The sequence below is a fragment of the Halichoerus grypus genome, chromosome 7 (genome assembly GCF_964656455.1).
Source record: "Halichoerus grypus chromosome 7, mHalGry1.hap1.1, whole genome shotgun sequence".
Classification (NCBI taxonomy): domain Eukaryota; kingdom Metazoa; phylum Chordata; class Mammalia; order Carnivora; family Phocidae; genus Halichoerus; species Halichoerus grypus.
The window spans coordinates 138522067-138666245 of NC_135718.1; the positions used below are offsets into that span (position 1 = coordinate 138522067).

General features: G+C 33.9%; 2 pseudogenes; both read left to right on the plus strand.

The window, feature by feature from the left end:
* The first annotated feature begins 59895 nt into the window (after positions 1-59895).
* LOC118526135 (calcium/calmodulin-dependent protein kinase type II subunit gamma-like) lies at positions 59896-110699 on the plus strand (annotated as a pseudogene).
* Positions 110700-117438: 6739 nt separating this feature from the next.
* Positions 117439-119098, plus strand: LOC118526136 (lipid scramblase CLPTM1L-like; annotated as a pseudogene).
* Positions 119099-144179: the final 25081 nt, after the last annotated feature.

A 144179-nucleotide genomic window follows, 5' to 3' on the forward strand; every position in this document is an offset into this window, starting at 1 on the left:
CCAGGGCATTTTGTTCTTTCGTTGGGAACAGATTGCTCATTTTGCTTGATGCTCTGTTTCTTGTATTAAGTGAAACAGCAACCTCTCCCAGTCTTAAAAGAGTGGCTTTGTGCCTTAGCTCTTGGTTGCCTCTTGAACCTTTGTGATTGCCTAAGCCACCTGATTTATTCTGGATAGGTCCCTGTTGTTGAGGGTGTGCCAAGACCCACCAGGGTTCCAGAGGACGTGACCTCAGTCAGCACCTAGTTTCAGGGCTGATTGGAAACCAGATCTTTGGGCAGCAGTTTGTAAAGTATACAAATATATACAGTCCTGTGTGACCACAATCATAGGTCCTGCTCATTTCCAGGCAAGGAGATCTGGAGGTGTCTCCTTGGCATCAGCTGCAAAAATCCATTCTTCAGATGATTACATAAGCCCCTTTCCAGGAAGCTGTGATGTGGCCAGGGGAAGTCTCAAAGATGGTGTCTCCTTCCTTATGTTCTCTGAGAGCAGCTCCGAAGCCTCTAGCTGTGTGCCAATCCTGAAGCTTGTCCCTCAGGTTAAAGCTCCAGGACAGGTAGATGGACCTTTTACACAGGCACATGGGAGGTGTGCTCTAGTCTGTTGTCTGTGCAGTGCCCTGGGCAGGGTAGCCTGCTTCACTGTCTTTCTGGTTGTTATGGTCTTCTGGGCCCAGAAACCCAAGCTCTTCTGGCCACCAGGGCCAGGCAATCAAGAGGTGTCTCTTGTGTGGACTGTGTCCGCTGCCTGCTTTAGCGAGGCTGTCCAACACCGCTAGGGCAGGGCACACTCTTCGCTTTGATGAGGCAGGAAAGAGCACTGGGGCAGGAAGCTTGTGGCATCTGGATGCGCCTGCCTGCTCTACAAGGGAGAGGGAGAGTGCAAAAATGGCACTCACCAGCATCTCCATCCCCAAATAAAGTCCCAATTGCTCCTGTCCCTCTAGCAGTTTCTTTAAGTTTAGCAAATGAATCTCCTTCATATACAATCAAGTCACCTCCCAAACTGCTGCCTCTGTACTGGGCCCTGAGTCCATACGTGATCTCCTCAGAAGAAGTGTCTCAGATTCCCACAGTCCCCAAAGTCTCTTGGATATGAAACCCAGTGGTTTCCAAAGCCAGAGATTTGGGGGGCTTTTTCTCTCCAGTGCAGGTCCCAAGGGTTGGGGTGCCCAATGTGGAGCACAAACCCCTCATACCTTAAGGAGAGGCTCAGGAACCTGGAGATCCCTCGGCTACCCATGCCGGGGGTGGGGTTTTTGGTGAGATCATGTCTCTGCCTCTCCTACCATCTAGATGTGGCCCTTTTATATCCCTTGCTGTGGAGAGAGCTGTTCAGCTAGTTTTTAGTTCTTTTTCAGTGGGATTTATTCCATATGTAACTATGAATTTGGTTTGTTTCTGGGAGAAGGTGAGTTCAGGGTCTTCCTATGCTGCCATCTTAGATGTCTTCTATTAACTTTTATTTTAAAATATTCACAAATACCAGGAAATAACCCCTATTTTTCTAAGCATTACCCGCTATAAATATTGTTACAATAAACACATCTGTACATACATCACCGTGGGTAATTAAGCATGCTTCTGACAGACAGCTTCCCAGAACTGGAATTGCTGATCCAAAGTAAATGAGCATGTTAAAATATGCTCATTACTTCCAAACTGTTCTCAGATATGCTGTAAATTCATACTTCCATTAATTTTATACCAGTCCCAATTTGCCCACACCCATACTACAATTGGACACTATCAATTCAATTATCCTTATCTATGTGATAGGCAATAAAAAAACATCTCATTGCTGCTTCAACCTGAATTTTCTGATTATGATGATTCCAAATATTCTCTATCATATTCATATAGTATATATTTGCTTCTTTTCCTGTGAACTCTACTTCAGTAACAATCACTATAAAATTCAAATGGAATATGTAAGGAAACAAAACTTGTTTTATATAAAAATATCTTCTCCTTGTGTAACTATTTTAATTAGGAGAAGACAAATCACAAATTTACCAGAACGGTACAATGTCTTTTTCACAATAGTAATACAATGTGAGTAGAATCACACTCATAAATATCTCCCATGACAAAACAAATGCCTTATGTACAACAATCACTCATTTTGCATTGACAAATCTTTTTTTTACCAGCTACATATGGTCAATTTCTCTTTTTTTTATGTTGTATCTTTTTCAATTGCACCTAGGAGTCATTTTAATATAGATAATTGAATTGCAGTTAATTCTCCATCTGGTGTTCCAGATTGGTTACTTACTACTGCTGATTTGAAGCTGATATTTTTCATTTATATTACTTGATCATTTTATTCACTGTCACATGTCTAACAGTATGTGACATTTACAAAGCATATCATATGAGCATAGTTTAAAATTCCCAAAGTATAATTCCTTTTGAGGCACTTGGAAGTCTTACACAAGCCCTTGTATGATTCAGGTTTCTACTAAATTACCATAACTTATAAATTACTTGTGAAGTACAATCTTAAAAGAACTGTATAAACAGAAAGATGTTTGGACACCAGCATGTGACCTATTATTTTTAGTATATTACTTTAATATACAGAATAACTTATTGACACAGCAAACTTTGATAAATTGGGTTATATTTGATGATTTAGGAATCCTGACATTATTTTATCAGAAAACTGCAATTTGAAAATGTTGCATCATTAGAAATATACCTAGTACTGTGGATACAACTATTCTATGCATAAATCATCATTTTTAATATTTGAATAGTGAATTACAATTGTAAAGTACTTTGACTTGATTTGATCCTGTTAGGAAAGGGAGGGGTCTTGTAGTTTAATGAAAGACTTACTTTGAGCCAGAGAGAAGGTTAATTTATTACTGGGACATTTAATAAGAGAGAAATTAGATACTCTCCAAATCTCATTTTCAAAATTGTGATAACCATATTCCCATTTTAATGTTTCTATGAGTACTAAACCAGATAATTCATTAAAAATAAATCAAATTCAACATGTGTTTGTTATTTCATTACCTGCTTTATTATTCCCATTTCAGAGTTTATGAATCAAGTCTCATAGAAGTTTGAATACCTTGCCAAATTCAACATATTTTAGAATCGCCAAGAGCCTATGTTCCTCATTCAATAAGACCACTCTGTAAATTGTGTCAGATTATGGAAGTAAAGCATCATCTGATCCCATCTGCTGATTTTAGAATAAAGAAAACTGAGTCACAGAGAGCTTAATGGATGAGTTCATGGGCAGGCCACTAGGTTTGACCAGGTCACAAATGATGATGATAACCTTGTGTTACATTTTGAGATGCATTGCTATTGTAAATATAAAAATGTTTATTTGATAGTAGCTGAGTACATAGTGTGTGAGCAAAATAAATTAGATTTTGAAATCCTGAGACACATGATTGTTTTATTTTATTTTAATTTACGGGAAATACTGCATCTCACATTTACCCAATTTGAAAATGTATACATAATATGTTTCCTTCACTATCTCCATTAACTCATAATAAAGAGCCAATTCCTCCTGCTTGTTTAAATTTATATGAAGAAGCCTGTGAAAATGTCTGTCTTGTGTCATATGTTATATCAAACATCTCTGAACGAGCTTCCTCTAAACCAGAAACTCTTTTCAACCCTTAAGAATATTGTATATCTTTTTGCAGTAATATATATGTATATATATATATATATATATATATAAAATGTAAATAAGATAAGTACATTGTCGCTATTCAGTAATTATATTATACATATGATAATATGAGCACATTATTTCTATCCACTATTTATTATTATTACCACAGAAATTCCAGGTACAACTTAACTACCCAATGTGTCTGAGTGATATATTGTTTCCTGTTAAACAGCTACATGCGGAAAATCACAAGGTCTAGTAGACAATTAAGATAGCATTTTACATACTGCATCACATTTTCAAAAAATTTTACTCAAGTTTTGATTACACAAGACAGATACTGCAAGTTTTGTATGTTTATAAAATTCTAAAAACTGAATAACTTAATTGTTCACTAGAAGCTCCTTCCAGTATATCTTAGAAATTCATGCCTGTTATATACTGGCAGAAACATAAAATCCTTCTCATGGAATCAAAGTACTAATTAGAAAGAAATCCTGAGTCCTTAGAGACTTCCTGTTTCATAACTATCAAAAGCAGTTTTGAACATCTATGTGATGCTAAGAAACTAAGATTTTTAAAAAATCTTGCTTTCCTTTAAAAAATGTAGTATTCAGCAAAATTATTGTTTTATTATAATGTTCTTTCTGTGTATAAATGCAATAGGAAATCAAATACATTTTTATCTTATTTCTATGTTTTTAGTCTTAAAGTTACTTGATAAAAGTCCAGCAATAATGCCTGTTATCATAATATAACATATGAAATATCTAAACTTACATGAACTTTCCTTAATTTATTATTTTAATTTTCATTTGCTAAAATAAATTATATAAATAATTCGCACTTCCATTTTTCATCTGAAAGCCTTGTGGTAGCTGGGAAGCCTACCAGGAAAGCAGCACAAATGTTCAAACACACACACACACACACACACACACGCACAGGCACACAAATGTTCAAGTATTAGAGAAATGTTGCTAAATTAAATATCATAAAATAAAGCAAATTATCAGGGGCTTTATTCTTCCAAAGAGTTTTTTCTAATTATCTCTACCAAGGACTGGAAACATGACTTATGGTAAAAACTGCCACGTGTCATCACTATGTATTTTTTTTTAAGATTTTATTTATTTAAGAGAGAGAAAGCACAGGAGAGAGCAGCAGAGGGGAGAGGGAGAAGCAGACTGAGCAGGGAGCCCAAATGATCCCAGGACCCTGGGATCATGACCTGAGCTAAAGGCAGATGCTTAACCAACTGAGCCACCCAGGCACTCCATCACTATGTATCTTTGAAGGAAGATATATTTATTGATTTTGGAAATATGAGTTAACATGTTTCTGACATCTAAAGCACTAGTATTTTGCTTTTTAAACCAATTTTCCTTACGAATCCTGCAAGCTCCCCATTCTCTATCTTGCTTCCCCAAATGTTCTCACCAGACTTGAGACTTACGGTATGATTTCCACCAGACAAGGCCATAAAAGCACATACTTATCTACATTCACAAACAACAAAGCCATAGAAAATATTTATAAATAAGAATAGAGGAATTACATGTGAATGAATTGCTCAAAAATAAAGGGAGAGTGCATAGACCCCTGAGCAGAGCCTAGGGGCTTTCAGGCGGGGTTCTTGTGTCCCTGCTGAGGCAAATTACGCCCTGGGCCAAGGGGTGGGGAGGGAGGCAGGGGCTTAAGGGACAAGAGGGCTGAGGAAGGGCTTAACCAGGAGTGGTGGCATGGGGTGGGGCAAGGCTTGCCCTGCAAAGAGGACCCTGGGCCACCATGACAGGTCCCCCTCCCGCCACAGCCCCAAGCTTGCTTGGTGCTGAGCCGCGGAGAGCAGAAGGCAGGTGGGGTGCAGCCAAGCTGCTCCAGGTGATACATGACATCGTTTTTGGAAATGTGACATTCCAGATTTACGTTACATCGTACGTACACCAGGGCTATACTGCCCTTGGCTTTCAGCTGTTCCCACTTCTTTTACTGTGCTAGGTAATATGCATCCATTTTCCTTAAATAAATAAATAATCCAGTACTAAATTGTCTAAGATCTTTCTCTTTAATCAAAACTTGACAAAGTATATTTAAAATATATGAAATTATCAGCCAAATTATTGTTTTGCTAAAGCTCAAACTGGCATACCTTAGAACCCTTGTTGTGGATCTGTACTGTGACAATTTAGCTGTGATGGATGGACCTATATTTTCTCAAATTGTATCCTTGGGTTAGCCAGCGGGTACGGAGATGATTTGTATAACATTTGAAATGTGACACTGAAGCATCAGAAATATTATTTTTACACCAGGAAGCTTAGTGCAGGGTCACGTACTATAGAAGGTCACATCTGTTCTCCCTCGATTTTCTGGCTTATCTTGCAGGCCAGAGCAGCATTCAGACCTACAGCTCCTCCAACTCCTGCTAGAAGTTTCCATTATCTTTTTCCACTTCTGGGACAGATGCATGTTTAGCTTCATGGCAAATGCTGCCAGGTTCTCCTGTAGATCACACATCATTGAAGTTGGAGGCTTGGAGGCAGCGAGTAACCAAAATGGGTCCCAGTTCATTCTCATGAGAGCCATTTTTTTTGCCCTCCCAACAATCTTTCCATCTCCACTATTTGCCCTACTGACTCAGGCCCAGCACCAAATGCAAAAGTAATAGCTGTATGTAAACTGATTAATCATTTCCCACAATTGCATAAAATCCAACCCTTAAATACACACGCACACACACACACACACCTATCTACCAATCATCATTGACTAGTTGTTTTGCTCAGCATCTCTGATTGAACTTGCAATGATATTGTGGTCTCATAATAACAGAATAAAAGTTCCAAACTTTGTCCAGGTGCCTTCTAATAGATACCAAAGACTACGGCAGTTCCAGAAAGCTAATCACATTTTCATCATTATTGATAGAACTGCTTTTGATGTTAGGATATATGGCAAAGAAAATGCATTACTCTTGAATTGGGGTGATATCATGTGTGGTGCATGTTAGTGAAGCTCCACCCAACTCCCTCAGATCACCGCTACACTTTCTATGCATTGATCACCTATTTTCACTATACTTTGCATCTAACATACATAATCTTTTTCTGAAGACTGCAGCAGGGCTATTGACACGGTGTTGCTTGTATGCTCAAAGAGATGAAATCGCCCGAGGGTTTACAATCCACTGTATCTACTCAAACCCAATTCTAACTGGTTATAAAATGCTACCGTTTTCTCTCAAGATAGGCCAAATGTTGAGATATAATTTATGTTCCTGAGCTGTTTTCTCTTCTTCTCATGACATCAGGTTGTAGATGGGACCATACTTGAATTTTCACTCTTGTTCGGATTCTTCCGTCTCCAGCTTCCCACACTACTTTAATAGCCTCTTTATGGAAATGTTTCTTAATAAATTACTTGTACATGAATTCTCGTATTTTAGTGAATCCAGCTTAAGATATCATGCAATTAACAAATAAAGATTGGATGTTCATTCTTAAAGAACACATGAAAACAGGCCATTGTAGTAAATGTGACCTCAACCACAACTAATGGATTTTCTTAGTTTAATAAGAATTTTGGCAAGCAACACATATTTATCTACTTTTCTTTTAGGAAATGCTTCAAAAGTGTCTATCTTAAAAACAAAATGAAATATAACTCAGAAAAAACATTTTGAAAAAGTCAGTGACATTTAAAAAATAAAATTATTTCATTATAGTACATTAGTTAATGAAACCATACCACTATACTTTAATATATTGTCAATGACAGTTAATGGCTTTGAATCAAAAAACTATTTAGTAATGCCATATGCAAAATACATGTTCATTTGTCTATGATATAATTGTAGATTACATTCCTTTTCTAACCTTAAAAGAGGCAAAATATATTTTACACTTGCAAATAGACTTCATCTCTTACTCAAATATTAAATCTATAGGAAAGTCTTTATTTTCCTTTGTCAGTTATTTGTGCTATAATTTGAGAACATAGTGACATAATCTACCCAGACATTCTTGAATTTCTGTAAGCCTACATACGTTTATTATTCATTTTTTGAAGTTGTTTGTTTGCAAGTAATAATTTTATTAAATTTTTTCTCCTCATTATTAATGGATCAGTCTACTTAACTATTAATGCTTTTTCATGTAGTATATTTGTTAAAAGCTCTTTTATATGTGATTCCTTTGGCTAACATTAACTCGTTTGAAATGCAAACATGATTCAGTCTTTAAAGGGACAAGGAGATGAGATGACAGCTAATCAATGATTGGACTTTGTCCTTAAGTTGTTCAACTGTCAAGGATAAAACATGTCAATCAGTGAGAACGACGGCACCATCAGTTGTAATTACCTCAGCAAAAAAGTCACAAGTTCCCATCAGCTCCCAAATATTAAAGCTAAGTAAGAATTAGTACTATTGAATGTTCAATTTCATTGTCTTATATTTTCCTTTAATTAACAAAAAGAAAGAATGAGATAATTCTACCTCTCAGACCTATCCATTGATTTTTATGTAAGCATTTTCTTGTCCTTGACTTAGTAGTCAAGAGATTTTTAGCCTTTAATTATATCCATAGATTAAAAAACATATACCAATCTGTCCCATGGAATGATGTGAATGGGATGGTTATGAAGGCTGGAATTAGAAAACACTGTCACTACTTGTATGCCCTTGGGCAAATTACTTCAGTTTCTAAACCTCAGTTTTTGCATGTCTACCATGAAGATTAATAATTCAAGATTCAAGGGTTGTTTAGGAATATAGAGGCAATGTAGATACCAAAGCATCTAACACAGGTGTTATTCAGAGGAGGAAGAACAAATGTTTGAGTAAATGAGTACTTTTTTATTGAAGTGTAGTTAACATACAGTATTACATTAGTTTCAGATGTACAATATAAAGTTTACACAATTCTCTACATTACTCAGTGCTCATCACAATAAATCCACTCTTAATCCCCTTCCTGTGTTTCACCCATCCTCCCCCCGGCCTCCCCTCTGGCAACTACCAGTTTGTTCTCTGTATTTAAGAGGTTTTTTTGTTTGTCCGCTCGTTTGTTTTTGCTTTGTTCATTGGTCTTAAACAAAAGGTGTTACATAGTTAGTTTAACCCACCCTTTCTATAAGGACTAACCTGTATGTTTATGATTCAAAGAACCAAAAGCAAAACAAAGTAAAAACTGCTTATTTTATATTACAAATTTTGCATAAACAGACACACACACATGCATGCACATACACAGGAAGTATGGAAGTTTCAATAAATAATGGAATAGCAGATCATTTTTCCTCTGGAATGTAAACTAAATTCTTTATGAATACCATAAATATTGTGACCTTAAATCTATGCTTACTCAATAAACTTTAACTATTTTAGATTTTGTATACTGTGTTTGTTTACTTTTGATTTTTTGGCTTTCTTGATTAACATATACATTTAAATAATTTTCTTAATTATAATATTTATTTCTATAAGCATTTCAAGGTAGACACATTAATCTACATGTGAATACAAACTTTTTTTTAAAAAATGTAACTCCTTGAAGGAACTCATTGAGCAATTTGCAACCTTGAAACATATAATTCATCACGTCAAATGCCAGGCACTTAGTCCCCCATGGGCCTGTAGTCCAAGGTTATGAGGATGTGAGGTTTTGAGTATCATCAAGAGCCAGAGGATTACAGAAATAGCCAAGCACTTTCTGTCTTTGCTTCCAGACAGCCAACACATATGGTTCCTGTCACAAGGCAATTTTTAGTGACCACTGGAGCCTTTCTAATGGAAATCCAGTGACCTTGAGCATAGGCAGTTTGGCAACATCAGTATTTGTTCAGAAAGATCTTTGAGTAATTTTGAAGTGACTCAAAACAGTGTAACTTGAGGCAAATTTTCACCCATGTGTCAAAAAGACAGCAATTAAAAGTTAATGAAAGGAAACAGCTTATCAGTTACTGTGGAAGACTGGGAAACCATATATTCTTTGATAGAGATGAAATTAAGTGTTATACTCATGGAGAAAAAAAAGATGAAGAAGGGAACTGAGATTTGTGCTATATATCATCACTTAGATACAGATCTCTGTTTCTTCACTGCTGTTCCTTAGAAATCAACTTACAGGAATTTTCTTTTTCTGCAGTGACACAGCCAGGGCTGGGGTTTGGAGCACAACCAAACTAGTCTTAGAGGTAAATAGAGTTACTGTTTCTGGGACATCTTGACCTCTTCCCCACCCCTTGACTCCCGTGTTAGCTGTAACTTCCACGGATTCTAAGGTTAATGAAATAATAACAGATGGCAGTTTGCACTGTAAGACCTTACAAAACCAAATAGAATAGTATTCCACACGCCCAACTTTGCTGGCATCATGCAAAATTCCAAGACATTCTTAGAGTAAATTTGACAACACTTAAATGTTTCTTTTCTGCCTCTTTTTTACATTAAAATTGTTTTATAGATTTCTTCTAGTTTATGTCTCTCCTATCACTATAAAGCTCACATCTCTTAATAAGCAATGGGGAGGTTTCCTAGGAGATGATGACTGAGGAGGAGGATAAAGTTTTTGCTTTCTACTAAGAAACATTTGTACTAAATATTTTAACTTCATGTAGATTCTTAGGGCCATAATATATAGCTCCAGCCCATTAGCACTGGATAATTCCCTAATGGAGGTATACTCCAAAATCATGACACCAAAAGATATAGCTTAGAGAGTATATGCACCTGACCAATTCCCAGGCATGGTTAGAAAAAAGTATATTTAAATGTAGTCTGCTTAACATTTCAAACAGGGAAAGTAGTAATTATAGTGTCTATTTATGCCCTAAAATTAAAGAAGAAAACATGAACATGTCTTGGATGGGCAATAATCAGAACCAAAACTATTCAAAGAAGGAAAACAAGGAATTATCCAAATTGCAGGTGTGGGGGGGGGAAGGATCAGAGAACCAAGGACAAACTGCTAACTGGCTTCATGCTTCTTTACTTAAAGCCATTATTCTAATGGATTATCCCAGTTTACAACTGAGTATTTAAATATTAAAACTTAAGAAACTGGAGGAACAAGAAAGGATTTTGCAGACTCTTTGTTTGCCCTATACAAAACGTAATTCTGCAACACCAGAAGAAAGGGCAACATTATGGGGCCACATTCAATAATATTTTACTTTCATGGTAAGAAGGATGTGGCAGAATTTTATTGGACTAGTAGGTATGGATTCACTAAGTGATCTTACAGGCTGTTCACCTGCATGCTGACTCAGATGAGGCACTATTTCCAGAAAAATGAAACCATAAGATAACACAAGTGCCATTACTTTCTTTTTTTCCTGTGGACACAACTTAATAAAGCTACTGTCAGCTGCACACACACATCTTAGCTAAACATATTTCAAGATTGGTGATCTAGCAAAGCTTTGCACAATCTTATGTATTGCCACTATTGCAGATTCATTCTTGCAGTATATTACTTATCACTTCAATCTAAGTGCTGGATATGCTTCCCAGCACACACTGACATTATCCTCTTATATAAATTCTTATGGGATAAACTGATAATTTACAGCCTGTGACTGCACAAAGCCAAAGCTTCCTGCCTGGATGAAAGAACCAGAATACGCAGTTATGAATGGTAAAAGAACTCAATATCTCTTTACAGAAAATGTATTTTTGGAGAAAATGATATTTTTAATTAAAAATAAAATTTTGAAGTTTCCATCAATTTTGTAAATGCTTCATCTAAATAATACATAATAAGTTGAAAATGTTTATGCTTATAATACAAATTTTAAAATAACTGTGAAGGAAGATTTATAGAGGGTATCTGAATTAAGTAGAGAAACAGATATAAGTAATTTTTAAAACTTGATAATTTCAAATTACTTTGCCACAATAAATCAAACTTAGAAATTTACTCAGGCCATAAAAGTTCTGTAGAGGAATTTTTATAAGAGAATCATTGGAGATAACGATTTAAAATATATCTTATATATACATACTTAAAATATAATTTAAAAATTATTTTTGTGGTAAATACACATAACATAAAATTTACAATCTTAACCATTTCTAAGTATATGATCCATAAGTACATTCATACTCATTGGTTATGTAACCAATCTCCAGAACTTTTTTCATCTTGCAAAACTGAAACTCTATGTCCATTAAACAACAATTCTCCATTCTCCCCCACCCATAGTATCTGGAAACCATCTTTTTACTTTCTGTTCCTGTGAATTTGACTACTCTAAGTTTCTCTTATAAGTGGAATCATGCAATATTTGTCTTTTTGTAACTGGCTTATATAACTTAGCATAATGTCCTCAAGGTTTATCCATGTTGTAGCATTAGTCAGAATTTTCTTCCTTTTTAAGACTGAAAAATATTTGATTTTATATATAATTAAATGTGGATACATAAATTGTGTGTGGATGATGAATATATTGATCCATTCATTGAATTTGTACACTTAAATTGCTTCCACCTTTTGGGTGTTGTGAATACTGTTTCTATGAACAATGTGTGTACAAATATGGCATCTAGACTCTGATTTCAATTTTTGTGGGTATGTACCCAGAGTTAAAGCTGCTGGATCATAACATTTAAAACTTCTGCTCTGCGAAAGACAATGCAAAAAGAATTAGAAGACAAACCACAGGCTGGGATAAAATATTTGCAAATGACTCATCTGTTAAAGGGATGTTTCCCAATGCATATGAAAAACCCATAAAATTCAACAATAAGAAAACAACCTGAGTGAATAGTGGGCCAATGACCTTAATAGACACCTCATTAAAGAAGATGTACAGATGGCAAATAAGTATATGGAAAGATGCTCCACATATACTATCAGAGAAATGGAAGTTAAGAAACAATAAGATATGATTACATACCTACTAAAATGGCTAAAATCTGAAACACCAACAATGCCAAATGCTGACTAGAGTGTGAAAAATGGGCAAAGGATGTGATTTTTCTAAGCCACTGCTGACATTCTGCTCATCCATTCTTGGTTACATTGGTTATATAGGTTAATATATAGGTTATATAAACTATAGCAACACCTGACTTGGGGGACTACTATGGTGAATAAAACCACCTTTCCTTTTTTGTTTTTTTGTTTTTTTTTTTAATTCTATTTATTTACTTGAGAGAGAGCAAGCATGACCAGGAGGAGGGGCAGAGGGAGAGGGAGAAGCAGGCTCCCCACTATGCAGGGAGCCTGATGTGGGGCTTGATCCCAGGACCCTGAGATCATGACCTGAGCCAAAGGTAGACGCTTGGCTGACTGAGCCACCCAAGCACACCAACCACCTTTCCTTTTATTTCAGATTCCTATTAGGAGCAAATTGAGTCTTACAACAGAATCCTATTGTCAATATATGATCAACAAATGACATCCTACACTTAGCTTCTCAACAATGCTGGAACATAAAATCCCTCACATTTTTTTATAGCAATGGTGAAGTGAATGGCTTCCCGAGGACCTGGGTCATCCGGTTGGTTTCTTGTTCTTAAAAGCAAATCCAATTCTAACAGACTCAGCTCTCTTAGTTTATTGTTTCTTTCTCAAAAGTCTGTCACAATTATATTTCCTCTCTCTCTCTCTCTCTAGATGGCTAGATACATAGATAGATACATAGATATACATGTACATATGGAATATCCTATATTGTATATAATGTGTATGTGTGTAAACATTTATGACAGTTATTTTGTTTTTTTCAAAGCTTGATAGGGGCCATCCAACAGTGGGTTAGGTTTGGCTGCTGGTGTGCTTGCAAGGATATTAAATCCTGAATCATAGCAGTTTTAGAAGCAATGTAGGTAAAAGTTACACACACACACACACACACACACACACATATAACCTGTACAAAATAAAGCTCAATTTTGCTTCATCATCAGCTTGTGATGGCAGGCTCTGCAGTGTTCTGATAAGTAATTTCCTCTGCAAATAAACTAAAATGATCCTGTATTAGAGTGAGGCAGACCATACCAACAAATTATCTCAATATCTACATGGCTAAAAACAACAAAGATTCATTTTCTTCTCATACTCCATGTCCAGCTTGTGTCAGCTAGAGGCTGTGATCCTTGCAGTCCTCAACTGGGGATGAAAACTGAGAGAAGCTACCACCATCTGGACCTCAGCTGTTGCTAAAGCAGGGAAAGGAAGCTCTGTAAATCACCAACTGACCCGTACAGGCTTCTGCTTATAGCGTATTGGCTAAGACAAGTGACATGACTGCGTCTAATTTAAAGAGAGAGAAGAGATGCAATCTCCTATGTATCTGGAAGAAAAATACTGGGAAATATTGGTGGGAACAGTGATAATGTCTACTATGGACTCAGTGTATTGTGGAGTCTAACTTCTAACTCATTCTGGACTTGCAAGTTATTTAAAGAAAAGTTAATTCATTATATTAATGTTAATATTATAAAGATTATTTAAAAAAAATAAAAGATTGCATTTTCCCAGGTGCCAAAAAGGATAGAAACCTTTTCCACTCTTCCTTTTTCTTGGAACATTTCCTTGAGAAAACTTGCGATTGTAAATCCTTTTTCTGTTTCTTTGACATGTAAGTAATACTATTAAAAGCTAAATGAATCTCTCACTAGTTTTTCAATTCAGGAGCCATCTTTTTGAAACATCAACATTAAGGAAGAGAGCATCCCCACGTTGTAACTATCTGTTTATCATAAAGATGGGAGAAGCTTTATTTTTCCTTTGGATAAAAACAATTAGCTAACACAGATGGCCATACAAATTACTGGGTAAAATTCAGATGAACAATGTATGGTAAATGCTGTTGTCAGGTCCTCTCATATGAGGACAAGTTATCATTTATCTTGAGAATGTGCATGTAATAGATTGTATCTGCCTGACTATACAACAGGGTGAGATTTCATTCTGTCTTTGCAATCACGTTAGCAAATTGCTGGTGATGCACATAACAGTCTGGCTTAAGGCTTATTTAGTAATGAAAATGGTTTCTCTTTTTCTACATTTGTGGAGAGGTTTTTCTGGATTGGCAGGAAATTTCATTTTTAATTTTCCCCCAATAGAATGACAGTGTGTGTGTGTGTGTGTGTGTGTGTGTGTGTGTATGAGATTTATGTAGGAGACAGGGACTAATGACTTTCAAAATGAAGTTGCAGTGTGCATGACTTGTCAATAGATAATTAAATTACTTCCTCTTAATATCAGTAATCATGTCTACAGTGCCTACATACTAAAAACACAGTAAAATATAACATTCTAAAATACACAGTTCAAATAATATTACAAAATTCTAAAGGGGATATATATTTTGGTAAACTCTTATGTATAAGCAGAGGGAATAATAACAGTGATATTCCTTCCTTGCTTATAACTAAATTTATCATTTTGTATATATATATATAAAATGATAATCCCATAAAGCGATATATATATACAGGAAGAGAGAGAGAGAGAAATTTAAAAAGTAAAGTAACATGTTTCCAAATTATAAAGCAAATATATTTCAGAATGAGAATTAGGCTATAGATTTTTTTTTATTCCAGAGTACACTATTTTTCCTGTAAAACATGTTGCCTATTACAGAAGCATGTGTCTAGAAGTGTGATAGGCAGAATGATGCCCCCTTTCCAGATGCCTAAATTCTACTTCCTAGAGCCTATAAATACATTACGGTTTATGTCAAAAGGTACTTTGCAGTTATGATTAAATTAAGGTTTTTTGAGATGGCAAGATTACCCTGGACCATCCAAGTAGGCCCAATGAAATTGCTAGCATTCTTATCAGGGTAGAGGATGACAGGAGAATCAGAGTTCAGGAAGGTTATGGAAACTTGGAATCAGGGGTCAGAGTCAGAGGGAGAGATTCGAAGATGCTATGCTGTTGGCATTGAACATGGAGGATGGAGACATGAGTCAATGCATACAGCTGTCCTCTAGAAACTGAAAAAGACAAGGAAACAGATTTTTCTTTAGAGCCCCCAGAAGGAATGCAAACATACCAACATCTTGATTTGAGCACAGTGAAACCCATTTTAGACTTCAGACCTCCAGAACTGTATAAATCTGCATTGCTTTAAACTACTGAGATTGTGGTAATTTGTTACAGAAGCAATAGAAAGTTAATGCATAGGGTGTGCTGAATATCATTCACACACACCTTTCAAGTGCTCACTCCTCTCTCCACCAACGTCCTCCTTGCCCTGCAAAGCAATAACCAATAACATTCTCACTTTTTATTTATTTATTTATATATTTTTTAGCTTTCGTCTGGATTGGAGCAGATTGGAGAACACCAACAAGAGATTCTGAGCATGAGAAGAGAGTAGTGTGAGGTGGTTATTCAGTAAGCTCTCTCCTGGCAGTCACCACAGGGCAAGGCTGTTTTCCTCCAGAAAGCCACAGTGGTCTGATCTTCATAACTCTTTAGGCTTTGCTCGCCATGTAACCCCTCTCCTTCCCTCTTCAGGTCTAGGGGTACAAAGATCTCCTTGTCATCAACGGACCATGTGCTGCTTTATTCCCTAGGCGGTTTAACTACGCTCTGCTTGATCCTTGTAAAAAGACCTTTATTAATATACCTGAAATAACTCATTCATCAGCAAAACGGTACTACCTTCAACTTATATCTGAAGTTCACTACTTTCTTCCTGCCACTCTCTCCAACCTTTAGCATTTGTACTTGGAGTAATTGTCTAAAGTCCCATGTACTTCTTTTCTCTGACTGGAACTTGCTGTTCCAGATGTAGAAGATTCTGCCCCAGTTAATATTAATTATTTATATTTACACAAGTAAATAACATGACTTTATCTCATTCTAGTTTGAGTTTGACTCTTCCTCACAGTGCTGAAATAGGAGAAAGGGGTTTTATGATCAGTTCTCCTTCAATACAAAGTAAAATTGCCACTGCTTTAAGGCAGAAGTTGATTTTCTACTTGCTTCATGCTGAATGAAGTTCTTGGGTTGGTTTATTACCTTCTTTTTTCTAAACTCTGCCAAGTAATGAGACTCAGATAACTATGTAAATTCATTAATCTCATAAAGCAATTAGTGTAAAATCCAATGACTGTTAAATTATTTCAAAATGAATTAGTTACAACATAACATTTAATTTTCATGATAACCCTCATTTATTTACACAATATGATAATTTCGATTAAATAAATGCAAAGATGTAATGTATTAAACAGAGCAGCCAAAAGCTTGTTCGTCCCTTGTAAAAGTGCCTTCTTTGACCTATGCTTAAGTGAATTAATATATATAAGACATTTAGTACACTGTCTGCCCAAGAGTAGCGATCACGAATTGTGCATTCCTCCTTCTTTTACCCACTGTAGTCAGCACGGTTTAAGAATGAAGAGCAACTCCATTCTAATGTATTTTGCAGGGGTCTCATTTCATTTAACCCTTGAGTAGAAAAGTAAAAACAACTCCAGAAATCCCTCTAATATTTCATTTTCTATATTTTTAACTGTTTTCTTTTTATAATATTTATACCATTCTAGGATTGAAAATTATATTGTGGGGTAAGGGAAAGATAGCCATATTGGAATGAGATGTGGGAGTAATACACAATGATTATTCAAGTTCTTTAATAATGTGAGATCATCTTTCATGTTGTGAATAAATCAAATATATTAAGTACTTCTGCTCTGATATAAATTATGAGAAATATATGATAGCACCTTAGACTTCAGAGAGATTATGACTACAATATATGAACAGCATCTATTCAAAGAGAAGAAATGGGTATAAACCCTGGCTCTACCACTTAACCTATAATATACCATTTTATGTCTTGATTTCCTCCTTTTCAATATGAATTATGGTGACTAGGATAATGTGATGATGATCACATTTCTATATTTTATCTAGTGGATGTGATTCATAGCTGGCATGATTATTAAAATCCAATAAAGTAATATATGTGAATGAAGTCTGTAAATTATAGAGTAATTTATATGTTGTAAATACTGGTTTAGTGTTTTTAAAAAAACTAATTGTTTAGTTAGCCTAATAAGCCCTAATCTGAAAAATGTTTTCAGATGAGGTTTTAGCTGTGAGTGGGGCTATTTTGTTTTTCTTGGTACACATTTGGCTAGATAAGGTGAGTAGTAGAATAGATAAGTGTCAAAAATGCAATTATATGTTTTCCTGGTTCCAACGAAAAAGAAATGTATTATTTAAAAGTTATATATAGTTCTGTTTCCCAGCTTGATGAAATAATATGTATTAGCCATCATCTTCTTCTATAAGCAGCTATAAAATTGTAGAATACAGCAGCCCTCCTCAAACACTGAACAACATTCAACACAGGACTATTATTCCTTAAAGATAGGAAATATTTGAGGTAAGCTCCACATTCACCCCAAATTTCGACCTGGGTCACTTTCCAAACCACAGAGCAGGTAAATACAGTCCAATTAGAGAGAAGCAGTATTGCTCAGTAGAGGAAAGATAAGATAAGCTGATAAGATAGATGGGTAGTAGATAAGATGATGATAAAATAAGAGTTCAGAGTTGATGAGGTAACTGAAATATGCAGGACAGAGTACTTGGAAGCTGGACAAAGAGAGAACTCAAATCTGCATAGGGATCTCCTTGAGTCTTGGTTGGATACTATGCGGCATATGCACAGGCCTAAGAGTCCTGCACCAAAACAGCTACTGGCAGCCTATTAGCTGAGTGGAGATTGAGGAGGATGAATACAGCTGGGAGAAGTTAGAATTTTGACCAATCAGAGTGGAATGAATGCACAGAATGCACCACACATTTGAGTGAGACCCAAGAAAGATCATAACTTAGGTGTAAATCTACTCTTGCCCTTGAACAATGGTCCCCTAATGGGGGCTATTATGTTCCCAAAAAGACATTTGGAAATTTCTGGACACATTTTGAGGCTGTTACAACTTGAGAGTACTATTGGCATGTAGTAGCTAGAGGCCTGGGATGCTGCTGAACATTCTACAATAAACAGGACAGTCTCTAAAACAAAGAATCTTCTATACCAAAATATCATTAGTGGTGAAACTGAGAAACATTGCTGTAACAGAAGGGTTACTCTGGATGCACCCAACAAAGCAACAAAATTCAGACTTCTAGCAATGTATCATCCTTAATTTCCTCTACACAATAAAAGTATTAGACATGTGAAGAAGCAGGAAGAAGAGGCCCAATCATTTATAAAATGTCAGTGGAAACTTCCTAGGCTCTAGAACCATGAGAAATGAACGTGTGTTGCTTGTCACCCAGCCTACGACACTATGTTATAGCAGCCCAATCTGACTTCAGTATGGACTGTAATTTATTTCCACCTGGAGAATAGCCATTCCCTCCATGTGTTTGCAAATATGAGAGTCTAATAATGCTCAAAGCTAGATTAAGCTCCTTCTGAAGTCTCCTTCATGCTATTTTCTCTGTGGTTAAAAGTGGCAAAAATCATTCTCAAGATGAGGAGTTGAACCACTTTGATACTGCATTGGGCCAGGACTCATTAAACCCAATTTGTAAATAGTAATTTTCAAACCTGGCCCCACTCAGGAGCATGGTATAGGAAGGGAAATGGAAATGAGTATCACTCTGTTGAGTAGACATTCTGTTTACCCCTCCCTGCCCATTCTTTAATACCATCTCACAATGGAGTAAATTGTTCTAAATATTTCAACCTAAATTTCTAATTCCTTGCCTGTTGCGTGTAGCATAGAGGTGAAGACATTCTGAAGCTTTGTGCCCTTCATCACCATTTTATATAATCTGGTTCTTGAGGATAAGTAATATGTAATTTTATTTAATATCTTTCTATTGCAAGAACAGATTAATTAGACACATTGAGAAGCACATCATCTTAAGGTAAAATAATTAGCTCAAGAGTTTTAGGAGGTTGATAAGAGGTAACAGAAATATATCTGTCTCACAGTTTTAAGAATTTTTGAAATTTTTTATTTGACAGAGGAATTTTGTTCTTTTAACAGACAGCAATAGATGTGTATGTACATAATCCTCTTTTTCTTTGCTCAAGTAAACATATAAAAGGGAAAAAAAAGAACTGGCATTCTAAGAGAAGCTGCTTTTGAAGGCTCTGTCAGAAATAATAGAGAAGAACATGCCTTAGATAAAAGTGTTTTCCCACACAAAGTCACTTGGACTCGGTGGCCAGCACTAAATGTCTAGGCACAAAGTTTACAAGAATTATGAAACTCTATTCTTTTAGCAATATATTGTCAAGTGGAGAAGAGAAAAACTGAAACAGAAAATTCTCATTACTGCTACAAGGAGACTCTCAAAGAATAAAGAAACAAAATAAAACAATTCTTATTTGGAAGCTCTGAAAACTGAGTTATTTTAATGACCAACATACAACATGGAGACATAAAATGCTGGTCTTAAAATCTTTTATAATAGAAAAGCGATGTGGTACATAAAAAATGATCTCCCAGAACTGGTGGGTTTTCTTCTCTTTCCTTCCCTTCATTCCCTCCATCTTTTTTTTTCTTTCTTTTTTGATGTATTTTTTTAGATAACCAAAGTTTACCTAATAAACCAAAAATGCTTGAAAGGTCATCATTTAAATTGTTTGAATTCTGGAATTATCCAACTTTTTTTTTTTTTTATGTTCAGTTAGCCAATATATAGTACTTCATTAGTTTTTGATGTAGTGTTCAACAATTCATTAGTTGCATATAACACCCAGTGCTCATCACAACATGTGCCCTCTTTAATATTCATCACCTGGTCATCCCATCCCCCCACCCCCCCTCCCTTCCGCAACTCTCATTTTGTTTCTGGGAGTCCATAGTCTCTCTTGGTTTGTCTCCCTCTCTTAGTTCTTCCCATTCTGTTTTCCCTCCCTTCCCCTCTGGTCCTCCACACTATTATTATGTTTCACATATGAGTGAAACCATGTGATAACTGTCTTTCTCTACTTGACTTATTTTACTTAGCATAATCCCCTCCAGTTCCATCCATGTCGATGCAAATGGTAGGTATTCATCCAACTCTTAAAACATTCTGGAATCTACCATAATTAAATTTGCCCTTATACATGGTTGATTTCATATTAACAGAATGTTAAATACCAGGAAAACTGGTTTCTAATTGGACCATCAAAAAATAATATAGAGGGTAAAGCAGAAGTGCTAGAACACAGTGGCTTTTGCAACAACAAAAACATGAAAAATTATGCAAATATTTGATCATTTATTCAGATCATACCTTTAATATGGATATAATAGGAGTGTCAGAATTCCAACTTTTTGGTTCTCTGTATAATTCATTCTAATGTTCCTAAAACATTAGACCTTCACAAGTTTAATACTGCAGCTTATAGCAAATAATTTCACCACTTATCACTTATTAATATAGTTAATATAATGTAAGAAACTATTAGATAATTATATACTGAGTATCGTATGGGATGATAGAAGAGAAGGATTAAACCTAAACTGGAAATTTGTGAAACTCTTTCTGAAAGCAATAATGCCTAAGTTGAGCATTGAAAGATGAGTAAGAGGTAGTCAGAAAAACAAAATCTATTTGAGGCAATAGAAAGAGCTTACAAAATGAGCTTCACAATTTTTATAATGTTTAATCATCTTCACCTAATGTTGCATGACAAGTCCCCCAAATTTGATGGTTAAAATAACTTTTTTTTTTTTTTTTTTTTGGCTCACAGTCCTGATTCGGTTTGCAATGGGTTCAGCTGGGTTAGCTTACCTCTGCTCCAGGTGGTGACAGGGGATCTCCCTTGTGTGTTTGCATGTAGTCTGAAATGGCTGGTACAGCAGGCATTTCCCTGCACCTTCTCCCTGATTTTCCAGGATGCTAGCCTAGGATCTGGCACATGGCAATAAAAATATCTCTAGAAGGAAGAGCAAACAAGCTCTGGTACACAAGAACTTTATTAGCTTCTGCTGGTGTCACATTTGCTGATGTTAAAAGGCCAGCATCTATACAGAAGAGAACTCTTCCTGGATATAGATACATGGATGCATGAATCATTAGGGACAATTATTACTATGGACAGTCCACCACATGTGCCTTGACAAGAGATGGGGCAGAAACTGAGGCATGCAGGGCCTTGTGTTTTTATGATAAGGGGCTTAGATTTCATACTTTCAGGAGCTGGGAATCATTGAAATGTCTCTGATAATAATAATGCTTAGTAATAATAATATCATGTCTTTAATGTAATAGAAAGGACCGACAATAAAGACTTTCCCAGATGACTCTTTATGGGAGAGAATATAAACGATGAAGTCCTTTAATTTTTTGAGAGCAGGAATTGTATTAGTTTCTTTATTCAATATAACAAGATAGATTTGTTCTTGATGGTATCAGTTATTAAAGAGTTTTCAAATTTTATTTTTATGTCCATTTTCTATTTGAGAATTTTTATAAGCTGAATGTTTGTGTCCACCTCCAAATTCATATGTTGAAACCTCATTCTTGACATGATGGTATTTGGAGGTGGGACTCTTGGGGGGTGAGTAGGTAATGAGGGTTGAGCTCTCATGAATGGGATTAGTGCCCTCAGGAGAGGCCACGGAAAGATTCATCTCTTCCACCATGAAACAACAGAGAAAGTGGGCCCTCATCACACATTGAATCTGCTCAAACTTGATCTTGTTTTTCTTGGCCTCACAAGTGTAAGAAACAGATTTCTGTTTTTTATAGGCTACCCAGTTTATGGCATTTTGTTATAGAAATCTGAGCAGATTCAGGCAATATTAATAGGGTTCGTATATGAGCACCTTGATTAGATTTATGTTTTGGTAAGTTTTATGAGTCCTTGCTTTTTGCGTGTGCACATGCTGTACACTGCATAGATCTAATTGCTTCACTGATGTCCAGTATGTATATTCACCAGTGTCACTGATGCACACAAGAACATATGACACTACCACTGGTTATAAAATATTTTGACATGGGAATGAGTGAATTTCCATTTACTATCTTTTAATTCCCTTGCTGTTCAGCACAGCTGGAGCCCATCATCTCTTTTACTGGCCAGCTGTCTGCATAATCATCACACATACTGATTTGGGCTAGCAAGTAATCACCAAGGAGGAAGAACAATAGATATATCTCAAGGGCACTTCTGAATAATTTATCTTGTCTATACATTGAGAGATTTTTTTTTTAAGTCAGGTTTTATTCAGAAATTTTCATATCAAACATTATACTTACCTAATAATTCTTTAACCCAAATTTGCCTGAATAAAAAAATTAAAACAGTAATTTTAAAATCAAATGCCTTTCCAATGAGTAGTAAAAAGTCACTCCCTAAAGTAATAATAATAAGGACAAAAGATTCATTTCTTTTAGAGAATGGATTCACGCATGGTTTAAAATGCAAGTGTCTATTCCAAATCATATATTTCCCTCCACACATAAAAACCATAAAAAATAAAAAAATTAAGTTTTCTTTTATCATTAGATCTTAATGCTTATCAAGGTTTTGTCTTATAATTCAAATTACTTATTTCTAATTTTAGATTATTTTACTTTTTGTAGTAGTAAAATTTTGCTTTTCTATAACTTAAAATGCTCTTTGTCTTATTTTTAATTAGTTACTTCAGATTTTTAATTTTATGTTATACAAATATTTTAACATAAAAATTATGCCTTTTTTATTTATAGATTTAGACAACTTTGCACAGCAACTATTCTTAGGACTTTGATGTAAACAGAGGAAGATTTACATTATATTACAAATAAACATCAAGTTGTATACCTTAAATTATACAATATTTATTGGTCAATTATACCTCAATAAATCTGGGGTGGGTGAAAGAAAGTCATCATGAAGAAAATTATATAAAACCCTTACCAATATGTGAAAAAATATTTTTAAAAATACCAGAAAATTAAAAGGAGCAAACCATAAGAAAAGGCATATGACATTTGGTCATAATATAATGTTCAAATGCAAATAAAACTATGTTTTTTAAGAGAAATATATGTAGTAACACATTAAAGAAATTTTTTAAATAAAAAATAACTTGACAGTGTTAGCTTCTGGAGGATGGAGAGTGATGTAAATATGAAAGGCACTTCTTTTTAGCTTCTAAGGAGCTGGTACCATTTTATTTCTTGATACAGATAGGTTAATTTAATCTATCTCTTTGAAATTTCCATAGCTTGTTTGCATTATGTTGTATGTATAATTACTGTATAATAATTTTAAAAATCAGCAAATGTGATTCAAAAGCACAATCAATCCACATTAGGCCTATTTTGAAAAGAAAAAATGTAAAACCATGGTAAATAAAAAGAACAAAATGAGGAAAATAAAAATTTATTTATATGTTAATACTAAGCACCTATATTAATTTCATATGCAAAATAAATAATAAAAGATGAAAAACTATGTACCATGAAATACATATTAAACCTTGTTAAGCAATATTTAAAAATCAAAGAAAATTGAATTTTAGGTGAAAAATGTATATAAATAATAAAAGTAAAAATAGTGTGTAATTATAAAAAAAACTATGAAGAAGATACAGAAATCTGAATTTCATATACCTAAAATATGGTTTCAAATATGTGTGTTTATAAATTAGGTGAACCACCAAGTTCTGATGGCATATGTATAAATATAATTTAGCTTTTAACACATCTAACACAAAAAATGTGCAGATCTAGCTAAAGAAATTAGAAAGGACACAAAATATCTGAGTTAAGGAATAAAACATTGAAATTACTTCTATATATGCATGTGAAACCATACATCCTAACTGGTCAGAATATGCATGTAGTTCCTATTGTCCATTTCTCAGTCAAGTAATTTATTATTCTTTCATGTGAGCTTATACAAACATAATGTTTTCAATAAACATTTAACATTACAATGTAAAAAGTTGTCGTTATCCTTTCTTCAAACAGGGATATATTCCTGCTCATTCCTTCCATGTATTTTTCTTTACTTTCCACCTGATCCATTCACAGAGCACAGGTTGACTGCATCCTAGTAAGTACCAGAGGTGTACAGGCTGCTACAGACACTGAGCTGAATAAAATTACTCATGCTCTCAAGTGACGCACAATATACCTCACATTCCCATAAAAGATCATTATAATATATGATAAGATCCCTAAGAAAAACACTAACACATAAGCAGAATGCCAGAGAGCAAGAAAGAACACACTGCTAATAGAATGGTAGCAAGCCAGAGGTTTCATCTTTTTCAATTACAAAACTCATGATTGGCTAAGATCGAGATGTTAAAGATTCTGGTTTCCTATCTATCTCCACTCCTAGGAACAGGTCTAAAACAATTACATTAAGTTCATTTCCCTAACTGATACAGTGCTATCTCTCTACTTACAGTATTACAAAGTATCCAAAGTATCAACATAATTCAGCCTCTCTGCTTTTAATTATACTACTTCATTTCACATCATTTAAATTCTCAGCTCCTAGGCACTTTAGTTCCACAACCTTGTTGCCAATCGCTTGGAAGACTTGTACAAGAGATAAGTAAAGAAGCTCTCATGACCATGAAATAACTGTTCAAAGAGAACTGATGTCTCCTGTCTATCAGGTTTCGTGTTCCATGTACTGTCCTTGAAACTGTTACGGATAGAAGTCTTGAATAGAGTTTATTTCAGATTTAGTTACACATCTGTCCCTATGTGATTATAACTTGGTTAAAGTAACCATCACATTATTCCTGAAAAGGAAATAGTGGTACTAATGTCTGTACAGAAGAGGGAAGGGAACACACATGTTACAAAGAGACTGCTAGGAAGTAGAACTGGAGCCCCATGTTTATGAATGTTGTCTAACTTTATCTTTGAAAGGATACTATGTACCATACAGAAGAGCCGATGGTTTCTCCTTTGGTATGTCATTACTCTGTTGGGGGTTCTTTGACATTTCACATGTGCTACCTCAAAATGGCGGTGGAAAAGTGGAGGGAAGGGAGGATTGCCTATGACCACATACTGGCGCCTGCAGAAAGTGACTGCAATAACATATGTTGATTTTTCCCCACAGGTCTGAAGACACAGATCTGAGATTAGTTTAAAATCTTACACTGACCTTCTGTTCTACCAATTATAAATTCCCCAAAGAAAATTATTCGTCTGACAGTATTTGTATTAGTTTCCTAGAACTGCTGTAGCAAATTACTACATACTTGGTAACTTAAATCAACAGATTTTGGTGTTTTTTTTTTTTCTCTCTCACACTTTTAGAGGCCAGAATTCCAAAATCAAGGTGTGGACAGGGCTGCACTCCCTTCAAAGCCTCTAGAAAAGAATCTTTTCTCGACTCTTCCAGCATCTCTTAGCTCCAGGTGTTTCTTAACTTGTGATATCATAACTTTAATCTTTGTCTCCATCTTCATATGGTCTTCCTCTGTGTCTTCTCTTCTTATAAAGATACTTGTGATTGGATTAAGGGTTGACTCCAATCTAGAATGATCTCCTCTCAAATTCCTTAATTACATCAGCAAAGTTTCTTTTTCCAAATAAAGACACATTTACAGGTTCCAGGTATACATATTTCTTCTGAGGCCACCATTCAACCCACTATAGTAGCTGAGGGTGCATATAAAATAATACTAAAGTAAGCAAAAAGTTTTTTGCTTAGTGTATATCTTTGCTTTTAATAACTTTGTTATGTTTATGTTGTGATAATTACTGTAAGTCTTGTTCAATTACAGAGCAAAATAATAGTAGAACCATTATGTATTTCTAATATTATAACCTCTTGGTTGTTGCTTGACAATTCTTAGACTAGATTCTAGTATACATACTTCCAATAAAGTTCCCAAAAAAGGGGCACCTGGGTGGCTCAGTCAGTTGAGCACCTGACTCTTGGTTTCGTCTAAGGTCATGATTTCATGGGTGGTGGGATGGAGACCCACATCAGGCTCAATGCTCAGTAGGAGTCTGCTCAGAGATTATCTCCCTCTGCCCTTCTCCTCCCACAAATAAATAAATAAAACTAAAAAAAAAAGCTCCCCCAAAATATTCAGCTCTGGCTTTTCTAAATCATGCCAGGAAAACCCTCTTTTGAGTTTCTGGCTTTTTTTTTTTTTTTTTAATGAGTGGTTTGGTGGGTGAGTAGTAATGAACTCTGCAAGAGATATCTTTTCCTAAATATGTTTTATGAGGATACTTCACTTCATCAGAGATTAGCACCATTTATTTTACTTTATCCTTCAATTCATGGCCTTTGATGTACTTCATGGAATACTATTATTAGAGACAAAAAACATTTTGGGGGTTGTTTGTATTTACAATGTTAAAAGAGATTTGGGAGACCAAATGCAGTTTAAATAGGAAGTGTTTGTGAGATGTGTGTGAATATCTTCACTTGCTATCAGAAAAAGATGAAAAAAATACAATTGCTATGATACCTGTTTAAATATGTTTTTGAGGTAGGTTTTCTGTATAACTTATGACAGATCATTGTTTCAGTAAGTATTCTTAATTTCAAAAACAGAACAAGCAAGCTGGCTATTTTGAGAGAAATATAACTTATCATATTTTTTTTATATTCAATCATCACACAATAATCATTTTTCTATTTTTAGCGGTATTTAGGCAATCTTTCTAGTGGATTATTAAAAAAAAAGACAGGACATTCGACATAGTCTTGAGAAAGATAATGAAGTTATTGCTGTTGCTATCAGTTGAAAGCAAACCACTCTGATCTTTCTTACAGAGATAAAGTAGCCCATTTATTATCTTCATATCACATTTCATGGTACATATTAATTTGTTCCAGCAAAGTCACTGCATATAGAATAACAAAAATGTTATTGAATGTTTCTATGAAATATTTTGGTTAGGATATTCCACTTAAAATTGCTTAAATAGCATTTTGGAAGGACACATATATTTTGCTCTTAGTGTTATTATATTCTTTTTCCCACTACCCCATGCCCTATGGGTCAAAGTGTAGGAGAGTCAGAATGACTCTTCTACTCCATACAGTAATGGGCAATAATTACCCATCCTACACTTCACCATCTTGGCTATGCCAATCTGAAATGTCCATTTTTTCAATGAAATCAGGGGCCCATTTAAATGGTGACATCTCTCACCACCATCCCTGGCCCCCCACTCCTCACATCACCTTTTATCTATACCTGTCTTCATATTATGGCAACTCTGGCCTATTGATTTCATTTGATATTCACCAGGAACCAATTTTACTGAACGAATTTTAAGTCTATCAACTAAGTAAATCAAATATATTCAATCTAGGATCTTGGGAAATCTTGCCAATATTATAAATTCAACATGTTTTGGTCTCTTGTTTTGGGGTTGGGCTAAAAAAATTAGAATCCATTTCCGCATATATTATACAGGTATTTGAGATTAAAAGTTAACTAGATAATGCAATTACTTGGTGTATAAGCTGTCTCATCTTAAAATAGACTTCAATATTCTCCACAGATATCTTCAAGTTATGGGTCTGGGGGCAAAGAGAGAAGATGAAATGAGACTTGAGAAAAATAGGCACCTTTTACAAGACAAGTCTCAGATGTGATCGTTACAATACATTTGAACAAGTGGAATCTAGTTTCCTCACATGAGTGAAGTGAATGTTTCTGTTGACAATGGAGTTTCAAAGGATTTGGTAGGTGGACAAAACTCTCAGCTCAAATCTGAGGTGCCTCCTAATTCCCACTTAATTCCTTAATCTTAATATAACTCTGATTTTCTAAGTCTGCCTTGATATTTTAACTTAAAATTCTGAATTAAAAAATAATTATTATTTGTCTATCATTTTTTCTTTAAGTTCTCTAGAGACAATAGAAGCAAATACTGCATTACACTTCATAGCCCTAGAAGTCTTCATTATTATCATTTAATTAAGTTCAGTGTTTACATGATTTTCCTATCCTTGCCTTCAACCACCTCTTCATTCCAACTAACCACAAATGAATCTGTCAGGGCTCAATTACAGAAACAGAAAGGCTATGATTATTATATTATAAAGTCGTGTATTTGGAGGAATTAGAGATTATACAATGAAATTTTCTGCCATTATGGGAACAACTGTAAAAATAAAACCTCAAAAGAGAAATTGAGAGTCATCAAAAAAAGTTACTAAGCAGACCTTCTAAAACAATGGTGTAGGTGAACAATTTAGAGATTGAGACAAATCCGTAGCAAGACTTGTTCAGCTACCCGAGTGGGACTGGTATCGAGAGTTGCTGAATTAATCTGTAAAAGACTTTTTCTCTTCATATCTGGTATTGTGCCTGGGTTGCTATTAGTCAGCAGGGGTAGCATTCAGAAAGAGGAAATGGATGAGAAGCAGGCAAGTTGTGGAAGACATATATGGAACTATCTCACCATATCTATCCATGGTGACTCTCAGATAGTAATGGCTGTTACTTCATTTCCATCCTCCAAATATCATGTTTCTCTTTTGCTTAACTCCACTCAGATGCATACAGAGAAGAGTAGACTGAAAAATGTGTTCCCAGCTTAGCCAAACTGGTGCACAGTACTAAACAATTACAGTAGATGAGACTTGTAATTATACTATCACTACACTAAACTGATTGTAATACTCTATTTCTTTCAATGCAAGGAATCCTAATGAGGAAACTTTTCATGTTGGTTAACTACGTGATCCCAACAACTCATCAAGAGGAACTGTTTTCTGGAACATTCGCTAAAACTTCTCTGGGTGTTTTAATGACGACTAATTTAATGAAGGGAACTTATCACACAGGTTATGAAAGAATCACAAAGTCACATGGAGAATGTTAAAGCAGTTCAGACAGCAGCAAGAGGCAAGATGTCAGTGGCCACTCTTTGGAATTGGAGGAGATAATATTAATGAGGCTATAAATCCAGTCCATCTTCTGGAATATGCAATCCTTTCAAGGGCCATGGAGATCTGGGATCATGGAAAAAGGGTTTGTCTTATGGAGAGCAGGCTCTCTGAAAGAGAGGCAGTCACTACTGGAATAGGGTCAGAGATGTGAGGGATAAAAGATGGGAATATTTAGTTTCTCTCCTTTTCTTGTTCTTCAGGCTATCAGCAGCAAACTCCTATTGGCTAAATTTACCTAGGAGGCTTTGGAAGGATCTTGAAAAATAGTTTGTAGGAGAAGAGTGTACAGTAGGTAAGAACGACTGCTAGGCAATGACTGATATATGTCTAAGCACTTAATAATATATCAGGTATTATAAGAAGTATTATATGAATGGATATACTAAATTCATTTATGTAAAGATAGTTGGATTGCCTTAAGAAATTGCTTACTAATACACTCTAAATTTTAAGAGGTTTGTTGAGTTATAAGTTCCTTAGAAATGTGGAAAAATAATCTCTAACTTAAAGAAAATGAATATGAAGTGGTCTGAAATAATATTTTTATACTCTATTAGCCATATATAGCCACATGTTATGTTTAGAAAAATAATCCATATTTCAAATCTTAAAGAATTTTCTCACATCAATGCGTTAAGTCCACACAGTAATGTCATGAAATGGATATATAATGGTTAATAAAACTTAGATAGCAATAGGGGATTTATTTTTTAAAACATACTGAAAGCCCTAGTATTTAATACACATGACTGAATTTCCAGTTAAGACTATCTCATACAAAGTACTGCACCATGTATAAGACCATAGAGTCTCCTTCTGTGAGGGAATATGGCTTAGATAGGAAGCAATGTGTAAATAATCAAGCGCTAATCAAGGATAAGCAATTGGGTATCATTTAATAGAAGTTATTAAAGTAGCCAGAATGTTAAAAAAAAAAAAAAAACTGATGAAGTTTGGTTTTAAAATACAAACTTTAAACATCTATATGAAAAGAAGTTTGCATATGTAAAATTACATTTAATTTACCTCTATGTTTATTTTATATACTCAGTCTAGGGTATAAAAGTCCAATGTTCTCAAAATCAGCCATACCTCAGAGATATTACAGTTTCAGTTTCAGGCTGAATATCACAATAAAGCAAAGTCAGATGAAGTTTTCTGGTTTCCCAGAGCAAATAAAAATTATGTTTACATTGTAGTCTACTAAGCGTGCAATAGCATTATGTCTAAAAAAACAATGAGCATACCTTAATTAAAAATACTTATTGCTAAAAAATGCTACCCATCATCTCAGCTTTCAGTGAGTCATTATCTTTTGCAGGTAGAGGGCCTCGCCTCAATGTTGAAGGCTTCCAACTGATCACGGTGGTGGTTGCTGAAGGTTGGAATGGCTTTGGCAATTCCTTAAAATAAGACAACAACAAAGTGTGCCACATTGATTGTTCCTTTTTTTTTTCACGAATAATTACTCTGTAGCATGTGATGCTGTTTGATGGCATTTTACCCACTGTAGAACTTCTTTTTCCAAATTGAAGTCAATCCTCCCAAACCCTGTCGCTGCTTTATCAACTGACTTGATGTAATACTTTAAACCTTTTGATATCATTTCAACAACCTTCACAGCATCCTTCACCATGAGTTGTTTCTATCTCAAGAAACCACTTTCTTTCCTCATCCACAAAAATCAACTCCTCATCCATAATTTTTTTTTATTAAGTTCATTTAGCCAACATATAGTACATCATTAGTTTTTGATGTAGTGTTCAATAATTCATTAGTTGCATTTAAAGTTTTATCATGAGATTGCAAATTTGGTGAGATCTTCAGACTCCACTTCTAATTCTAGTTCTCTTGCAATTTCCACCACATCTTCAGTTACTTCCTCCAATAAAGTCTTGAACACCTCAAAGTCATCAAGGAGGGTTGGAATCAACTTCTTTTAAATTCCTATTGATATAGATCTTTTGATTTCTTCCCATGAATTGCATCTTAGTGGCATCTAGAATGGTGAATCCTTTCCAGAAGGTTTTCAATTTACTTTGCCAGATACATCACAGGAATCATGTACCTATGACAGCTTCAGCCTTATGAAATGTATTTCTTAAATAATAAGACTTGAAAGTCTAAACTGCTCCTTGATCCATGGGTTGCAAAATGGATGTTGTGTTAGCAGGCATGAAAACAACATTAATCTCATTGTATATCTTCATCACACCTTGGTAACCAGGTGCATTGTCAATGAGCAGTCATATTTTGAAAGGAATCTTTTTTTCTAAGCAGGAGGTCCCTACAGTGGGCTTAAAATATTCAGTAAGCCATGTTGTAAACAGATGTGCTGTCATCCAAGCTTTGTTGTTCTATTTATTAAACACAGGCAGAGTAAATTTAGCATAATTCTTAAGGGCACTAGAATTTTTAAAATTGTAAATGAGCATTGGTTTCAACTTAAAGTCCCCAGCTGCATTAGCCCCTAGTAAGAGAGTCAACCTGTCCTTTGAAGCTTTGAAGCCAGGCATTAACTTTGCCTCTCTAGCTATGAAAGTCCTACATGGAATCTTCTTCTGATAGAAGGGTATTTCATTGACACTGAAAATTTGATGTTTAGTGTAAGCATCTTCATTAATTATCCTAGCTAGATCTTCGTGATAACTTGCTGTAGCTTCTACATCAGCATTTAATGCTTCACCTTGCACTTTTATGTGTGGAGATTGTTTCTTTCCTTAAACCTCATGAGCCAACCTCTGCTAGCTTCAAATGTTTCTTCTTCAGTCTCCTTACTTCTTTCAGCCTTCATAGAATCGAAGAGAGTTAGAGCTTTGTTCTGGATTAGACTTTGGCTTAAGGGAATGTTGTGGCTAGCTTGATCCTCTATGAAGACCACTAAAATTTTTTCTGTATCAGCAATAAGGCTGTTTCTCTTTCTTATTATTTGTATGTTCCATAGAGTATTACTTTTAATTTTCTTCAAGAACTTTTATTTTACATTCACAATTTGGCTGTTTGGCCCAAGAGGTCTAGATTTTGGCTTATCTCAGCTATTGACATGCCTTCCTCACGAAGCTTTGTCATTTTTAGCTTTTGATTTAAAGTGACACACATGTGACTCTTACACTTAAACACTTAGAGGCCATGGTAGGATTATTAATTAGCTTAATTTCAATATTGTTGTGTCTCAGGGACTCAGACAGCCCAAGGGGAGGGAGAAAGAAAGGGGAACAGCTGGTCTATGGAGCAGTTAGAACACACACATCATTTATGGATTAAATTTACTGTCTTATGTGAGGGTGGTTAGTGGCCCCAAAACAATTACAATAGTAACACCAAAGATCCCTGATCACAGATCACCGTGACAAATATAATAATAATAAAAAAGTTTAAAATATTGCAAGAATTACCAAAATGTGACACGGAGACGGGAAGTGGAGAAAATGGAAAAATGGTGCCAACAAACTTCCTCGACACAGGGTCACCACAAGCTTTCAATCTGCAAAAAACACCATATCTGAGAAACAAAATAAAGCAAAGCACAATGACAGGCAGTATGCCTATAATACTCTATTTTTCCTAGTAATGTCTGATCAAGAGATCACTTCTGGTATTAAAGGATGATCTTATTACCTGAGGTTTCCCATTATAAGTGAAGACAAGAATCAAGGATCTAGAAATCATAGAGCAAGCAGACAGCATTTCAGCAGAATGGTGTCTTAAAAATCACAATCCTATCTGTATATGTATTTATATTTGCTTTGCAATATTGCCAAAAAATGCGCAATGTGATGTATGACAGATTTAAATAGTAGTGTAAATACAAAATTCAAAAAGCATGTACATTTTTATTACCCCCAAAACTTCTTTTTGCCCCTTTTCATCACTCGACCCCTCCCACTCCAGGACACCTTCTACTGTGCCTGTTCTACAATGTCACATGACAGGAACTGTCTACAGAGCCCTTTTGTATCTGGCTTTGGTGACTTAGCGTAACTCTAGAGATTCGTCTGTGCTGTATCATGATATCAATGTTTTGTTTCTTTTGTATTTTTATTTTTTTTTTATTTTTTTATTTTTTTTTTTTTTTTAAGATTTTTTTTATTTATTTATTTGACAGAGAGAGACACAGCGAGAGAGGGAACACAAGCAGGGGGAGTGGGAGAGGGAGAAGCAGGCTTCCCGCCGAGCAGGGAGCCCGATGTGGGACTCGATCCCAGGACCCTGGGATCATGACCTGAGCCGAAGGCAGACGCTTAAGGACTGAGCCACCCAGGCGCCCTCTTTTGTATTTTTAAAAAAGAGCATTGCATTGTATGATTTTTCCACTCCATGTTAAACACTCAAGATGTTTGGCTCTCCAACTAAAAAACATTTAGAGTGTTTTTTATTTTGACTATTTGGAACAAAGGTGCTGTGAGCATTCACGGAGAAAACATATTTCAGACACATGTTTTCATTTCTCTTGTGTAAATACTTAGCAGTGGAATTGCTAAAATGTATGGTAACAGTATGTTTAGTTTTACAAAAAAACTGACAATCTGCTTTCCAAAGAAGCTGAGCAATTATGCATTCTCACCAGAATACATGAGCTCTCCAGTTCAACATCCTCAGTAGCAAATCTCCTCTTAGTCTTTTTAATTTTAGCAATTCTAATGAGTGAGTTATGGTATTTCATAGTATTGTTTAATTTGCATTCCTATAATAACCAATGTTGAACATCTTTTCATGTGATTAAGTTTCTGTCCATATCTCTTTTGTAAAATGCTTAACTCTTTCATCCATTTTTTAAAATTAGACTCTCTTATTGTGTTGTAAAATTGTTTTATGTATTTTATACACAAAACCTTTATCAGAATTCGTTTTGCAAATATTTTCTGCCAGAATGGTATGTGTCTTTTCATTTTCTTAACAGTGTTTTTTAAAGCCATGAAAATTTTAATTTTTATAAAGTACATTTATTGTGGGTTTTTGTTTTGTTTTTGGTTAGCCTATTTTATCTCCTCTAAAAAAGTGCTGCATAATTCCACTTTTCAGTTTTGTGTCTCTATTTTATTCTATAAATTTAAAATTATTAGTTTTTTTAATTGGCTCTCTGGTCACTGTGAAGACTTTTTTTTTTTTTATAGCTTAAGAGAAAGTATGGAGTTCATTTGTTAGCATACAGATGTCTGGTTTTTCCAGTACAATTTGTTGCAAAGACTATCCTTACCCTTTGCACTTTGTTTCATTCAATGTATACTATAGAGTGGATTTACTTCTGGAATCTCTAATCTGTTGCATTGATCTTCATGTCTATTTTATGGAAATATCACACTCTAAATAAAATGTGACTTAAACTGCAAATGATGTTATTATATTATTATTTAAATTTTTTAAACAAATATTAAAAGTTGACATTTTATTGCAGAAAGGATAATTTAACCTTGAGTGCAGTTTGATTACAATCATTGTACTGTAAAATTACAATTTAATTTACACTCACTTTCAAATGGCCCAGTTAGTAATGTCAGTAACTCATTTGTACATAACTGAGTAGAAAATATTTTAACCATGTGTTTTCTAGAAGAAACTTTGTACTCAGTATATATAGTCTAGGAAATGTAAAAATCTTCCATCTTCAAAACACACAGCAATCTTTAGCAAGTATTCCTCTTAGGTTGTATCTTTTAAAAAATTTCCAAACTGCAAACTGTAAGGAATTTTTTCTTTTTTTTTTTTTTTAAAGATTTTATTTATTTATTTGAGAGAGAGGGAATGAGAGACAGAGAGCACGAGAGGGAAGAGGGCAGAGGGAGAAGCAGACCCCCTGCTGAGCAGGGAGCCCGATGTGGGACTCGATCCCGGGACTCCAGGATCATGACCTGAGCCGAAGGCAGTCGCTTAACCAACTGAGCCACCCAGGCGCCCAGGAATTTTTTCTTAATATGTTCATTAAGAATTACTATATTTTTCAAGTTTTATTTAGTGAAAACTTAAGGTGTTTGGGTCACCAAATTTTTCTTTTACATGATTTTTCTTTTTCTAATTTTTATATTCTTTATCATGTCTGGATCGAACATGAGGTATCACAATATCATTGTACATGATTTCAGAGTGGTTCTTCTTGGTGAATTTCTGAAATGACAGAGTTGACATGATATTTGAATAGTTTTATTAGGATATAATTTACAAGCAGAAAAATGCATCCATTCTAAGTGTACAATGCAATGATTTTACTAATTTATAAAGTTGTGCAATCATTAAACAATTCAGATTTGAAGCATTTTTATCATCCCAAACTTATCATTCTATTGTTTACTGTTTCCACTCTCATCCCTGTTCTAGGGCAACCACTGATCTTTATTATGTCTTTATGAATTTCTCTTTTTTACAAAGTTCATAAGAAGGTAATCCTATCATACATAGTTTTTGCATATGGCTTTTTTTTTTTCACTTGATGTAATTTTTATCCCTTCCAATTGCTGAATATTATTCCACTGCATGGAGCCATATTTTCTAATCTGGCTTTCAATATAAAGCATTATATTTATAATGTAATCTAATAAAATTATATTTACAATCTAATCTAATCAGCTAACCATATATATCATATAATCAAATTTATATGATTCTAATTTTTAATTTAAAACTCTATGAACTTAACTTTAAAAACCTACACTCTTCTTCAAGTTATCTATTAACCTTATAAAATCACCCTCAATATTTTAATACCTGTCATTTACTTCCCTATCATTCAACAGTATAAACTATTTAATGACAATTTTACATGCAAACTTAACAACTATTTTAGTTTGCCATTATTATACCTGATTTAGGCTTTAACTAAAGGTACTAAACACCCATTATGTCCAAGGAAAAATTGTGCACTATAACTCTCTTTAAAAAATTCAGACATGTTAATAATTAAAAGCATGCAAATCAAAACAAAGCAATGTGTAGAGGCATCACCTTACCTAATTTCAAACTATATTACTAAGCTATAGCAATCAAAACAAGATGATGCTGGCATAAAAAGCAGGAATATAGATCAATAGAACAGAATTGAGATCCCAGAAATAAACCCATGCACATAAGGTCAAGTAATAATTGACAAGGAAGGTAAGAATACTCAATGGGTAAATGGAAAAGAGTCTCTTCAATATATAGTGCCAGGAAAATTAGATAGTCACATGCAAAACAATGAAACTGGGCCCATATCTTACACCACTCACAATAATTAACTTGAAATGGATAAAGGACTTGAATGGAAGACTATAACCATAGAATTCCTAGAAGAAAACATAGAAAAAAAGCTCCTTGGCATGGATCTTGGCAATGACTTTGTGGATATGACACCAAAAGTATTTGCAAGCAACAAAAAAAATAAACAAGTGGGATTACATCAAATAAAAAGCTTCTGTACAACAAAAGAAATAATCAACAAAATGAAAATTTTACATTATAAATACATTATAATGTATAATGTATAAATACATTATAAATATTCAACCTATTGAATGGAAGAAAAAATATATATGCCTATATACATACATATGGTATGTTATATCATAGTATGTCATTATAAAACTCAATGCTTTCCAATATGATTGCTCTGCATTTAAATAATTTTTGAGTCAGGATCTAATAAACTTAACTATGGAGCAACACAAATTCTTATAAGGTTTCTTATGAGAAAAGATTATTCTCTAGCCATCACTGACATATTAAAAAATTGTTAATTTATGGTTCTTTTCTTCTATGATACAATGTCTATATTAATTGATAATATAACGTAACTATGAAAGTGTAAACTTCATTTATTAATTTTTCTTTGATATCAGCTTAAGTAGATGGTAAGGCAATAATTTTTAAAGTACCATGTAATATCCAAAGCCTTCTTTCCTTTCTAGCTTTATTGAGATGTAATTGACATACAACATCATTCAAGTGTAGTTTTATTTTTATTAGTAGTATATGAATGAGACAGTTGACATTTCATTAATGGATAGTATTATTATTAGAATCCTATAATTGGCATTTCATTAGAGTATCTTCCTAGAAGGGTGTCTGGGTGGCTCAGTCGGTTAAACACTTACTCTTGATCTTGGCTTAAGTTTTGATCTCCCAGTCATGAGTTTGAGCCCCTTGCTGGGCAAGGAAACTACTTAAAAAAAAAAAAAAAACACCTTCCTAGAGCCTGAGAAAATTTTAAAAAATCATTTTGAAGATACATAGTTTCATTAAAAATTGATGATATTTTCCTTTAACATTACAACAACCACAAGTGAATGTATAGGGACCAGACCCATATCTGAGAGAGATACATTTCACTTTGAAAATTAGACACTATATTTTAGTGAAGATTTTTAAGCTTGTAAATTTGGTAAGAATTAATACATTCAGCAAAATTATTTCTCCCAGTCATTAAAACAATTTAAAAATAGTTCTGTCAACCTGGAAAACATTTTGAGGAAGAATAGGAAAGAACAGCTACTGATTTTGATGGTTCTGATAGAAACTATAATGCGGCAAGTGGTTGCCTGAAAGAGTAAGGTCACATTATAGCCTCTATTTGCTATGGGTTTCTTTAGACTATGATCTATAGGTTTGCATACTGATCTGAAATAAAGGGGCGTTAATCAAAGGCCTCTGAGAAGTCAAGAAGGATCTTCATAATAACATAAAGAACTGACAGGCTCTCTACCAAAACCAAAGAGATCAATATAGTAGTAGGATTATGTAGCCATATTCATAAAGTATTTTTCTTTGACCATAAAATTTTATGCCTAATTATCTTAATTTCAGTCAATACTATCTTTTTTTAAATATAATTTCAAAAACCTTATATGAAAACATGGCGAAAGATGGTCTTCAAGATTGGCACTAGGCTATGAATTCTTCATGCATATACTTAAAATTTACTGTTAAAATATTGACAGATGCATGGAAATAGTTGAAAAATCCCAGCAGTTCTGCAAAACAAAGTTAGTAGGAAGTCATATAGGTCAGGTTCTAGAAATATTAACACAATTAGATTGAGAAAAAAGTTGGAGATTCCCAAGTGAACTGCACATTAGAATAATATATTCAAGACTAGATGTGAGTAGAAAATAAACTTGAGTGAATGAAAACCTCTTGATAGTTTTGGGGTCAAATAAGATTATGAACTGAATGATCCTCCTCAGAACTAGTTATGGTCAATCTTTTAATTTTAACCATTCTAATTGGTTCACAGTAGTATTTCTTAGTTGTTTCAGTATTTGTTTCCTTGGTGGAAAAAAAAAAATGTCAGATATCTTTTCATGTACTTATTAGCTATCCACACATCTTCTTTGATGAAATGTCTGCCCAAATATTTTGTCCATTTTTTTTTTAAAGATTTTATTTATTTATTTGACAGAGAGAGAGAACACAAGCGGGGGAGTGAGAGAGGGAGAAGCAGGCCTCCCGCGGAGCAGGGAGCCCGATGCGGGACTCGATCCCAGGACCCTGGGACCATGACCTGAGCCGAAGGCAGTTGCTTAACGACTGAGCCACCCAGGTGCCCCTATTTTGTCCATTTTTGATAAACTGTTTTTCCATTATTGAATTTAAACGTTGTTAGTAGATTCTGGATAGTAGTGCTTTATCAGATATGTGATTTTAAACTGTTTCCCAGTCAGTGACATGGCTTTGTATTCTCTGAATTCTTCAGAGAAGCGGTTCATGTACATGTAATTCTCTCCCACTGCCGAAGCAAGGTCCTTCTAAGTACTGTATGAAGTGCTCTGTGAATTATGAGGTATTCCAATTTGGCTCTAGAAACTGACAATATTCACAGGTGTGTGTGTGAATGTAAGACACAATTATCTCTAATCACGTCAGATGGTTTATTTATTTAGTCTTACATAATTCTTGAAATCATTCATTTCTTTAGTGAATCTGTACCATATGTCCATCAGTGATCTGCTGAATACTAAGGGGAGTGGCTGTAGACCTCGGAAGCTCTCTCTCTGTGCAGCTCTCTTCTGTCTGGTAATCTGTCCTGAAAATTCTACCAGTCTTGGTCTCCTTGTTCTCTCAGCTCAATCTCTTCAGCATGTGGTATCTCCAGGTTGTACCTGGGGTCCTCCTACCAATGCCACAACCTGGAGTCTGTCTCGTGCAGCAAATTGGGGCAATCTTAGAATTTATCTTATATGTTTCCTCTCTCTCAGGAATTATTGTCCTGTGTTGCCTATTGTCCAGTGTCTTGAAAATAGTTGTTTCATGTATTTGTCCTGTCTTGTTATTTCTGGCAGCAGGTAAACCTGGTCCTTTTATCCATTGTTATGAGAAGTTGAAAATTCCTTTTAAACTGTAGATAATTAGTAGCATTCTTTTTAAAGACATATGCAGTCAAGGATACCTCTAAAACTTTAAAATTTTAGATAAATAAGATTAGTTCCCCTTTGATCCTCCAGCTCTAACCTGTAGGATTACCATAGAACATTTTAAAACAAATACCAATGTCTTTACATGAAAAAGACATTACAAATACCCATCTAACTTGATTTGTCAAGGGGGCAGCTCATAATTTAATCCAAAATTATTCTGTTTTCTTTCCTTGAATGGAGTTAGCCAATACTTTTAGGTATATAAATTTGCTAAGGATTATATTTTCTGAATTTTACTTGTTCATATAATTTCCTCCACATATTTTCAACTGATTAAAAAAAGCATTTAGTGATTTTAAATAGGTGATGGAATGGATTCCTAAAAAGTATAGTTGAAGAGAGGGAAGGATAATTATGCTAGTCCTTCAAACAATCAGAATTGTATGATATGTTTCATTCAAGATCAATGATTGAATTGTTATGTGGGATAACTTCAATTTTAATGATACAAAGAAAAATCACAATTTAACATTGTGTGATTCCCAGAAAAGGACAGAAAAATGTGCATCTGTTTTATGATCATTCTAATAGTTTAAGATTTTTATAACTGTGATTTTAGAACACTGTTTCGTGTGTAATATATCAAGAACAGCAGTGTTAAAATTTTTTAACATCAATTACCTGTGAAGAGAAAGCAATAGAACACAGGCAGCTGATTTAAAACTATCTTCAGTGTATCATTTGTTTCTTGCAGTAACATTATGAGAAGATAAAACTTAATATATTCCTTAAAAGATTGCTTAAAACTTCTCTTTTTATTCTGTGTTGAATGTGATGAAGGGTTTAATATATAGTCATTTGATTTGAAAAAAAAAAAATGTTCTTGTTTTAGGACCACTATTAGTAAATTTCCTTAACACTTATAACCACCTTCATAAAGATTTATATCATATATATTTTATATCAAATAATAAATTAAAATAGATTTCCAAGTTCTTTTTTATAAACTATTACAGCAAAATCTAAAATTATGTAATTATCATGTTTACAATCAGCACCACATGAATAGAATATTTTGTCTTCTCCACTGTTGAATTCAAATTCCTAAAATTATATATGATTGAAATACACATACACATAAATAAACATATACCATTATGCAGCCAAATTGAGATATAATTTACATATAATATTTTATTAGTTTTAGGTGTGCAAAATAATGATTTAATAACATATGTATATATTGCAAAATGATTACCAGAATAAGCTTAATTAACATCCATCACCTTACATAGTTTCTTTTCTTTTCTTGTGATGAGAAACTTTAAGATTTACTCTCTTAACATTTTCAAATATACAATACATTATTGTTGACTATAGTCACCATGCTGTACATTATATTCCCAGGACTTGTTTATCTTACAACTGGAAGTTTGTACGCTTTGACTTCTTTCTCTCATTTCTTCCACCCCCAAAACCCCCTGTGGAAACAACCAATCCATTCCCTGTATCTAATGAGTTCATTTTATTTTTTGAGATTCCACAAAATATGAGATCATACAATATTTGTCTTTGTCTGACTTATTTCATTTAGCCTAATACCCTCAACATTTATCCATGCTGTTGTAAATGGCAGTATTTCCCTTTTTAATGGTTAAATAATATTCCTGTGTGTGTGTGTGTGTGTGTGTGTATCTTACATTTTCTTTATACATTCATCCATCAGTGAACACTTATGTTGTTTACATGTCTTAGCTATTGTAAATAGTGCTGCAATGGACATGTGGGTGCAGATATCTTTTGGGGATAGTGATTTCATTTCCTTTAGATAAATTCTCAGAAATGGAATTGCTGGATCAAATGGTTGTTGAGTCCTTAAAACTAACAAGTCAGAAAAAAGAATCTGAATAAGTTCCCAACCTTGATATCAAAATATGGGAGATATTCTGTCTTTTTTTTAATTCTTTTTTTGGAGGTCATCAAATTACATCTTACTCAGCAAATTAAGTCTTAGGTTCAAATGGACAACATTTACTTTGCTTACCATTAGAAAATCTTCTTTGTATCATGTTTTACCAATCCATTTACTTTTAATTAAAATTCTCTAGTGTGGCTCCTTTGGACTAAGAAGATCCAGTAAGTGTTTCAAGAAAGTGTCATAAATCCATTGCCTGATTAGAATTTAACATCAGTTGGGGAGCCTGGGTGGCTCAGTCGTTAAGCATCACCCTTTGGCTCAGGTCATGATCCTGGAGTCCCGGGATGGAGTCTCACATTGGGCTCCCGCTCGGCGGGGACTCTGCTTCTCCCTCTGACCCTCCCCCCTCTCATGCTCTCTCTCTAATTCTCTCTCTCTCTCAAATAAATAAATAAAATCTTTAAAAAAAAGAATTTAACATCAATTAAAATACATGAAACCTTAAATTCAAATAATAAAATATCAAAAATTAAGACACATACTTAAATGTAGTAATATAGAAATATTTCTTGATTAATATGTGTATCACATGCTGATTTTGAAAACAAAAAAGGACATATATGCAAGAAAAAATACTAGTGTCAACAATTATAAATGATGTTTATTTCATAATCTGTTTGCAAGATATTGATAAAAGGAAGACATGAATGTATAATACAGCAACATTTTTTCACATTAGTAAGAGCAAAAGTGAAACTACATTGACTATATAATCACTCTTCAACTTTTCTTTCTGGAATTGTCATAATTCAGCTTACTAGAATGTTTCTGCTCTTAACTAAATGCTTCTTGATTTATGTAAATGTTTTCATTAAATTGGTAATCTTTATACACAGTTTTCAAAACTAAAATTGAAGTATCCTCTGGGGAAAATACAGTTTACTCTCAGTTCATGTAAAGTAAAAATAGTCTACCCTATAATGTCAAAGGTGCAGAGCATGAGTTCTTTTCTGTTCTAAGATTCTGTTAAGAATGATACCATGCCTAAAGCAACTCTTCTAATGATAATTTATTGTTACAGAACAAAAGAAAAATAGACCAGGTCTGTGTGTAGTTTCAACAGGCATCACATTCTATTATTTTATTTCAGTGTCCAGGTTTTCTCTAGGTTATGGTGAAGAAAAATGAAAAATAATTTATTTTCAAGGTTGCCAGGAGCCAATAATGCTTTCAAATTGGTATTCATGTATAATTATATTTTACATTACAAAACCTTAAACAATAAAGAAAATTGCATTTTTGTAAAAAATCTTATTTCGGGGTAGTAACCATAATTTGATTTTTTTTTTTGCAACTGCTGTTTTTTACAATGTATTAGTAAAAACCTAAAAATATTCTAATAATTTTTGTCAACTTAGTAAATTAAATAAGTGCTAGTAAGTAGTAAGTGAAGATTAATTGAAAAGAAAAAATAAGGTGATAAGTGAAACTGTAATCTATTATCTATGATAAGAACACTTTTTTGCAACATGTCTAAATTTAAATATTTAATTATTGGGAACAAAAATTTAGAGAAATTGATATTTTAAACGTATAATTAAATGTTAGTTAATATGACCAATAAATATTAAATTACAAATATCAGGAGACATATATGCAGATAGTTATAGCCATGATTTCCATAAAAATTGTGAAAAATATCTACAGTGTTTGTTTTTTCTTTTCTGTACTTTTGAACTGAAAAAGCAAAATAAAAAACAGTTACAGAGGTACATTTTGTTTACATATATTTTCAGTAGTTAAAAATATTATTTAGCTTGATTTTTAATTTGAACTCTGAAAAGCACAACTTAAGTGATTTAGGTTACACATTAATTGATTAAAAGTTTAGTTTTTTCTAATACTGAGTTAGTTATATAATAACCTCTCTCCTGGCTATATAACTGAAATATCATAATAATCTTTCTTTAAAAGGTACTTATATTTCTTTATAAATGAATAATAGCATCATAATACTGAAAACCCAGAAACTGTTCTTTTATATTCTGTATTAATGATATTAAATGATAGCATCTGATTTGTAGAGCTAAACAGATTGCAGGAGATTTAAAAGGCTTTTAAACCAACTGCACGTACAGTCAAATATTATAAAACCTTTTTTTTTATTTGTCAAAATTTACTCAGACCAACCTTTTCTCAGTAAATGTTGGATAAAACATATGGAATAACTGAAAAAGTAATAAATTCCTGTGCTGACCCACAGGCATGGCTATAATTTGAAAAATTCCCATAATTAAAAAGGGCAGAAAGTATTGGAGATGCCAACAGCCAAAGCATAGAGACTTTGTTAATTATGGAAGACATTCAGTAGAAACCAAGGAAGAGTCTCAGAATAAACACTGTTCTGATCTGCCCAAAATAGCTTAAAACAAGCCTCAAACTGGCAAAACTCATGTTTAAATAACTGCCTGCTAATAAAAATTGCAATTTTTCATAAAAGAAACAAAAAAAACCCCAAGAATTTAACAACATAAAAGTCATGGTATTTGACATCAAATAAAAGTATCAGACATATAAGGAAGCAGAAAAATAGGATACTTTTCAAAGACGTAAATCAGACAATAGAAACACAAATGATGGTATTAGCAGAAAAGAAAATTGAAAGAGTTCTGATAAACATGCTCAAATATTTCAGGGAAAACAGGTATATAATGAGGAATTTTAAAATAGCTGAAAGAGTTTTCTAGAGATAAAAATGCAATATCTGAAATAGGTATTTCACTGAAGAGTAAATAGTGAATTGGAGATATAACAATAAAAACTATGAAATAATATCGCAGAAATAAAATGGATAGATAGATGATAGGTAGGTAGATAGATAGATAGATAGTTAGAGATGATCAAATTGATGAGGGAGCAGAAGGCTAGCTGAGGACAGGCAGAAGCTGACACCTCTTAACACCCCCCCACCCCCCCACCTCTCCTCACCCCACCCCACCTCCTCACCCCACCCCCACCCCCGCCCGTGGGATATTTGTGACATTCCTCAGGCACTCCTGGCTGCCCTAAAGGAAAAACAAATAGTTAATTTACAGAGATTACAATCCCGCAAGACTTGAGTCTCCCTCAGTTTACAAAAGTCTTAGCAATTTGCAAGAACAAAGCATTTACAAAAACAAAGCTTTCAGAAGGGAATGTAGATACAATTAAATGTCCTTATAATCTGCAGCCCACTGACGGATACTTGAAGTGGGCAAAGTGTAATGTTCCTCCAGGAAGCTCCCAACTATCTTACTGTTAATGCCTTGCTAGAAGGAAAAACAACCTTAACATGACAATGGCAAGTCCTCAGGTATCCTGTGAGTCTTCTTTAACATAGAAAAATCCTTTTGAAACCTCCCTTTTCCTTACCTCCCCCAGCTCCCAAGTATATAATCAGCCACCCCTCACAAACCCAGGGCAGCAGCTTTTCTACCCACAGGTCCTGTCCTGGTGCTTTAATAAAACCACCATTTTGCACCAAAGATGTCTCAAGAATTCTTTCTTGGTCCTTGGCTCCAGACCTCACCCCACCGAACCTCACCTATATTCTAAACCACATCAAAATCATAAGTAAAATTTGAAACAAAAGTAAATGATCCAGGGGCGCCTGGGTGGCTCAGTCGTTAAGCGTCTGCCTTCGGCTCAGGTCATGATCCCAGGGTCCTGGGATCGAGCCCCGCATCGGGCTCCCTGCTCAGCGGGAGGCCGCTTCTCCCTCTCCCACTCCCCCTGCTTGTGTTCCCTCTCTTGCTGTGTCTCTCTCTGTCAAATAAATAAATAAAATCTTTAGAAAAAAAAAAAGTAAATGATCCAGGCACTGGGCACTGGCCACTGTGCAGGCCTGACTCCACGGGCTTGCGCTCCTGGGTCCGCCTCCTCTGCAAGCCAGTCTGACAATCCTAACATGGCTGAGATGGAGAAATTTTCTAAGTTAAACCTTGAAGACAAAAATGTGAGAGAAAAATCCAGTGCCTTCGAAAGAAACTACTGCACCCCCAGTATGTTACACAGCATTGCTTTTTTCTTTTTTCTTTTTTTTTTTTTAAAGATTTTATTTATTTATTTGACAGAGAGAGACACAGCGAGAGAGGGAACACAAGCAGAAGGAGTGGGAGAGGGAGAAGCAGGCTTCCCGCTGAGCAGGGAGCCCAATGCGGGGCTCGATCCCAGGACCCTGGGATCATGACCTGAGCCGAAGGCAGACGCTTAACGACTGAGCCACCCAGGCGCCCCAAGCATTGCTTTTTTCATTTACTTCTTTCAGCTGTTAACTTTGTAAGATGCAAAGAGGTTGGATCAAGTTTAAGTGACTGTGCTGCCCCTTTTCACATCAAAGAATCCAGAGCTACAGACAAGGACAAGGAAAGCAGGGGGGCCCTCTCCCATCAGCTGTCTGGCTGACAGGGAAGAAAAAGAACTTGCATGTTGGCGAAGGAGGAAGCTGGATGGAAGGGCAGGGAAATCTAGAGTAAAAATCAAGCTGGTCCAAGGTGCCCCACAGGCTGTAAAATGCAGTGTAATCAAAGTGCCACTTTTTTGTTGTTGTTGTTCAAATGATTTTAAAGATTGGAATGCACAAATTTTTAATATGCAAATAAAAAGTTTTGAAACCTGAAGAAAGAAAAAGAGTAAATGGTCTAATCTAATCTAATCTAAACGGTATGTGTAATTAGCATTCCAGAAAGAGAGAAGAACAAGGAAAAGACACAAAAAATAATGACCGAGCTTTTCCACATGAAACAAAACTTATAAACCCAGAGTTCCAAATAAACAAACAAACCAACGAAATAAAGGTTTCTATATTAAGATCTTGAGGGAACATCAAGATGAAAATTAAAAATACCTATTATAATTTGTATTTTTTTCTATTCTAGTCAACTATTCTTGATCAGTTTTTTCATTTGTTTACACATTTTATTAATTTATTCAAAGGACCTATTTCTGAATTTTTTCTTTATTTTTTCCTTGATATTTTTTTCTTCTTATTTTGAATTAAACTTACTTTAAGTGTTTTTCAATCTTATGTTGGAAAGTTAGAACACTAATTTTAGATATATAAAAATATTTCTTTTCTAATATAATGAGTAAATCTAAGATCTTCCTTTAAGCATTGTTATAGCTGTACCTTCCCCAATTTTGATATATTGTTTTTATTAGTATTCCATTCAAAATACATTCTATTACCATATGGGATTTCTTCTTTGACAGGTATGTTATTTGGAGTTGCACTTTTTAATACAGATATATTAACATTGTTTACTTTCAATCCTACTGTATTCAAAAAATATTATGGGGTACCTGGGTGGCTCAGTCGGTTAAGCATCCAAGATCTCGGGGTTGTGAGATCGAGCCCCACCTCAGGCTCCACTCTGGGTGTGGAGCCTGCTTAAGATTATCTCTCTCCTTCTGCTCCTCCCCCCGCCCCTCACCAACCCCTCCCCCCCCCCCCCCCCCCCGCTCGTGCTCTCTCTCTCTCCCACTCCTTTTGCCCCTCCCCCCATCTCTCTCTAAAACAAAGTCTTTTAAAAAAATTTTGTGGAAACCTATTTTATGGTCCATCATATTGTCTGTTTCACTTGATAAGAATGTGAAATACAGAGTTGTTAGTTGGAGTTTTACAAAAATTTTAGTGAAGTAAAGAATAAATTTTGACAAATATAATAATGACTAAAAATGACAATAAGGAACAGAAGAATATATAGTGATAGTCTAGAAAAATAGCACTAATGGAAAAGGAGACACATTGATACTAAATATTAAATCATGATTAAAGCCATGATTATCAGGGCAAACAAAAGTACTTGGGCATATATGTGAAAACATACGTGCACACACATGCATGCGTGCACACACACACACACACACACACACCAGCTAGTATCACTCTGGTATTTAGGTGTCACATGCCCTAAATCAGCAATGCAGTACTCCTCAATGTTTCATTTATTAGTCCCCTCTTCTTTTCAAACTTAATATTTTAATACGCTTATTTTACAAATTGTCATGCCCTGAGTGGAATCCATACTTTGACTTATAATAACAATAATCAAATGAAGATATTACATTGCTTGAGAATTCAGGGGGAAAAAAAACTTAAAATTTGCACCCTTTTCTATAATCTCTGCCCAAACTCACAACTTTGGCTTCAAATAGTTATTTAGATGCATGAGCACATTCACCTTTTTTTCTATTTCTTCACAATTGGTTTTGAACATTTCTATTAAATATGCATGATCTCAATACACATACACATTTTATCTCACTTTCAACAGAATTTTCTGGAATAAGTGAAGTATTTCCATAAATGCCTCTCTCTTTTTTATTAGTTTGTTGGTTGATTGATTGGTTTTACTCCTTTCTGGACTATGGCACGCAGAATTTAAGTTTTTTGTGTTTTAGAGTTGGGTTTCAGGGGGATAATCAATGGCCTCTTTGTGATACGAAATGAAATGGTATTTCAGTACAAAGGTAAACATTTTACCGGCATTTCGTCCTATCATCTTCACCCTCCTGTCATAACGGTGCATGTTTAAGGTAAATGTTAGTTGTCCTACGGATTTGTATTTGGTGGTAGATTGCTTTAAAATTTGTTGTAATTTTAAATCATTTGGAACACTTCTAAATAGTTAAGTGTAGGACACTGCTTGCTATTCATTACATATTTCACCACCTCAAATCTCTTTCTTGAGTATCACACAATAGAGTAGTACTGGAGGTACCAGACGGACCTCAAATATTGTATGTCCAGGAGGAAATTCTGTCTCACAACTAATTTTCTGTTCTTCCTGTGAGCCTCATATCACTCTGTTTTCAGAACCAAAAATCCTACCACTGAATGTTTGTGTCCCCTCAGAATTCTTAACTTGAAACCTAATCCCCAATGTGATAATATCTGGAAGTGGGGCCTTTGGGAAATGATTAGATCATGAGGTCAGAGCCCTTATGAATGAAATTAATGTCCTTATAAAGGAGACCCCAGAAAGATCTCTCACCCCTGTTCCCATGTGAAAACACGGAAAGACAGACATCTAGGAACTAGGAGGTAGGATCTCGCTAGACAGTGAATCTGCCATAAACCTGGATTTTACACTTTTCAGCTTCTAGAACTGTGAAAAAGGTCTGTTGTTCGGAAGTCACCCAGTCTATGGTATTTTGTATGGCAGCCTAATGGGACTAAAAAAACATGATAATTATTCTTGATCACCATATCATCTTCATTTCAATAACCAAGTATCTTAATATCATTCAAATCCATCAAATTTCTTTACAGGTGTAGCTACCTACCTTCAGTTTGTCACTCTCACTCATTTAAATTATTACTGGAGCTTATTAATTGTTCTGCTCCCAATTTTACCTTTCACCAAAGTATTCTGTACCTTGCATCCAGAGTGATTTAAAAAAAAAACAAACTTCAAACTGATTATGCTTTTTCCCTTTTTAAACCTTTGCAGAGGCTTAAACCTAAGCAGAGGCTTACTACTGCTGATAAGAAAGGGTCAAACTCTTTCGCCTGACAACATAAGGCCCTTCACTACCTGTCGCTTAGACTTACCTCGACATCTACTTCACCTGAAACTCTTGATGACACTTCTTGCCCCTTTCTAACCTTTAACTCTCAGGTCTCCCAATATGTATTCCAATCACACATAATTCCTTGGAACTCCAAAGAGGAGCTATGTTTTCTTTTGCTTCTAGGACTGGACAAATAGTATTTCATTTTCTTAGAATACCATTTTTCCAGATGGCTACTCTTATATCTACTTCATACTAAAAATTATATCAACAATTCCATGTTTCCTTAGTTATGGGCTGGTTTTTGGCCTACTTGTTTCAACAGTAACCCACTATTGTTTTATTATTTACTCCTTTTATAATCGCTTAGCAACATGCTTATTTACTTCTTTATGTGTTAAGCTACTTGAAAGCACAAATAATGTATTGTTCATTTTTTTTATATCCAGCTCCTACTTTCACCAATGCAAAGGTGCAAGAAGGAAAATGGATCAGTTTTCTCACCACCTAAAGGGGCATCTTTGTCTCTTTTAGGATCCATCCCATAATAATAAGTACAATTCCAAAATGTATTTAACTATAGGATAGAGTTATTATCATATGGATGAAATAAATACTCTAAGCTCAACCAAAAATTTATATTAAAATTGCAGCAGAAAAAAAATTGCAGCAGAAAATAGTTGAACTGGTTATCAACCATAAAATCTCAGATATATCATTTTCTTATAATGACAAAGGGTATCCCTCTGAATTCTATTCTTGCTATTTCCTGTCAGTTCAAGAGAGGTCTCTTGACAGTAGGAAAAAAAGTGCAAGAAAAGTGAGAGAAATAGGTACACAGCAGCTATTTCCATTGTCATGGATTATCTATCATTTTGAGTGTCTTGTGCCAGAACAGATCTGTAGTGATAAAATATTACTGAATACCGACAGAAATGGAATAAAAGGGCTTCAACTCTTTACCAACGTGTAGCCTAGTGCATGTGCCTCGACCATTCTCAGCTGCACTTCACTAGTTTCAAGATTAGGATGGATATATGACCCACTCAGTGTGGTTGTAATGAGGATTCAATTAAGTGAAAGCAGAAAATAATATTTGTGAAACTTAGAACTAGCATATGCTCAGTAAATGTTAATTGATTTTCAATATTAAGAATGATAAAATTATTTATTTTCTTCTGGCTCTACACTTACCAGGCAATTCCCTTAAGGCCTTCTGGGAGATCATGCTCTTAATATATTTAAATCCCTAAACTTCATTCCTTCATTCCTAAGTATCTTCATCTCTAGGTCTCTATCTGAGGCTTGGCCACAGAGAGGTCTTCAGGCACCTCTGGTGAGACTTCCTTATGGGAAGAAAGAGGGAAACCTTGAAGACACTTTTCCACTCTCTGTATTGTGTGGCACCCCTATCTTCAAACTCTCCCCAACTCAGGGTGCCTAAAACTGCTGAAGCCTGTTGTTCAGGGCTCCCTCAAAAGGGAGATGGTATGTGCTCATCCACCTGACCTTTGACACCTCATTCTATGGGGTAAAATGCAAGGGAGTTGTTGACCTTTCTCCAGTTTTAGCGTCTTGCTTATACCATTGTAGTAACTGATTCAAGTCTTAGCTCTTTAATTTCTGACTTGCTGCTCTAACTGGATACTATGAAACCTGGAAGTGAGGCTCTTCCCTAGCTCAGCTGAGCTCCTGACTTCTACTAAAAGAAAATCAAAGCCAGAGGTATAGACTATAAAATTCTTGTATTTAAATAAAATTACTTTGAGCAACATATAAAACAAAACAATGTATCTTACTTCATGAATATTTTTATAAAGAGCATCATTGAAGATATAGATTTTTAAATTCTGTAATATTTATTAAAAGAATACAATGTTGTAATAAGCTTTCATTTTGGTTTAAAGTTAATATATGTATTTGGACTTTTTTGTAGGAATCATTTATATCAAAAAAGACACACCTTCCAATTAATAAGAGGGGAAAACTTTCTTATAGAAAGCCCATCTATGATCTTCATACATTTGCTTTTTTATTGATTCAAGAAATTGATATTCAGTCTAAAACCTTTTTCAGTTGCTATTCTTATTACTGCATACACAGTTGTGAGGCAAGACAGAAAATAGCCCTTATCTCATAGGTTTTACATCTGAGGGGGACATAGAAGAGTATTGGAACTCAAAAAACCATATTCTATTGATGAAAGCAGTAGCAATCCAGACCCCTTATCTCCCCAAAAAGAATGTAAAATAATTTGCAGCTATGTTTTTGTTTGCTTATTTGTTTCATTTTACCGTCAAAGTATTAATAAGGAAACTGAAGTTGCAAAATTACAGGGTTATAACTAAGACTTAGGGGATTTGGAAAAATATATTTATGATTAGTCATCAAATCTGAGATTTTTCTTCCTCTGTGATTGTTTTCCTTAAGTTTTCCACTGTAGAAGAAACTATAAAAACCTGTAAACAGAAAGATACAATATGTGAGTCTCAATATTTTTCTGCTCCAGCCAATCCAAGACCTGCTCAGGAGTCTCACTGATAAAGTTGCATGTGGCTGGGATAGAAGCTATGGGGTAAGTTACAAGATGGACTTATCCTCACTTTAAAACTTTGACATTTTGTGTATCCTCATAAATGCAAAGTAGCAAAGTGTTTTCATTAAAGATTTTAGTGGAGAACTCTGAAAATACAATTTAGAAACCTAAATCAAAAATGCTTCCTTTGTTATTCAACATGTAACCTATTAGAGCAAGCTTTTCTTTCCATAAAGAATTGACTTTTAGTTAAATAACTCAAAATTTGTAGAGCTTTTTTTAAAATGAGCAAAGTAATTCCATTCTAATTATATCTTAATTCTATGATCACATCTTGCCTAACAGTTTGAATTTAAAAATCTAATTTTAAACCCTTTGAGATATATACATGTATTCATATTTCTTATTAAATTGTATGTATACAATCAGTTGATATTTTTAGAAGTCATCTGATTGATTTCTTCAAAGAAAGTATTAAAACTAGCCAATAAAAGTAATTTTGTATATTTGTTTATTTTCCATAAGAATATATTATAAATAATTTATTATTCTGTGTTGACAGATTTGATTATCAAAATAATCACTAATTCTAAAATATTTTTCTTTTTATATAAATAATTTGTTTTTGGTTGGCATAAATTAAATTATATGAATAGACATATTTTACATTTACTCAAGTCATTAGATTTAGTAAGTATTTTGTATCAACACCTGTCTTTTTATTGTGATAATTATCTCAAAATGGAATTTTATTTATAAATTGTTGCTGGATTCATTTTAATCTAGTCACAGATACTCATACTAAGGACATGATATTTATTAGGTCATTTTTTCCTTGCAGTTATTTTTTTATATTATTTATCTATAAAACATAAATAAAGAACTTTCAGAACATATGTTGGAAGGTGAAAAAAACTATTTCTTAGTATAAGACATTTTTAACTTCAGATTTATTCATGCAAAGGGTTAAGGTTATGTGAATGTCATCTCTTTATGAAGTACTACACTCCAGTTTTATTACTAATTCCCCTCTGCATCAAATCAAACACTACATATGGTTATAACATTGATTTCTTAATTTTATGAAAATTGCCCTACCAACAGCTGGTCTCTTGAACAAATGAATATGTCAATGGCTGATTACAGATTAATGATATAGCTATTCTTCAAAGGTGCAGCAATTCACATTCAAATTTAGCCTCATAGTAGTTTAGAATGCTTATTTAAAAGGAATACTCTTTAACTTATGCTTTTAAATATTTTTATTGATATAGAATTGAATGCTTTTGAAAACATAACATACATACTTCAGAAGAAAAAAACTGAAAGAATTTAAATTTAGGATTATTGAAAAGCACATCTGCTTTGAATGTAATGATTTATTAAAACCAGCATGAAACAACTGCTAATCAAATTTCCTTGAAGGCATCAGAAAATACTATATTATCATACAAGCTTATTTAGGGTCTGTTTTTAAAACACTTATTCAACTCATGAAAATTTAAAAGTTGAGTTAAAAATCAGAAAGTGCTCTGAAATTCCATTTGCCAAGCACATTTGGAAAAATACGTATCGTTATGCATTTAAAGTAATACAGAATTCTAATAATAGCAGTGGTTTTCTTACATTTTGGGATACTACAATAACATTATTTGGAAATGAGTGTTCTCTTACCTTTTCACTTCTTTCCCATCAGTTACTGTCATAAATGATTTAGTTATTTGTCAACTGTATATTTGAAATATCTTTTATATTGGGTCCCACTGGTTAGGTAAGTAATGATGAAAGCAATAAACACACAGGATAAAATTAACAAATAAATCTATTCTCAGTATTAATACTATGAACATTAGCAGTGTGCCACATCCCAATTTTGAAGAATTTTGCTTTTCTGTATTATTATAACTGACATTTTGAAAGATGAGCTTCATTTGAAATTCACATCACCTAACAATAGGTTTAGGAAAACTTCACTGATACTAAACACACAATGTATTTAATGTATATAGCTGAATAAAAGACCTCCGGAACTGAAAACTCTCCTAAAAATGCAATGTGCTCCAATAAAAGCTATTTATTTGGTTTTTTTCTTCACAAAATCACTATTTCAATTCCTATCAGTTTTAAAATTCTGTAAGTTTTGGTTCATGGATCACAAGTTTATTCTGTCACATAATTTTCCACAATTTAATTCTAACGATAGCAAAAGCATCTGCTGAGATCACAAGAATATTTTAAGAAACTTAAACTTACCAAAAATACAGGGTATTATGTAATCTTGTCTTATAGAAAACAAACTCTTCTAAGTGTGTGTTAGGCAAGTCCCCTCAAAGTGCCCAAATTAATGTGTAATACACACACACACACACACACACATTCAAATTAGTAAAGTTACCTATGAGATCACAGGCTACCTGTGCAGCACTCAGGCTTCATAACTCAAGCTCTTAAACTCCTGTTGGTCTGAAATATCATCTAAATGAGGTGACTGAGGAACAGGGAATGTAATTTGTTGAAGACCACACAGTAACTAAGTGATCTAGCCAGGAAAACACAATTAAAAGATAAATAATGATTGAGGCAATGCTTAAAATTGAATGAGTTGCTAACCCTTTATTTGAGGACTTTGAAAAAGTATTACTTTTTTTTAAATTTTATTTATTTGAGAGAGAGAGAGAAAGAGAGAGAGAGTGCAAGCAGGCAGAGGGAGAGAGAGAAACAGACTCACTGCTGAGTAGGGAGCCTGACTCAGGGCTCGATCCCAGAACCCTGGGATCATGACCTGAATGGAAGGCAGATTCTTAACCAACTGAGCCACCCAGATGCCCCAAGAGTATTACTTTTAAAAGGCCCTGTCATAGCTCTGACTGCTATAAAAATAGTACCTAAGACTGGGTGGCTTATAAACAACAGAAATTTATTTTTCACATTTCTTGAGGCTGGGAGTCATGATCAAGGAGCCAGCATGGTCTGGTGAGGACCCTCCTCCAGGTTGCAGATTGCTGACTTTTCCTTGTATCCTCACACAGGAGACGGCAAAAAGAAGCAAGCTCTCTCCTGACTCTTATATGGGCACCAATCCCATCCATGAGGGTTCCATCCTCATGACCTCATCTAATCCTAATTAGATGAGCTTTCCGTAAACTCTAGTTCCGAATTCTATCACATGGAAGTTAGGGTTTCAACATGAATTTCGAAGCATACAACCATTCCGTCCATAACAGTTCCTATTCTATACATTAAAAACAATATGAGAACATTAGAGGAAAATATTAGTTTTAATTATACCCTTCTTGTAAAATTAGATCTAGCAAACATATAATTAATATGATTCAAATGTTAGAATTAGAGCATAAACTAATGCTTAGAGTGCAAACTAAAAAACAATTTATTCATGTTTCCCTTAAAAACATAACATATTCGTCACTTGAGCTATGGAGCTGGGATTGTATTTTCATAATTTTTTTATTCTCTTAATATATTTTAGAAAACCAGAAAAAAAATCACTTGTAAGCATAGGGAAAAATAATTTAGTTATTAAAATTATTTCCTATGCGTAGTGTTATTTATTTATTAAATATTTCTCACTTGGACTAGAAATAGCCATAAAAAAATTCTTGTGTTAAATATACAGCTGCACTTAATGCTTTCCAACTATGTTTTCCTCAGTCTTAGCTTTTCATATTTATGCAAATATAATTAATACAATTGAATAAGCTAATGATACACAATGATTCTTAACTTAGCATCCTAAAATATTTATAGTTTTCATTAAATTAGTAATTATTTCTAATTGTTTTACTCTAGTAAGAAGTATTCTAAATACTAGAAGTATTAAAAAGCGTGATACTCAAGGAAAAATACGTGTTCAGGGGGGAAATTAGGGGTGGAAAAAGCAGATGAATAGAATTAGAAAAATCTCACATCTGGGCTACCATATATAACTTGATCAGGAGCTGGTAAGAGAGGGGTTTTACTATGAAATATATTCTCAGATTTTTAATTCATTACTTTGAGAAAAACTTTACTAATAAATACCAGGGACAAACTACCCCAAAACATATTAGCTAATCATTCTCTTTTTCTCCTAGAAAAAAACATATTTATATTTCTTAATTCAAACAGTGATAATTTCCCCCAAGAATAGAATCAATATAGATATATGTTTTAAATTTTTAATTAATTTATTTTTTAAGTAGGCTCCACATTTAACATAGGGCTCAAAGTCACGACCCTGAGATCAAGAGTCACATGTTCTACTGACTGAGTCAGCCAGGTGCCCCACAATATAGATATTTATAGTCACATGATCTACATGTAAGTTATTTCTTTTTTATTTCAATGATATATTACTAATACTTCTATTGTACTTTCATATTTGCAAATTTTCTTAAATGAATCTTTTATATCACCTTTAATGTTATACCATGACTTTTAGTCATTACTGCCTATAATATGTGAAATACCTTGTTTATGTAGTATAGCATGAACTTGTTAGGTATGGGAAACTGTACTTTAAAATTTAAAATATTCATAAATGCACACACATAGAGCCTATATTAATATCAAAATAATTATAATACTTAGATTTTACACAACCTTACTTCTTCTCAGAAACCTTACACATATACATTTCGTTTAACAAGGATTAATATGCATAATTTTTTGACCAAGACATTTAATAAACAGTCTGTACACATAAAGAAGATACTATATAAAGACCAATTATGTGTTTTTTTATTGACTAATCTTAGTACTTCAATTTCAATGTAAGAGCACTTTGTCTGAGTCAACTGCCTTGTCTTCATCTGTTCTGTTTCTTCTTGCATTCAAAGCATTCAATCTCTTTCTCTAATGTCTTGGGAAGTACGTGAAGTGCTTCCTTCTTAGCCAGTGTAAGCAACCCAGAATTTCCAATAGGACAATCTTCAAACAAGTGAAATAAAACATACAGAATGTTTCATAGGGCTCTCTACAAAATCAGCAATGACAACAAAAGAATGGTGAGTATGATTTCCATGAATATAATAGAACTTAGTGTCAATAAAAATCTTTTCACATGATTGCACTGAAAGAAGGCCTTTTTTTTTTTTTTTTTTGGTTGAGAGGAAAAAAATATTGATTTTATTCATTGGCACTCATGTAGTTTACATCCATGGAGGGCTTTGACTCTTGAGAGAGAATGAATTAGATTGTGTTATATTAATAATAGAATGACAAGCCTCACTTCTGCATATCTACTATCAAAACACTGTTCTCACTGTTGAGTGATCTAATTCAACAGAACTCAATACTTGTCTTATAAATGATCACATGTAATTCTATTATTGCTTAAATTAGTAATGGATGATAGTTATAGGAATTATCCATTTCTTCCATTCGAACTGGATGTCATTGAAGCAACTCAAAGATTGGTTCTATAGGGCGCCTGGGTGGCTCAGTTGGTTAAGCGACTGCCTTCGGCTCAGGTCATGATCCTGGAGTCCTGGGATCGAGTCCCGCATCGGGCTCCCTGCTCAGCAGGGAGTCTGCTTCTCCCTCTCCCGCTCCCCCCTCTTGTGCTCTCTCTCTCTCTCAAATAAATAAATAAAATCTTTAAAAAAAAAAAATTGGTTCTATAAATAGCCTTTAAGACTGCTAAGAGAGAAGGTGTGTTTACATTCAATTTCTTTAATTTCGATATTGGGATGCGCAAAGAATACCCATTTCTCAAGTCCATGTTTAGGTAAAGGGAAGACCTGAGAGAAGTTATCTAATTTATTAGTTCATAAATCTCACACTCTACTTGAATTATTCTTCATGTTTTCAACTTTTCATCCTGTTTTTTCATGCTATTCTGTCTTTTTTTTGTTTTGTTTTGTTTTTCTGATCTGTTCTGTGCCCAAGGAGACCAAACAGAACAAATTGCATCATTTGAGCAACCATGTCTAGTGGTTTGCTGTTTGTTTTCCCAATGGAAAACACTAGCAAGAAATCTGCAGACAGAAAAAAACAGATCAGGGTATTTATTTCCTTATTTTTTTTTCCTATCTTGCCAAAGTTCTGAGAATGGCAAGAATGTACGTTACAGCTCCTGTCAGTTCTTACCTTTTCCACAGATCCAACTCTCTCTCTCCCAAATCTGAGTTTGGGGAGATTTCCCCCATTTCATCTTCACATGTAGGGGTTGAAATCACTTTTTAGTAGTCCAAACAAAGTAAAATACTGACTAAATGGGTAGTTGGATAGTTGGATATTTATATACACTGAGGAATTTTTCTTAAAAGTCAATTTGTCACTGTCAAGATAAAATATTTCTAAAGTATTATTTTAAATCCAGGAGAGAAAACAACACAACTCCATCATTCTAAATGAAGGCAGGAAAGTCAGTATATTTTGATGAAAAGGATTCACTTACTGCTACCCGTTTTGATCATTTGAACATATTCACGTTAATTGATCAGTGTCTGTACCATAATGACTAATAAGTAATGATTAGTATTAGCCCTGATTAGAACTACTAAATGCATTCTTCCTTTAGGATGCACTGACCTCATAGCGTACTAATGACATCATCAAAGGCCCTGGCAAAGTCAACACATAATGTAGACCATGTTCAAAGACTGGGATAAATAACAACTTGGGCTCATCTTAAGAGGTTTTTACCTCAAGTTGTTATCAGAACAGACGATGAGGAATGTAAAGGATACAAGGTATTAAGGTAAAATCAAACAAGTGGAATTAACTACCCCATGGTTAGTTCTTCCTAGGAATGCACTGATATTTGATTTTCAAAGCAGGCAAAACAGTAAGGAAGCTGTCCGAATGATGATCTCAGCCCTAGGAGACTGCTGCCTTTTATTACATTAAGGAAGAAAGAGGTCATCCCAGTATTTAGGGTTAAATATTACATAAAAAAACAATTACTTGAGGAGCTGCAACAATGTATTTTTGTTTTGTGTTTTCTAAATCTCTAATTTTTGTCCTCGGTATTGACTTGTTTTTCTCAGATATGTCGCTAAATGACTACAGCAGTGCTAGTAATCATATCCAGAAATTTAATGTTTCGATGATGAAGAGAGTGCAAATCTTCCTGTGCCTGTGTTTTAAAAGCAATAAACTATTTTGTTGCCTAAAGGGCTTGGTGGGGTGGAGAGGGGAGTTGGAATCAAACTTTACATCTTGTCATACTAGATATAAGGTAATTTTTAAATAACTTTACTTGGATATCATGCACATACTGTACCCCTCAAACATTGAAGTTATATAACTTTTTTAGTATATTCATTGAGTTGTGAAACTATCACCACAATTGATTTTAGAACATTTCTCTCTCTCCAAAAAGAAATCTTGCTTTTCCAGAAGTCACTCCCCAGTTCCTACCAAACCACCCTAGGAAATCACTAATCTACTCTCTCTCTGAATGATTTGCCTACTCTGGACATTTTAAATGAATGGGATCATAGAACATGTGGTCTTTTATGACTAGCTTTTTTTTACATATATGTATATGTGTTTATATATATATGTTTATAATTTTTATATAATTCCTGATGAATTGACCCATTAGAAATACATCAACACTGTTTTATAATTATTGCTTTAGATGGTTTTCTCTTAAATCAGGTAGTAGAAGTGTTACAAAAGTACTTCTATACTGATTTATTTTTACCTACGTAGTTATCTTAATAATGTGGTTTCCAGTTACTGCTCAGTATCCTTTCATTTCAGCCTGAAGGACTCCCTTTAGTATTTCCTGTGGTGAAGGTCTGCTAGAAACAATATATATCAGATTTGTTGTTGTTGTTGTTGTTGTTGTTGTTTTAAATAGGTTTGCTAGATACAGAATTCTTGCTTTAATTCTTTTTCTTTGAAACCTTTGGATGACAATATTATATATTCCAGGCTCCATTATATCTGATGGGAAGTCAGCTGATAATATTGTTGAGTATGCCTGTATGAGTTATGTCCTGGAACAACATTGTTCCAAAGTCTGATACAATTAAATTTGAGCTTTTGGGGGTTTTGCCTCATTCTCTCTTGCTCCCTTGGCTGAGTGGTGGTGACTGCACAGACACCAGTGTGGGCTGCACCATCATGTCTGCTTGCTGGACAAAATGGCCACCACCACCGCTGAACCCGCTTCAACAATGACTACCAACACTTTAAGGAGCTCAGCAGTGTTGTTTTCTCTGTGGTCTGCAGGTGTGTGAAGGATTCTCCATACAAGAATATGCTGCAAAAATCATCAATACCAAGAAGTTATCTGCCCAGGATCACCAGAAACTAGAATGTGACGTCTGAATATTCTGACTTTTGAAACATCATGCACCTTCATGACAGTGTTTCTGAAGAAAGGTTTCACAACCTCATGTTTGACCTTCTTATTGGCAAGGAGCTCTTTGAAGAGATTGTGGCTAGAAAGTACTACAGTGAAGTTGGTGCTAGCAACTATATACATCAAATTCTGGAAAGTATTAGCCACATCCACCAGCATGACATTGTCCACTAAGATCTGAAGTCTGAGAACCTTCTGCTGGCAAGTGGATGCAAGAGTGTCAACATGAATCTGGCTGATTTTGGTCTAGCCATGGAAGTATGAGAACAGCAGGCTTGGTTTAATTTTGATGGCACACCAGGTTATTTTTCCCTGAGGCCTTGAGGAAAGATCCTTATGGAAGACCTGTGGCTATTTGGGCCTGTGTGTTCATCTTATATATCCTTCTGTTGGGATATCTTCCTTTCTTGGATGAAGATCAGCATAAGCTATATCAGCAGATCAAGGCTGGAGCCTATGGTTTCCCATCATGAGTGGGATACAGTGACTCCTAAAGCAAGAACATAGTTAACCAGAGGCCATAAACCCCACAAAATGCATCGCACCTCACCAGGCTCTCAAGTAGCCACTAGTCTGCAAAAATTCCCCAGTGACCTCCATGATGAATCATCAAAACAATATGAAGTGTTTGTTCAAGTTCAGTGTCTTGAGAAAACTGAAGGATGTCATGCTCAAGATGATGCTCTTCTCTAGGAGTTTTTCAGCTGCCAAAAGCATATTGAATAAGCCATCAGACAGTGGTGTCAAGGATCAGAAACCACCGTGGTGTATACAGTTTACAGATGGTATGGAGAGCTCCATAGAGAGATGCACCACCACCATGAAAGATGAGGACATCAAAGTGCACAAACAAGAGATCATTAAGATCACTGAACAATGGACTGAGGTTGTTAACAATGGGGTCCTTGAGGCCTACAGGAAGATTTGTGATTTAAGCCTTACTTTTTTTTTAGCCCCAGGCCTAGAATAACCTCACAGAGGGGATGGATTTCCCTCAACCAATCCTCTTACTTCGAGAATCTCCTACCTCAAAGCAACAAGCCCATTCACACCACCATCCTGGACCCACACATCTACATGATTCATGTATGCAGCTTGCATCTCCTACATCCACCTCACCTGGTATATTGATGGGCAGGGTCAACCTCTCACCAGCCAGTTGATGACCATGGTCTGGCAACGTTGGGATGGCAAATGGCTCAGTGTCCTCTATCACTGCTATAGTGAGCTCAGCCACAGAGGCATTAGGAGATGCCAGCCAGCCAGACGTCACTGAGCTTATGCAGCCAGTGGTTCTGGAGGACCTGAGGGACAGAGACAGTTCTGTTCATTTGAGGTCTAAAACAAATTACAGAGCAGCGGCAGTCAAGGCATGCCCTTACATACAGCACTGCCACCTGCCCTTTATGTCTGTGTCTGCTCTACTGAGATGTTTATCACAACTAAGTAAAAAAAAAAAAAGAAAGAAAGAAAGAAAGAAAAAAGATTGTTTAAAAAAATGAAATTCATATTTTTACTTTTCTGAGGAATCTCCACACTAATTTCCACAATGGCTGCACCAGTTTACCTTCCCACCAATAGTGCATGAGGGTTCCCTTTTGTCCACATCCTCACCAGCATTTGTTATTTCATGTCTTTCGATAATAGTCATTCTGAAAGATGTGAAGTGATATCTTACTAATGGTTTTGATGTGCGTTTCCCTGATAATGAGTGATGTTGAGCAGATTTTCCCTGATAATAAGTGCCTGTTGGCTGTCTGTATGTGTCCTTTGGAAAAATGTCTAGTCAGATCCTCTGTCCCATTTTTAAATCAGATTGTCTGGGGTATTTTTGTTGTTGTTGTTATTGAGTTGTATGAGTTCTTTATGTATTTTAGATAACAACCCCTTATCACATATGACTTACAAATATTTTCACCCATTCAGTACAACATAGGGAATATAGTCAGGAATATTGTATTAATTTTGTATAGTGACAGATCATAACTTGTCATGGTAACTATTTTGTGATGTATACAAATGTCAAATCACTATCTTGTGCACTTGAAACAAAATTGTATGTCAGTCATGCCTCAATTTTAAAAAGAGAGAGAGAGAGAGAGAAAATCCAGACCAAAAAAAAAAAAAAAAAATTAGTTTTTAAGGCCATTTGGGGGGGCTTGATCTGGCTCCAAGCAAACTCTTGGAGTTAAAATTCTGACTGGTTGAAGTTGGGATTGTTGCTCTCATGGAGCTACCAGCCTCCTCCTAATTGCTTACTACCGAAATTTCCATTGTTTTCAACAGTGCCCTTATGCTTAAACTTCCTCATGCTCTGTTACAAATACAGCCTGTTTCCTTGGGGAGAGTTCTTTGTTCTTACTGCCTTCCTCTCCTCCTGTGTAAATCTTGTGCACCAATCCTGTGGAGTTGAGATAAGGGTAGAGACAATGGCCGAATTCTCTTAGAATAAAACCTTTGCTTTACAAACAGGGCTCTGGGCAAGGGCAGTAGCCTGTGATCTCAGCATGCCCCTACTGGCAAAAAACCTCTATCCTATGAGTAATGGTTAAACAAGGATGTTAGGACCGCTGTACCTGGAATAGACCCCCTTTCTTATGAGTTGACGATAGATGGAAGAAGGGAACTTCAGATCTCTTATTGTCTATTATCTGGAATACAGCTCCTAAGACATAGAGCTGGAGAGAAAAAGAATTGCTGATGTCTTGCATGTCCTGGAGAGACTGAGGCCTAGGCTGTGACCAGAAGGAGAGAGAGAGAGCCCTGCAGTCTAGGCCACGCCCACCTGAGTAGGATTCCATCATACTGAGCCGACTGGGTTTGAAGAGCATAGTGGCTCAATTTCCCATTCTCTTGAGAAAAGCCAAAAGGTAAATCTCAGTAAGTTCCAAGGACTGCTTTTTCTCACTTTTACCTATTTATGAGATTTGACATTAATCCTGGCTTATCCTCACCTGCCACGAGAAGAAGTAAAAATATTAAATTAATCACTTCATCAACTCCATGAGCCAAATAACACTTTACATACATTGCAAATTGTTATAAACCAAAACAAGCTTTTAAAGAATATTTATTTTATTAATGAGTTATTTTAAACTGTTTGAATTAGACATAGACCTGACAACTAAACTGAACTATTATTTTTATCTTTAAAAGCACTGTAAGCACTATAAAGAGAACCTCTCTCAGGGCTGGCAAAACTGGGGTAGAGATCAAGAAGAAGGTGGAATATAAGCCAGAATTTAGGGGACCCCAATAAGAGAAGAGAATCTTGAGTGAGTGAATTAATGAACATTTGTGTAAGTGAAAATCTTAAAATTAATAAAACATGCCAGATATTCTCAGTGACTAGAGGTGTTTTTTTTCTCCAAGATTTTATTTAAATTCAAGTTAGTTAACATATAGTATAGTGTTAGTTTCAGGAGTAGAATCTAGTGATTCATCACTTACATATAACACCCAGTGCTCATCAGAAGTACCCTCCTTAACACCCATCACCCATTTACCCCAACCCCTGCCCACCTCCCCTCCAGGAATCCTCAGTTTGTTCTCTATAGTTGAGTTCCTTATGGTTTGCCTCCTTGTCTGTTTTTATCTTATCTTATTTTTCTTTTCCTTCCCCTATGTTCATCTGTTTTGTTTCTTAAATTCCACATAGGAGTGAAACCATATGGTATTTGTCTTCTCTGACTGACTTATTTCACTTAGCATAATACACTCTAGCTCCACCCACATCATTGAAAATGGCCAGATTTCATTCTTTTTGATGGCTGAGTGATATTCCATTGTATACATATGACATATCTTCTTCATCTATTCATGAGCCAATGGACTTTTAGGCTCTTTCCATACCTTGGCTGTTGCTGATAACTGACTTGAGGTTTTTTGGAAGCAACACTGAAAGATTGTTTTTGAAAGACAAGTTGAATTCAGAATGTGGAAAGTTTGGTCTCTCCTTTAGTAAGTAAAAAACTCAACATGTGTTGCTATTACTGTTGCTTTGTTCTTCTCAGGAGTAGAGGAACCTGATACATTAAGGAAATGTAAGTGAATATTATGAATTATCGATAAAAAAGACTTGGACAGAACCACAAGTTAGGGACTAGTTTCCATTATCTAAGGGTGACTTGATAAGGAGCTAAGCATGGGAAGTAGTTGTGGGAATGGAAAGAAAGGAGTCAGATGCGAAAAAAGTCATGAAGTCGGGACCAGTAGGCCTTCAGAAGGGAGCAAGAAGCATCAACTACAAACAATGCTTTGCAAAATAAGATAGGAAAAAAATAGAAAGTGTTTAATCATGGGGATTTTAGATCTATGCATATTATGCACAATAGGTAATACTCTGCACTACAAAAGATCTAAAATCTAAAGTAATAAGCAGAGAATGTGGTATATTATATCCAGATATAATAAAACTTCATAGCCTCAAGTGTGTGCTGTGAAATTTCCTTTATAAAACATTAATTATATGAATGTGTCACATTAAGCAGTTCTTGGAAAGAATTCTTATGTTCCACTCAGAAAGCTGGATTGATTTTTCTACTCATGAACAGTGCAAATTTAGTTAAAATATTGCTTCTTGAGGATTTTACTTTCATGTGTAAGGGATTATTTAATATTGGCTATCAATTCAGGTAACAATTATTTCCAATGGGCAATCTGTTCTTAAGATATATGGAACCGATTAGAAAATCCCTGTAGGTTGAATATTTAATTATAAACAGTCTAATTAACTTAATTTCTCCTAATACTATAGTCTTAAATTTTGCAGAAGTCAGAAAGATGCACTATCCCATTCAAGACACATGATTTATCAAAATGGCTCAGTGTGGAAAAAAAAATATTAGAATTCTCCACATTCTGGAAGTTTATACATTTGGCAAAATATAATAGTTCTTGTGATTTATGACTTGAAATTTATTAATTTTCATTACTAGAACTAATTATGGCCATATCTACTTACTATTTCCCTCATTAAAAAGCTCCAGTGCACGTCATCAGTTAATTAATGACTCATTGCTCTCACTATCTTCTCTGCTGTGTTATATTAACTTCATGAGTAGTGAAGGGTTTAAGTATTTAGACAATTTTGATTACTACTATTTGTAAGGGAAAAGCAACCAAAATTGTAAAAAAGTGATCTGCATCACATGCAGGTTTTCTCAAGCCTGAAGCTTACATTTTGGAAGTATTTTTTAAGGGAATAAAGTTTTCAATTTATTTAAAAGCATATAAATAAAAATCAGGAACTTGAAAGGGCCCACGTGAGTGAGAGGTCACAAAATGTATGCAACATGATAAATCTGCTTCTAAGGGATACAATTGTCACTATGATATTTAAAAGGTAAGATGAATCAATTTCAGTGAAAGGTTTTCTAATGTGGCATACTAAGAAAAGTAGATGAACTAAAGACATCTTGTTTATTGTCTTAATAAAGCCTGTGGCTAGAAAGTGGTATATCTCTGCTCTTTAATTTTGTATTACCAAGTTAGCTTTCAGAATGTTTACCAAAAATTAAAGCTTCTCTTCCTTAATATCTTGAGCATAATGTTGTAGCTAATAATACACCAATGGCATATCAATATATATTCTGGAAGGAAGAGAACAACCTTGACAAAACAAAAGCAGATATCAGCATTACTGGAGAACTATTTGCAACACTTGAATTTGGCAAAAAGCAAATATTAAAAACATATAAAGAATTCCTACAGGGGCGCCTGGGTGGCTCAGCTGGTTAAGCAACTGCCTTCGGCTCAGGTCATGATCCTGGAGTTCCGGGATCGAGTCCCACATCGGGCTCCCTGCTCAGCGGGGAGTCTGCTTCTCCCTCTGATCCTCCCCCTCTCATGCTCTCTGTCTCCCATTCTCTCTCTCAGATAAATAAATAAAATCTTTAAAAAAAAAAAAAAAAAAAGAAAAAAAAAGAATTCCTACAAAGCAACAAGAAAAAAGACACATACCAGTGGAAAAATGAAAAAAGTAACCAAAATATACCAGTAAATATTCAAATGATACCAACTTCATTAATCATCAGAGAAAGACAATCTGAACTATAATGTTATATGACTAGACCATCATCAGAATAAGGAAAATGCTCACTCACTCACTGCTGTGAGTGAGAATATGTACATCTTTTATACTATACTAAATCTCAATGAGCACCTACCCTATTACTCGTGATTCCATTCCTTGGTGTGTACTCAACAGAAATACAAATATCTGCTCTCCAAATTACATGTGCTAGAATGTCATAGTAGTGTTATTCATAGTACAGCAAAACTCTAAAATTCTAATGTCTATCATCATTAGAAAGATAAGTAAATTATGGAATACTTGTGTAAACAAATATTATACAGAGAAAAATAAATCAGGTAATACTTATACAACATGGATTATGCTCACAAATATAACATTAAGGGAAAGGAACCAGACAGAAAAGAATACATACTGAATGATGACATTTCTTTTTTTTTTTCTTCCAAATTTTTGTTTAAATTCTAGTTAGTTAACATACAGTGCAATATTGGTTTCAGGAGTACAATTCAGTGATTCATCACTTACATACAACACTCAGTGCTCATCATGACAAGTGCCCTTCTTAAAACCCATCACCATTTAGCCCATCCCCCACCCACCCACCCCCCCATCAACCCTCAGATTGTTCTCTATCATTAAGAGTCTTTTATGGTTTGCCTCCCCTTTCTCTTTCTCTTTTTTTCCCTTTCCACACATTCATCTGTTTTGTTTCCTAAATTCCACATGTGAATGAAATCATATGGTATTTGTCTTTTCTGACTGACTTATTTTGCTTAGCATAATACACTCTAGCTCCATCCACATCGTTGCAAATGGAAAATTTCATTCTTTTTATGGCTGAGTAATATTCCACTGTGTGTGTGTGTGTGTGTGTGTGTGTGTGTGTGTATATATATACCACATCTTTATCCATTCATTAGTCAATGTACACTGGACTCCAATGTACACTGGACTCCAATGTACACCGGACTCAATAGTTTGGCTATTGTTTTTAATGCTGCTATAAACATTATGGTGCATGTACCCCTTTAAATCCATATTTTTGTATCCTTTGGGTAAATACCTAGTAATGCAATTGCTGGGTCATAGGGTAGTTCTATTTTTAACTTTTTGAGGAATCTCCATACTGTTTTTCAGAGTGGCTGCATTTCAAAAGCCAGCAAAACTATTCTTTAGAAATTAAAATTGTGTTTCCCTTTATAGAAGAGGGAGGTAGCATGAGAAGTCTTCTGAAGTGCAGGAAAGTCCCTTACCTGATCTCTTAGTTATCACAAAGTTACCTTTTTGGTCATTTATTTTTGCTTTTATTCACTTTTTTTCAATGTATGCTAAGCTAAACAATAGAATTTTTTTAAAAAAATCCTTAGGAAGGAGAGGAAAGAAAGAAAAGATTCAGAAATTGTAACCTTTAGTTTTTTTGCTTTTTTTTTTTCCATTTGATCATGAAAGACTAAAAGGATGTTTGCACTATAACAACGGGACATTTAGAAAGATTATTATTTTATGGTCATGTTCAAATCAGTGTGTATAAAATATGAAGCTTACTACTGTATAAATGGATATTTCAAAGAACTTACTTGAACTCAGAAATTCCTTAGAATGGAAATAATTTATAAGTGTCAACTATTGTGTGTGGATTTGTTTTGTTTTGGCTCATCATCCACAAAAGTCGTCAGAGTGTTTGAAATGGAGCTGCAATATCGGCATTTAAACTACACACGTTTCACTTTCTTTGTATCTGTGAAAAAGAAGAGATTTTTGAAAGAGAAAATGAAGAAAGAGCTTTAAAACATGAGTTTCTCTGGAAGAAAAGTGGCCTAAGCAACAATTTAGTCTAAAGTTATTGTTTCTTTCTTATGATCCTAAGAAAAACATAAAAGCAGGCCATAGTATGTTAACAAATCCTAGAAAATGGCCTTATAATTTGGGTTTATCTTTTGTTTGAACTAGCTAATCTTATAAATGGTGTTCAAAATGTGGATGCTTGATGCATTAGAAGTAGTTTAAAAAAGCAGAAATATGCATGAGAGTCATCTTGAGTTTTTTTAAGGTTAAATTTTATTGACAAAAATATTTATCATCTTAAAAATGTGACAGTGAATCTTACAGTAAAATTATAATAAAATAATAGGATAATATATAGCTTTCTATTTAAAGATTGGCTAAATATTGTGGTCTCCATATGCCTAGGAATAAAAAAGATTATTAAAAAATTAAATACATTACATATTGTTTTCTGATTAGACAACCATACTGTCCTAATTCACAGTATGACAATAGTAAGACCATATTCCTAAGAAAATACTATAAGGAATAAAGAATAATAATTAACTGAAATATCTGTTTCACTAAAATTTCTTGCTGATTGAGAGCGCCTGGGTGGCTCAGTTGGTTAAGCGACTGCCTTCGGCTCAGGTCATGATCCTGGAGTCCCGGGATCGAGTCCCACATCAGGCTCCCTGCTCAGCAGGGAGTCTGCTTCTCCCTCTGACCCTCCTCCCTCTCATGCTCTCTGTCTCTCATTCTCTCTCTCGCAAATAAATAAAATCTTTAAATAAATAAATAAATAAATAAATAAATAAAATTTCTTGCTGATCGAAATTTAACTTGAAGAATTAGTGGATTACTAGAAAATATGATGATGATAAGGGAAAAATTAGTTTAGTAGATAATTAAAATAATATAGAAATAATACTTGACCAAGTGTAGAAAAAAATGCCTTGTGTATTTTTTAATGCTTTAGTATAATAAATGGACTTTTGTGAAAAACTAAAAGGTATAAAGAAAACAAAAATGTATATGAATAAGAAACAGTTAAATATTTCTTACCCACACACATACACACATAGAACATATTGGCCACTTCCATCAGTAGGGATTCAGAGCTTTGTGTTGTCATGAAGCTGCTGGTAGACCTGAAATGCCCATTTTCATGATCAACACCATTCAAACCCCAGGGAAAATCTTCACATCATTTGCCTTATAATCTTGATATGGAAGACAGACAGCATGGTCCAAATATCCAGTCTTCTGGGTTTTTGCTGCAGCTGATGATGGAGAACACTGCTTCCTAAAGTGGAGAGGATTTGATCATCAAAAGCACTAAGATTAAAGAAAAGAAAAAGGAAAAAAGAATTGAATTGTCATATGCTTTCATTGGAATCAACGAACAACTTGAATATATTGTCTCTGCGTGATGCCAAATGTCAAAGTTCTATGCCTATTTATCCTTCAGTCAATGGTTATTGGAATACTCACAACTTAGTGTGGTAACTAATTGCCCATAGCAGCAAGGAAATATTTCAATATTAACTATACATTATTACTCTCAAATTTGGATATAAATATCTATACATAATTAGTAAAGCATGATATGAATTATTCATATTAGAAACTAGATTTCCAAAAAATTTTAATATGATGTTCAAATATTATACAACAACTCAGGTATATTTAAATAAGTTTGATACATATTAGTTATAATTTGTATTTTACCTATCAATTTTAATGCATAATTAGAATACATTTGGAGAAAAATATTTTTGTAAACATGTTTGAAGTATATAGTTAAGGTTTTGACTTTTTAGCATTAACTTTAAATTATATTTTTTCATGAAAATATTTTTATATTTTGTATACTTAGAATTACATTACAATTTAAATTTCTATATCAATACTATCAACAGATTGTATAGAACTACAATTAGAACAACATAACTAATGGATTTTCTGACATATAGGAAAAATAAATTTTATGGAATAAATAACAAGTATTTACGTATTGTGTATACTCTTAATTTATTATTAGTACAAACATTGCTTGTATATAAATGGACCACCCAGAAGTATGCAATATTAGTTTTATTCATTTGATATTTTGCAGACTTCCTGTTTCCCAAAAACATAGCTTTAATCATATTTGTCCATTTTGCTGGAATATTTGTCCATTTTGCTGGAATATTTGTCATAATATTAGCTTTACTTATAACTTTAAATTTCTTAGACATATGATATGTTAGTCCCATTTGTATTCTTGCAGCAACCCAACAGATGTTAGAGGTGTAACTTATTAGTGGTTCTGCAAGAAGTTAATGGATGTCTGTTGATCTGTGATTCTACATGGAAATAAACAATCTTCACAGTTACAGGGGAGATGGATGGATAGAGAGATACAAATAAATGAAAGCAAAAGAAGTTTTAGTACTGAAGAATGGAAATGAAGAAAAGGACAGAAAAGGAATAGATGAAGCAAAATAAGAGGCTAAGTTACCACCTCTATGTAGATTCCGTCTGGAGTTTTCAAAGAATACAGCAGTGTGATTTTAAGTACTTATTGAACATTTACTACAAGATAAAGATAGGTGCTCAAAGCCACATTCTTTTCTAAAAGATAGGGTTAGAATTCAAACCATAGTTTCTATGGTTTCAAACCGTACTTTTGCCACTGTATTCCATTTTATGACTCAAGTGATTATTGTTAGAGAAAAAATAGTTTAGCTATAGTGTATTTCTCAGTTACCTATATTAAAAATTTTGTGTTTTCTAAAGGCATAAAGACAATGTTTTTTATATATGAACGAATGCCTTTATTTTTGGAATCCAAGTCAGTCAGATTAAAACATAATTCTATAGTACCCATCAGAGTTAGCTAACTACTATATTTAGTAACATAGTATAAGTAGTTGTAGAAATAATCTAGATGCAGGATTTATTTTTTTTATTTTAATAAAAGAGAGAAAAGAACAGAAATCACCCTTGATAGATATTAGGTAACCCAAATCTATATTCACACCTTTGCAAATACGTTGGCATTGTGACCATTTGCAAATATAAACTCATCAGTATTCACATAGAATGATTTTTATTGTAAATATCTACAAAGATTATATGAAAATTATTGATTTCTTTCACCTTTTGGGTCAATAAAAATAACAGTATGACAGTAATATTATAGATCTAGATATATTTCTTTTTTAGAGAGCACTAACATAAAGATACTGTTTTTATTTGCTCCTGATGAAATTCTAAATATCAGGGTGTATTTCCAGACTATTGTGAAGTAAAACACATTCATGCCCTTCACCTCTTACCTCTTAGAAAGATTATTTTATCAATCTCTTAGAGAAGACTTTCACCTCTTCTACTCAGTCACACTTTATTGTTCTTGATAACCTAAGTCCGCTTTTAGAAGACAGAAGTCAATGCTTTGTAAACTGTAAAATATAAATAAATAAACAGAATAACATAAAGCATTATGTCTCTACATGAACTTTAACTGGGTTCAAGAGACTTCAATAAAATTCATATTTGCAAATATATTTTTCAATTTTGGGTTTGCAATCTCCAAAGCGTCCTAGGTGAAATCTGAAACAGGCCCCTGTATTCAGAGGGCCAGAGAAAAACTGAAGAAAGAGGTAAGCTACTTCAGATTGGTAGGTGGCAGACTTGTTTATTTGTTCATTTGTTTGTTTTTGGTGGCAGGTTTAATAAGCAAAGGAACTTACATATGAGGCTTACCTTTGGCGGCTGCAGGATGAATAGATCTCAACAACCACCCACCAGAATGGGTCTCAGTCACATATTCAGTACAGATGGTCTCAACAACACCTTACTCTCTCAAGGTTACATCCTTGAAAATGACTCCCACTGTGGAAACAGTGGGCAGAGTGTGCATTCCAAGGACAAGGAAGGGTGTCCCAATCCAGATCGCCAGTCAACCAGTGGTTACATACACTCAATTACATCCTCCAACACAATCCAGTATGCAAACTTTTTATTTGGTATGCTTTTCCAAAGAAAAAATGCTCTTTAGAAAAAATAAATATCTATAGAAATCTCATTGATTTCTTGAGAATAAATATCCACATGATTAATATTTGTAGGACAATTCTGAAAATTTTTATCATTTATATTACTTTGAACTATACCTGATTAAAAATAATATTTCCAAGGGTGATACTTATGATATGTTTTTAAGAATAGTTTAACTTGTACATAAATAGATTTATAAATTTTTAGGATCAAATGAAAATCTAAATCTCTAAATTAAAATCTCATATTTTTTACAATGTAGACTAAGTATCATAATATGACCATGATATACCTATTGTTTCCTATTCCATTTAATTTACTGAATCAACTGTTCCAAATACTATTTCAGAGTGTGTTATCACTCAGAAAACACATTCACAGGGATTATTCACAAGATCTCTGTGGAATATTATGTTTCTCATAATAATGATGACAAAATTAAGATTAAAACAGGTTAAAAGACTTATAATAGTTAAAAAGTGACATTAGACTATAACAATATTTATAGTATGAGTATCTCTCACATGATGTTGTTTTGATAATAAATAAAGATTGAACATTATTATTATTACGCTTTTACATATATCTATACTAATCCTTAACACCACTTGATGCAAAGTCAGTATTACCTTTCCTATAGGGAAATTTAAAATTAGGAAATGTAATTAATTTGGCCAAGGTATTACAATTAAATTTTTATCCCATTAAATTCAAATACAGCTTTCACTTTATTATATTTCTCTCAAATAACTCATATCAAAACTGGCATGTTGTAGTTATCTAATAAATACCTGTTTCTTTGTCTTTTTGAGTTTTTCTCCATATAGCAGTCATTTATCTTTGTATAGAATATTGCTTACATCAATCTTTAAAGTGGTATTTACAGGTACAGAGAGTAGGTAAGATTTATGTAAGTACCAGGGAGGCCTCATGACTCCCAGAAATTTCCCCATATATTTCTACTAATGTACTTCATTTTTTTTTGTTAGTGAAGGTTTTCTTCTCTTAAAGGAGACTTTTAAGATATCACTCTGCAATTTTAAGTAATATTAGCTAATGTCCTACTTTTGAATTAATAATTTTCTGTTCCCTGAGAGCAGTATCTTAGAAGGTGACATTGGATGGATAACTACCTGTGTTAATACAATAGAAATTGTCGATTTTTTTTCCCTAGAGATTGTAGATCTTTGAAATGCAGAGCTATATAATTAGAACTCTGAAGTCCAGAGAAAGGATACTGTTCATTGAAAGATTAGGGCAGTTCTCACCATTAGGATAAAGTCACTCTGTTGTTATATAATTCAGAAACATATTTGAAATTAGAAAGATAATCTGTGCACTGTCCTCAACTATTGTCATATAAATGCTAAACAGTTATCATCTGGCCAGTTCATACTAAAGGCCGACGAACACAAGACTAAATCTCTAAAGCAATTTGAAAAATTAAATAATTTGTATATTTCAAAATACCTAAACATTCACTACCATGTACAAAAAATCCCCTTAAATTTCTTGAGTGTTTATTATCTAGATCAAGGCTTTTTGCTAAATATTTATTTGTAAAATAAATATTGGATCAATTGTATGTTGAACATCAAGTAATCCCACATTTTAAAATTTCTTGTCAGTAAAAACAGTGAAGAGCTTAATGAAACTATGTACCAGAGGAACAAAAATGTAAGGATTTACTTATTTATTTTAGAAAAAGAGAGAAAACATGAGCCAGAGGGGCAGGAGAGGGAGAGAGAATCTCAAGCAGACTCTGAAGTGAGCATGGGGCTGACATGGGGCTCACTCTCATGACCCTGAGATCATGACCTGAGCTGAAACCAAGATGCTTTACCAACTATGTCACCCATGTGCCCTTCCACCAGAGAAACTTTTGATGAACTGTCTAAAATTAGCAAAGTCAATTATTCAATGTTTCCACAGATTGGACAAATGGCTTATAATAAATTGAGAGCAGTCATTCCAGAAAGTCTAGGGAAATTTTTAAGAACACTGGAAGGCCAGGAACTTCAAGCTGGGGCTACAACTTTCTCCTGTGAAGAACTATTCCAGGGCCTGGACAACTGAGTATCAACTCTCAACTACCGCAGCATTCTGGGACAAAAGAGCTCTTCTGGGTGGATTTTGCATCTATTGAACATCAATAGATCCTTTCTCCCAGGCTCCATGGTGTGGAAGACTTACATAGAGGAGAATGAGATGTGGAAGCTGGATAGCAACACAAGGTTTACCTACTTTCCATGTATATATACTCACAGCTCCTTCTCCATAGGGGAGATCTGGGTGGGGAGGGAGGACACAGTGAAGGACAAATTCTCTATCCCTACCATTCTTAGCTCCTGCTCCATAGAGAAGAGGTCTGTCCTGTCCAGGGAGGGCCAGGGCAAGGCTCAAAAATTAGCAACCCCTGGCCCTGAGGGGTCTAAATGTATTTGGATCACATTGTGGAACAATTAATAATTCAGAGACTTGATAAAAGTAGTGAAGCAATCAGCTAGTTATAAGTGGAGACTAACAACTTGGTGTGATACCAATAAAGGCATATCAGTTAGAGGTTAATGAGAAGATCAGGGAAAGATAAAGTTGAAGAAGACTGTGTTAAAAAACAAACAAATAAATAACAACATACCCACAAACTTCCTGAAATATGAAAGTAGTCTCTAGGCCACACACACACACAATAAATGGTGAAAAACTTACCGACACAGGGGGCTTAAACACAACCTCTTATTTATCAGAAGCTTACTGCTAAACTGTGCTGACACAGGGGCAACCTCTAGGAAACTAGGCAGAAAGGTAAAAACCCAAAAAAATCTGAATAGGGACATGGAAGGCTGCATAATATGGGGTAAATAGACCTCACAAAATTAGTTGATACGGTAATCAAAACAACATAATATTGATGAAAAAATAGATCAAGTAGTCTTTGATGGTCCATAGAAGACAAAGACTTGAAAACAGCTATTATAAATATATGTTCAAAGAACTAAAGGAAATCATGTTTAAAGGATCAATGGATGATAAACTCAAAGTGCCAAGAGAAAAAAAATGTCAATGTTGAATCTTAAATCCAATAAAACGATCTTTCAAAAATTAAGCTGAAATAAAGACAATTTTAGGTAAAATTTATTGCTGGAAGAAACACTAAAGGAATTTCTTTAGGTTGAATGTAAGTGACAAAGTAATCAGAATACACACAAAGCAGAGAACAAACAGATAAGAGAATCCTAATGAAGGTGATTATAAGAGACAGTATAGTTATATACTTCTCTTTTATTCTCTTTGTTGATTTAATAGATACTGCATAAAGCAATAGTGGTAAAATCGTATTGTTGGGCTTGTAACTTATGACAACAGATGGTAACTCAAATCCACGTATACACAAAATAAAGAAGAAAAGAAATGATAAATAAGTTTACATAAAACACTCTAAAACATATTTTGCTTTCCTTTTTTCTTGCTGTTTCATTATGATATGTAAGTTTACATAAACTCATACTTACATTAATATATTAGGCTTTTAACAGATATAATATTTATAACAATAATAACATAAAAGAAGGGAAGAATGGAGCTACATGGGAATAAAGTTTCTATAACTTACAAGACTTAAGTGAGTATATATTTAAAATAGACTCTGATCAGTTAAAATGTATATGAGTCCTAGAGCACTCACAAAGAAATTGTGTGCACATGCCCACGCACACACACACAAATACAATTACGAAATTAATTAGCTAGACTGACCAAGAAATGATAGAAAACTCAATTTACTATAATTAGTAATGTATCTTGAGAAATCGCCTACCAACTTTACAGAAATAAAATAAATCATAATAAATACAACTCTTGCCAAAATAGATTATTTTGATAAATGAACAAAATCCTAAAAAGACAAAACAAAACACTGCAAATAGATAAGAGATAAAGAGAAAATCTAACTATACCTATAAGAAGTAAAGACATTGAATTAGTAGTTAAACATTTCTCATTAAATAAAAGCCAAGGATAATATATCTTCTCTTGTGAATTTTGCCAAACATTTTAAAAAGAATGTGTATGAATCATCTCTAAAGTCTTACAAATGTGGAGGGTATGGAATACTGGAACTCTTCTGAAATCGTTTTTTTGAGGGTAGTATTAGCCTGATTACAAAGAAGAAAAGCATAAGAAAAGAGCACTATCTCTTGTGGATAAAGATGCAAAAGCCTTAACAAAATACTAGCAAACAGAATACAATAACATTTAAATGGTTAATACACTGGAAAAAAATAGGATTTATCCCAGGATTGTAAGATTAGTTTATGGCTTGAAAACTAATGAATTTAATACACCATATTAGTAGAATAAGGACAAAAACTACGTGATCATCCATACATGCAATAAAAGCATTTGAGTTAAAACTAAAATTTTTTTCATTTAAAAACACTATAAAATGTAGGGAGATAAGGAAACTAACTCAAACTAACACAAGGCATCTATGAAAAACCTTTAGGAAACATATTAATGGTCAAAGACAGAATGATTTTCCCCCTGAGATCAAGAACAAGGCGACAATGTCCAATTTCACCACTACTTATAAACATTGTACTGGTGGTTCAAGCTAGGGCAACATGGAAAGAAAAAGAAATAACTACTGAAATTGGAAAAGAAGAAGCAAAACTATCTCTATTTACAAACAATATGATTTTATATATATATAGAAAATCTTATATATAGAAATATATAGAGAAAATCTACTAAAAATCTCATAAACCAATGAAATATTTAAACAAAAATCAAGATCAACATACACACATCTATTGCAATTCCATGCTCTACAAATGAACAATCTGAAAAGGAAATTAAGAAAACAATTTAATTTATAATAGGAACAAAAAGAACATTTATTTATTTTTAAAGATATTATTTATTTGAGAGAGAGAGAACACAAGAGCGGGGGTGTGGGGTGTGGGGTGGGGGGAGGGGCAGAGGGAGAGGGAGAAGCAGACTCTTTGCTGAAAGAGGAGCCAGAAATGGGGCTCTATCCCGGGACCCTGAGATCATGACCTGAGCCGAAGGCAGACACCTAACTGACTGAGCCACCAGGTGCCCCTAAGCAGATATTTTTATACTTGCTTTATTTTAAGAAATGTTATTTTCTGATTTCTAAAAGTATAAATATGAACCGTAAAGATACCATTCACTACTTTTTTGTTTGTTTGTTTTAATTGGTAAGGCAAAGTACAGTTTTAAATGTTCTATACTATGACTAGAAAATGCATTAATATATTAAAATAATATTTATTCCACCTACAATAGGACTTTACCTTTTATGTCTTGTAGGGACAAAAATAAAATAAGCTATTGTGGCTTTAGAATAAAATAGTGTATCAACATAAGGAGGTTCTAATTTCAAGATCTAGATTTTCCACTCAAATGCTAATATGCTTGTGTGATAGGCAAATTTGTCTTTCCATGACCCTTATCACCTGTTCTTATGCCTGTTCTATGTAAGCTTACATGACTTACATGAAAATAAACTCAAAATGGATGAAAGACCTAAATGTGAAACAGGAATCCATCAAAATCCCAGAGGAGAACACAGGCAGCAACCTCTTTGACCTCAGCCATAACAACTTCTTACTAGACACATCACCAGAGGCAAGGGAAACAAAGCAAAAATAAACTATTGGGACTTTGTCAAGATAAAAAGCTTCTGCACAGCAAAGGAAATAGTCAACAAAACTAAAAGGCAGCCTACGGAATGGGAGAAGATACTTGCAAACGACGTATCAGATAAAGAGTTAGTATCCAAAATCTATAAAGAGTTTATCAAACTCAACACCCAGAAAGCAAATAATCCAGTTAAGAATTGGGCAGAAGATGTGAATAGACACTTTTCCAAAGAAGACATTCAGTTAGCTAACAGACACATGAGAAGATGCTTAACATCATTCATCATCAGGGAAATACAAATTAAAGCCACGATGAGATACCACCTCACACCTGTTAGGATGGCTAAAATTAACAACATAAGAAACAATAGGTGTTAGTGAGGATGCAGAGAAAGGGAAACCTTCTTGCACTGTTGGTGGGAATGCAAACTCATAGCCACTCTGGAGAACAGTCCGGAGGTTCCTCAGAGAGTTAAAAATAGAACTACCCTACGACCCAGCAATTGCACTACTAGATATTTACCCAAAGGATACAAAAATACAGATTCGAAGGGGTACATGCACCCCAATGTTTAAAGCAGCATTATCAACAATAGCCAAACTATCGAGAGAGCCCAAATGTTCATTGACCGATGACTGGATAAAGAAGATGTGGTTCAAAAAAAAAAAAAAGATGTGGTAATATATAATGGAATATTACTCAGCCATAAAAAGGAATGAAGCTTTGCCATTTGCAATGACATGGATGGAACTAGAAAGCTAAGTGAAAGAAGTCAATCAGAGAAAGACAAATACCATGTGATCTCACTCATATGTGGAATTTAAGAAGGAAAACAGATGAACACATGGGAAGGAGGGGAAGAGAGAGGGGGAAATAAACCATAAGAGACTCTAACAGTAGAGAACAAACTAGGAGTTGATTGAGGGAGGTGGGTGGGGGGGATGGAATAGATAGGTGAAGGCTATTAAGGAGGGCGCTTTTTGTGATGAGCACTGGATGTCGTATATAAGTGATGAATCATTGAATTCTGCTCCAGAAACCAATATTGCACTGTACGTTAACTAAGTAAAATTTACATAAAATTAAAAAATATTCTGACTTTAAACTTAATGTTTTCTATTTATAAATTTCACACAATTGGAATAATATAATTAATATTCTTTGAGTCTAGTTTTTTTGATCAATATTATGTTTGTAAGATTCAATCATATTTTATGTTGTATATAGTTCATGTGTTCTCCTTGCAACATATTCATTTATATACATATAATACAATATTAATTTTATAGTTGGTGGATATTGAGTTATTTTAAGGTTTAGGCTTTTATGTAAAATGAAACTATTTTACATAATTTTTACTATACATATACATGTTAAACACCGATAGTATTAAGTGTCCTGTTTTAACAAGTCTACCGGCTATGCATTCATGCCTTTAATTGACAAATAAAGCACTGGATTGTAATTGTTAATCTGTACCCTACAAAGCACTGTGAAATTCTTCTAGCTAGACACTCATTTTGTACAACTTTCTGCTACCCCTGCTTAGCATAGTAATTGGTATTTATCATTGCTATATGCCAGAAATGAAAAACGGGGCTAGGCTTTCAAAGGTGGACTAGACATTGAAAAAGATATTCTGACTCACATATAATCAATTCCAATTTGTACATGCATCATATTTGTCATGATTAAAAACAGAGTAAATTATAGAATTGAATTTGTAGGGATTCATAATCTGGTGGCAATGTAAATATATCCAAGTATAGTTCTACATTACAAGTAATTAATGCCCTGCATTGCCTTTTGGCCTTGAAGACAGTTTATTCTGCTATCTCTAGCACCAGTCACTGTCATTGAACCCATAGTATTTGCATTTTTAGATCTTGGTATCTTTTCAGCTAAAAGGGTAGCTGGCTGACTCTTCAAGTCCAGGAAATTGGAAGTCTGTGTTTGACCAGGCATGGAGGCAGTAAACAAAGTATGGAGAATGGAACTTATCTTGGCTATTTAGCCGAACACCTGGTACTCTTAATTAGTCAGGCAACATTATTTCAGAAGCCACTATATCAACAGAAAGCATGAAAGGAAATTGAAACATTGGAAGAGAACCTAGGAGGAGAAAAATGAACCAAATGGAAATGGAATAAATATGAATAAGGGCAAAAGGATCACAGATATGAAAAGAATAGACCCCAATGAAGAGGGAAAAAAGATAATAGTTAAGAAAAATAAATTTATTTGAAGTGTAATAAAATACATAAATATAAAAGTGTATTATGATGGTTGGTTTAATGAAGAGACTAAATATGCAGCCAGTTAGATTGATTACTTTAAAATATCACAGTCATAAATATTAGAGCATATCTTGATTGAACAATTTCGATAATTACAAAAATATATCTTAGGTTTTGCTATTATTTAATTTGACTGAAATTTTAGTGAGTGAAAAATATGTAGTCTTTTTTTCAAAGCTTCACTGATTAACCATTGGCATATAATAAAATATACATACTTGACATGTATAATTTGATAAAGTTTGACATATATATTAAACCATGAAATCATTACCAAAATCAAAACAGTGTAAAAAGATGTAGATATTTTGACATTTATTTTTAATGTACATTTTTTTGGGGGGGGTTGTGTTTGTTTTTTTAACCAAATATTTGCTATTTCATTTTGTATTGCCCTTAGAGGAAAATGTAATATGAAGAATCATGATAAAGTAATGTAGTGTAACAGCAAACCACTATCCTCTAGAAGAAACATTATTAATAAAAATGCTGTTGATGCATTTTGTGGAAACATAATTTATAAGTGCATATAATATACTAATTTTAAAAACCAGTGCTTTATAATATCCATGGACATGGACAAAATGAATGCAGTCTTCATGGTTAATCATCTTTAACTAATAGTCTATGTAGCTAGAGAAGTCCCTTTTATTTTGAACCTAACTTCCTTCACAGAAAATGAAAGAAGTGAAAACAGGTTATTACATGAGAGTAACCTTCCACATCTTTGGGAAAAAAATGTTATAAAATTAAATCTCCATAATATATACAGTCTTGTATCTGGCTTAAGGACACTTATTCCATCATGTAAGAGTAAATTTGAAAACAATAGAGAAAATTCTATTTCCCAAATACTTCACCTCTGCCTTCGCTGATGCCATTTGTTCCACACTGAGTGCCTTCAGACCTTATTGCTCTTTGTTTTTAAGATTCTAACTATCCTTCAAAACATTACAACTACATCATCTTTAAAAAGTCCTTTTCTATTTATTAAAAAATTTAGTGTTTTCCTTCTTAATACCCTCTTAATATTTTGATAGCGGAGCAAAGCAGTCTTGACATTAATCCTTAATCTATACACTGTTGAAGCCTTTCTATGAGGACTTTGCTAAATTCTGAACATATAAACTCAGTCTCTCCTCCCATTGTGATTACATTTTACTGAGGATCAGTGCAGATAATTTTACCAACAATATCTTTATAACATAATCAGTAGTATCATAATGAAAATGCTGGATGCTACAGGAATTAAATGTATGGACATTTAACCTGGATATCAAGATTGGTTTTCCATCACCCAGAGATTAAGAATTCCTCATATCAGTGAGATCATATGATACATGTTTTTCTCTGATTGACTTATTTCGCTCAGCATAATACCCTCCAGTTCCATCCATGTCGTTGCACATGGCAAGATTTCATTACTTTTGATGGCTGCATAATATTCCATTGTATATATATACCACATCTTCTTTATCCATTCATCTGTCGCCTGGTGATGGGTATTAAAGAGGGCACATATTGAATGGAGCGCTGGGTGTTATATGCAAACAATGAATCATAGAACACTACATCAAAAACTAATGATGTAATGTATGGTGATTAACATAACATAATAATAAAAAAAATTAAGCAGGTCACTTACAAGGAAAGTGAGGTGGATGTGGATGGAACATAATCTTCACATGGAAGAAGATGACACATTAGGCTGACATTCACATGACTGAAATTTGCTTTGAGAGGAAATGTTAAATGTTCTCACACACACACAAAAAAGTAACTATGTAAAGAAATGATATACTAATTAACTCAATGGTAGAAATCCTATATCTCAAATCATCACATTGTACACTTTAAATATATACTTTTATTTTATTTGGCAACTGTATTTTAGTAAAGTTGAAAAAGATTAAATTCTCCTAAATTCATTGTCCTATAAGTAGCTTTTGCATAATATAGAATATCTATCATCTATCTATCTACCATCTATCTATCATCTATCTCTGTATCTTTAAGTATATTTTATGTCTTAAAATTAAATAAATTTAAGTTTCCTCTATTTATTTTCATGGCTTAAGAGGTTCTAGTACTGAATAATATTCCATTGTCTGGATATACCACAGTTTATTTACCCAAGCACCTGCTAAAGGACGTCTTGGTTACCTCCAAGTTTTGGCAATTATGAATAAGACTGTGGTAACTATCTATGTAAAGGGTTTTTAAGGACATATGCTCCTAAAAAGTTCCATAAGTTCCATAAGTTCAACTCTTTTGCATGAGTACCAGGGAGTATGATTGCTGGATCATATGATTTAAAAAAAAATTCCTTTGATATGTCCTCTTTGACCCATGGACTTTTTAGAAGTATATTGTTCAATTTCCAATTATATGAGAATTCCCAGCTATATTTCTGTTATTGATTTTTAGTTTAATTGTTTCATGGTCTACAAAAATACTTTGCATAATTTCTAGTTTTTATATTTGCTAAGGTTTGTTTTATGGCCTAGATTGTGGTATATCTTGGTGATGATGCATGTTTACTTGAGAATAATATGCATTCTACTACTGGATGGATTGTTATATAAGTATCAAGTAGTTCAAGTTTATTGATGGTACTATTCAGATCATCCGTATCCTTACTGATATTCTGCCCCCTTAATGTATCAATTATTGAGGGGTGACATTGATGTCTTTAATCATTTGCCTATTTCTCTTTCCAGTTCTGACAGTTTTTGCCTCATGTGTTGTGACACAGACAAAAAACCAAAAGTTAGGTACCTACAGCTTTAAGAACATTACATCTTCTTGGAAAATTAACCTCTTTACCATTAAATAATATTCTTATTTATTTCTGATATTCTTCTATTTTATTAGCCTCCTTTTTCTGAAGTCAATAGAACTACACGTTTCTCTTTGATTAATGCTTACATTGTATATCTTTCTCTATTCTGCAAATATTAACTTGAGTCTATATTTCAAGTGGCTGTCTTCTGACCAAACTTTAGTTGGTTCTTGTTATTTTTTTAAACCAATCTATAATCTCTGACTTTTAACTTGTTTAGAACATTCACATTTAAACTGAAGTTATTGATATATCTAAATTAAAATTCACCATTTTGTTAATATTGTCTATGTTTGTTCCTTGTTTATTTTACTTCCTTTTTCTGACTTCTCTTATTTTAATTGGGCATTTTATAAGATTAATTTTCTCTCCTCCCTTTATGTATCATTTACTTTTCTCCGTTCATTTTTTTCAGTAATCATAATCAATTTTAAAACGTATATTGTAACATAGTCTAAGTTAACCTTCAGATGTAGTGCAGGTATCTTCTAATAGATTATTTAAATTCTTTCTTCCCATTTTTTGTGACATTGTTGTTATTCTTCTTACTTTTTCAATGCTATATGCACTCTTTTGTGCCAGTCTTAACCCATCAATAGTGATGCTATTGGCTAGTAATGCCTGGGGGCACTCATCTGGGCCCCAAGTGAACCCCTACAGACATTTCCACTTTTGGAGCCAGTGTCATGGCTGGATAGACGCTTGGGGTTCTTATTTTGATTGCAAGATAAACCTCAGCAGCAATCATCAGGGAATTTTGAAAAAAAAACAAAACAAAACAAGGTTTATTACTCACAGCTTCTATTCTTTAAATTATTCAAGTATCAGGTGATTGGAAAGAAATGCTTTTATTAATGTACGTGAATGGCAATTACCTGCTAGTATTTTCTTTCATTATCTTTCTCTTCCTCTTTATAGTGGATTTTCTTATTAGAAACTGTACATCAATTGTGAAACTGAAGAAAGGAAACCTTATTTAAAATTGAGGGCATGCTGTCTTGCCCCACCATGTATGACAATTGCAGATTCCAACAGGAAGGGACATACCTTACATTGCTAACAGGAAGAAACCTACTTTACTGTAGTGGGATTAAGGAAGAATTTCTCCTCTCCTGGCCCTGGAAGAGATCAGGATATATGTGTTTCAGTTCTCCCTCCTTGCTGTTTGACTTTGAGATTTTGTTTAACCTTAAATTATGTGGACCTTGGTGTCTTTAACTAAGAAATTAGGGAAGCATCTTTAACCATAAAATTGTATGAATCTGTAGTTTTATAAAGCAATTAACAATGCTGTTAAAACTCATGATAGTCTTATTTTCATGTAGAAGGACATTTCTCAGTGCTTTAGACCACTTAATCTCAAGTATTAATTCACAAACATTATCCTATTTTGGTGAAATTGACACTTTATGATTTAATGGACTCCCGTTCCATTTAAGGATTAGCAATATAGTAACCTTTTTTTCTGTCTCAGATGGCTGTGATATTTGTTAACAGGTAAACATGTTGCCTTACATCTTGACTAGACAGAATTGCATTATTAAAAGGGATACCCATGTCACTGTGTTTCATTCCTAAATTATTCCATATTCCTCTCCTAAGACGTAATTGGTTAGAGATAAATCCCTTCTTTCATAATTGTTCCATTTCAGACACTCTTGCACAACTTGAATTTTATATGAGTCAAAAACAAATAAAAAGGCGTTTAGACATGTGCTTTTTGTGTGTAATAAACAAGCTGTGCTTCCAACTTGCAATCTCCCATTTACCTCAAGTTAAAGCGATAAACCTAATTTACATAGACTTCAATCCTAGTTAGGCTATTTTCTTTTTAAAAATGAGGTTCTAACAGTCACCTTCCTCAAACAATCCCGTTTCATCCATATGTAAACTTTTATGGCATACAGCTCTGTTAACAATATATTTTTTAAGCCACTTCGGTTTACTTTGTTGCTGTTTTACATAAACGATTGCAATGAATATTGCCACCAGTCTTCAGGATTATCAATCACAAAAATTTATGTTAAGATGACTCTGCTTTCTTGCATCATCAGACATTTTTATTCTTATGCTTCATTAATATTGTCAATGCATGGCTATCTCTGAAGCATCTAGAATCTGTATGTATACACAAACAACAGTTGCCTGAAAGCAAAATGTTTCTTAATTATAGCTGCTGCTAAAGTCCAACTCCTATTTTTTGCCTAGGAAGGCTTACCCTCACACTAGACAACTTTTTTTTTTTACTAAAAATATATTTCTTTATGTATATATGTGTGTATATATATAATATGTGTATACATACAAAATATGTGTATGTATATTTTATTTTTTACATATATTATATTTTATGCATCATATATATGTACTTATATGTATAAAAATAATGTATATACTTTACTTTTAAGAGCAGTTTTAAGTTCACGGCAAAATTCAGGAGAAGATACAATACATTTCCCATATACCTCCTATCTGCCCACATGCACAGCCTCCCTCGTTACCAACATTCCTCATCAGTGGTACATTTGTTACAACTGATGAACCTATGTTGACACATGATAATCATTCAAAATCCATAGTTTACCTTAAGGTCACTCTTGGTGTTGTACACTCTATACTATTATTTGATTGGCTTTTATTTTTTATAATTTCCTAGTAACCTAGATTTTATATGCAAAGCCTTCATAAAATGTGTTATCACCTAAAAATTATCTGTCAAAACTGAGAAGATTAAGTAGATTTAACCTATTGAGAAAGAAAATAGTGATATATGGATAAACCTTAATTTGTACCTTTAAATATAAAAATGTCTCTGTTTCTACTGAATATACTTGAATCTTGCTCTTTAATCCAAATTTACAATCTCTGAACTTGATTATAGTCCTTAGTCCACTTATACTTGATTTAATTGCTCATATGATTGGGTTTACAACTACCATGTATATATGTTTTTGCCATTTATTTATTTATTTTTTTATTTATTTATTTTTTTTTTTAAGATTTTCTTTCTTTCTTTAATTGACAGACGCAGAGAGAGAGAGAGAGACAGCGAGAGAGGGAACACACAAGTGGGAGAGGGAGAAGCAGGCTTCCCGCTGAGCGGAGAGCCCGATGCGGGCTCGATCCCAGGACCCTGGGATCATGACCTGAGCTGAAGGCAGTCGCTTAACCGACTGAGCCACCCAGGCGCCCAATTGCCATTTATTTTTGATAAGTCTCTTATCTTTGTTGTTCCTTCGTTTTTCCATTACCAACTCCTTTCAAGTAAAACAAATTCTTTCTAGTATATCGTTTTAATTCCTCTGTTGATCTTATATTCCTTCTAGGATTTACAATACGTATCTTAATACGTTATGATCTACTTCACATTAATACTGACTTAATTCTAATATAATACTACAGCTTAGCTCTGCTATTGCTCCATATTCAGTTTCCTCTTTCATCCTCTACAGAGAAAGACAAATACTTTATAATATCCCATATCTGTAGAATCTAAATACATTTATAATATACATTTAATATAGATAATAAATATATGCATATATACAAGCTCATAGATGTAGAAAACTGGTGGTCATCAGGGGCAGGGGTGGAGGGTGGGAAAGATGGGTGAACTGTTTTTGTTTTTTTTAGTTTAAATAAATTGAATTTAAAAATCACATCTATATATGTTATAAAGCCAAAAACAAGAGTATTATAATTATTGCTTTATGTAATCTTATGTCTTTTAGTAAAATTAAGAGAAGAAACATGTATATAAATATATCCTATATTTTCTGACATATTTACCATTCAAGTGCTTTTTATTTCCTCTTGTGGATTTGAGTTAGTTGATCATTCTAACTAGGGATTTATCAATTTCATTGATCTTTTAAAAGATAATACATTATATGTTACAAAAAAGAAGATAGCAGGAAGGGAAGAATGAAGGGGGGAATCCGAGGGGAAGACGAACCATGAAAGACTATGCACTCTGAGAAACAAACTGAGGGTTCTAGAGGGGAGGGGGTGGGGGGATGGGTTAGCCTGGTGATGGGTAATAAAGAGGGCACGTACTGCATGGAGAACTGGGTGTTATACAAAAACAATGAATCATGGAACACTGCATCAAAAACTAATGATGTAATGTATGGTGATTAACATACATTAAAAAAAAAAGAACCAGTTCTCCTTTTACCTGATTATTTCCTATTATTTCTGCTTTCTATTTCATCTTTTCTGCTTTTTTTTTTTTAATTATATCCTCTCTTCTGCTTGCTTTGGGTTTAATTTTCTCTCTTTTTTTTTTTATCATTGCTTAACATGAACAATAATTGATTTGAGACCATATTTCTAATACAAGTATTTAATGTTATAAAATCCCTTCAAGCACTGGATTACCTATGCTCCACATTGCAATATGAAAATTGTCATTTTCATTCAATTAAAAATATTTTCTAATTTCCCTTATGAATCTCCATTTAACTCATAAGTTATTTAAAAATATTTGTTTAATTTCCAAATATTTGGCATTTTCCAGATATCTTTCTGTTGTTGATTTCCATATAAACTTTCCATTGTGGTAAGAAAATACTTTGACTTCAATTCTTTCAAATTTATTGATGTTTATTTGATGGCCCAGAAAATATTCTATTTTGGTAAATATTCCCAAAGTGGTTTTTTGGGGTTTTTTTTAGTGTACATTTTGTTTTTGTTTTTTGGGGGATTTATAAATGTAAACTAGATCAGCTTGTATTTATCAGGTCTTCTGTTTACTGTTTTAATTTCACAGAGAGGAGTATTAATATGTCCAACTCTAATTGTGGATTTTTCTATTTATTTTTTTAGTCTTTTCTCTTAACTGACCGCTTTATTTCTGGCCATATTCCTTGTTTTGAATTTTATGTTTTCTGATACTAATATTGTGACTCCATCTTTCTTTGCCTCGCTGTTCATCTGTTATTTATAGTTTTATTTATTTTTTTTTTAAAGATTTTATTTATTTGAGACAGAGAGAATGAGAGAGAGAGAGCACATGAGGGGGGGGAGGGTCAGAGGGAGAAGCAGGCTCCCTGCCGAGCAGGGAGCCCGATGCGGGACTCGATCCAGGGACTCCAGGATCATGACCTGAGCCGAAGGCAGTCGCTTAACCAACTGAGCCACCCAGGCGCCCTGTTATTTATAGTTTTAAAGAGTAGTGTTAAATTACTTTTTAACACAGTAAATCTAATTCTTCTTTCCATTCCTCTGTTCTTTCAATTCTGCATTTTAATTTTATGTTATTAAACACAATTTATTTTTACTGTTTTCTCTTTAGAGAGTCAAATTTCTCTTAAAGCAAGTCTAAATAAGAAAAAAAACCCCACATATTTATTATCATTTCCAGAGATCTTTATTTATTGGGCAAATCCAGATTTCTATCTGGTGTCATATTGATTCAAGTACCTTTCACTCAGATCTTTAAAGCAGTTTTACAGATCATCAACTTGTCTGACTTGGATGCCTAGCCTTTTGCATCATTTATCTTGTGTGAAAACTCATTAACATTGCCCCTAAATTATTTGTGTAATCCCAAGGTATATAATTAAAAAACAATGTGAATGGATCTTAGTTCAGGATGCTAGAGACTTTTTTTCAGACCAAGAGTGTCAGAAGGTTAATGTTTCAATTTCTAAGGAGATATTGACTTTGAAACAGAAACAGAACACAAAACATATCTTCTGAATATTGAAGAGTGGATGATGTTATCTCCTCTTATAGATAAGGAAACTGAGTTCAGAGAGGTTAATCAAGTCACCTAAGATAATACAGCTACAAAGAGGTAGATTTTACATTCCAATCTAGATGTGTTTATTAAACATTGTTTTCACTATCCCACAGAAATTTTAGAGTTTGAAAATTCATATTTAGCAGGTATATTTAAATTCTATGAAACTCTAAACTACCCGAAATACCTGGAAAGGCAAATTTATAATTAGGTGAATAACATAAACACATTCCTATGTTTACTACTTGGCCAAAGATTAGTCATAGGCAATAACCAGCTGAAAAGCAGGAAAATGATATTAAAGATTAATAGGGTGTATCTAGAAAAGTGATTCTCAAGGGAACAGTAGAGATTTGAGAACCACCTCAGCATATTTATTCAGAATAAATATGCCTTGCCACCTTATGTGTATTAGGCATATTGATCAATTGGTCAGTAAAAAAAGAAACACATCTTTGCTTGCAGTTGTGATCGAGACAACAATTAGAGTTAGATAAAAACAACTTTCAAAGTAATTTTTATATTCTGCACCAGGGAACACTGAGTGTACACTCTTTAAAAGTTGAGAATCCTGGCCTAGAGAAAATATGTCTGTGGAGAAAATACCTAGGTTAAAATATACAGAACATTAATGAGTACATTATTCTTTATTACAGTTCTCTCTTTGAAGACCCTGGATATAGTTAAAATAGGTTTATACACTTTTCCCTAATTCTAAGTGTGAATAGAATATATTTTTTTTAATGCTTTGTAGAGAAGAATGGAATTAAGTTTCCAGCTGTACCCCCCAAAAGATTAATTCTAGGACCATATGGAAATTTGGATAATGTAAGCTCATTATTGTACTTGCCAAACTAGTCACTATCATGAGGTACCCTTCCTCCGATAAGTACATGAGCCAAACAGAGCTGATTCCTCACATTTTATCCCTTATTTCAACTTGTAAGTATATGAGAAATCTATTATATATCTTCCATTGTTGCAATTGTTAAAAGTTAAATCTGCTGTAATTTTCTGAAATACATCTATTCTGAGTTTATATATTCTGTGTTTCTGATCCTTTACAAAACAGGTTTAATGTCCAGTGAGAAGACAAAATATAAAAAAAAAAAAAAGAAGGAAGGAAGAAAGGAAGGAGGGAGGTAGGGAAGGAAGGAAGGAAGAAAGAAAATGGCATTTAAACAGAAGGAAGCATGGAGATTGCTATTTTTATCATGTACACATGACATATCTCCAAGAAAGAAAATAAAAACCATGCCTTACATCTTGTTTAAATGCATAAATGTTCTATAGAAGTTTGGGCTTGTTTAAAATAATAGCTGACAAATATGCACTTCTTATTTTAAACTTTTAAATTATATAAATGTAAATCTACAAGTATGGAGAGGTATTTCCATATGTAATTATCATCAGCAACAGAGAAAAGATATGATTTTGCTTGATGCCATTTAAATATGGATATTGTTATGCTTTGAATCCATCGTTTTTTATGATAATAGAGAAAAGAGTAAAATTACTCAAATTTGAGCATTTATTTCTACAATTGGGGACTACAAATTTATATTCCTTTTAGAACTGTTAATGATATTGTAGGCATGAAAACTGTTTCACATGATTTAACAAAGACAGATAGGAAATGTGTTTAGAAATATTATATTTCATGTAAATTTCAGAGGGTTTAAGGAACTTTTTGGAAAGATTGAAGGAATTTTTGCCAATCATGTGAAAATCAGAGGAATATAGCCAATTCCATTCATTTCTGTGCTCAATTTGGTTAATCTCTGTAAATAAATTGTAACTAATCCCATTTTGCTGTCAAGTCCATAGCCAATGGTTTTTAAGATTCATGGTCTACCATATGTTAGCACAAAAAGTTTTTCAGAAGGAGATTTGAATTTCTAGTTCAGAGTACTCATCTGGACATATGTCAAAACATCTGTTCTTCCTTAAGGATAGCCAACTCCAATTTTTAGGTGTCTATATAAGCTCTCAAAATCTCACAGAACATTAATAAAGGCAATATTCAAATTGTCTTTCAAAGTTTTTCTAGAATAGGTCCTGAAACATGTAGCATATCTTGAGCAAGTGTAAAGTGTACTTTGCAGAATAAGTTAAGTGCATCATTCTCTACAAATGCATCACTTTTTCAAAAAGAAAACTCTTTAGGTAAAATAAAACCAAGACCATCTATTATCATTAAAATATAGGATTTATTTGAAAATACAATTTTATGTATACTTTTATTTACTTAAATGTCTGTTTCAAGCTTCCTGATTTATGAAACCAGTTAAACATACAGTAAGTTTCCTTTCTTTTCTGTGATTAGTTGATGTGTGTAGATATATCATCTATAATAAGTAATTTATTTAGGAATAATTTTTCAGTAAAGATATTCCTTCCTGAGTAAGAGGGCCATGGGCAAAGTCCCTTACTGACACATGCAGGGAACTCAATAAATGTGTTGATGGACAAAGCAAATAATCTTTATAGAGAAACACATTATAGTGTAGCTATTTCCATGAAAAATGTGCATAAATCAGACTTGGCAATTTCATCTTTAAAGGACTAGAGTAGAAATCTCCTCCATGAAGACATCTTTCCCCACAAGTAGGGGTACCTATTACTACCAGTGTCCAGGAGCACTGATGAATTTTTTTTTCATTCTCACTAGGGATATGCATGGCTTCTTTCTTCCTTTCCTGAAGGTGGGGGTCCTTTTACTCATCTTTGTGCTTTGCTTAGGAGCTAGTAAAATGTTTTGTACATTTAAGCATTGAGAGAACATTTTTCTTTGAATTGGAAATAATTCAGTTTTAAATGTGTTAATAAAATTCATGTTAAGTGATTCTGTTTTCTTTTTTTCATAAACCAACTATGCACTCTTTACTAAAGAACCAGAATCAGGGTACAGAGATAGTAAATACATTTTTGAGGGTAAAACAGAAAAAAATTATTTAATGTTCTACATGCAATTAATTAAATACATAAATCCCAAACTCTCCAATAAACAGAGAGAAAGTAGAATTAACTGCAAAGAAAAAGTAGAATTAACTCATGTGAACACATCTAGTAGCAAGGGTGGGTCTCATTGTCTAGTAGGTTTTGTTTAGTCATGTGGAAGAATAGATACCAGCAAATAGCTTGAATACCTTAGCAGAATTGTAACTTACATTAGATTTTCATATTTTAATCCTTCTTTGCATTTTGAGGGAAAACATTCTTGGTTATTATTCTATGTACTGATATTTGATTTACTGTTACTGAATTTATGTGCTTAAATAAATCTTATCTTTTTCTTCTTTCTCAAGCCACCCCTAACTGATTTTTCCCATTAACATGTAACTTCTTAAAGTAAGTTGTGGACAGTATCTCCTCCTTCTCCCTTTCCCTTCCCTTTCCTTTCTTTCTCTCCCTTCATTCTCTAGATTCACTATTCTTGAGGGAATGGTGAAGGTAACTATAAAATCATCTCTTTGGTGTGCATGGATGGGTTTTTAAACTGTTGGAGCATTCATTCTATTCATAATCAAATGAAGGGCTTCTATAAACTTATTTCTAATGGATGCTCTATAAATACTAAATCATTATTGCCATGACATATTGCCATATCTCTCTAATACTGTTTTTTTTTTCATTACCCTGTGTCATCCCATCCTCTCTTGCTCTCTGCCATTTCTTTCTGTCTTTCATTTAATACCAAACTCAGAGATCTGTCTGTTTCAGTGTGCTCCACACTTGATTATATATTGGAAGCACCTGAGTAGATAAAAGAGAATTCTGAAGTCTGGATTATGGATTATGACCTGGCATAAAGAGTTTTGACCATTTCCCACGTGATTCCAATGTGTACCCTGTTTGAGGAAAACAGTAGTGGGTTTTATTAATATTTTCAAGGAAATTTTCTGGCTTTGCTAATCCTCTCAATTGCTTCCTGGTTTTCTTCATATACATTAATGACTTCCTGTATATCTGTTCATCCAATTCTTTACATTGGTGTCATTTTCTTTTCCCAATTTCATGAATTAGATGCTTAGGTCATTTCGATTTTCTTCTTTTAATCCATCACTTTACAATGATGGCTTTCTCTTTAATGCTTTAAATTACATTTCAAATGGGCTTCTTTTTTTGTTTAGTTCTAATTTTTTTCTGCTGTTCAATTAGATACTTTCAGAAATATCTGTGTGCCTGTGAATACATGTATAGGTGTATGTTTTATTTTTAAATATGGAAGAATTTTCTAGGTTTCTCTTCATTATTAATTTCTAATTGTATTCCCTTCTTGAATTCAGACAATTTTAATATTTGTTTAAGGTGTTCTCTCTGGGTTAACATGTAAAGAATTGAAAAAATACTTATTAATTTCTTGGTGTAGGTTTTACTCTCTATTATAAAAAAACTTAATTTTTGTTCATATTTTCTATTTTCTGGCTCATTTTTATGTTAACCTATTATTTTATGAATGATTAGCATACTTTGTTGTGTTTACATGACAGATAGTTAAATTTCTTATTCTTCTGAATTGGTGATTTTATTTGCTTTTTATATGGTGCTTTTCTTGCCTTAATAATATTTCGTTTGGTATTAATAGTATGTGCTTCTTGTTTTCAGTTGAAAGTTTCATAATTTTCAAGAGCTAGTATGATTGTGCATGTGATCGAAAATGAAACTTTTTCAGTATTTGAATATAATTTTCCATTTTTTGACCTCTATTTTGTTTTTGAGAGGACTGCTTACAGATTGATTAACATTCTTAGGAGTAAGGTTCTTTTTCCATGTAATTGTTTTAGGGTATCTTGAGTCTTTTATTTTCACTAGTTTCATAAGACATTAGCAAGTATGGTTTTATTTTTGTTCCTTTGTTTAGGTAGTTACTTCATGCATCCAGTCTGTTCTGGAAAGTTCTCAGACACTAATTCCTCTGAATTTTTTTTTAGTTCCCTGTTCTCAGTCTATTCTATGCTTTTTGACTTATCTTTCATATTTTATCTCTATTTTCTCCACATTTTATTTTTATTTCTTCCCTCAATTTTGTCTTCTAGTACACTAAGTTTTCTCCAGCTTTAATAACCTTTCTTTTATTTTCCCAATGCCTTTTAATTACTATGTCTTTGTAAGGTCCATTATCTTCTTTTATAAATCTTATTTTTCCATAATGATTTATAACTGTCTTATGGTTCCAAATACGTTTTGTCTTTAATAATTTAAATCTTATTCTAATCTTATCACGTGTATTGATCTTTTCATTTTGCTATATAACTTGAGAGATTTAGGGACTGTGATTCAACACATTCCCCGAAACCTTATATGATTGGCTCATTGCAAAAACAAACACATCTGGCATGCAGCTATTGAATTCAAAAGTGTTTCCTCCCTACCTCTTCTACCCCAATAGCAGAAAATTGGATGGAGTGCCTGGGTAGCTTAGTTGGTTAAAAGTCTGCCTTTGGCTCAAGTCATGATCCTGGGGTCCTAGGATTGAGCCCTGTGTCAGGCTCCCTGCTCAGCAGGAAGTCTTCTTCTCCTCTCCTTCTGACCCTCCCTCTTGTTCTCTCTCTCTCTCTCAAATGGATGAATAAAAAATCTTTTAAAAAAAATAAAATTAGAATAAGTTTGGTTTCACCCTTTAGGGATCACAGTTCATCTTGAGAGTTTTGCCATATGCTTATATTCGTTTTATTATTCTGTCATGAAATGTAAGATGAAGTAAAACCTAGTGATTCACAACTCCAAAAAATATTCTGAATCCCTGAGTTGATGACATCAGGTAGAACTTGGACAACAGGAAGTAGTAGTAAATATAGGTTTATTTTAAGGTATTTACATATTAAGGTATGACAGATAAATTCAAGAAACCAGAACTCGTGACCTCAGTGAAGATTCTGGAAAGGCATGTTACTCTACTTTGTAACCCCTACCATAAGGTAGAGGCAGTCTAATATCATAGATAATGTAGTAGATTTTCATATTCAGCCTAGGTTTTCTAAGACTGAAAAGCTATAGGGAAGCACAGAAAGCATCCATTTATTCAACAAATATTATTAGAACTCATATTCACCAAGCATCAATTGGGCTTAAGACACAATATATATAAGTTTTTTATGCAAAATTTTCATTAAATCTCCATTATCCTCTAAGAAATGTATTATTATTTCAAATTTACGTATAAAGAAGTTAAATAGATTGATCCAAATCCCATAGCTTTTAAGTTCTAAAATTAGTGTCTGACGTTAAGTAGCTATTGTGCTAAAAGTAAAAATGTGAGTGTTAAAATTCAATCTATAATGTCACAGTAAAGCAAGTAAATGGTTACTGAGAACAAAAAGGACTTAAATGATGGACCATAAGTTGCAAGCTCGCTAGGAAGGAGTATTTAGACAGCTCAGAACGGTGTAAACATTTCAACATTCAACATAAATTCTATCTCCCTAAAAGACATTTCTTAAACCTTAAACTCTGTTGCCCTTACTTTCAAAAGTGATATAATATTTTCAAAGAATTTCATATTAAATTGCCGTGCTTTTAATCAGAGTATAAAAATGCCTTGGGGATTACAATAATTTCAACAAATTCTCTTTCCTTCATGAAACTGTTTTCCTGTTTACTCATTTTAAAACAAATCTGAATGCTACGTGATGAAATATATTTTCTAATGTAGAACATTTTCAAAGGACATGTCTCCTAGGGAGGAACGGCTCCAGGAAGCAATCAACCTTTCTATTTAAGGCAATCTGCTTTCATGCTTTGGTATAGTGAGGGGCGGATGATCATTGCTGTGAAGTACCTAAATAAAGAGGTCAAAGAAAATATTTAGATCCTGAGACACTCATATAAAGTCACAATATAAAACTGGGGTAATTTTTCCTTGCTATATTTCTTCTAAATCTGGGGGCATTATATTGCAACTACAAAAAGATCATGGTAAATAGTGAAAAAAAAAAAAAAGGCAGTGTTAGGAAAGACTAACTTAACTCTTTTTCCCTCTCAACTTTTCATCAGTCTGAGATTACCAATGTACATAATTTAGGTTATCTGATTTCATTCCCTATTTCATGATCATTTAAAAACAATGTAAACAAATACATAAATGAGTCTAATTTAAAATTAAAAAATCTTTTTTTCCTGCATGAAAACGCTTTAGTGATGGTGGCAAGCATGTGATGTCAAGACAGGAGCAATTGTATGCACAGTGAGACATGGCTGTTGGGGAACAAGTTGGGAGGGAATCGAGTTCACATGGCTCCCATGCTGTGCCAGGTACCAGACAGCTGTAGACCACCTCCATATCCATTTCCTCAGACGCACTGTCCTGTTTGGTTGTGGTGTCCTGGTACTATTGGTACTCAGATACCAGGTCATTCATGGTGCTCTTGGTCCCAGTGAACTCCATCTCATCCATGCCTCTATGTGTGTACCACTGCAGGGAGGTCCTGTACCTGAACATGGCTGGGAACTGCTCCAAGATGTGCTTGAACAGCTCCCTGATGGCCTTGCCCTTGTAGGTGAAGGTGGTGGATATTTTTAGCCCCTGGGGGTAGGATGTCACAGAGAGCTGTTTTCACATTGTTGGGGATCCACTTAACAAAATAGCTGCTGTTCTTGTTTTGGACATTAAACATGTCAAGTTTAAATAAAAACAATGGTAATTTAATTAAACAAAGATGAGTTTATTCGAGAATAGTGGGAGAATTGCAATTCGGGACAAGTAAACTATGGTGAACCATAGACAATTCCAAAGAGACAGAAGGGAGCCTAGAACTTTTATTAAGTTCTGGGAGGAAACTGGGGAGGGTTGTTTTGAATATAAGTTCATTGGAGGAGAATGAGAGTTCAAGGTTGTGGCAGCTTCTCACCGGCTGCAAGTGGTGGGCAGTTTGTTATTACTGAGGCACATGGAAATCTTCCTTCTTCTTGCTGGTCGTGTAAGTTGAGAGGAGAGGTACTTGTGTGAGAGCTCTCCCTTCCTGGCTTCTGACTCCAATTTAAGTCAGGTTACCTTCATTCATTCTTACAAGCATCTGTTCATCCACCTTTGTCATGGACATGTGGCTCCTGAACATGGCCCTTTCTTATAGACAGTCCATGTTATTTATCCTATTTGTTGATTAACAGCTACTTAGGGTGTGTCAATACCAATTACTTGCTTCAGAGCTTTTTCATTTCAAGTTCTCTCTGAATGGAGTGCTCCCCCCACCACAACCCTCCTATATCCACACCATTTTCTTCTTCACTCTCTTCCAGTCTTTGCTTCAAGGTCAACCTCCTCCAAGTGGCTTACCCTGACCACTCTTTTTAAAAGCGCATCCCTTTTACTGATGTCTTATGTCTCTGTCACGTTTTTCTCCATAGCACATATTGCTTTCTGACTGTAAGATTAACTTTGAAAAATTTGGTTGTTTGTCACCACTAGAATATAAGGTCCATGAAAGGAGTTTTGTTCACTTACAGAAATACCCACTGATGTGGCAGGTGTTCAGTGGGTGTTTTCTGACTGAATGAATGAAATGCGTCTGAGGACTGCTGTAGCTTTGTGTAGCAAGTTGCTTCACTAAAGCCTGGTTCTGTCAGAGCTGCATAAGGAGGACAGCTCTGTGGCAGACTCTTTCTGGCGCATTCTGCTTATATTGTGAACACATGAACTATTTCAAGCCAATCAAACAGCATGTCAAAAAGTCAAACCAATGCTCCCCCTAAACCCTAAAAGAATAATGCATAAGCCAAAGCAGTTTGTTTTGCAGAAAGTGCACACATAAAAAAAAGGTAAAAGTTAGATAAATCTTCTCACATACAACTGAGATGAGCTAAAGAAGAGTTAAATAAAAACCTTTTTACAGCTTTTATTTCAAAAATGAACGTAGAATGTGCGATGCTTTAAAAAAAAGTGAATAAGCCAAATGACAGTAGTTTTTCATTTTTGTAATTGCTTTTTGAGTGTACTTTTTCCCCCTTGTTTCCCCTGCATCCGTTCTATTTTCTTTTGGTTTTACCCATTTCTTCAATTACTCATTTGGTAACCTCCACTCAAAGAAAATTGCCTTCTTACAGTGCTTTGATGGTGCTTTCTTCTGAAGATGTATCTTCAAAACTGATAAATCACTTTTGAAAAATATATTTGGCAATTGGGCGTATCTCTACTTTATTTACAGATGTTTCTATATGAATTCTACCATTTCTTATAAAAATATATTTAAGTAAAATAATTACTGAAAGCAAGTGTCAGAATTAAATGTAGATGGCACCCATCTCAAAAGCACAAAGGTCTAATGATAGATGTTATTTATCCAAAGACCTAGATTCAATGTACTTAGTGCTCTATATGCAAAACTCACTTTGGAAAACTTGGCACTTCTTAAATATACAACACTTAGGATCCTTCTAATATTTTAGAAGAAATATATATCTCCTATATTTTCCATTACCAAACAAAAAAACAAGCTCAAGAATTTCCAATAGAAAAAAATAAACCACACTATATAGAGTGCATGCCTATATACTATATATGCTCTATACTACATATAGTATGTCCTACATACTAAATATATAGTCTCATAACTACCTCAAAGCCCTCAACTTCTCTTTCTTATCAGAACCAGACATGATTAATTAAAAGTTATTTGCCTGGGTTATTATCTCTCTCTGGATTTCAATTTTCCTGTGAGATTAATCAATCCCATCCAACTATTTGTAATTTATCACCTCTTTACACACCCATGTTTGTTGTGATTTAGCCAGTCAATTACCTCTCTGAGTCAATCCTATCTTTTCTTTTCTGTATTCCTAGTACTAATCTTCTATATATCTACAGACAAATACAAGCTGTGATAACAATTAGTAATGCCATTTTAGGTAACAAATTTTAATTTGTAAAAATTTTAGTTGCAGTATAAGAAGTATTATATTTTCCACTGATAATCTTTTTTTTTGTCTCCAAAGAAAAACTCTAACTAATAGCAAAACCCTAAAATTTCTTCATGTATGACACACACTCTCATTTCTAGCAAATATATTTGCTTTCCAGTTCCTAGAATAAGTAAAACACAATAATTAAGCCTTAAATGATTGTGGGAGATACAACTCTGCTCTGTATTTACTCTGTGAAAGGGATTAAAAGTGAATCATTATGCTTTGAATATTGCTTTGTGTTACTTTTGTCTTCTATGAGTCTTGCTTTCTTATATTCATCATGACATGGAACAAATAAAAATGGCTCAGAATTACACAATAAATGATTATATTCTCCCTAGTCTTCTCTTTACCCTCCAAAAAGAAACTTTTTATAGGTGGGATAGAGAGAATATAAAAAGAAAGATGGAATAACTTATATTTCTGGTTTCCATTATACCATTGTGTCACTACCAGAAGATCTGCTTGCTAATATATACACATTTAATTATTGTTTATAAAATACCAATAACATACCTATGAAATACTTATTTCTCAAGTAAGTCTTAACATATATATAGCAATCACTTAACAGAGCAGTCTGAAAAAAATCTATGCCAAAATCTGAAGCATCAAACTGAAAGTTTATGCACATATTGATCATTCCTTGGCTATAGTTACTTAAAAACTTCTCTTCGATACCTAATAAAATGAACCTAAATATTTATTTAACCAATATATGTTGCTCTATCAAGCCATTAAAATTTGCCAAAAAGATGTTATCTGTATCTGAATTGAAGTCTAGATTGCTGATAGTGTATGCTGTTCAAGGTTAGACTCTTTACATTTAAGATTATTGGTCCTGCAGGGGCGCCTGCATGGTTCAGTCGTTAAGCATCTCCCTTCAGCTCAGGTCATCGTCCCAGGGTCCTGGGATCGAGCCCCATATCAGGCTCCCTGCTCCGTGGAAGCCTGCTTCTCCCTCTCCCAGTCCCCCTGCTTGTGTTCCCACTCTTGCTGTGTCTCTCTCTGTCAAATAAATAAATAAAATCTTAAAAAAAAAAAAAAGATTATTGATCCTGCATATATTTCTACTAAAATTAAGATTTTCTATCTAACAGTTTCATTACTATCATAAATTAAATATTTATAATACTCTAGGTGCTCTAAAAGTTACCGGAATAAGTAAATGACCAAATAATGTTGGAGTGTTCTGGTTTTCTTAAACTTTAAAAAAAAGAGGACTAGGTACTAATTTTAGTTAGTAAAATATTTCTGCAAAATATGAAGAACTAATATCGATCCTATCTATTACAAAATGTTCACCTTTGAATATCACTTAATTTTAAAATGCCTATGGGTATAAATTGTTCTACATGTTACAAGTACTAAAATGACCTTTACTCTGAGTTGGCAACACTTCAATTAATACCAGGAATGGAAAAAGGAACACTATAAAGAGTCAGAGTCATTAATGGATTAAAGACTTAAATGTAAGATCTGAAACCATAAAACTCATAGAAGACAACATAGTGAAAAAGCTTCTGGACATTGGCCTAGGCAATGATTTCTTGAACATGACACCAAAAACACAAGCAATAAAAGCAAATATAGACAAGTGAGATTATATCAAACTAAGAAGTTTCTGCACAACAAAGGAAACAATCAACAAAATGAAAAGACAACCTACAGAATGGGAGAAAATATTTGCAAATCTATATATCCAATAAAATGTTAATATGCAAAATATGTAAAAAACTCCTACCACTCAATGTAAAACCCCAAGTAATCCAACTTAAAAACAGGCAAAGGAAATGAATAAATATTTCTCCCAAGAGACATACAGTGACTAACACATATACACAAAGAGGCTCAACATAACTAATCATCAGGGAAATGCAAATCAAAATCACAGTGAGATATCATCTCATACTGTTAGGATGACTTTTATTTAAAAAAAAAGATAACAAGTGTTGGTGAGAATATGGAGAAAAGGAAAGTCATACACTGTTGGAAGAAATATATATTGGTAGAGTCATTATGGAAAATAGTATGGAGGTTCCTCAAAAAATTAAAAATAGAACTTCCATATGATCTAGCAATCCCACTTCTGGGTGCACACCCAAAGGAATTGAAATCAGTATCTGGAAGAAATATCTGTACTTCATATCATTGCAAAATAGTCCACAATAATCAAGTCATGGGGACAAACCAAGTGTCAGTTAACACGTGGATGGATAAAGAAAATGTGGTGTATACATAAAATGGAATATTATTCAGTCTTAAAAGTAAAGGAAATCTTGCCATTTGTGACAGTATGGATAAACCTAGACATTATGCTAAGTGAAATACGTCAGACACAGAAGGACAAATACTATATGATACCATTCATAAAGAATTGAAAAAAGTCAAATGTATAGAAGTAGACAGGAAAATGGTGTTTTCCAGGGGCTGGGAGAAGGGGAAAGAGGAGGTATTAGTCAAAGGGCACAAAGTTTTGGTTATACAAAATGAATAAATTCTAGATGTCTATTGTGCAGTATAATGAATATAGTTAACAAGACTGTTTTATATTTTTGAAATTTTTCTAAGAGGATGGATCTTATGTTAAGTATTCATATTATAAATAATCATAATCATAATCATAATTATAGAAGGATGAGAGGAAACTTCCAGAGGTGATATATAGGTTTATGGCATAGATTGGGGTGATGGTTTCATGGGTGTATAGCTATCTTTAAATTTATAAAGTTATATACATTATGTAAAGTTTTATATGCAAAAAATAAATAAAAATCATAGCTGTTATAAATTAAATATGTATTACTGTATTAATAGGAAACTTTTTTTAAATACTAGAGGATTGTTATTACACAGAAAAGAAAACAATCAATACATTGAAAAGATAACCTACAAAATAGAAGAAAATACTGGCAGACCGTATACCTGATAAGGGGCTAATATACACAGTATATGAAGTACTCATACAACTAAATAGCAAAAGAGCAAATAATCTAATTTTAAAATGCGCAAAGGATCTGAATAGACATTTTTCCAAAGGAGACATATAAATGGTCAATAAGTATAAGAAAATGTGTTCAACTAACAGTGGACTATCTGATAGGAATATTTTTAAAGTCACATTAATATTAGCAACAAAAAGAATAAAATACTTAGGAACTGACTCACCTAAAGGGATGAAAGACTTGGGCATGAAACTATAAAATGCTAATAAAGGAAATTTAAAAAGACATAAATAAATGGAAAGACATCATGCATTCATGGGTTGGAAGAATTAATATTATTAAAATATTTATACTACTAGAAGTGATCTACAAATTTAATGCACCCCTTTCAAAACCCAATGACAATTTTTACAAAAATAGGAAAAACAATCCTTAAAATATAAATAGAACCCCAAAACCCTGAATAAGCAAAGCAATCTTGAGAAGAAAACAAAGCTGGAGGCATTACATTGCCTGACTTCGAATTATATTACAAAGCTATAGTAATCAAAGTAGTATGATACTAGCATAAAAAAAAGATGTATATGCCACTGGAACAGTGTAGAGAACCCAGAAATAGACCCACACGTTTCTAGTCAGCTGATCTTTGACAAGGGGGCCAAGAACAAACAATGAGGAAAGGATAGTCTCTTCAACAAATGCTGTTGGGAAAACTGAATATCTACAAGCAAAAGAATGAAATGGAACCACTATCGTACCATACACCAAAATCAACTCAAAATGTATTAAAGACTTACATGTAAGACCTGAAACTGCAAAACTCCCAGAAAAAAACAAAAGGGAAAACCTTGACATTAATCTCGGCAATAATTGTTTGGATATGAGATCCAAAGCACAGGAACAAAAGCAAAAATAGACAAGTGGTGTTACTTCAAGCTAAAAAGCCACTGTACAGCAAAGGAAATAATCAACAAAATGGAAAGGGAATCTATAAAATGGGAAAAGTATTTGGAAGCCATATATCCAATAAAGCGTTAACATATAAAATATATAATGAATTCGTATCAGTGCAATACCAAAATACAAACAACCCAATTAATAAAATGGGTAAAGGACACTAGATAGAAAGTTCTCAAAAAAAAAAAAAATTCAGTTGACTAACAGATGTAAAAAGTGCTCAATATCTCTAAGCAACAGGAAAATGCAAATTAAAACCTCAATAGGATGTCACCTTAGAATGGCAATTATAAAAAAGACAATGGATAAAAAGTGTTGGTGACGATATGGAGAAAAGGAACATTTGTACACTTCTGGTGGGAATGTAAATGAGTGCAGCCATTATGGAAAACAGTATGGCAGTTCCTCAAGTAACTAAAAATAGAATTACCATGTGATCCAGAAATGCAATTTCTGGGTATATATCCAAAGCATCTGAAATCAGGATTGTGAAGATACAGCTGTCTGTTCATGTTCACTGCAGCATTATTCACAATAGCCAAGATATGGAAACAACCTAAGTGTTATTTGACAGATGAATGAATAAAGAAAATGTTTTATGGATAGACAGATGCTTCTCTCTCTCTCTCTCTCTCTCTCTCTCTATATATATATATATATATATATAATACATATATTATATATATAATATAATACACACAATAGATTTTCTTCATACATAAAAAAGGAAATTTTGTCATTTTGAGATAACATGGATGGAACTGGAGGACATTATCCTAAATGGAATAAGTAAGACACAGAAAAAGAAATATTGCATGATCTCACATATGGAATCTAAAATAATCAAACTCATAGAAATATAGAGTAGAATGGGTCTTGAGGGAGGAAAGATGGGGTGATGTTGGTTAAAGTGTACAAAGGTTCACTTATGCAGGATGAGTAAATTCTAGAAATCTAAAGTATAGCATGATGAAGATATTTAACAACACTATATTGTATACTTGAAATTTCAGAAGATAGATCTTAAATTAAGTCTTCTCACCACATACACACAGTGGGCACTATGTAAAGGTGATAAATATGTTATTTAGCTTGATTGTTGTAATGTTTGACAATATATACATATATCACCTCATCAAGTTATACACCATAAATATAGTTTTTATATGACAAAGATATTTCAGGAAAGCTGTTAAAGAATGCCCCAGGGTTTCTTCCTTGAACAATTTCTTTTTTTTTTTTTTAAAGATTTTATTTATTTATTTGAGAAAGAGAGAGAATGAGAGACAGAAAGCATGAGAAGGGGGAGGGTCAGAGGGAGAAGCAGACTCCCTGCCAAGCAGAGAGCCCGATGCGGGACTCCATCCCGGGACTCCAGGATCATGACCCGAGCCGAAGGCAGTCGCTTAACCAACTGAGCCACCCAGGCGCCCCCTTGAACAATTTCTTAATCTACATTGACACCCTAGGTGATTTCATTCAGTCTCATGACTAAAAATACTATCTTATTTTGATGCTTCCCAAAGTATATATCCAGCCTGAAGCCCTCCCTTGAATCTAGACTCATTTTTTCCAAGTAGTCTACTTGAATGTTGTTTAAAATGCACCTCCAAGTTAATATGTTCAAATATGAGATCCTAATATCCTCCTCTTACCCTTGCCAGAAAACAAACATACAAACAGGAAAAACAGAAACAATAACATAATTTCTTCAAAAGACTTCCTCTTTGACGTTAGGGACCACTCTACTCTGGCATATGCTCAGGTTCTAGACCTTAACATATGCCTTGGAATGAAATGCATCTAATACTATAATCTGTGGCCATTATCTTTGACCATGCCATTATCTCCTTGAATTTTATCAATAGCCTTCTAAATTATCTTTCTCCTTCTGCTCTACTCCTCTGTCCTTCGTTGTTAACACAGCATCCAAAGTCATTCTGCCATAATAAAATCTTCCTTTGTCACTTGTATGGTTATACTTTTCCAGTGTCTTTCCAGTTCACACAATCAAAGCCGTTAGTATGTTAAACAGGGCTCTTCATGATCTGCCTCTCTTCTTATATTTCTGAAATCATGTCTCATTATTTGTCATATTTTTTATTATGAACAGAATAGCTAAGAAATGACATTTCTATTTTCTGTATTGTTTTAATGAGAAAAAGGTAACATCTTGTTATTGCAGATTATTTTTATTAGATGAATGAGTTTCCTGTTATGATAAGCATGAGTAGTAATAACAAGTCTATATTCAGGTGATCTCATCCGTGATAGATCATGAATCATGGAAGACCATTAAACAGGAATATTTATAAGACATGCAGGTGAACAATATAAGAAATATAAAACCTACATAGAATATTAGAAAAATAAAAAATTGTCTTTCATAGAGAGGTAATTTACTCATTCAATTTATTATTTATATTGGTTGATTTTTTCTATAAATAATATTGATTTAAATATTCAAATGTCTCCTTCATTCTGGGTGACAAAAGTAAAACAGTTTGCTGCCTAGTCATAAACTACAACACCTTATCCCCAGGAATGTGTTTTCTTTATTTATTTTATTACAGGTAGAATTTACTATGATGGAGAGTAAAATTATTAGCTAAATTTCCTTCAGACCATAATTCATTGACAGAATATAGCTTTTATAAGAGATGTTAACTCAAAACTTGCCAGTAATACAGAAGTAGCAGGATCTATGAAGCATGCAAACTCTGTTTCAGGACTTTTTTTCTCTCCAAGTGACATTTGATGCGATGGATTTCTTTTTAATATCATTGACCTGATCCATTAAAATAGCTGTAACAATTTATGGTTTGGCTGTAAAACATGCAATATTTACATGCTTTGATAAAAGCTAATTGTTACATTCAACCAAATAGTATATTAAATATATAATCATGTACAGCACAGTACTAGCTATTTTATTGAGAAATTTTTAGATATGTATGTACAGTTTTTCTACGTTAGAGTTTCTATTTATGCAATAATAAATAGCACAAAAGAACAAGAATAAATTAAGTTTTAAAAGAAGGTTTAAATAACATAAATGGAAAGTAAGGCATTGATTATAATTTATAGGTAATATCTAAAGACATGTAGAAACAAAATTGGAGGTTTGGCAATTTTTTCTCAGAAATAATTTGTTTCTATATAGGATGATTAGAGGTAAATAATAAACATTTACTTGATTAATCTGAGAAAACTTCCTCAAAGAATTAAACTTCCAGAACTTTCAATTATAATGGGAGATCAGTATAACGCATTAAGTTTTAAAAGCCCATACTGAGATTTGCACAGGTGACCAGCAACCTTGGAGGATGGATTAGCACCTGTTTAAGGTCTTGGAAGATATTGGCAGCCATGGGATCTAACTCTACTTTCTTTGAACTTTCACTGTATCACATATGTTCTCTCTCTCTTTTTTTTTTTTAAGATTTTTTTTTTTATTTATTCATTTGAGACACAGAGATACAGAGAGAGAGACAGCATGAGCACGGAGAGAGGCAGAGGGAGAAGGAGAAGCAGGCTCCCAGCTGAGCCAGGAGCCCGATGTGGGGCTCAATCCCAGGACCCCGGGATCATGACCTGAGCCGAAGGCAGATGCTTAACCATCTGAGCCACCCAGGTGCCCCTCTCTCTCTCTTTTTTTTTTAATACAGAAAATTTTTATTAAAAAAAAACAACCTAAATTTCGTGTTTTTCATTTACAGATAAGTGACTTCCCTTGAGGACAATGTTAACTTTGTACTTTATATTAGATTTAAAGATATGTTGTATTTCATAAGCAATTATCTCCTAACTAATATCAGAATGGGAATTTCTGAGTCATTTTCAGCAGCCACAATGTTTTTTGGTTTTTTGGTTTTTTGTTTGTTTTTACTGATTGATTTGTATATGCCTGGCATTCAACTAGTTTCTTCAGTTACAGATGTCTTTCTTTTATTTATTTATTTATTTTTTTTATTATGTTATGTTAATCACCATACATTACATCATTAGTTTTTGATGTAGTGTTCCATGATCCATGATTCACTTATGTTCTCTTTAAGATAAAGTAACCGGCAGTTTCCCTTGGGTCACAGATATGTGTGCACAACTTTATTTTCGAAACCAATTGTTCTCAAAACAATTTGAAAAGTTTACAAAAATACTGATCTCTTTTAAAAATATAAAATTACTTTAAACAATTAAAGAAAATCTGTTGCCAAGATCAAAATTATTTCACATAAATGAACCATGATTACAGATATTAATTGAGGCCACTGAATTAATTAGACTCTGATTTTTAGTTACAGCCAAATTTAAAAAATACACTAAGATGCAAAGTTATAAAAACAAAGGCATAAACATTTTTGTATTTTATATGATGCTGTTTAAGCAGAAGTTTAAAAACAATGCATGTAGGCAATTTCATCAATCTTACATAGTGGGTGGCCATAGTTTTATACTTCAGTATTTTCCCAACCAAATTAATAAGCACCCAAGATTTATCCTGTAGTTTCATCACTGAGTTTGAGCACCTGACCACCATGACCATCTTAGTCTGGAGTTGCTGTGCTTGTGCATTTATAATAAAAACTGGACAAGGGAGTACCAAGAAGTACCCAGGTATTAGCCTGCAAGCTAAACAATCCTCCATTCCCCATTTCTTAACAGCAGTCTTAACTCCTGATGATCAGAGTCAGTTGCCCCTGTCACAATGCTGACTCCTCTTTCAAGTTGCTAAAGGATCTTTAAGTGCTCTGGGGACACTCATAGCTAATAGTTCATTGAGACTCTTATCTCCTGGTGGAAATGGTTCTGCTTGAATGGAGCAAACCTGTAAGGAAAACTTTCTTGCATACCCAGATGTGTAAATGTTAGTATTTTGAGCATGCTATATTTTGGAAAATGGTTCAGCATATTCTGGATTGTGAACATGTTTACTCGAAAAAAAAAATCCTTACAATAATTTCTATTATCCAATATTAATTGAACAATATTTAAGAACAATTATCATAAAACCATTGTATTTTTCAATTTAATGAACATATTTTTAAAACATTGAATATCACCATATGTGGATTATCTCCATTCAATTTTTGGTGGGTTTTGTTTTTCAGTTTTATTGAGATATAATTGACATACAGCATTGCATCAGTTTAAGGTGTACAGCTTAGTGATTTGACTTACGTATATTGTGAAGTTCACTCCATTAGGGTAGACTGGTGCTGTTCTAGCACTTAAAAAGAACCAACAGAATCATAGACAAATAATTCAATATATAAGCTGTATATCACACTGAGTTTTTTCTATGACCCACTCCCAATATTTTTATAGAGCTACAATGAGAACTCCCTTGGATCTGGGAGAAAGAAGTGATATCACATCTCCAATGCATTTAGGACAATAATTGATACCAGTACATACTCACTAGGCACATCTTATTTCTGGAAATAGGTGGAAGGCAGCCAAAATGTACCAGCTTGAGAATAAATTACATCTCATTTCTTAATACCAAAAGGAGCCAATATGCTACAACTCTGGAGATAATTATGTTTGCATCAGCGACTGTGCAGTAATATTTCACCTGACACACAGAAGCTATCAATAAGCGCCATTAAAAAAACATCAGAGATAAATCACAAATACCTTCCTTCTTCCCAGCATCCCCAGACATAAGATCTTCTAGTACATGACTCTCACCATTTCTTTCAGAAGTGTTCAGCTTGCCGTTCACTTCTCTTCTATCACCCACAATTTCATATCCTCTGGAATCATAGACAGTTACATGTGTCTGGATTTTTCACTTAGCATGAGGCTTTTGTTAAATGTGTCAGCACTCATTCCTTTTTACTTTTATGTAGTGTTCCATTGTGCGAACATACCACATTTTGTTTATCGATTCACTAGTGGGTGTATAATTTGGGCTGGTACTATTCCTTAAATATCTATCTGTATATCATAACAGCCTGCTTTAGTAGAGTCTGTTAATGCTTGCTGCCTCATTCCTCTTCATAGCGTGTGTCCACATTTTACTTTAACTCCCGCACAGATGGAAATCCAGACTACTGATGACTCCCTGATGTCACTAGTAACAATGGAAGAACATCCTTGTACAGAGAACCCAGAAAACAGTAGGATAATCTTTCTGGGATACATCTACTACTCAGGAATAGAAATACTGGGATTATGTGAATACTTAATTTGCCTGAGTGCTGACAGATTCACAGATATGTATAGAATAGTTGTTACGTTGGACGTTTCTAACAGTTTTTTTTTTTTTAACAACTACATTTACTCATTCAAATGCCTAAATCTAAAAAGATAACAATATGGCAATTGTCAGTTTTTTTCTACAATCTTACCAACAGTTGACTTTATTCAGCTTTATATTTTTGTTAGATTAGATTGAAATACAAAACTTTATTCTTATTAATTTTCCAACATTATTCCCTTGATGATTTTAGATATTTCAATATCATTCCCTCTTATGCTCTCTGACTGGAAATTGTGTCTATTGTGTTTTTCATTGAACTAAATCCTGACTTTGATATAATCATATCAATTAATATCTCTTGCAATGGTTTGGTTTTAATTTGCATTTAAATTGCTTCAAATGTATCATCTCATTCCTAGATTACAAGGATATTTTTATGTATTTCCTTCTTCCAGCTTAGGATAGTAAATTAATAATGTAATGAAGAGATACATTTTTATATCACCTGTTTTCTGAACACCTTTCTCAATGAAATGGGGGGCCGTCTTCATCATATATATACTCACCCATACATATACACACACATGCATATATACATACATATGTATATGTACCATTTATGCATATGGTAGATATATATAAATATACATACCACATACCTCACACACATATACATGTATGATAGTTTATGTGTTATGCCTTAATAACTAATAAGGCAAATCATCCTTAATTCCTCATAACTAGTATACACTGATGACTTTGTAGTATACACAAATCTGTTTGTGAAAGTCATCATCCATTAGGAAAAGACTATAATAAACAAATGACAAGTAAGTGCAAAATTGAAAGTAAAAAAATTAAATTAATAAAGATAATGTCAATCAAAAATCAAAAGAAATGTTTCATCACCCTATGCAAACAGAGTGATTGGGGAACAACATTTCACAGTGTCCACCATTAAGATACAATGTAATGAATGAAAAGGAGCCAGGTATATAAAAATGAAACAAACTGCTTGACCAGAGAAATAGTACTAAATGTTTAAATTACACAGACAAAAAGAAAGGCAAGGGAAAAGATAAAAGAAGCCAGGTCCTGACCCAGTGGATAAGAGAGAAGTTTTCATAACCAACCAGTTAGTTGATTTGTCTTTAAGATGCCATATAAGTAATTTTTTGTTGTTGCTTTTCACTAGGGATTCTTTGGTACAGCTTTTTTGTTGGTAAGGTTTCAGATGTACTCTCAATGATAATTGTGCAGAAAATACTCGTTTCTTTCATTCTAACCTGGAAGTCTTTTAACAGGAGGAAAGCTAGCCATTTCTCAAGGAAATATTACACTTATTAAATATTTCTGAGAGTGTCTACGGCCATACCACCCTGAACGCGCCCGATCTCGTCTAAATATTTCTGAGAGAAATAATAGCATAGCACCCTGACTTACATTTAATTTGTTATAGGAAATAGGAAAACCTTTTTGATTTAAGGAACAAGACAAGGGAAAATGGACTGGTTTGCCAAATGTGTTGAAATGGGAAAGGTAAGATTATAATATGAGTGAGATGGGGAGAACAAAGGAAACTGTGCATCAAGAAAAACTTTATCTATTAACGATATTATTATAATTTTTTTGCCTAGGTATGTAACTGTGGCTACTAAAGTCATATAGGCATTTTCAAACTCATCCATGTATGGATCAAAACACCACCAGTAGTGTCTGCCTTAAATAAAAATAGGCACAAAATTATCCAAAGTTACTAGAATAACTCATGATTGATTGATAAGCTTTCCCAAATTCACCTTCCCCCTTTGAAACACATAAGTTATAGAATTTTGTTGTTATTCTGTAGGGGTTTTCTGAAACACTAAACCTTCAGTTATTATTAATTGCATCCCCAATGTATCAAAAACTGTATGTTTTCAAGAACAACATGCAATCTTGTTAGAAAGACAGTTTTATAAAGTTGATTTTTCTATCTTAAGAGTGCTAGTTATTGATCCAAATGCCATAAATATCGTGATTTAAACTTGTTTCTTGTTTATCGTCTCCGGTTTCTCTTTACTGTAGGGCAAAAGAAAAGCAATGGAGAACATTTGAGGATTGCCGAGTCTCTGCAGGAACTGTTAACACTAAGGGCAGTGGTGCAAATAACTGCAGAGCTAAAAACAGTTGATATCTTCCTTAGTCACAATCTTTAAATGTCCTCTTACTCTCTAATCTGCCTAATGCAATTATTTATTTACACTTATCAATTTTTAACAGTAATAATTCTAAAACATGAGTATTTATAAGAAGAAATGCACATGATCGTTAGCTATATCTTGCTTCTAAAAAATCAATAGCATGCTACTGAATAGAACAAGAAGAACTGATATTCTCAATATTAGAAAAACAACAGAAAAATACCATCATTTTAGGTCATTGTTGAATCTAGATTAGGTTAGCCAATGCTTGAATAATTCCAGCATTGTAAATTTTTAAATCATTTTTTAAAATTTCCCAAGTGATTTGTAGTTGTACTAAGAATGCATTTACTTAGTGGATTTTTTTCCCCATAATTGACAGCAATAGCTGAAACCAAGAAATGTACTTTTGTAATTTTTTGTAGTTTCTAAACATATGCTGTGAGTTTTAAAAACATATAAACCACTATAAAACTGATACAACTTGATTCACAATAGATAATTATAGGAAATAATTGCATACTATCAAGCCTAGCTATATTTTTGATGACTGAAAAATTATCGACATACTTATTTTGCTTTTTGAAATTCTGTTGGAAAACTGTTTAACCATGAATAGGAACTTTAAAACAACAAATGATTACAAGGTAAAACGAAAGTGACACTAATTGATACAAATATATTATGTAGACCAAAATGATTTACCTGTATGGTAAACGCCAGGCTTTCATAGGTTTATGGATTTTTCTCATCAATTTCCTAACTTTCTCCTCTTATCTCAGATTGATAAAAATTTAAAAATAGTGTGTTCGTTTTGAAGGAAACAAATTCCTTGATTCAGTCCTGTCCGTGGTGAAGAAAATAAAAACTTTTTTTCTTATATCTAAAAAAAAAAACCTGGTTGCTTTCATCATATTTTTCCAATTATGTTTTCTTTCACTGCAAATTCAGACCATGTGTCAATTCAAATTAATTGAAATCAATTCAACTTAACCCATTATCTTTCATAGCCATGAATTTAGATGTTTTATGGACACATTAAAAAAACCCTACAATCTCAAAAAAAAAAAAAAACCAACAAACTACAATCTCTACTTTTAAATAGATAAAATTTTGTAAAATATAAAAGTTATATACATAAGAAATATTAAAATGCATGAAAAGTTGTATGTGATTAACTACTAGAGAGAACTATTCAATAAATATGTGTGATAGAATTTCGTTGGACATAATGTAGTACAAGTAAGAATTGTCAAGGAAAAACATATTGTGAGACAACTTATAAAGCTTTTCTTAATAATGGTTTTCCAACACAATCACATTTTATCCAAATTTATTGGGTTGAAGCTAAAGTAGTCCTTACAGAAAAACTTTAGAGTCCCTAAATATCTAGATTAAAAATGAAGAAAGTTCTCAAATCAATGACCTTAGTTTCCAACTTTAGATACTATGAAAAGAATAGTAAGTTAAAGAAGAAAAGAAATAAATATCAGACGGAAAGCAATGATACAGAAAAAAAATTAATAATAGATATATCAATGAAACCAAAAGCTGGTTCTTTAAAACAATGAAATTGTTGGGGCACATGGGTGGCTCAGTTAAGCATCTGCCTTTGGTTCAGGTCATGATCTCAGGGTCCTGGGATACAGCCCCACATCAGGCTGCCTGCTCAACAGGGAGTCTGCTTCTCCCTTTTCCTCTACCCACCCCCCTTTCATGCTCTCTCTCTCTCTCTCACTCTGTCTCAAATAAATACATAAAATCTTTAGGAAAAAAACAACAATAAAATTGTTAAATCTCCAAGCACACTAAGCAAGAAAAAAAAAGAGCAAAGACACAAATTAACAATATCAGAAATGAGAGAGGGAGCATCAATACACGGTTTACAAATATTAGAAGTTTTGGGGCTCCTAGGTGGCTCAGTTGGTTAAGTGTCTGACTCTTGATTTTGGCCCAGGTCATGATCTCAGGGTTGTGGGATTAAGGCCTGAGTCAAGCTCACAGGCTGGGTGTGGAGCCTGCTTGTGAGTCTCTCTCTCTCCCTCTGCCCACCCCTAAAATAAAAATAAAAATAAAACCCTCTAAAAAAACAAACGAACAAAACAAGAACAACAAAAAACAAATTTAAAACTTTGTTGTGGAATATTATGAACAACTCCATTCTGATAGTCAACAACTTAGATGAATTGGAATTCTTTAAAAGACACAAACTACTATATCTTACTCAGAGTTAATATAATTAGTACATAACTTAATATTCCAAAATCTATCAAAGAAACTGGTTTTGTAGTTAAAACACATTGCCCAAAGAAACTCTAGGTCCAGATGATTTCCCTAGAGAATTCTAGGGAAACTCTACCAAACATTCTACCAAACACCTTAGGAATTGCAGTTGTGCACAAAATCTTTCAAAATTTTGAGGACGTGACACTTCTTAATTTTAAACATTTCAAAAATAGTTATTGAACATCGCACCTATCATTTTACATTTGTTTACTATATATCCCATATCTTTTATATTCTTCTATTTTTTACTGCTTTCTTTTTCATTGAGTGAATATTTTCTAATTTAGCATTTTAATTTCATTATTGAAATATCAACCACAAGAAACCTGGAATGACTATATGAATAACAGGTGATGTAGATGCTAAAAGAAAAAAAAATATTACTAGAGATAGAGATATTTTATAATAATAAAAGGGTTAATTCATATGGAGTATATAATAATTATAAAATATCACCTAATAACAGAGCATCAAAATACACGAGGCAAAAATAACACAATGAAGAAAGAAATGGACAATTCAACAATAATCATTGGAGACTTCAATGGTCTAGTGTATTAATTTCCTAGGGCTGCCATAAAAAAAGTGTCCCAAATGATGTGGCTGAAAAAATAGATATCTGTTGTTTCACAGTTCTGGAGAGTAGAAGTCAAAAACAAAGTGTTGGCAGTATAATGCTTCCTCCAAATCCCTAGGGAAATATCCTTCCTGGCCTCTGTTCTAGCCTCTGATAGTCCCAGGTGTTCCTGAGCTTTGGGCATAATTCTGATTTCCACCTCAATCTTCACATGGTTATCTTCCTTCTTTGTCTGCGTTTCTCTGTTTTTTAGTTGCATTCTCCCTGTGTGTCTGTGACTGTCCAAGTTTCCTTTCCTTACTAGGACACTAGTCATACTATATTAGGTTACTGGATTAAAACCCACCTTAACGACCTCATCTTAACTTCATTAAGTATGCAAAAGCTCTGTTTTCAAATATGATTATGTTCACAGGTACTGGGGGTTTAAGAACACAATATATCCTTTTTTAGGTGACACAATTCAACCCATAACATCCACTTCCATAAATGGATAGAACTAGACCAAAGATCAACAAGGAAATAAAAGACTTGAACAATACTATAAGTTATACAGATCTTACAGAAAGCTATAGAACATATGACCCCAAAACAACAGAATATTCTTTCTTTTCAAGGACATATAGAATATTCTAGGTTGGACCATGCACTAAGGCCATAAAAGAAATCTCAATTTGAAAAAATAGAGATAATATAAAATATGTTCTCTGAAAACAATGAAATAAATTAGAAATCAACAACAATTGACATTTCAGGAAACTCACAACCATGTGGAAATTTAAAAACACATGTCTAAGTTACCACTGGGTCAAAGAAAAAATCAAAAGGGAAATCAGAAAATAATTTTAGATGAATGAAAATAAAGATACATGAAAACTTATAGGATGCAAGTAAAGCAGTGCTTAGAAAAAAAAATTTACAGCTGTAAAGCCCTATATTAAGAAAAAAGAAAAATCTTAAATCAGTAACTTAATAATCTACCTAACACTCTAGGAAACAAAGAGCAAGCTAAACCTAAAGCAAGAAAAAAGAAGAAAAATCAAAGCAAAAATTAATGAAGTAGAGAATAGGAAAACAAAGAAAATCAATGAAACTGAACGAGGATTCTTTGAAAAGACCAATAAATTGACAAACTTTTAACTAGTTTGACCAAAGGAAAAAGAAAGAAGATTCAAATGGCTAGAATCAGAGATGAAAGAGGGAACATTGCTACCAATATTACAGAAATAAAAAGTGTTGTAAAACCATACTATGAACAACTGTATGCCAACAAATCAGGTGACTTAGGTAAAATGGACAAATTCTTATAATGACATAAACTACCAAAAGTGACTCAAGATGAAATAGACAATCTTATTAGAACTATAACAAGTGCCAAAAATTGCTCAATTAAAAAAAAAAAAAATCTACCAACAAAGACCAGGCCCAGATGACTTCACTCCTGAATTCTACCACACATTCAAAGAATACCAATTCTTTATAAACTTCCACAAAATAGAAGAGGAGGGAACACTTCTCAATTTATTTTATGAGGCCAGTATTATATCAAAACCAGACAAAGAAATCACAAGGAAGGAATATTCTGTACCAATATCTCTTATGAATATGGATGCAAAATCCTCAACAAAATACTAGCAAACTTATTCCAGCAACATATAAAAAAATATACATACTGTGACCAAGTGGAATTGACCCCAGTGATGGAAGGTTTGTTTCATACCCAACAATCGATTAATGTAACACCACTCAAATTGATAGAATAAAAAAACCCTGCAAAGATCATGTCAATGCATGTAGCATAATTATTTGGAAAAAAAAAAAAAACTAACACAAACTAGGAAGGGAAAAAAACTTTCTTTTTTTTTTTTTTTAAAGATTTTATTTATTTATTTGACAGAGAGAGACACAGCGAGAGAGGGAACACAAGCAGGGGGAGTGGGAGAGGGAGAAGCAGTCCTCCCGCGGAGCAGGGAGCCCGATGCGGGGCTCGATCCCAGGACCCTGGGATCACGACCTGAGCTGAAGGCAGATGCTTAACGACTGAGCCACCCAGGCGCCCCTAAACTTGAAAACTGACAGTTGGTATCAGACTTAATGGAGAAAGATTAACTATGTTTCCTTTATGATCAAGAAGACAAGGAAATCCAGTCCCACTGCTTCTATTCAACATCGTACTGGAGATTCTAGCCAGAGAAATTAGGAAAGGAGGGGTGGGGGTGGGGTGTGGAAAGCATTTAGATTGGAAAAGAAGTAAACTGTCTCTATCCACAGATGATCTTGTACAAAGAAATTCTTAAAGAAGTCCCTGAAGACTATTAGAACCGATAATAATTCAGTAAGGTTATGAGATACAGATCAGTAAAGAAAAATCATTTATTTTTTCTAAACACTTGAGTGAACAATCTGAAAATAAATTTAATAAAGAAATTCTATTTACAGAAGCATCAAAAATAGGGCACCTGGGTGGCTCAGTCGTTAAGCGTCTGCCTTCGGCTCAGGTCATGATCCCAGAGTCCTGGGATCGAGTCCCACATCGGGCTCCCTGCTCGGCGGGAAGCCTGCTTCTCCCTCTCCCACTCCCCCTGCTTGTGTTCCTGCTCTCGCTATCTCTCTCTCTGTCAAATAAATAAATAAAAATCTTTAAAAAAAAAAAAAAAAAGAAGCATCAAAAATAATAAAATGGGATTAAATGTAGCAAAGTATAAAACTTATATTCTGAAAACTAAAACACGTTGTTAGAAATTGTTTTAAAGATCTGAAAAAATATAAATAGAAAAACATCCCATGTTTTCTTATAAGTCTTTTGGTATTACTCTTCAAAGTGACCCAGAGATTCAATGCAATTCCTGTCAGAATCTCAGATAACTTCTTTGTAGAAATTGACAAACTGATTTAAAATTTACATAGGAATGCAAGGAACCCAAAATAGCAAAACAATCTTGAAGAAAAAAAAAAAAAGAAAGAAAGAACAAAGGAGGAGGACACATACTCCTCCGTTTCAAAACTTACTGCAAAGCAGTGATAACCAGTGTTGCATGAGGGTAGACATATAGATCAGTGGACTAGAAATGAGAGTCCAGAAACTACATCTAGAGTCAAGTGTTTTCCCACAAGAGTGTAAAGGTCATTTAATGAATAGCCTTCAACAAACGATTCTGAGACCAAAAGCATATCTAAAAGAATGAAGCTGGACCTTTACCTTACAACATATACAAGAATTTACTCAAAATTGATCCAAGACCTAGGGCGCCTGGGTGGCTCAGTTGGTTAAGCGACTGCCTTCAGCTCAGGTCATGATCCTGGAGTCCCTGGATCGAGTCCCGCATCGGGCTCCCTGCTCGGCAGGGAGCCTGCTTCTCCCTCTGACCCTCCCCCCTCTCATGTGCTCTCTCTCTCTCTCTCATTCTCTCTGTCTCAAATAAATAAATAAAATCTTTAAAAAAAAAAAAAAAATTGATCCAAGACCTAAATATAAAAGCTAAAACTATACAACTCTCAGAAAATATAGAAGTAAATCTTTATGACTTTAGATTTGATAAAGAATTATTAAATAGGAAAACAAAAGTTCAGCAACAAAAGATAAAATAGATAACTTGGATTTCCAGAAGCAGACCTGCAGCACTTAGGTGAAACCCAAGGCAAGTGGGAGCATTCAGGACTCAGAGAGGTCAACAGCAGCACCCAAGCTCTTGGATCCTCCTGCGGCAGTCACAGTGTATATGTGAGTGAGGAGGGTACAACGGGCACCTTGTGAAGTGACTGCAGCTCCTTCATGGCTCAGCAATGTGTTCCTTATGGAACGTGTCTACACGTCTAGACGCCGTGTCTACAGCGTCCCATATGCCAGCAACAGAACTGTATCTTAACTCTACCTGACCAGGAAGCGTGAATTTCAGCTGAGTGTATATACCACCACGGGGTTCACCCTTGGTGCTGCGAACAATGTCTATTTGGTATTGAAATGAAGATTTTGATGTGGAGTCCAAATGTAATAGGACAGTTAATGTTTCCAAACCAAGGAAAACAAGAAACAGTGGGAGGCTATATACCTACGTTTTTCTCCATCATGCTGGAAATTTACTTTGGTGAAATGGGAAACAAGTGCACTTTATAAATCTTCTGATCTCCTACATAGTCACAAAACCCAAAGAAATCAAACTTCTTGCAGGGGAATCTGTTACATCACAAATGGAAACTGAAAAGATGGGGACAAATGCCTTGAATGAGTCCATTTTTTCACTGGAGGCCAAGAATAACTAAATATGGTGGCAGATGACATTGTTTTTGATGAGTCCTCTCTTCTTGCTCATGTGCATGGATAGTTAAGATGATCAAGTTAGAAAAAAATGTATGTTACTTCCCTATTCTGTTCATAGTTCAGCTGAGCAATTAAGTGAAGGATTTGATGATCATAAATTCATAAATAATTCTACTACTGGGCTACCTCTCACAGTGTCCTACAAAAAGATCTCACTGGGGAGAATATCCTTCTGGATTCATGAACAAGATTCCATGTTCTCCTTGCAGTAGTTTGGGTTTTCAAAGACAGTTGCTAAAGAGGTGAAAGGAATTTTTACAGACACCAACTTCAACCTTCGTCGTTACTGCATTTCATCTTCTTTTTGATTTCCTGGCATTTAAAAAATGACATCAGTTTCTGAAGGAAAAACAAGAGCATGATTGGAATATCCACCAAAGCAGTGATTTGGCTCTGCTGCACAGTGGCTATATTACTTGTCCTTCGGGAAAAGAAGATGAATTTGCTAGTCCTTATTCCGGCAGGCATTGGATTAGCAACTGAACTAGAGAAAGCAAATGACTGTTCCTTGGAGAGACCCAACACCTGAATTTCAGTTTAGCACTTATAGTAAATCTGAAAGGAAAGCCAAGGAATATGATAGTAGGCTATGTCATACTTACTCTACTCTGTCTGTACTTGGCGTGCTGTTTATTTGCTCCTGCATATAAAGTATAAAAGTTGGCATTCTAGGGGCACCTGGGTGGCTCAGTAGGTTAAGTGTCTGCCTTCAGCTTGGATCATGATCTCAGGGTCCTGGGATTGGAGCCCAATGTCGGGCTCCCTGCTCAGCGGGGAGTTTGCTTCTCCCTCTCACCCCCTCTCATGCTTGCTCTCTCTCTCAAATAAATAAATAAAATCTTTCCCCCAAAATGTTGGTTTTCTTGGTTAATCATCAGCTTTGTCAACTGACGGAATATGTTTTTGCCTTCCTCAGCTTTGTGAGTTAAAAAATAAAGTCAGTTTTACATCTACCTTAGAAGACATTTACCTACAAAACTTGTAGTCCGTTCCTTGACTACGTCTTGGCTTTTACCCTCACCATGCCAACATCATATTGTCTGGTGTGTTTTAGGGATAATGTAGTGTTTCCTGTTTACCTTTACCAAAGATGACTTTAACCTGTGGATAAAAGGAGAGTGAGCATATTTGAGAAGTTTTATGAGGAAAATCCCAAGTGGAAACCCCCTACAGATAAATGCTCTAGCACTTTAGGGGAGCCACTCTGAAGTTGGCTGCCAGCTGAACAAAGTTTGGATTTAGTACTTTTGGAAGCTTTGGTGTAATTTCCTTAGACATTACATCTTTAGCGTTCCCAGAATGTCTTGAATATTTCTCATAAATCTTCTTATTTACCTTTATGCTGCATCTGGAAAGAACTGTTTGCAATTCCCCTTCACAATATTTAAACACCTGTCTGGATCACAGAGGTGTTGACAGTTTGTGGTCACCCTTTTCATATGGTAGCTCTCTGTATGGGAATGTCCCGGGTTGGGCTGTCGGCTGCACCCTTACGACATGAGCAGATACCTGGAGTGCAAGTGGAACACACCTATCTATCAGAGATAAGAAGGACATTGTTGTTGTTTTTAATTGTTCTTTATGAGAATTTCAAATGCTTCTGTAAATTTATCCCATTTGGATTCCCTGGGATCAAAAGGCTTTTTTTCTTTTTGTTTAAATTTTAATTGTTTTAAAGCTTATTGTATTAATTTTCTATTTTAACATAAATTTACCTGGCTGTGAAAATAATAGATTGGACTTGATTCAAATTGTTTTTAACCTTTTGGTTTGTTTGGTTTGTGCTTCAAAGGACCATAATGAAAGTGAAAAGACCACCCACACAAGTGGAGAAAACATATGCTAATCATATATCCTATAAGAGACTAGTATCTAGAATATATTAAAAAAACTTTAACTCAGTAATAAAGAAAAAATTATCCAAATAAAAATGGGCAAAGGTTCTGAATAGACATTTCTTTAAAGATGATGATAGATATACAAATGACCAGCGTGTACATGAAAAGATGTTCAACATCATTAGTCATCAGGGAAATGTAAATCAAAACCACAGTGAGATACCACTTCAAATCTAGTAGGATGACTAGAATAAAAAAACAGATAACAACAAGTGTTGGCAAGGAATGAGAGAAATCAGAACCCATATATATGGTTGAAATGCAAAATGATGCAGCAGCTTTGGGAACCAATCTGTCAGTTCCTCAAACTTTTAGACTTAGAATTATCATATGACCCAGCAATTCCACTGTTAGATATTTCGCCAAGAGAAGTAACAATATATTCCCATACAGAAGCTTGTACATAAATGTTTATAGCAGCATTACTCATAGTAGACAAAAGGTAGAAACAACTAAAATGTCAATCCAAGGATAAATGGATAAACAAAATGTGCTTTACAATAGAAATCTATTCAGCCATAAAAAGTAACAAAGCACTGAAACATGCCACAAAACAGATGAATCTTGAAAACATTTGCTGATAGAAGTCAGTCTCCGTCATAAAAGACCACATACTATATGATTCCATTCATATGAAAGAATAGGGGATCGAAAGTAGATTAGTGTTTGCTTATGGCTAGGTGGGAAGGGACCGAGGAATAGTGGGGAAGAGATACCTAAAGGATGCAGGATTATTTTTTGAGGTGTTGAAAATGTTCTAAAATTGACTGTGTTGATGGCTGTACTTGTTTACAAATATACTAAAAATCACATCGAACTGTACAGTTCAAGTGTGTGAATCATATGGTCTGTGAATTAAAATTCAATAAAACTTGTTAAATAATAATAATTCTTGAAAAAACAGTTTGTTATACTTTATTGAGATGCTTGAGTACTAGATTGAAAGGGATGGAATTGTAGTCACTATAAATTCACATGATGAAAATTAGGTGGTTATATCTGGTTTTAGGTCATGAATTCTTACAGTAGTGTGAATAATACATTAGAAGAGATAGGTGCTGGTACAAAATCCAGTTGAAAGTTATTGTAAGGGAAAAAGGATTGTGTTGTGTGTGTGTGAACAAGAGTAGAAGTTATTTAAAATGACAAAGAAAGTGTATAACAAAATAGCTATCTTATATAGCACTGACTATTGTTAGGGTCTGTTAATGCTCAAATTGATTAATCTTCACAATAATCCTTGAAAGAGGTCATTTTCCAGTCTATAGGTAAAGAAACCAAGGAAGAGGGCTCAAATAATTGCTCAAGTATATGGTGCTAGAAATAAACTGAGTCTAACATCCAACCATTTGTGTTGTGACCTTGACCTTAGAAGCCATGTTCTTTAGGATATTGAAACTTGGATGATTAGTGGTTCCATTCAGCAAACATTTACACAATGTCAAATATGTTCAAATCATTGAATTATATGCTGAGATATAAAAACAAATATGATGTTATTAACATCAGTAACCTGTTTCATGGAAGTCAATGACTATGTACAATAAATCTATAATTGCAGTGAGATGTGATACAGAGATGTATACTAAGTGCTAGAGGAACGTACAAGAAGACTCAAACCATATGAAAGAGATGACAGCAAAAAAAAAAAGAAAAGAAAGAAAGAAAGAAAAAATAAATAACATTTTGAGTCTATTTGGGGTAATTGATCACTTAGATAACATGTAGCCAATTCTCCACAAATAGATTCTACAAATATTATCTACATCCACACCTCTGATTGTGTTCTTTTATTTACTTTCACTTTGTATTCCCTATTCTATAAATTGTATTCTGTGTTCTATTCCTATTATGCAACATTCTTGGGTGGGGCGTTATTACTAAACTTGCTATGATGCTTTTTAAATACCTATCTCTAGATCTTCTATTCTAGACTATTAAGTCTTTTAATACAGGTAATATGCCTTATTCATTTTTCTGTCATATCATCAAGGGCAGTGCCTGGCTTGTGGGTGGCTAATATTTTTGAATAAGGAAATAATGGCATAAATGAACAAACAAATGGATGGACCAATGGATTATTTTGTCTAAACGTTATATAGAAAATATACTGGTTTGTGTGTAGTAAAAATTGGTTATAGAAGGGAGTAGATGTTTTGTTTTGTTTTCTAATTTTTGGATTTAATGAATCAATTAGCAGGCTATCTATCTATCTATCTATCTATCTATTTATCTATCTAGAGAGAAGAGAGACAGAGAGAGAGAAAGAAATAGTACACAGGGAATTCTTTCGAAAATTAAAATTAGAGCTATCAATTTTAGACCATTTTCACAGAAGTGAGAATTGAATCACTTCAAGAGAAAGAACAGACACTGTATCTAAGACATAAGGAATGACTTTATTTAACTATTCCTGAATAAAAGAAAGGGCTCAAAGAATTTTAAAAAGTCAAATTATAGTAGGTTCCACTAACCAAGTTCTCTACTTTCTCCTAAAACTCAAAACCAACAATACAGAATACTGATTGTTAAAAATTACTGATGCAAAAATATCAGGGAATTTGTGGTGGATTAAAGAATTCCAGAAGCAATGCATTATAAAATTACTATGTTACCTTAATTTAGTTGGAGATTATATAATCACAGAAACTGGTGTCAAGAACAGAAACACCAGGCATTTGAGAAGAGAGAAAAGGAGCTGTTATAAGAAAGACTGAATGACAGAAGTTGATGATTAAACCAGAGATTTGAGAGACAAAGCTGTTTTGAGCAATGCCAAGATCCGAGGCGTGACACCTGAATGTGCCATCAAATTATTGTGGATTTTAAGAATTTTGCAGCACCATAAATGAAAAGAAATAGATAATCAATGTGGAAATATTTATGTCATCATTACAAGGCATAGACTAGAGCCAGAAACTGAATAAGAAACTTGAGAATTTGAAGAAAATGGAAAAGGATCATGGCGTTCTTTATGACCAACCAGTCAGACAGGAGTTTAACAAAGTCAGATGTCATAACAATCTCTTGAACAACAAGTTCTCTTTAGTTTACTCTAATCCTCAGGTAAGAAATGAAATTAAACTTCTCTATAATGGTAATATTTTATTCCCTTTACACTAACATGAATCTCCTTCCTCTGACAGAAATCTGCCTCTCAAGGGCTCTTAATGTCACTTGTCACTTAACAAGTCTGTGTTACTGTGTTGGCTGAAAGTCATGTTCAATTTTCACAACCTCTTTATTAATAATCGGAGTGTATCTCAAGAGACAAAATCCTCATACCTCATACCTACTTTTAGTGAAAAAAAAAAAAAAAAGCTAATAGCTTTTACATCCATTGCAAAAGCAAGTCATTTAGGAGAGAAAAAGCTGTGATTGTTTCAGCCAATTTAAATTAAATTGAAATGCTTTTTTATGAAACTCTGAATGTACTATGGAAGATGAAGATGCTTTAGCCTTAAGAATGGGGTTAGTTTGAAAAAATGCCATCTTACTCTGATTTTCATTTCTCAGTTAAATTTCTAAGTTTTTTTTTCTTTTAAATCTGGGATCCCATGAGTCATAATTCCACATAGTTTCCCTTTTTTTCTTTATTTTGTTAAAATAATTTGATGCTGGTAATATCCATAATAGAAAATATAACTGCAGCACAATCAGTTCATTATATGAGAAACATGTATGTGTTTTGCAATATGAAAAATTCAGGGGTTTGGTTGTCATAGAAATGTTTATTTGTGAGGTACCTATTTAAATAAAAGTATGAAAACCTTAGTTTTCTCCCAAATAATTTTACTCTATTTTTTTTAATATAAACATACACTTTGGAATGTTCTGATAAACAGGAGTCACATAAATTTTCCTTGAAGAGGGGCCTGAAAACTAATTGTGTTGTGTTTTTGTTTATCTGCTTTAAAATACTGAGGAGTATCCTTGGCCGTTCTAGTTGTCATTTGGAATAACTCGTCCTTATAGACATCATAAATTTGGTGAAGATTATAATAATATTAACAGCTACAATAACAACACTGACTCACTGAACTATGTGCCAGGACTTACGCCAACCACTGTACATGCATAAGCCTCATTGAATACTCTCAGCAATCCGTCCTCTAGATATAACCCCACCTTACTATTCAGAACACCGAGTTCACTGCAAAAGAAGTGACAGATCCAGGAATTCACAAGACAATTAGGAGACTCAAAATCCAAACTTACTTGTCATACTTTTTTTTTTTTAAGATTTTATTTATTTATTTGACAGAGAGAGACACAGCAAGAGAAGGAACACAAGCAGGGGGAGTGGGAGAGGGAGAAGCAGGATTCCTGCTGAGCAGGGAGCCCGATGCGGGGCTCGATCCCAGAACCCTGGGACCATGACCTGAGCCGAAGGCAGACGCTTAACGACTGAGCCATCCAGGCACTCTTACTTGTCATACTTACAACTTTATCATCTTGAAATGTTTTAGAATCTCAAACTTGAGTTGAACCATCTCATTTCTGTCCTTTTTTTCTCCTCCTTAGTTCACCACTCTGAACATGTCCTTGAATGACCACAAAAATACCACAAGCTTTGATTTAGGGGTTAATAATAAACTTTAGCAAGTAAGTGAATTCACAAATATATAATCCACAAATAGGGAAGATCACCTGCATTTTTATGACTTAACTTTGTCATCTGTCCGTCCAGGTCCCTGAAGAGCATTACAAAAATCATCTGAGAAAGTATTTTATTCCACTGATAAATATGTTTCATGTAAAACAGAAATAGGGACAAAATAAGTATAATTGTTTTTCACTTATGAAAAAAAACTAAAAATAAGTTTATGTAAGTGATTTTTTATTTATTTCAATTATATGCAATACTGGACAGATTTTATTTTCAACTTTAGCCTGTTATAGAAAGGCATACTACTGCTTCTATCTATAACAGAGTCTATTAATCATCCATTGTTGTATAACAAATTACTGAAGTTTAGTGGCTTAAAAAATTTATTATCTTATGTAGTTTTTAAGTGGAGTAGTTTAGCTGGTTGGTTTTGGTGCAAAATTTTTAGTAAGTCATCCAAAGACTTCACTGGGATTAGAGTATCACCCTTCACTCCCTCACATGGCTGTTAGCTGAAGGCCTGGATTCCTTATTTCTCTTGGGATTTTAGGAGGAGACCTCAGTTTCTCCCCAAGAGGGCCTCTTCATAGAGCTCCTGAGAACAGGACTAACTTCAGCTAGTGATGACAGAGAAAGAGGAAGTTAGTTTTGTCTATTGGTCATGGAAACTTAGACCTACATTAATGTTGAAAAATAGGCTAATATTCTAGGTTTAATGTATAATTGTGTATTAAATATATGCTATTTAAATATTATTGCCTCCTGATGAAAATATAATTTTTATAGTCCATTGAAATTTGCTATATTACAGATAAATTAATCAACAATTGAATTATTTCAAAATATTTTTTATCTTTCAAAAGCACTTTTATAGATCACATATAATAATCTTATGCAAAGGAATTTATATTAAACCTTATTTTAATCAAAACATTTTGCTGGCACATTACGTATTAGTTACCTTTTTTTTTAATCTGACACTATCCATTCATTCAGACATGCTTTCACTCTCATTCTTTCATGTGCACATTCATTTAAGAACCACTTATGGAGTGCCTACTACCTGTTGGATACAGTGATAAGCACAGGTGAATAAAAGAGACAATGCTACCCTCATGTAATTTTCATTCTAGTGAAGACAGATAATAAGCATATTAATAAGTAAAATACATATTTTATTAGATATTAATGTTACATGGGGGAAACCAAAACTGAATAGTAGAAAAGATACTGTTAGAGATGGGTGAACTATTAACTACAATTATTGGACACAACCTCAGTGTCACTACAGTATGTAAGAAAATGCAAGCAGAGAAATACTGAGGTGTAAACATTCCTGAATTGGGACATATTTAAACATCAAAGGAGACTATTTTGGCTGGAACAGAGTAAGCAAGAGAGGGAATAGCAGGAAAAAATCAGACCTGGATACCCACTTGATAGTCTAAACCATCATAAAGATTTCTTTTTTTATTTTCCAGAATCAGAAGAGAAGCCATTGGAGAAAGGAAACACACACAATGGATTAGTTACAAGTCTGTTAAAATAATTACAATGTCCAATGAAAATGGCCTATGGTATTATTAGTAATTAATTTATAGGCTCAATGTAATTTTCATTAAAGCTTCAACATGCTTTTGTGGAACTAGACAAAAAGTAATTCTCAAATATATTAGAAAGAAAAAAAGGTAAGAGATAGTGAAGTATCTGATGAAGAAGAACAGGATAGGTTCTTATTATACCTAGTACCAATAATGATTTTGAAAATATAGTAAATTAAATCACTGAAGTGGTGCTGCATGACATAAACCTAACAGAATAGGAGGTGCGATTTTTGGATCAAGGAGGTTTTGGGTTATCTTTTATGAGAAAAGTGTTAATTTCATCCCTGATCTTTAAATTATATATTTTAAAAAATTATTTATACATGTTAATGCACTGATGTTATGTTTTATTTTGCTACAAAATTGGAAGAAATGCAGTAAAATATTGACTTCGAATAAAAGACTTGATGATACGTTAAAATAAATTGGAGTGAATATCTGGATTATCTCTCTAATATAATTTTCTTACTTCTATTTTGATATGCTTTATTGAGTTGGAGCAAAAAAAAAAGAAGTACAAACTTCCAGTTATAAGATATCTAAGTACTAGGGATGGAATGTGCAACATGATGGTGATAAAACTGGAAGAAAAAGATGAATTTGTAGATGGAAACTAGCAATTGCAACTAATCTGGATAGACTATATGATATTGCAATTTATAATAAGAAGTATATATTTGGTCTTTGTTTCCTTGCTGGTACTGAGCTATTAAAACCCTTGGAATTTCCTAAGTGATTAGAGCTAAGAGGGTCTCTTTTGTTAGGTTAATAAGGTTTGTTTTGTTATGTTGGAACCACTTGAAAGATGAGCTGTTTGCCAAGAAAGCCAACCTTGCGCGATTAGACCAACCTTGCGCGATTAGACCAACCTTGCGTGATTAGAAGGTTGTAACACTCAGTCTCATCCCCACCCTCCATCTCTTGTGAGGGGAGAAGTTCCAGAAGTTGAATCAGTTGCCAATGGCCAATGGCCAATGATTTATTCCATCATGCCTCTGTAATGAAGCCTCCATAAAAACCCAAAAGGACTGGGTTAAGAGAGCTTCAACATTGGTGAACACATGTAGATATGGGGAGAATGGACAGGGCGTGGATCTCCATGCCTTTTTCTCATACATTGTCCTATGCCTCTCTTCCATTTAGCTGTTCCTGAATTATAACCTCTAAAAGGAATTATATCCAGTGATCTAGTAAGTAAAATGTTTCTCTGAGCTCTGTGAGCTGTTCTAGCAAACTAATGGAATTAAGGGAGGGGTTTGTGGGAACCTTTGATTTATAGCTAGTCAGTCAGAATCAAGGTAATAACCTGGGCTTGGAACTGGCTTCTGAAGCGTGTTGGGGTGGGGGGCAGTTTGGTCACACTGATTTTTTACTTGTGGAATCTGATGTTATCTTTGTGTAGATAGTGTCAAAACTGAGTGGAATTCCGAGACACACTGCTTCTGTCAAAAAGGTGCTTTTTGGTGGGATGGGAAACCCTGACACCCACACCCACAAATCAGATTTGTGCTCCAATTTGCTCAGATCCTTGAACCCATTAGAATACATCTTTCACTTTGATTATTAGGCGAAAAAACATTGAGAATTTGCTTTACTCTGTTGTTTACTATTCTAAACAACACTCCTGCATTTTGGTATTTGTTCTCTTTTCAAGTTGACATGCATATATTTTAAAGGATGTGAACTTTTTCCTGATAACTTTGGTGATGGCAGGAAGAGATGAAACCAATAAAAAGGTAAGTGTTTAAAGTATATTATAGTATGTGTGTTTAGTATTTAACAGGTATAGTTTGTTAATTTGAAGCATAAGCATAAATATAGCAGCTTCCATTCCTTAGAGTTTTTACTCTATGCCAGGCACAACACTATACATATATGTCATCTCCTTTATTCTTGGAAATCATCAGGGATATTTTGGCTTGTTAAATAAATGACAGGTTAAAAATGAAACTTTTATCTCTCATAAAATGTCATGCTAAGTACTCATATGAGAGAATAGTGAATGGTAATAAATTAGCCATTTTCTTAATGTATTTTTTATATTATAAAACTAGTAAGTAAATAGTCTGTGCACCTGCTGCTAGTAATTTGCAATTATCCGTTGCTTGAAATTCTGCAATATGCTCCGTAAACCAAAAAACGAAGCTTGCTATCAAAAGAGAACACAAAATAGAATGCAAGTTTTCACTTTCTTTGAGCAGCCAGATGGCTTAGGACTATTTTTCTGCGATTGAATATAAAAGAAATAGAACTGAGATAAATTGACCATTTCAGGTTTATAGCATTTTTTTATGATTTTTAAACAATGAGGGGGAATGTATAAAATTATTAAATCCATATATCACGTAGAAGATTGTTTAAATAATACACAACACATTTATAATTATGTTATTAGCAAACCTTATAAAATCTTTGTTTGAACACACTTAGGCTGTAGATACACTCTGACAATTAACATGCTATTTTTGCAAATTATCTGCCTATATGTAGAAAGCCAAATGTTCAATTGTTCAAAAAATAGGCACTGCAATATAAGAACCAGAAATGAATGGCCAGAAGAATGGCAATTTAAAAAACATAATTTGTGTGGACGAGACAACAAGGGTGATTGGGTAACTGTCATCTGGTTTAATCTTATTCTACTTTCTTCTCTTTTCTGTCAAGTGGTGGCAATAATAGTAGCTACATCATATGTTTTGCATGAAAATATAATTAAATAATCCATTTAAAACAAAATTAACTCTAAGTTAACATTAAAAGTGCATAGCAAACATTCAATAAATATACTAAATAAAAAGGAATAAAAATTAAAGAATGCTCACTGATTTTCTTATTGATAATCTAAAGGATTTTGCATTTGCAGTATGTTTTGCATGAACTGTTCCATTTTATTTTCCAGTGCATAGGTTGTCTGGACATATATATGAATACCTAGAGTGTTCTGAAGATAATCTGGTTAATATAAATGATATAAAAATAATTGAATCCAGTGAGTATAATAAAACTATTAATAAGGATATTACGGCTTCACACTGTACTGTTTTTAAATCTTTCTGTACATAGTAACAAAACTAGGCCAGAGCTCTGAACACCAATTACATGTAAATTGTTGTGGGGAGGAAGGCAGATACCAACACTGTAAAGATACAGTGATCACTCTTAAATGGATTTTAATCCAACTGTGCAGGGAAGACAAGAATAGACAGGTAGGTGATTCTAGCAAGCTAATAATTTGGATCCCTGAGAAGGTCAATCTAACATGCATTTGCAACTATAACCCAAGCATAAAGGTGATAGATTAAGATAGAGTATAGATGATAGGTAGGTAGGTAGGTAGGTAGATAGATAGATAGATACATAAATAGATGATAGATAGATAGATAGATAGATAGATAGATAGATAGATAATACATAGATAGGCACACACACAGACTAAACTCACATCTTGGCACACTCCCAAGTTCTCCCAAAGACATTAATGACCTCTATCTTTTTAAGTCACAGGAACAATTTTTTGGCACTATTTTTGATCTTTGAAAAATACTTTTCATGATTGTCCTCTCGCTCACTTTTTTTCATATTCTCTCTACTTGAATCCTATTCTTTGTGGCCTTCCTCCAAAATACCTCGCTTGTCCTTCCAAGGCTCAGTTACGGTGTCCCTATATCAAACTATCTTCTCTTCCCACTGTGCTGCCTTTAGGAGACAAACTCACTTCCCTGTGTATCGATAACAACTGATATGTCGAACATTCAAAAACCTACCTCTCTGTCCAGACCTCTTTTCTGAATTCCAAAACCATACATTCAGCTGCCTACTCTCCTTCATTTAGATGCTACCAAGGAAACTTACCGTAAACATGCCTAAAGTGGAGCAAGAGTTTCCCCTCTATAACTCATAACACTTCAGAGTGCTAAAAGAGTCATCTTACGCTGGCCTGGCCAAAGAGGATCATTATTTATTTTTCTGACTTCTTCATTTCAGTTTGTCAGCCATTCTAGTTTCCAAAGAGCTACTGTCCCCTTCACATTTCTATGTCCCAACTCATATCACCATACTCTGGTCTAATGATGCCTCTCTTTGACCAATCCAACAGTTTGCCAGCAGGTCAGCAAACATCCACTTTTTTCTCACAAAATGCATTTTCTGCAACCTGGGATTATTAAGTCATAAATATTACTCTTAAACAAAAACAAAATTATGGTGGCTTACAATTACACTTAGAAAAAACTCTTATTCTTAACAGCACTGCTGCAACATACTCACATTGGTGTCTTGGAATTCAACACTATAAACAGGTATGCCTTATGACATAAAAAGACGTTAATGTATTAAAAACACAGCCCTCATTGAGTAGGCCTTACATGATTTAGTTTATCCCATCACTGTTTTCCACACATTTCCCTTCCAGGTCTGCCTCGAGCCTTTGCCAGCCGGGTCATTGTCCCCAGTACTCTGCTTTAACCATTCTTTTCAGAGTCACAAGCTTACATCAGTCGAGCCGTGACACCAGCTTCCACCTCCAGCAGAGGCGCCCCACTGTATGAAGAATAGCAAAGAGCATATCAATATCTACCTGTAGGAACTGCCATTCTAAGATGTCAACTCGTTGTATGGTTTGCAGATGTCAAGGTCACCAAAAAGACATGACTCACATAGGCACTGGATGGAACGAGGTTTTACTTGCATAGAGAAGACAGATCAATCTCAACTTCAATAGTAAGCCTTGGTCCCCAGTGACCTGTTGTGCTGAAGGTGAAGAACCCCATTCCCTCTCTGCTGGGAACATATATAGCACTGAGGCTGGGCAGGTGCCCTAGGACACACACCCTTAAGAAGAACAAAGATGTACACATCAAACCCAGAACACAGAAAGAGATTCCCAACAAAGCAATATGCCTGGCACAAGCTGTGAAGGATTTTTATCTTCACATTAAAAAATGTTCAGGCCCAAGGCCCACTTATGGAACCATGCAAAGGTCAGCAGGCCGGGCATGACTGTTTTTTCCAACAGTGTCAAAAATCTAAAGTTGGTACTAAATTTTCACCTTTCTAAGTTTCTCAGTGGCATTTGACAGGATTGATCATTCCCACTGTGACATTCTCCTTTCCTACTTTATATCTGAGATAGTATTTTCAACTCATTTCATTTAGATTTTACCTCTTTGAAGTGGTCTGTTTTAACCAAACTATCTGAAATAGCACCCTTGTTATTCTTTTTTACTTCCGTTAATTTTCTCATAATATTTATCATTGCATGAATATATATGCATATGTATCTGGCATATATCTGTTTATAATCTGTCTCCAAAAATAGAATATAAACTCATGATAAATGGAACTTTGTTTCTATTTTTATTTTTAGTTGTGTATGGATGTTTTTTTTATTTTTTTAGCTTTTTTTTTTAAGGTCTTATTTATTTATTTGAGAGGAGAGAGTGGAGATAGTGAGAGAGAGCACAAGAGGGAGGCGGACAGAGGGAGAGGGAGAAGCAGACTCCCCACTGAGCATGGAGCAAGACATTGAGCTCGATCCCAGGATCCTGGGATCATGACCTGAACCGAAGGCAGATGCTTAACCTACTGAGCCACCCAGGCACCCCGCATCTGGATGTATTTAAATGAAATTTTACTTTTAGCAAAATTTTAGATTTAGAAAAATTCCAAAGACAGTAAAGAATGTTTCCATATACTGTACACCCAGTTTCCTCTATTAATATTTTAAATTAGGGTGGTACATTTGTTACAATTAATGAACCAATGTTGATATAGTCTCATTAACTGAAGTTCATCCTGTATCCAGATTGTCTGTTTTTACCGACTGTAATCTTTCTATTCCAGGTTCTGATACAGAACATCATACATTTAGCAGGTGTGTCTCCATAAGCTCCTCTTGGCTGGGAAATATTTCTCAGACATCCCTTGTCTTGATGAGAGTTCCGAGGAGCGTTAGTCACCTATTCTGTAGAATGTTCCTCCATTGGTATTTACCTTGGCTTTTTTTTTCTCCTCTCATGATTAGACTGGGGTTATGTGTTTTGGGGAGAAAGACCACAGAGATAAAGTCTCATTTTCATCATATCAATAGTTCATAGTATCAGGTTTACTTAATACTTTTGATGTCGTAGTGATCACCTGGCTGAGTGTTTGTCAAATTTGTCCACTAGAAATATACTGTTTTCTTTTCTTTTTCTTTTTTTTTTTTTCATTTCCATTCTCTTTGGAAAGAAGTCACTATGTGCAGCTTTAACTTACACTTAAAGAGTAAGGAGTCACACTCCACTTCCTAGAGAGTAGGGTTTCTACATAAATTATTTGGAATTTTTCTCCCTCCCCCTGCTTACATGTAAATTTTCATGCCAACAGGGAGAAGAGTGACTCCTATCATCTGCCACCCATTTATTTAATCGTTTACTTACATTATAAATGTACAGTAGGATCTGCATTCTAGTTGGTAACTGATGTCTCCTTCCAAGATAATCTTATAAAGCAGAGTACAATGCTTGCATCAGTTCCTTTTCCCTCAACTCTTTCAGGTTTCATTTATTTCCAAAGTTACTTAAATTAGCACATTTCCCCCACCCCCTTCAATGAAACCATTTCATATATGTAATACAGTTGGATTGTTTTGTAACATTTTTATTTTCTTCCTGAAATCCACAACCTCCTAAATTTTTTTTTTTTTTTAATTTGCATCCTTAAGGGTCACTCTTTGTTGCTCTAAAATTCTGTGGGTTTGGATAAATGCATAATGTCATGTATCCATTATTATAGTCTCATACAGAATACCTCTCTGACTCTAAAAAAATAAAAAAAAAACCTAGATTTAAACTAGTTAAACCAATGAAAATTGCATCATTGACTGCACTTATTAGCCTGATTATATTTATTTTAAGGCAATAAATTCCCTTCTCTCCTGATATCTTTTATTTCTTGAGTTTTTAAAAAATGTTGCTACAATTTTAAAACTTATTTATAATAAGTTTGTTAAATAACTGCTGATATTCCTAATTTGGGAATTTTTCAATCTACTGAGTTTGTCAACAAGTTCTGTAAGCTTAGTGAAATGTCAGCTAATACTTGTTAGAAAGAAAATCACATAATATTGAAACATTTCAACTCATTTTATTTATTTATTTTTTTTTATTAAGATTTTATTTATTTATTTGAGAGAGAGAGAACAAGAGACAGAGAGCATGAGAGGGAGGAGGGTCAGAGGGAGAAGCAGACTCCCCGCCGAGCAGGGAGCCTGATGTGGGACTCGATCCCGGGACTCCAGGACCATGACCTGAGCCGAAGGCAGTCGCTTAACCAACTGAGCCACCCAGGCACCCGAAACATTTCAACTCATTTTAAAAATGTTCTCTTGAGAGCACAGATTTTTTAGGTAAATGCTTTATCACCCATTATTTTTTTTTTAAATAATATCTTTATCTTGAAGAGACAGGTTAGGCATGGTTCTCTTTTCAAAAATCATTGCAGGTTACTGCAATATTGAGAGCTATTTGCCAACAACAAAGTGCTGACCAAGAAATTTGAAATCGTTTATATATCTGTGAAAAAAAATGCATAACATTTTTAAATTTCAAAATACTTCGAAACATTTAACAAGAAAATTATTTTAAAAAGAAAAAAGAAAATTAGTAAACTTCTGATCAATGAAAAAACTTTCATGATTTTCCTACCTCTTCCTTTCAGACTTTTATTTTATTTTATTATGTTATGATAATCACCATACATTACATCATTAGTTTTTGATGTAGTGTTCCATGATTCATTGTTTGTGTATAACACCCAGTGCTCCATTCAGTACGTGCCCTCCTTAATACCCATCACCAGGCTAATCCATTCCCCCACACCCCTCCCCTCTAGAACCCTCAGTTTGTTTCTCAGAGTCCATAGTGTCTCATGGTTTGTCTCCCCTTCCAATTCCCCCCCCTTCATTTTTCCGTTCCTACTATCTTTTTTTTTTTTTTTTTTTTTTAACATATAATGTATTATTTGTTTCAGAGGTACAGGTCTGTGATCCAACAGTCAGACTTTATTTTTTAAAAAGCTTTCAGAGCACCTGGGTGGCTCAGTAGGTTAGGCATCTGCCTTTGGCTCAGGTCATGATCTCAGGGTCCTGGATCAAACCCTGTGCTGGGCTCCCCACTCAGTGGGGAGTCTGCTTCTCCTTTTCTCTCTTTCCCACTGCCCCCCAATGCTCTCTCTCTCTCAAATAAAATAAATAAAATCTTTAAAAAATAAAAGTTAAAAATGCTTTCTTAAGGTATAATTTCCAGGGACGCCTGGGTGGCTCAGTCGGTTAAGCGACTACCTTCGGCCCAGGTCATGATCCCAGGGTCCTGGGATCGAGTCCCACATCGGGCTCCTTGCTCAGCAGGAAATCTGCTCCCTCTCTCTACCTCTGCTTGTGCTCTCTCTGTCAAATAAATAAAATCTTTAAAAAAAAAAAAGGTATAATTTCCACACTATAAATTCACCTATTCTATGTGTATAATTTAATAATTTTTAGTAAATTTAGAGTTGTGCAACCAATCATCACAATCCAGTTTTAGAACATTTCCATCACCCCCAAAATGTTTCCTGTGCCCATTTGCAGTAAATCCCCATTCCTATTTCTGCCCTAGGCAAAACTAATCTACTTTCTGTCTTAAAAAAAAAAAAAAAAGAGCATTTTTAAGTTCACAGCAAAATTAAGAGGAAAGCACAGAGATTTCCTATATACCACCTGACCCCACACAGGTCTATATATAGCCTTCCCCATTATCAGCATCCCCCACCAGAGTGGGACTTTTGTTACAACTGATGAACCCATAGTCTATGGACGTTTGCATTAAGATATATTCTTGTTGTTGTTCATCCCAGGGGTTTGAACAAATGTAAAATAGCAGGTATCATTCTTATAGTGTATTACAGAGTATTTTCACTGCCATGAAAATGCTCTGTGCTCTGCCTATTCCTCTCTCCCTGATACCCTGCCTCTAACCCTTGGGATTGCTGATCTTTTTACTGTCTCCATAGTTTTAACTTTTCCAGAATGTCATATAGTTGGAATTATATGGGATGTAGTCTTTCTGGACTGGCTTCTTCCACTTTAGTAATGTAAATTTGTTTCCTCTTTGTGTTTTCATGGCTTGGTGGCTCATTTCTGTTTTAGCACTGAATAATATTCCATTGTCTGGATGTATCATGATTTATTTATTCATTCATCTAATGAAGGGCATCTTGGTTGCTTCCAAGTTTTGTCTATTATAAATAAAACTGCTATCAACATCTGTGTGCAGGTTTTTGCATGAACATAGATTTTCAATTCATTTGGACAAATACCAAAAAGCTTCCACCTCTTTTTAGTTAAAAAATAATATTGTAAATGTTTTGTTTAAAGAAAAATCAATCCCCATAAGACACATCAGAGAACTAGAATGAACATATTAAAAAAATAGCAAATACTATTTCACTCTTATTTTTATGTAAGTAAACAGTAGTCATGTTATTTTCTTTTTCTACTCAGTAGATTTTCTTGCATAGTTCACTATGGGGAGCACCATCCACCTGAGTAGTACTCTTCTAAATTCTGTCCAAGTACTCTAACAATGTGTCATCTCGTTATTTTTATCTCTTTACAAAGCTTCAGAGTTTCCAAATCTTTACACTTAATCTCTTTAACTTAGCATATAATGGTGTGCCTCTAAAATTTTTTCGAGTGGTTTCTTTCCACTGACCTATCTGAAATTTGTCCCTCACATTTTCTACATACCATTATTTAGTTTCCTCAAAAACTCTTATAGTTCTATCTATGTATCTTTACATGCCTTTTATTCTGCCAGCAACTCTTCCTGCCCTAAGAATATCTTCATCTAGCTTATTTTCACACTGGAAGGAATTGTTCAGGCATCTACATTCTTCTAAGAAACATTCCCTGATACCTGCATGTGAGTTCACTGTTCACAATCTAATTTTATATATAAATACTGTAATTTCTTTTTCCATCCAATTAGGACCCTAAGTTGTTAGGACAACTTAGGTTGTTTCCATATCTTGGTTATTGTGAATAATACTTCAGTAAACATGGGGGTGCAGATATACTTCAAGATACTGATTTTATTTCCTTTGGATGTATACCCAGAAGTGGGATTGTAGATCATATGGTAGTTCTATTTTTTTTTAATTTTTTGAGGAATTTCCACTCTTTTTTCCCTAATGGCTATACTAAACAGTGCACAAGGGTACCCTTTTCTCTACATCTTTGCTAAATGATATCCCATTGTGGTTTTCATTTGCATTTCCCTGATGACTAGTGATATTGAACACCTACTCACTGCTGGCTATTTGTATGTTTTCTTTGGAGAAATGTCTGGTTTTTGCAATGGAGTTATAAGAGTTCCTATAATACGTTTTATACTTAAAATTTGCTAAGAGAGTAGATATTAAGAGAGTAGATCACCACACACTCACACACACAAAATGGTCACTATATGTAAGATGATGGTATGTTAATGAGCTTGATGGTGGTAATCACATAAGATATATTTATATCAAAACACAATGTTGTAAGTTTATTTTCAATTATAGCTCTATAAAGCTGGAAAAAGATAAAACAAATTTGAAAAGCATTATAACTTTGTTGATATGGACATGTATGTATGTATTCGACATGATGTGTATTTGTAATGTAACAAAAATATATATTTACAGTGATTTTAATATACATTTTTTATTTTGTTAAGTTTCAGAACACTGTACCAAATTAACAGAAGCATATTTTAAGCTGCACAGTTAATTACCCAATTTTACCACTATTGATACAATGATATATATTTAAATGTTTTGCTTTGATATATTATGCTTGACAAATTAATCGCATAATTGATAAATAACTTTTTGTAGGAAAGTTTTAACTTTAAAATACCAGTTTAATCATATAAAACTATTTCATGTTTAATGTTTGATCACTGTGTTATCTTTCATAGATGGTGGGATCTTAATTCAGGGAGAAAATGTTGTTATTGCAATTTTTTGTGTCAAAAAAGTGCCAGGTGTGAGAAGTTTTTCCTGATAAATTGGATTCTCTGTTTCTATGATTCCATGCATCATGCTCCTTTTTCACCCCTGCTGACATCGTTTGTGATAGATATTCTATTTTTTATTGTGCTTTTTCTTCTTTTTCTTTTCCTTCCTTAATACCTTTAAGACAGTTTTCCAAGCCAATGACTCATGAAACTAAAGTGTCTACTTCTGATCTAACACACGATTTGCCTTTTGTAGTCTGGCCAATTTAGTATTCATCTCTTACAAAATCCTCAGGAAGAAGTCATTTTGGACACTTGAATAATATGCATCTCAGCTCTCTGTTGGCATACCTTACAGCCATACTTCCAGTGTGGAATGTAATTTGTTCCTGAGCATTAGTTCTCAAATTTTATTTTCAATATATTAGCCTACTTTCAGTACAAGAGCTAAGTTTTATCCCCACCCCACTCCAGGAGGTAAACAAATGACATTCAGAATAAAGAGAGAAACTCAGTTCACAGTTACTACACATTCTATATTGTTTAATTCTCCCGTCAGTCTAGGACTGGTTTCTGAAAATGGTACTAATAAGCAATTAGCACAAGATAATCTACTCTGCCTAATATAATATCCAGGTCAGAATAACAGGGTATATTCTAAACTGTCATAATTTTTAAATAGCCTCTTATGGTCCAATCATTCATTAATGAACACAACTAGGATATCTTAAAAATATATTTATTTGTCCACTCCATTATGTTGATTCATAAAATTTTATGTATTTTATTTTTATAGTACATTTGTAGTGTGTTTTTAATTTGTTAAATACTTTCCCTTAAATTTAGTATTTTCATGATAATGATGTGAGTTAGTGACATCTTAGTGGCATAAAAACAACCATTTTATTATGCTCAGAAAATCCATGGGTCACCTGGGAAGAACTGAATGGCTGAGGGCTGAAATCCTCAAGACTAGTTGATACACTTTGATGGTAGGTCCTTCAGTCAGGAGTCTGCCAGCTGGGCTGGAACTGCTGAACAATCAGCTGAGCTGGACTCTGGTCTGGAGTACACATGCTGCTGGTTCATGTGGTTTGGATGTCTCTCAGGATGGCTGCTGAGTTCTGAGATGGTATATTCAGAGAGGGAACTTCCAGGGCATAACAATACCAAGACGACCATGTGAAAACTACATGTCATTTATGATGTGGCCCCAGAAGTCACAGAACGAAAACAAACAAAACAAAACAAAACAAAGAACAATGAAAAAGGAACAAAAAAACAAACCAACACACACACACACACACACACACACACAGAACAAAAGGAACAAATAAACAAACAAAAAGAAGTCGTAGAACATCCCTCCTTTTTGACCCATTGTTTAAAGCATTTAAAAACTAACCCAGATTTAGGGTACAGGACCAAGAACCCACAGCCTTACAAAGAAACTTACATATCTGTGATCTACATATTTGAGATATTTTAGAGCTAGGTGCTGGCTTTCCTCAGATGAGGGAAATGATGCCCAGAGATTTTATAAGACTTATTTAAAACTATTAAACAAGTAAGGTAAACAGCCTCATTTCAAATTCTGGTATATTCAGCTCCAAAGCTTATTTTTCTTTCAGAAAAATAAGGTTCAGAGAAGTGAAATAAATAGTCAAAAATCACAAAGATAGCATTGCAACCCAGCATTGCACTTACTACAGTAGTCCCTGCAAATCCTTGGGGGATATGTTCCAAGAACTCCAGCAGATGCCTGAAATCAAAGATAGTACCAAACCTTCCATTATACTATGTTTTTTTCCTATATATACACATACGTATGATGAAGTTTCATTTATAAGTTAAGCACAGTAGGAGATCAAAAACAATAATGAAAAATAGATGAGTTATAACAATATACTGTAATAAAAGTTATGTGAATGAGTCCTTCTCAAATTATTGTATTGTACTTGCCCTTCTTGTGATAATGTGAGATGATAAAATGCCTATGTGACAGGATGAAGTGAGGTTAATAATGTTGCTATTGTAACTTAGTGTTAGACTGACCTTCTAACTGACCTTCTAACAATATGTTGGAAGGGAGATCATCTGCTTCCAGACCGCGGTTGACTGTGGGTAACTAAGATTTTGGAAAGTGAAACGCAGATAAGGGGTGGCTGCTGTACATGACATAGACACCCTGTTCAAGATAAAACAAAGCAAATATACCTATAAAACATGGTTGGAGTAAATTTTAGTTTCTAGGCTCTAATGCATCACATCATTTCTTAGTTATGCATCACGTATGTCTTGCTCCACAGCACTCAAGATCAAGACTAGTCATATTATTTTTATTTCTACAAAGTAAATTACAGTGAATTACAGCTGCTAACTACCAGAGAGACAGCACATTCATTGTCATCCTCATGAGGATCTTCTCTCTTCTGGAGAGTTCATAAAACATTGACTTTTAAATGGTTCAAAATGACACCCTTATTTCTATTCCCAAGGGGTGGTACTACCAGGGGTCTCTCCCTGGGGCACACCTGACAGTACTCTTTACTTCCTCATAATCTTCTACATATATCACATTTATCTTGGAACATGTCTCTAGAAATTCTGCCACCTGCTCATCCAATTGCTGCTCAGCATGGCAATTTGGAGAAGGAAGGATCTACAGGTTGCTTCCAAAGTTTGGTGATTATTTCAAATGAAAATACATCTGTTTTTGGCACACCCAGCTGCAAATTTTGATCCTTAGATATTTTAGGTAATGTTCTCTGACTTAAATTCCTATAGTTTTTCCTATATTTTTTTTATCTTAGTAACTCTACTTATTTTAAAAATTAAATAATAATATTATACTTGAAATGAAATTAAATAATAATCTAGCCTGATCTTTGAAGCCACGTCATGGAATAACTTTATCTTCAGAACCATTTGGTCAAAGAAAGAAAGATAAACATCAGTCAGCAGGCAATGACTATTTTATGGATGTGGACTGTAATTTAACAAACACTTCAAAGTGACCAATAGATTGCAAGTATTCTGAGATAATTCTAATTTTCTAAAACCTATTAACCGTGACAAGTATAATTCAAGAGACAAGGGTGATGCTAAAAGTGAATTTTTTAAAAGGTTTTATTTTATTTGAGAGAGTGAGCATGAGCAGGGGGGAGGAACAGAGGGAGAGGGAAAAGCAGGCTCCCCGCTAAGCAGGGAGCCAATGTTGGGCTTGATCCCAGGAGTTGGGGATCATGACCCCAACCAAAGGCAGATGCTTAACCGACTGAGCCACCCAGGTGCCCCAACTAAAAGTGAATTTTGAAAATTTCCTTCCATTGAGTTCCCACTCATTATTCATTATCACTTTAGCCCTGTTCATGCCTCTCAAACTTTGATACCTCACAGATGACATACAACCCTGGTTGGTAAAATTTAAATACTATTTCAATATTGATCTCCTTCTTCTTACTCTTTCTTGCTTCAATAAAAGGCCCTTATCTTATCTGACACATTATCTATGAGGTTAAGGATATTGTCCTTTTAGGTTTAGGACTTGTAGTCCAGCACCTAATTATTGCATTCAGTATGCCCCATTAATTTTTCTCCTTCTATTTCTATCAGATCATCAAAAGTAAAATGCCTGTGAAACTTCTCTTACAAAATCAAAATCCTTTATATGATCAAGGATAAGAAAGAGTTATAATTATTCCCTAAATACCTATGAAACATGCTTAGAAAACTTAGAAAAAGTTAGCATTCATAGTGTACAATCTTTGCCAACCATAAACAATATAGCATAGTCTATATTGGTAAGGTATTGAAAATGAATGAGAATGATATGTTGAGAAAACAAAAGAACAAGTTTTATATTTTATTCTGCTTTATTAAGGCTATTTCTCCAAAGATTCTTATAGATTCTTATAGAATTTAGCTGTCACTAAGTTCATAATAATTTTAAAAAAAGTATTCTAATCCCAGCATACATAGATTTTATTTTAGTTTCTAAAATGTATCAATAATAAAATAAATAAATAATAAATAATAGTTTTTCATCATATAGTGTCAAGTGATTAATTTTAAGCCTATTTAAAATCAGATATATTGAAAAAATAATTCAGTAAGGATAAAGAAGTAAAAATACATTTTAATTTTAATGTATGATTCCCTTGACATTAAATTCTCATTACCTCAATTTCGCTCATTAAAATGAAAATATTAAATTAACAATGTAGTCTACATTAACTATGTAATATCACTGTCTACAATTTTATCAAAACAAGTGATATACGTATTACCTAGTGTATTACAATAGCATTTCCTTTATCTCAGAGCCCATGTTAAAAGTAATTTTTATCTTTTCTTTGGTTTGAGCCAAGCACCTCAAACAAAACTGAAAAATAATACATTATATGTTAAAAAAAAAAAAAAGAAGAAGATAGCAGGAGGGGAAGAATGAAGGGCGGGAAATCAGAGGGGGAGACAAACCATGAGAGACTATGGACTCTGAGAAACAAACTGAGAGTTCTAGAGGGGAGGGTGGTGGGAGGATGGGTTAGCCTGGTGATGGGGATTAAAGAAGGCACGTTCTGCATGGAGCACTGGGTGTTATACGCAAACAATGAATCATGGAACACTTCATCAAAAACTAATGATGCAATGTATGGTGATTAACATAACATAATAAAAAAATAAATAAAATTAAAATATCAGTTCAATACTAAAAAAAAAAAAAAGAAGCCATGAAAATATAAGTTTATGTATGTGTATAAGTAGATAATCCCCTTATGTGTACACGATAGCTGGTTCCTCACTCTTTTGATTCAGGAGACTTAAAAACTCTTGTACTATGCCATTTTTAAAAATCACATTTCCTAATTTTGTAAACATGCAGAAGAAAAAACTAATGGTTTGCTAGAATTTATTTACTTAAATCAAGGAGAATGTATATTTGAGCATATGGTGAAGACCAGTTCTGCCACATGAAGACAATTAGATACGCTCTAAGGAAAGCAGATAGCATATTTGAAGCCACAGATATCGGTTTAAAGTCTTTCACAATAAAGCAGTGTGTCCTGATTCAATAAAACATGACCATTTAAAACTTTACATAAAGTCACTTGCCTGTGCCTAGAGGGTTGAGATGTATATTATTTATCTCTAGAAATTAGCATATTGCCATATACAGAGTGGTCTTCAAAAATAACAAATTACAAAAAAAAAATAACAAAAAAATAACAAATTACATAATCAACCCTAGTTATATGACAATCAAGGTTATTAAATTCTATCTTTTTTCCAAATCAGAGTAAAATAGTCCTTTTTCTAGTTATATCAAGGATGCCGTGATATGACATAATAATTAGTTGCATCTGTTGACTTTATAAAGAATTACCATTTTTGATAGAATAGCCCTCATTAGCTATGTTTTTCTTTTAATGTGCAAGGCAATCAACTTTAGTCAATGTTCAGTATTTATTACATAAAATCCCCCCTTTCCCTTGTGAGTGGATATTAGAAATATCTGTAGGCAACTAAAAGTGTTCTCTTAATATTCCTATCCCTTCCTTATTCAATTAAAAATTAATCCAGGCACTGATGTGGAAGGATTTGGCAAATGGAATTAAAGTTACTAATCAGGTGAATTTAAAATAGGAAGATTAGCCAGGATGATCCAGGTCAGCCCTGTATAATCAATTGAGCCCTTAAAAAAGGAAGAGTCACTCAGAGTTCAGAGGGAGTGGAAAACAAAGGAAAGATGAGGCACACGGGGCTGTCAGGGAGATTTGAAGTATGATGACTTGACTCATTGTTATTGGCTTTGAAATGGAGAAAAGGACTACAAACCAAGGAATGTGGACAGGCTCTGGAAGAGGAGGCTCACAGCTATCAAGAAAATGGGCAGTTTATAGCCTGGGAGGTTCGGATCAGATTCTTCCCTGAAGTTTACAGCAATGACTATGATCTTGCTGACCCCTTGTAAGACCCTGAGGACCCAGCTATGCCTACTTGGACTCATGACTTCAGAACTGTGAGATAACAAATATGTGTTCTTTTAAGCTGCTAAATTTGTGATTTGTTAAGTCAGCATTAAAATCCAGAAACACAGGTATGTACAATATTAAATGAATGCAGAAAGACACTTACATACACTTGCTTTAATTGTTAAGTAGTTTACATTATATAAGAAAAAAATAGCTAGGTATGCGGTATTCCTTTATGAAAAAAACACTTCACACATTTTAAAAATGAAGAATAAAAAGAGGAATGAAGAAACAAAGAATAAAAATCTATCAAAACAAAAATTTCAGTAGGCAAAGTTCATCGGACAAGGAAGACTTTATTTAAGACTATTACAGTATGGGGGCACCTGGGGGGCTCAGTCGTTTGAGCGCCTACCTTCAGCTCAGGGCATGATCTCGGGGTCCTGAGATCAAGCCCCACATCAGGCTCTCTGTTCAGTGGGGAGTCTGCTTCTCCCTCTCCCTCTGCTGCTCCCCCTGCTTGTGCTCTCTTGCTTGTGTGCTCTCTCTCTCAAAATAAATAAAATATTTTCAAAAAAATACTATTGCAAGGTGGTAGGGAGACTGAAATCTCTACTGAAACAAAAGGCAGGATGGATCTTAAGCTTTGGACTGAATTAGTGGAAAGGTTTTGGAGGATGTTAGCAGGGAGGTTGGTCAATGGGATGTGTTAAGGGATCACAGTGAATTATTCCCATTTACAAATGTTTTTCTCCATGATTAGGCCATTTGTGTTTGCTAATTGGTGCCCATCAAAGTTAGTGTCCTATCCTCCCACAGATACTGGAAGATAGAGTCACTATCTTCTTTGATGTTTACATTTCAAAGAGATGGCTTCCAGTTTATTGGAAAATACATTTCCTGAGTTGTAAAATTAGCAAGAAGGGGGATAAGATATACATACATTTCAAAGGTGCAGAGAAGGAATTTACAATTGCCAGTTTTCTAAAGTAGGTGTTCTAAGAAAAGGAGGTCAGTGTTCAATAGTTAGGAAAAAACCTATCTAAAATTCAGTTAAATTGAGGAGAACCATCTTTTTTTTTTTTTTTTTTTTAAGATTCATTTATTTATTTGAGATAGAGAGAGAGAAAGAGAGCAGGAGAGGCAGAGGAAGAAGGAGAGAATCTTCAAGCAGACTCCCCGCTGAGC